Raw genomic sequence first — 144179 nt, 5'->3', positions numbered from 1 at the left:
CCATATTAGGAGACAGCCACTTACTTAGTGGCTCACATTTGAATAAAGATGCCATTGTTCAGCCAAAAGAATGCACATATTCACAGGCCCAGTGCAGAATAGCCCAGTGTATCTAGAACTCCAGAAGTGTCCAAATTACAGCCCCAGGGCCCAAACTGCCCTCCAGTCTTTCTGAAGAATGACCCTCTGCTTAATTAATCAGTGCTTTAACTGTGAGTGATCCCAGGACACACTTTTCTCAGGCCTTTTTCTTAGCCCCGCTAGTACAGAACAAACCTTTAAATGTTCTCTGGCTGATTTTTGACCATTTTTTTTTTCCCTTCCAAGATTAACATTTCCTGTTTTACTGGGAAAGCTCATTAGAAATGAAGACCAGTATCTAGATGATCTCAGTTCACTTTACTTAGATAGGGAATGGTTGACTCAGGATGGGGAGACACTGGCTCCCTTTCAAGACCTACCAAAAAAGACAAAGTCTGTAGACTACTCCTAGAATAGTGCTACTGCAATTTCCTTTCCCTATACCATGGCAGAATTACAGCAGAGCTGATTACTGTGTACACACTATTCTTTTAGTCATATGAGATCCCACAGCCGTAACTCCAGCTGCTGTGCATGGGATCCTTACCAAGATCTCATTTTCTGCACAAGATAATTTTGTGTTTATTGCAATGAGATGTCATATTCCAGATTGTCTGGATTCTCATAAAGCTTTTTACTCTCTGGAACAGAATTGAGATTTGATGGTAACTAGAAGTGCATGAAGACAATGAAAAATACTGTGCAAAATTTCACTACAAATTGGACTCTACCTTTGATGAGAAAATTCATTCTATTCTAATTGAAATTAAATTGCAACATGGAAAGTGAAAGGTTTTGTTTAAAACAAAATCAGCATGATCTTTTGTTTTTGTTTTTGTTTTTTTTTTCTGAGGAGTGATCTTTTCAGTGAAAACCAAATGAATTTTGACCAACTTTACGACTTGTAACATAATATACAAATTAAAGAAGTCAAGGTTTTAAAAATGCCAGCATGAATGTTTTGAAAAGCTGTAACAATAATATCATCTGCAGCTAGGGAAGCTGGAGACATATTGTTTGATAGGCCCTATCTTATGAGGTCCAATATTAAGCTAGGTAAAATGATCTGACTGGACAGCCTTAACTAAATTTAGTAGTCTGGTGGATTGCCATTCTACTGAATTTAGTCAGCCCATAATGGGCATTAGATATCTACTATCCAAACGATAAAATCTGTTGCTTTTTTAGGCTCCCAGCAAATGTACAATACACTACATTGGAGTATTAAGGAATAAGCAAGTCATGAAGGAAAGTCAGGGGAAAAGGTGGGAACCAGGATCCTAAGGAACATAGAAGGCACTGGTGTGCACAAAGCTGCATTCTTGTGCAAGAGACAGGCAAGAGACAGGCAGAGGTGTACAATGCTCCTAGGAATGAGATCCAAAGGAAGACGAGGTGGAGGGCTCTGTGGGTGCACTGATCCTCCCCACAGAGCTGCTGCTCCGAAGGTAACTTTGGGCTGGAACGATGGGAAGGGCTGTAGTTGTGAACTGGACTCTCTGAGCCTTACCACTCTTACATACGCTCAACTGTGTTTTCACATCATTCCTTCCACATTTTCCATTCTAGGCTCTGTAATCCTGATGGTGAACAGGGCACCGTATTTCTACATAGATTTCCATGCAACTGTGTACCAGCTTTATAGCTAGGAAAACTGCTAAGTCACTCTTCTCAAAACCATGTTTGAGGTGTTACTTACATAGTCTCTGCTGTTTAAGGAGATTTCTGCTTCTCAGCCCATGTGTGCTGTCACCTCCCTGCTGCCATGAAGCCATGCATGACACCTTTTTTTTTTTTTTTTCCTGTGAAACTGAATAGTGTTAGAAGCCTCTCAAAAATTTGGTATTAATGAACAGAGAAGAATAGTAAACAGACACAAAGAGGTAGCACTATGATATTATGCCAATGTTTTTAAATCAAATTGCATTCTTCTGTCCTCATATAAGAGGCTACTGGATGCTCCATTTAACTCAGTGATACTTTCAACTTACAGACAAGAAATAGTGCTCCTGTCACCACTTCAGTTCCCACTACAGCAATGAAGACATTGCCGTGTTAGTCTGCAGGACCTGCAGGGCTGCCATTATTCTGGAGGTTGAATATAATAAATTATAAGTTAGTTTTGGTCCCCTCTCTCTGACAGGCATATTTAACCTGTCTGAAATTTTATATGCCTCATTCTCTTCAAGAAGCAGTGTTTACTGACCAGAGATGCGTGTGCATGTTCAACAGTCAGAGATGAACATGGTTTTAAAAAATAACACAGTCTAAAATAATCAGTCTAGAAATTCCCTGTTTCCTTAACCCTTTACACTGAAATGGAGCAGGTAGCTCACTGGAAAAATGCTTAGTGTTTTTAGTGCGGGGGAACTTCTAAAATAGTACCTAAAGAAGTAGGTATCTGAAAAATAAAGATGTTACCTGTATGCAGTCCACCTGATTAGACACAGTGTTTTGGACATGATATAAAGGAGAGGGACAGAGTCTCAAAATACAGTGCATCTTGCTCACTTGTAATTTGAGCTCTGTTCGAGTTTTCATTCAGATTTTATCCTTTCTCAAGATATTTAAATTTAAGTTCCCAATAAATAGATATGGGAAATGTGATTACTGTCTGAGTTTGGGAAAACTGGCCATTTTAACTGATTGCATCTGAAAGCTATGTAGCTCTCAAACACCACTGCCCATTGGAGGTGACACAGAGCTGACCCCGGTGGGCAGAGGTGGGTTGTCCCCACCACAGGCCATAGCCCAGCAAGGCCCCAGCCTGCCTGGACTGTGGAGGGGCTGTCATGGAGAAAACCTGTACAACACCAGTGAATACAAGTGAATACAAGCATTTGAATGCACTGGGAGCCACGATGCCCTAGTTCTGCTGCACACACAGTAACTTGGTATTCTTTTTATAATTATGTCTTAATCATTCTTTGTGCTGAAATAATCATAACATACTTACAACCAGACTCTTTTTTTTTTTTAATCTTCAGATCACTTTTGTTTGGCCTCATACTGCCATTCCCAGCCCAAATGACACCTTTCCTATCAAAGCCAATTTGGATTTCTTTTCTCAGATATGTGTCTGCAAGGTATTTTTGTCAAATGACTTACTCAAGTTCAGATGTTACAAATAGACCTGCAGGTTTAAAGGGGCAGAGCAGCAGCTCAGGATCTGACCCAACATTTGTACTCGGCTCTTCATTGCTGTACTTTGTAACCCCGTCATGAAACTTCCGTTGTGTAGCGTGGCTTTATAACCCAACAGATGTGGTGTTCCTTTGCTTACTCCGCTTTTATTTCTCACTTTCAGGACAGAGGAATACTTACTAGTCAGTAACCATTGGTATCATTTTTCCAAACAAATTAGCTTTTTTTTTTTTTTTAACGCTTGTTGGTTTTTTTTTCTGATACGATTCTTCCCCACTGCCACATTTTTTCCACACTACTTGTAAATAGTTAAAAAACGCGTTAGTTTCGCATTGCTCTTAAGACCTTAAGATGAGTTTCATCTAGACTTGCTCATTTACATACATTCCCATTTTACAGGTTTTCTTCCCCTCACTTTTTAATCAAACACCTGTTTTCACAAGGTCTTTGCTTCTGCCTTACTTTTTTTGTTTTAAAGACTGAGTTTTTCTTTAAAGAAAAAAAAAAGAAAAAAAAGTGGTTGTATTGCTCATCCATTTTAAAATTATAATTAACTTCATCTCCTTCCTCATTTGCTAATGGGTCTATTTTCTCTCCAGTATTTCCTTTTCCCCTGATACACTCATGAAGACTCTCTTGTTTCTCTTACTCCCCTTGGCTAACTTTAACTCATTCTGCCTTCAGCTGGGGAAAGGGAGACAGCATCACGTTTGGAACTTCCACACCATTTTATACTTTCAAAGTCTTTTGCAGACATTAACTAATTAACTTTCATAATATGCCAGAGAAGTACAGAGATATTACTAACAGCTTTATTTTGATGTGGAAACTGAAGAAGAGGTCCTGAATGATCACCACTGACTGCAGGAGAGCTATTTCAACAGCTAAAGCGCTTGGAAAAGCAGAGAATTACTCCTGCTTGAGGGCACGAGGCTCCATCAGGACATCAGCAGCAGCAAATTCAAAATGGTGAGCTCAGGAAGAGAGCACAAAATCTCTCTTTCATCTCACTTTATTTTGGGTCACGTTATTTCCATTTGTTTTTTCAGATGAGAAGTCTAGTGAGGTTTCTCACCTAGGTTTCGTTCAGTTCTGGTCAGGTGTTCCTCCATGACACATTAATACCGCTGGTTAAAAATGCCATGGGAGAAAACAGTTCAATCATTTTCCTAGAGAATCTTTTTAAAAACCCGTTGTTCCTTACAGAAGAGCCTGACAAACATCTTTACTCTTTGATAGCCATTACTCTGAGAGAAACAATTTCAAAACCATATGCTCAGAGTGCTTGAACTAAGATTTAACTGGTCCCGTTTAGACGGGCATACCAAGGGTGGATATTTTCATGCTATGTTTCCCGTAATTTTCTTTAGCTTCATTACACGCTCACAGCACTACCCAGCGTTCTGCCAGCATCTCTCAGCTTGCAGCCCATGGACCACTGGTAGGCCATAAAACATCAGAAAGAGGTGGATGAAACAACTTCAAATTTTTTTTCAAGCAAGACTGAAAGTTCCAGTGAGCAAAGAAAGAGAAGGGGGTAAAATCAAATTAACGAATGAACAATCAAAGCCTTTCTTAATTTTTAGTTGGTTTGCAAATGAAAAGCACTGTGGTTAGACACTCAACACTGCCTGGGGATATTTTTTTCATGATCCTAAAAAGTGGTTTAACACTACTTTGCGTGTCTGGAAATCTTAAAACAAACAAACAAAAAAGTGGTTTTCACGAGATTCTTTTCTTCTAAGCTGGTGTCAGCAATGTCTTCATCATCTTTGCTTGAGCTGTGGTTGATGACGATGCTGCACTACGCCTAAAGCCTACTGTAACCTGCCCCAGGCATCAGCTGATGGAGGGCCTTTGCTGAGCCCCTCTCTCCTGTCCCTTTCTGGCCATACAGGACGTGCTCCCCTGCAGCCAGGAGCTTCTATAGGGTCAGCCAACACAGGTGCCAGGCTATGATTTAGGGGGCCAGGGTTTCTGGATGAGAAACAGAGCTGTGATTTTCCTCTTTCCTGAGGGGCTTCCCAGGGGTGGAAAGGGAGATGTTACGGTCTAGTTCCTCCAGCTCCAGCCATTTCAGAAAAATGCCCAAGTTAGTTTTTGAATCTCCATTGGTATACATACAGCAGAGAAAGCAAGGGGAGCATCCAGACCCTGACAACTGCTTGGTTACATTCTGCTGAGCAGCAGAGGCTCAGCACACAGCCTGCTGAGTGTTCCCAAACTGTGCTGGCCATGTACCCAGTTTGGATGTTTATGGAGGTTTCTCTCTGAGGGCTGAAAGCTCGCGTCTGTGCTTCCAGTTCAAGTTCTCTCACAAATTTGAACAAAAACCTTGTAAAGTTCAGCATCTTCGAAATTGCCCCATATAAGTCACTACTGAAACCATATCCAAATGGTTCTCCCCCCTCACCATACCTTCCACAGAAATGACCTAAACTTTGTCAGGTTCACATGTCCCTAGAGATGATCTCATTTCACTGCTTCAAAAGAGCTTTGGTCTGCACAGCCTGTAGCAGCAAATTTACACTTCAAAAAGCAGACAGCTTTTTCCACATCTTATTCACTTAATGGGTGAGAATGTAAAATTAGTTCCGTTGCTGATGAGGACCTTGAGCCAAATGAAAAGTGTTCATTTGTCAGCACAGACTTACAGCCTGAAACATGATTATATAGCTAATCCAATAATGGGTTTTGATGCTGAGCATTTATTTATATACAGTATGTCTTGTTATCTGTTGATAATCAGGCTCTACAATTTACTCTCTTTTGTGTCATTAGACATAGCAACATCTTCTAGACACAGTACATTTGTGTGTCAACATACAAACACACACAAAACCTCTGTGACCAAAATACCGTCTGCCTAGATTTTAATGCAACAGCATTTGAGTTGGAGCTTTTTGTAATTTAAAATATTAGTAGCAAATTAATCATTTTAGACTGAGAGCCTCCCTGCGTCTTATAAGTCTTAACAGATTAAAATTTGAAACATAAATTTTGTTCCCTTATCTATAGCATCATATGGACTGATTTATTCCTTTTTGTCTGACGTGAATCCCAATAGCTAATTATCTTAACTATCAGTTTATATGTATGAAATGGTCCCCATTCTAAAATACTCTGTATCTTAACATCAGACAGTATCCGACCCTTCGGTAACTTCACAAACAGCACTGTTTGATGGCTCAAAAAAATCATCTTTTATAAAAAAAAAGAAAGTAAGCATAACCTGCTAATATTTGGCATCGTTCCTACATCAGGTACATTTAAAAATAGAAAAGTTGTTTGCCTGCTGCTCTAAAAGAAATAATTTAAAAACTGATGTTGGGACTAATTTCTGCTGCTACCTCATACTCCCCCAGTTGTGTGGATGACTGTAAATATCTAGCACTGAATTATTAGGACAGTTTACTCCTCAATTAAATATACAAGGCATTGAATACTTAAAATGGGGAGACGTTGATAGTTATGCTAGAGAATGATACATCAAAACACTCACCAGATATTTAAAAAAAAAAGTGCATGGGAAGGTAAAATCAATCCAGTATGAAACTGGAAGTTAATTGCAAATGTGGGGCACACCTGCAAACTCTGTGAACACTCCTGCAACACTACACAGAGCAATCTCTGTGCTAAAGGATAGGTCTGCATGCAGAAACACCCAGGAACACCTCTGTGGGCTGGGTGAAGGCTGGTCTAAATTTGGCAGTCAGGAAACTTTCAGAAGCAATGCCATTAAGTAAAATTCACGTAAAGGACACTGCAAATCAAGGGTACAGGTGAGGCACACATGATGCATAAGCCAAGCTTCAGCTTTGTCACTGCCTTTGGAATGAGCAGGATCAGGCCTCCCTAGGTGCTTTTGTTCCGCTGAAATTTACTCTACAATAAATACTTATATATTGCTGCAACATGATGTTTTATTGGGCTGCACCAGTTTACTAAAAACAGCAGGCTGGTAATAGCAGTGCTTGTGGTTTTGCCTGTAATTCATTTCTGCATGGTAATGCACAGGGAGAGATATGATACAAGATAATAAGGCAAATTAAAAAAATGACTAAACTCAGTACTTGCACTATATGGTATATTAGGACCATGTTCAGACAGGCTGATTCTTTGGACATTTTTATTTTTTGTTTTACCTTGGCGAGGTAATTCATTAGGTATTCGCTCGGGTAAAGAATAAATGAATATAGCATACATTACATCCTCACTTCAGTTGCAGAAACAAATCTTTCCTGTACCCGCCAGTGTAATCTTTGGAGTTTTCGTTATATAAAACACCTCAAGAAAAATGCACCTTGGTAAGATTTACACTTTATTACTCTAATGATTCTACAAACACTGCCACAATGTGATGAAAGGCAAAGCAGTCCTGATCTGATTGAGCGCTAATAAAAATCAGTACTGAAAACTGAAAATAGCACCCTTATCATCTTTCTTTCATTTAGACCTGATTACTAGGGGATTATAATGCAATCACAGCTATGTGTGAGAGGTAGCTATGGGAACCAGTTTTAACTGTTTATCTAGCCAAAGATCTTAATTTAAGTTTGAACACTCTGATTCATTTATATGTAAGACACCAAGGAGACAAAATGCAGAAGAAACAGATGCTCACTTGTTCTTTCCATTTAACTTCATAAGCTACCAGCCAATTTGTCTTTCAGGGACAAAATTAATTTCTGATGACAATGTGAGTAAGTAATAAACTCGGAGTTCCTGTCCTGGGAAACTTGTTAAGGCCATGTAATGTTCTGGAGTTATTTAGAAAAAAACAATTTGCTCATAGACTTGCAGAGACATCTGTAACAGAGTTTTCTTTGTCCCTGTGCTGTTACTCATTTCTGGGGGCTTTATGACACCTTTTCCAGAGGTTGTTCTGAAAAAGTTCAAAAGGAAACATATTGCCCATTATTTCTTTCCTGTGGGGTATTTTTTTTTTTTTTACACAAATCTTTTTTTTCCTTCATATTCACAAATCATGCAAACCTCAACCCATTTGTTTTGTTACTTCCCCAGCGCCAGGGAAAGGAACTAGCAGCCAGGATCCTAACAGCATTAGTCAAAAATTGTGAGAAAAACAGTTTGTCAGAAATTTAGAGGCAAGTACGCACCTGAAAACATCTGACAGAGTGCTACAAAAGAGTCTGTTCCGCGTTTGGATGGAAGGAGATTTGCCCATTAATGCTGTTAACTCTGTTAAGCCACAGTCATTAGCGAGAGAAAAAATGCCAAAATGAGGGGGAGGGAGAGAGAGACAAACACCCTAAGATCCCATAGGGAGCAGCAGAGGCTGTGTGCGCATGCTGCTCTACCAGTTACTTAACCAAAATGTTCTATACCTTTCATTGTCTTTGTTGGCGTTATTTCCCCATTTCAATATTTATTTTACACATGCAGCTCTTTACTCTGGTAATACTCTTCCATCATTTGGTGCATTCACTGGGGCTTTATCCCCACCTGGCAGTCCCTCCTCACCTGAGGTTTTCTCTTAGGTAAATTCCTGCAGTCTAATGTTCGCCCATTAGTGCACTTAGAATCGCTCCGTCTGCTGTGCTTAACATTAGTTTACAGCCTGCGTGCTGCTGCACATGAATGTTCCTATTCCAGCAGGTCTTTTGAAGAAAGTTTAAAGTAAGTTGCAAAATGTTTCTTTTTCATCTAAACAGGGAAATGAATTTAAGAAAGGAAGAGAAGAGCCTGAAGGTTTAGCTCTTTCAAATTTTAAAGAGAATTCAAAACACTGTTGGAACAAATCTGTCAGGGAAAGCACTAGAGCACCTGCATTTTAAGAGTGAATCTCTTCCTTAACTCCTTCCTTGACAATAGCTTGCACGAACAGCACCTTTAAACCACATCAATCCCAGATGCTTTCCATCCATCCGGTTATTATTTCCCTTGGCACTGAAGCGCACTTGCCTCCAGACTGAAGCTTCTCAGTGACGGGCAGCCCAATGTCTCCCGGCAAGGAGTGACTAACATTTTATTCAGCTGAAATTATAAAACAAGGGGAACTTTAATCTTAGGTGTTCAAAGAGCTCAACCTGGACACTGCATGGATCAATGCTAACTCTGGAAGTAAAGGCCATATAGTTTCAAATACGAATGGTGGGGATGAAGTTTGGAGAGGAACAACTAGGAGTTCCATGACAATTCTAAACTTTAACCACAATTCTGTTTGTGTTTACATTGCAGCACATCACCAGCACACAGGCCAAGCACACAAGATGTGGTCTGAATTACCATCTGCAGGGAAGGGTATACTATGGTTAAACTGTTTCCTACTACTTATCTTTACCTTCAGTTTATTTCAGCGGCTGAGCTGGTGCTTTGACACGTGGCTGGGTTAGTAGCTGAGCACCAAGGTGGGTGCCAGCAGTGAAAACCACTGGATACTTTTTATCAGTAGGACTTGCAGAAAATAAAACTTAATTGCTCTAACTGATTTTTTTTTAACATGCCATCCTTGCCACACAGCTTTAAAGGTTTGTGTACAATGGCAGGATACATACCAAGGCCATACAGATGAAAACAAAGCATTAATTCACATTTCAAGAAAGGAAAGTAAGGAAAGTTCACACTCTTCAGAAAAACCACAGTATTTTGCAAATGAAATTAATGCCTTCAAGAGATGACATCAGCCAGCAGTGCAACATCTTCCTGCACTGGCAACCAGGAGCTGCAGCAGGGATACAATGACTGTGTTTCTATAAGGGAGGGTCTCATTAAATTTCTTACCTGAGATACTCCACAAATGTTAGCATGTGTTGTTTACTGAGGCTAATTTAACCATACAGCTTGTAACAGCATAATAGAAAAACTCCATGAGGAATGTTTGGGTGGAGACTTGTTCTTGGTGGAGCTCCAAGGCAAGTTTGTGAAAACATACACTGGCTACTGGGAAGCACAGCAGTCATCTTTGGACAAAAGAAAATGGTTTTCTGGATTACAGGTAGAGGAGAGAGGGCTACATATTGTATAATATTAATCCTTCACAAAGCATAATGTTAATTAGTATGCAATTAAGGTGGAAAGTATCCTTACTTAGATTTTCAAAATCCTGAATCAATAATTTAGCTTATTAAGTACAAATAATATTAGGGAAACTGAATTTTCAAAGGAAACAGCCTATGGCAGCAGTCACTCAGATTCTGTAGAAAAATGGAAAGGAAGTGAAAGAGGTAAGAGCATGAGAAAAAGGTGAGTGAAAAGAGGGGCCTAGACAATTCTGGAAAACCTGTTTGACAGAACCACAGCTCCCACATGGTTCTTGTGCAAGTCTAAGACCTGAATCAACACCACAGTGCAAAATCTCTTACATATATTTAAAAATCTCAACAATCTAATGATTTGCTTCTTAAAATTTGCAGATCAGGAAGATGTTATCAGAACAATGAAAAACCTGGCATCTAAATAACACTATCAAGTATTTCCAAAACCAGGTAGACATTTTACACTCTTCCACAAGTAGAGTATAACACACTACACACTTGAACGTAGAATGCCTTACACAACCTGCTTCCATTTCATTGAAGCTATAAATCTAGGGGTTGGATATCTGAAGGTTAATTTCCATTAAATTAAGAAGTGGGAATACTACAGCAAGGCTGGACTGACTTAAATTTAAGAAAAGGGTAAGACTCCATAGGCATCTGTAAAATGCCCCTGACACAGGATGAATCTATGACAATTCCTTCAAGGTATTGAACCCTTACTCCCAGAAAACCATAGGATTGTTTAGGACGGAAAATACCAAACAAGGATGCCCATACTCTGGCCTAATTTGCCATTGTACATATTGTAATCAATATATTCCTGCTACAACGGAAGCAACATGACCTCCCTCAGCAGTTTACATTGCAAAGTGACAACAAAAAGGGGAGAAGTTTCTTTTAGCTCTAAAAATCAGTGCAAAAAGCAACATTTGATGCCAAACCCAACAGAAGCTATATGAGAGCAGCGTCAATAATACTCACTTCAGTGACCAGTAATCCTGGTCAGGGTCACTTGCAGTATTGGAGAACATCAGTCTTTGGTAGACCAACAAGTCAGCAGATGGTAATCCTTTCTGCAAAGCCTCGGTAGAAACCAAATCTTTGTTTTGTGGCACATAAAGGCTGTAAAATCCATGAAGCTCAAATCTCAAGGACTACAAAATAAATCCACTCCTGTGCAGTGCTAATACAGGAAATTCCAGTGTAAGGGAATGCAGCCTCCTATCCAATATACCGCAACAAGCAGAAGAATGTAGCTTTGGAGCAAAGCTTTTAACTGGTTCCTAGTGGGCTAGTGCACGAGTCAGCTTTGCAATGAGGTAACCGGCCTGTCAGCTGTGCTTCTGCAAGCCTCCCCATGGCAGAGGGCCCACTGGATAGGCCCCCCCCTCCTTTCCACACATCAAGCACCCCAAGAATGGCTTTGTTTCCCTGGTGAGCTTGCGGGGAGGCATGCAGGACCATGGAAAGTCTCTCCCTTTGAGAGAAATTAGTAAAAATTATTCTGAGGGCTCTCCCACTCTTCATGAAGTCAGTAAAAAATGTCAACAGCAAGAATATCAACTGAACCAAGTGGCAAATATAAATTGAAGCTTAATGTGTATAATGAAAAGCACTCCTGCTGCTGGCAAGACTACCAGTTAGAACACAACATATTGCCCACTTTTTGATAAATTCTTATCTGACTGACTACCAAGAATTGACACTCAAACCATTTGGATCATACATGGCCTTCAGAGATAACTATTCTGGATCTGTAGAAAAAAAAGATGGGAAAAATGACAAATGGGCCCTGATCCTGCTGTAACTGCAACAGTAGCACCTCATGTTCATTCTCCTCTCCTTTCTCCAAGAAACAGGTGGCCTCAGAGAGCAAAAGATGCAAAGCTTGGGCCCACTGCTATGCCTGTGGTACCTGGGGACATAACAAAGGTGGTGGCAGACTGCGTGCTGGGGTGCAGGTCACAGTGTCCACCCCAAGGTTTAACCACACTGCAAATGCTAGCTAGCATTCCCTGCAGCAAAATCACTCTCTTTTTACAGAAGGACTCCTCCACCACCCCAGCAGAAGCCAACAAGCAGAGAGTGACTGCTAGTGCCACATGAAAGACTGCCTGTTCCAGTGAGATGAAAGGCACCAAACCAGAGACAACTATTTCGTCAAACCCCATTGAGAATCTTGTAAAGCCATCTCCCATCCTGTAACCGTTCTGTGGTTAAATAGTAGCTTCGGTTCTCTGATGTTGCAATCCAGCACCTTTCACAGCCATTACATTCTCTCTAAATTAATTCTAAGAAAAAATGCATTCTGCTCAGAGTTATTTCTATTGCCCAGTTGTTTTGTATGAATCTGATAACTAGTTTCCTGCTACAGAGATTACATCTTGAATACTTAATGCCAATTTGGAAATTTTTTAGACAAAACAAAAATAGACCTAAAATATAACACACAGTTTAGCTAACTGTAAAACATTAATGCAAGGCATGACTGGAGAAACAGCCAGCAAATTGAAGGAGGAGAGCAGACTCAACGGATATCTCTCAGGGTTAGTTCATGTTATAACTGGTCATTCAGGCATTTCTAGTTCTGAAAGCACATTTTTAAAAGCATCAAAATCTCAGAGTTCAATAATTTTTTTTTTAAAAGTTAGAGTGAAGGATAGAGTGCAGCCAAAGGATAGCATTTAACAACCATTTCAAAATGAAATCTAAATATGCTTACATATTAGATAAATGTTGGCTTCCAGGGAAGCTTTACAACAGTTTAATTTCATCCTGGACTAGGATATATGGAAATGTTTAGAATTTCCTTAAGTGTCCAGAGCCCTCTGCTAAGCTAACAAGACGATATTGCTATTCATATAATAGAAGATTTTTTTTTCCCCTGAAGTAACTCAGTGGCCTTTATTTGTGACTTTTCTTTTTTCTTTTGTGCTGCAGTGCAATTTCATTAATAGAACTATACAATAATTACTTTTTTCATATTCTCATCATATACTGATAACTCAACTGCCCTATTTTTTGCCACGTGGATGCCATCTACATTTTTTTAAATGTCAGAGGCTTTCTCCCCTCACTACTTAAAACTCAGCAGAGCCAGTGGCTTGCATACAGCTGAAACATCTTTTTACTGGCTTCTCTCTCACTCCCTCTGCTCCTTTTCCCACTCGATAGCAAATTTGGATTCTTTGGAAGTTTTCCTTATCCTTCACTGCCAAACCAGGGATGATCAGTCCATGGGTCATCACACACACACACAACACATACACACAGTGCTTGCAGAACAGACCTACTAAGGTCAGCCTGAGTAGGCCAAAATACTGTACAGGAAGTAGAGACCCAGATTGCTTTTAAATGCCTCAGAGACCCACAGCGAGTGTGAGCCAGCATGTTCCCAGCAACAGATGAGGAAAACGCAGCCCTGAAGTCAAAAAGATCAGACCAGCTGAGATGAGCAGCAAAAGCATAGCCTTTAACAATCATGAATTGCCTGTTGATACTGTACCTTTGGACCTGTCCGGGCAACCTGTCCCTCACTGCTCACCGTGCTGACACGGTGCGAGGAAGGCTGGCCTAGCCAACATAGAGCCAGGTGGGCTGCTGTGTGAGACCCACTCAGCAGCTGGCAGCGCCCATCCCGACGGGGTGGCCCAGAGCTCCCTAAGGACATGACAGCACAGTGGAAGTGCTCGGGCACAGCTTTCATGGGTATAGCAGCAGCAGCTTAGCACACAGAGGAAAGTACAGATGCGACATCCCCACACTGGTGGGTTCAGCCCACGGTGACCACAGGCACCGGTGATGACAACCTATTTACCTGCACAGACGAGGTATTAATTTGCAAGCAACAGACAGGAGCAGGGCTCCTGCCAGCTGGTGCTATTTGCAGAGCTGGTGCTGTATGTCAGACATCGGAGGTCTTACTTCAGCAAAACACACTGGCTTGATGCTCAGCCCAAGGGTGTCCCAAAGATTGCATAAATGCGGTTGTGATTGTTTTCCTTTAACTGTTTCTTTATTTCAGCCTTCTTTTTCAGTCTCTTGTCTTCAAAGTTGAAGGAAATAACACGAAAAAGAGAACTTCATAACAAAGAAAGCAGCACTCAGATTTTAACTGTACTTAAAATCGGGGAGGAATCTGAAGGCCAAAGAAAATGGTCTGTGCTGCTGATGAATTTCTGTAAGTTGGTAAGCTGCACAATGCCTTTGAGCAAGTCCACCACTAACAGCTGTACTCTGACACTGAACCTGAAACCCTATACAATGTTTTTGTCCGGTCTAACTTCCCATGGCTAGTTTATCTCAAAATGCAAGAGAGACAGGGAAGATTAGGAGCAGCAAGCAAACCTGCTTAGCAAACAGATACGAATCTGTGGCACCCTCTCCTCACAAAAGCAGAGCCTACAAATACAGGTTAAAATGGCTGAGCTGACTTTTTCAGAAAGATTAAAACCATTCCGCTTCTGCAGGCTGAAAGATGATCCCAAATTGTGAGTGCTCATCAGTCAGGGGCAAGCACAGGCCTTATAATATGGCTGCTCAAGCGGTAGCCCAGGAAGAGCAACTTGCACAATTTGGCAGCTGGATGTGGAGATAATCGTGTGGATATGGGCACTGACCTCTCTGCCAAACAGATAATAGGACAAAGAAAAAGAGGAAGATGCCAAGGAGATACTTGATTTCTTTAAGTAATTGTGACTTGCAGTTTGTTATCATGCTCAAGTGGAGCATCAAGGAGTTACGTGTTTTTGTGAATTTTTAGGGAGAATTGATAACATCAGCATTCAGCTATCTGTTATTGCCACTGTTTTGGTTCCTAGCATAACTTGATCATGAGGAGTCCATCGTGTCTGAATTACCATGTTCACAGTCTGGGCTAACAGAAAACGACTGCAAAAGAGACCAATTGAGAGGAGGCTGATCTACACCAGGCCGCTAACCTTTTGCACAGCTGACAGCCCTCACTGCAGACAGAGCCTTGGCCTTGGTATTCCCCCTGATGCCAAGGACCTGTGACTACCCTGCCCAGGCAGCCTGTTCTCTGGATGCAGAAGCTTGCTCACATCAGCCCTCGCCTTCTCTCCAGCATCAGGGAGAGGTTCCAATGTCTTTGAAAGACTGAAGTGGATACCTCATTAGGCCTTGATTATCCTCAAGCAATTGCTTAGATTTCTGCCCTATTACCGATCAGACATTTTTAGCAGAGGTCGTGGAATGGGCAGTGGCTGTCTTGTCTTCGTTATAATGCATCATTTGAAACTTTTCAATTAAGCTTCAGATCAGGCCACAGTACTGAGACCGCTTTAACGAGGGTGAGTAATGACCTTGTGCTGCACGTGATTTCTGGCACACCATCAGTTTTAATTCTTCTTGATCTTACTGTAACCCTTTGATACTTTGGATCAAGGGTTCTCTTGAAATGCTTTAAGCACACTGTAGGACTTTCAGGGACTGTTCTGACATGGTTTCTATCCTACTTGTCTCAATGTAGCCAGGCTGTCACCTGTAAGTTCTCCATATAAATTCAAATTGCCAAAGATTAAAAGGCAGCTGAAAATCTGGCCTGTGCACAGAACTGGGGAAATTTGGTATAGGTCCCCAGAGTGACTGAACCTAAGGAGAATTCTGCTGCAAGAGCAAGGTAGCCCCTTTGATGTGCCGTGCCCAAGTAGAGCAATGCTATGATTAGAACAGAAAGATACATTATGCTGGAGTTGTGAATTTAATAAGAACTACTAGAGAGAGACTTCCAGAAATTTAGACTTCCCAGTTAATACCTATCTTTACATTACATATAGATCAAACTACAACCCTGTGGTTTAAAACACAGTGTTAGAACCCTCAGCCAGTAATGTCAATAGTAGAAATATCATTGACATCAACAGGACAAATATCCCTTAAATTTAAGGGATATTTGGAGACAGATCCAATCCCAAACCTTGTAGCTGGGGCTAATTTCCAAGCAGGCTGTGTCTGTATGAGGCAGATAAGCCTCAGTATTTTCAAGGTGCTTCCCAGGTCTTGGAGTCTGATGGACATGGATTCCCCTAGAGAGCCAAGACATTCTGCCCTACTCATGAGTAGAACCAGCAACTCAGCCATCAAGGAGACAGGGAGTAAGAACAAGACTGCAGCCTGCACCTCATAGGTAGGAGTGATGGAGAAATCACCATTTAGCCTGTGGCCTTGCTTTGTCCTATCTAGGCAACCAGCACAGGGGCCATGCTTGCTGAGCTTTTGCCAGAGATGTTTGGTCATCCCCAGATCATCTCACCTCACCAACAGGGCATGTGCTGGGCTGCTAGCCACAACAGCTGATTTATGTTGGGCTGCTGACAAGGCCTCAGAGGCTTGCCTACCAAGAGCAAAGAAACAACATATTAACAGTTCCTCTCCTGCTATTCTTTAGATAGTCAACACTAAAAGCAATGGACTGAGCTACTTAAAAGCAATAACTTCCTGTACCTTTTTGTTGAGATTTTTTTATTCTTTACTATTGTTAAAGCTCTTCTTACATGAAGCATGAGGGGGGTTATCTGGAAGGGTGTAAGAGAAATCCTTGTGGTTTATTGCAGTTGGATAGCACTAGCAGAGAACTGGAAAAGCTTTTAAACTTGCTATCAATCATTTGATGTATGCAGGAAGTAATCTTTACTGATATGCCTCTAGTAACCAACTGGAATGGTTTGTCTTTCATTATACTCTTCACCCTTTTATACTCTTTTGCTGCACTTGAATGGTGGTAACAGTGAACAAACCTCGTTTCCTAAATCAAGCTTATTGGATAAAATATACATTTTTTATAAGTTGTAGCTGGCAGAAAACATTCATCTGACACTGTCTTGCAAGACGAGGGGAAATGGTTTTAAGTTGAGGAGGGGAGATTTAGGTTGGACGTCAGGGGGAAATTCTTCACTGAGAGTGGTGAGGTGCTGGAACAGGCTGCCCAGAGAGGCTGTGGATGCCCCGTTCCTGGAGGTGCTCAAGGCCACATTGGATGGGGCCCTGAGCAGCCTGGTCTAGCATTAAATGGGGAGGTTGGTGGCCCTGCATGTGGCAGGGGGTTGGAGATTTGTGATCCCTGAGGTCCCTTCCAACCCTGGCCATTCTGTGATTCTGTGATTCTTTGTCTTGGCTACAAGAATAGAGCAGCAGTACCATAAGTGTCCTACAATAGCAAGCACAGGAAAGAGATGAGGGAACTCAATAGATTTCACTCCAGACAAAATTATTGTTGCTATATCAGGATTGAACTCTTTGTTAACCCAACACTGTCACACCTATTAGCATGAAAGAAGGCAGAGGTCACTTAGCACTACACTACTTACTGAGCACTAGAAACTAATCTTCCAGCTCCTGCAAGTGTTAAAGCTGGAAAGAGCAAATTGCAGCCGCGTGCCGTGTTCCTATCTCAGGTCCTCTACGCAGCAATTATAAAAATCAGTTGTGTTATCACAGTTTGAAGTCGGAGCACCACCACGCTGATGCGTGACTCTAAATCCAGCAGAGCTTGATGCATTAAGCACATAAAGAGACCTGTGTGCCACAGGAGTCTGGCCTGAGCAGAGGACAGAAACCACAAACTCCCAATTTCAAAACCTGGGTTTCTTCCGCTGTTTGACCAACACTTCAGGACACATCCATGCATTTTAAATTTCTCACTCTAATTGGAATACACAGAAATGCTCCTTTCAGAGGTGTTGCATTGATTAATAAGCTTGAGGATGGAAATTGCTACCTAAAGTGTCAAGCACTGTTAAATAATGAAATATCATTCTACGACTTCTGGTGGAATCCAGAGAACTTCACCAAAATGTATTGGTGTCATCTACATACATACTCTATCTGACAACAGATCAAACTGGTCAAAGTTAATTCAAATGTTTATGATCTACGTCTGTCTAAAAAAATTAAGGCGAAAATTCTGACTTACAAGGAAGAATTGTGCCTGCTGAAAAATCCTTAATTTCTCACATGGAGAGTACAAACTAATATTTCTTTCATCAAATTTGTAAGGAAAAGGAAGAGTACTGACAAAGTTAAAGCACTTTCTGCAGAAAATGCCTAATGCTTTCCATTTCAGCCATATATCCTTGCTCAGGTTTCTCGGCAAACTAGAAAACATCTGGTTTAGGCACTTCTAGCTCAGTTTTTCTGTGATTCACCTCCAATACCACATCACCAATGCGAATCACTGTGGACCACCTGAGACCTTCCTGCCATAGGGCTATAAGCACTCATTCTGGATTCTCAGAGGACACATTATGGTTTTCCTCAAATAAAACAATTTGATGAATCTCTCTGTTTCTGGATCATATCATTCATTCTGTGAAGAGTTCCTGCAGCAGTCTGGGATTAGAAGTCAGGTCTTTCAACTTTCATTTGTATGTCTTTGTTATAAAAACCCGTTTTCTCTTCATCAGCTTTGCACACAAAATAAAAGCAGTTGGACGAGCCTGGAAGCCTCCAGGACTTCCACAGCAGAGGCCACTGAGTCTGCAGACTCCCTGGCACTGGATTACTCTGTGACAAAGTAAATAATTTTACTCCCCAGATTTTTCCTTTCAGGGCCAAGACTGCCTCTTAATTTCTGTTGGTGCTGCATCACCTAGTGCAGTGGAGTTCAGGTGACTCCAGATGCTGCTGGAACATACGCAGTGATGGCTTTCTCTCTGCCTCTTTTCTTCCAACAAACCATTTGGGGATGGAGAGATTTGTATCTCTTCCCATTACATTGCTATGGAAAGTGAAAAAACAAACAAAAAATAGTGGAAAAAAAAGCAAGAGGCATCATTTCCTAACAGATTTGTATGAGTTCATTTCACCAAGGGATGTACTATACATCTACTCCGAGTTGCTGAAAATGTGAGGTAGCTGTGAAACGCAATGTTCTTATGTTTACCAAGAACTACCAGCCCTCTGCCTTTAATAGGCAGCTTTAAGAGCTCTCCTGACTCAGTTGCAATCAAGATACCATCTACTTAAATAAGCATTTGTACTCCCAGTGATTTTAGGAGATGAATTACTGATCTTATTACCATGGTAAATACCCTGAGGCAATGCACAGGCCAACAGAATATTGCTTTCTGCTGGTACAGTACCCATTTCCAGGAGAACTCTGGGAGTATTCCTAGCCATATGGTAATAATGAAAGATTTGCTTAGCATGTATTTGCCAGAAAGTCCCATTTGCAGAAGTGGCTTTTAAATCTTTGACACTATTCACGGGAAACAGCTTGTCAGCTATGAAAGTATTCCTACCAGCTCCTGTGTATCAGCCTTAGGTACCACCACCAGTAGGTGCAGGGATCTGCAGGTGGCACTGCCCAGGACCAAGTGGAGAGTTTCCAGCCAACACAGCGACATTACCTGGATGAGCAGAAGCAGTTCTTCCCCACTGGCAGTGCAGCTCATGGTCCTCTTTGAGGACAGTCCATTGCTCTCCCATTGCTCTACATTCTGGTGGGCAGTGGGGGACGGCGACAGCTGGGGGGCTGCGGTGGATGGGAGGACATTTATTTATCACTGAGCCTTCATCTGGTCAGCAGGAGAAGTTGATAAAAACTGCTGCCTCCAGTGTTGCATTCTCTTTGGGAATAAGGAAAAGGTGAAGTTGGCTAAGGTCAGTGCACAGGAGGCTCTGCTGAAGGTGGGAGCATGTTGGCCATGAATTACTGAGCATCATCTGGTGTCACAGATAAGCAGAAGGGGTAAGAGACTAGGCAGGCTCTACAATAAGGGATGGATTTAATTAACAATTGCTCAGAGGGAGCAGACCGTAGCATTTTGGCACGAGGACATCATACATCTGACAGTTACTTAAAGAGACAGGGAGTACCCTATTATAAAAAAATATATTACTCCTCAACGTGTTTTAAAAATTACAGGAGAAACACTAACAGATTGCATTACACCCTCTCTGCAGGGCCACCAGGCACAACAGTGCTGAGCTCTCGGCAGGTATTCTGCACCAGGGCCTATTTAAAAACACTGGTCCAAATTCGGTTCCAACAGCACAACTCTGCTGAAGTTAGGCGCTTATGCAGATGTAACCAAATGCAGATGTTGATCCATATTAACTGAACTATTAAATACATCAATCTTACCCAACCATCTGACGCCTCGTCCCATTTTCCTATATTTCCCAAAAGTTTATATAAATTCAGCCAGCTGATGATTTGCAAGCTTCTGGGTAAGACTTTTTTTGTCATTTCTTTCTTGGATTTTGGGTTTTTTTTTCCCCCATCTCTCTTTTAAAATGATTATTTTAACATTAAGTGAATGTTGTAAATATTTTGAAAGCTAGAGGTGAATACCACTGCACAGTTCTGGCTGTTTCTCCATTCAGACAGAAAGAAGAAAAAGAAAAAAAAGAAACAAAAAAATAAGAAACAATAGAAATGATAAACCATCAGAGTTCTCTTATGTTTTCTCACATCCCCATAAGCAAAACAACACATTAAGTCACCAGCGCCCTACCAGTGGGTTCGCAGTCAGACAGGTGACTGATGAGCATGTAACCTCATCCTCCAGGCATCAGCATGCCTTCAGTCAATGGAATTCCTCCCGTGGAGCTGAGCATGGACTCACCACTGCTGAAATGGGAATGTCTGGAAAATAGAAAAGTACATCCCTGAACACATACGCCCCTGTAACAGCCTCTGTTCTTCATTCACCTGAATGGAGCACTGCCCAGTCACTGCAAACAGTCAGTGAGAGGGAATACTATTTACTGACCAATTTACAGGAAAAGGGGTTCATGCAGTTCAGAGGTTCCCTGCCAGCAATGCATCTGATGATCTATTATACTCAAGCAGCTTTGAACCCTCACAGCACCGCATCCTTTGGGCCTTTTCACTGACGACATGACCCACCACAGTACCTTTGCTCTCTCCCAAACTCATCCATTTATTAGAGCCCATCCTGCAGGAGCAGATTGCTTTTTCTGAATCAGTTAAAAACCAGTGCTGTAAATTGTACTCTTAAAAAAAAAAAGGGAGGCCACAGCAAAACTGTGACCTGAATGCATAAGAATTTTTTGAATGAATGGAGCCCTTAATATTTCATTTTGCCTAATGAAGTAAGGCACGAATGTAAAAGGATTACTATTCCTCTATTCCTGTAACATTAAATTCACACACACAAAGTGTAATTCATGGAACCTGGCTTTAATTTGTTTCATATAAATAATTAATGCTGCATTTAAAGCACGTTAAAATGTTTTATTTCTTAATCAGATAATTTGACTGAGAAACAAAGATGCCTTTATGTCCCTTTTCCTTGACTAGAGTTACTGTAATAAAAGTTCCCCTCTAACTTTGGCCTTCACTCTCCGGTTTGCTGCCGCCAATTAGTTTTCTAAAGTCACTATTTTACAAAACGCTTCTCACTTTTTAAAAAATGTAATTGAATGTCTGCACATCACAGAGTTTCTTGTGTTCAGACACGGGGTGTTAAACATTCCTTCGGTTGACTTGGGTCAGCTTTAAAAAATCTCAGACGCTGAAACTTGAGAAGCGGTCGTGTGCTACAGTGTTTTCTCCACATCCTGTTAAGTATTAAGCGGTTATTTAAAATAGAGTTGTTATACTCAGCAGCTGACTTAAAGTGCTCGATATAGTTTACAAGACGATTAATTAAATGAGAGCGCTGCATGTGATGCACATGTATTTCCATAATCATTCACATTGGCCTATAGTTGCCCTTTAATTTTCATACTAATTAAAGTAACACATTGAACGGCAAATTGTAAATGGCTGCATTTCTCTGTAGATGTTAACACTGATGTAAGCTGAATGGCGAATAAAAACCCCCAAGAATTAAGCAGAGCGTTTTCTGACTCTAATCCATTCAAGTTTCTCTACTCATTCCATCACTGGACCACATCCATATTTTAACAAGACTGTGTCTTTTCTCTGAGTTTTCAGCCCCATATTTTTCTGAGGTACAATGTGCTTTTTTTTTTTATTGTGGTGTCTAGCTAGTTGGGTTCCATCTGATAAAATAGAGCAGTTAGGCAGGGGTTGCAATTACATATTTGTTTTTTAAAGTGGTAAAGGGACTGAGGTTTGTAATCTGATGGGCAGAAATAAAGGAAACCAAAATGTGCAGCTATTTCACCAGTAGTTTTGCCTCTTAATTACATCTGACCCATTATCCTCCTTGATTCTTGGTCAAACCTTGACACGGCTGACTTGGGATCTGCAATGCAAAACAGAGGCTGCATTTTCAGCTCGTGTCAAGGCAAGGGGAAGTTACTCCCTAAAACACTTACCAGGACTTGGAAGAAAGAAGCAGCAGATACGATTATCCCGCTGCTCACACAGCTGCTGGCATTTCAATTTGGCACACATCTGACAGGGACCACTGCATCCACCTCGAGCAGTCCCTAGCACAAAATGGATATACGGTAATTGCTATTGAATGAGAAGTAACCACGGACTGTAGGCATATGAAAGACACCTCAAAAAAAAAACTGTCAAAAAAATCCCTCTGTCAGGGTCAACAGCTCAAAAATTAACAACTAGTCACTCCTTCCAATGTGTCCTCCATCTAATTGCTTCCATGATGAGGTGGCTTTTCTTCTTTTTCCTTTCAGAAATGAGCATTATAAAAGATTTCTTTTTAATTTAAAATGAAAAATTCCTCCATTCCCAAGTGACCTATCCAAGAGAAATAATAATAAGCACTCGATTGCTCAGAGAGCATCAGCTCTCACACATATTACAAGACTGAGTGTTCATGCTCTCTTACAGCCCCAGCCCCGCTCCCTTCCCGCAGTGTGTCCTATCTCCAGATCCTAACTTGGCTCGGCCCAAGATGTTATTTGTTAAAATTAACTTTCAGATCAGGCTGGAGTCAGCGTTCTTGGCAAGGAGGAAAGGAATGAAAACTGCAAGGGAGGGAGCGGCTTCGGGTGGCGGAGAAGGGAAGCCACAGCCCAGAGTGGGGATTTTTGGGGCAGGGATCACAGCACAGCAGTGCTGTGGCAGGGCACAGGCAGCACAGCCATGTTCACACCCAGCTGTGCCCAGTGTGCTTGGGCTCTTCTCACCAGCGTGTCCCTGACTCCTATCAGTGCAGGGCTGAGCACCATTCCACCCTGGAGGAATACCCCAAAGGGACTGAGGGACTGCTCTGAGATAACCCATGCCCCTGCACAGCAGCCCATGTAACTGGCATCTGCTTTAAGATGCAGAAGCAGTTGTGGCTCTGTGCTTTATCACAGCAAAAGTTTTCTACAGAAAGTCATGCTGAGGGAAGACCGATAGGATATGGTAATAATGCAAAGCTCTTTTTTCCCATCATAAACCAAATCTCCTATACATTTCTGGAAGATTAATTTAGATTTGGGGGAATTTGGAGTGAAGCGCTGGAAAAGAGACTAAATGCATGGCTGGTTCCTACCTGACCTTAGCTACTACATCAGCCACCACTTCTCCAGCACAGTGATATATGGAAATGTGCGTGTGCTTCAGATTAATTACCTAGGGACTGTACAAAAAAAAGCTTTAAAATATCTTAACTGAAAATGAAGTTTTTCTGAGAGCCAGACAATGGTGCTATAATCCACTGACAAATTAACCATGTATTTTATCAAAAAGTAAGATATCTCCAAGCTACATGGACAGAGTCCTGCTTGCCTCAAGTGACACATGTAAACCATGTACACATACAGAGCTAAACAGCAGTCAGGGTGTGTTGGGTATTTTTCCTTTGATTGCTGCATTTTTAAGTTTAGCCTCCAAATTTGTTGTGAGAAAGAGGGATTACCAAGAAAACATATCCTAAAAGCAAGGGGACTTGAAAGTTTCTGACTCAGGTGATACAAATGGATGTGGCACTGGCCGTGTTTCAAGCAGGAAGTCTGGCTGAACCTTTAGCTTGGACACAGAGCTCCTACCCTCCTTGCTTGCTCTGCCCTTCTTCACTTTGCACTCTCCAACTAAATAGAGAAAGGACCTTCCCTCCCTCCACCAGTGCCCGCAGAGGTTGCCACAGATGGGCAGCAGCTGGGTGCTTTCCCTGGAGGAAGGGCCAAGCAGAGCACAGCACGTCCCAAGCAAGGCTAGGGCTGGAAGGCGCAGCCTGGACCCGGCTGGGTGTTGGGCAAGGTGCTGACACCAAAGCTGGGGGCCTGGTAAGTCTTTCATCTCTCCACAATCAGCTTTTTTACACAGCCTCATGACAGCTGGTTATGATGAGCAAATTAAAACTAATTTCAAAGTTACTCTTGGGCACAATTGTCAGGCTTTCCTTCAGGAAACTCTCTAAACAAGTGCTTAACTTTAAGCAGATGCCTAAATCCCAGTGAACACAGGAGGATTTATACACCTGCTTTAGTGCTTTACAGGGCAGAGATGGCCCCCAGCAAGCAGTGTGTCACATCCCTGTGGTCCCAACGTCCAGGTGGCTTATTCTCTTTCAGGCTGAAGTGCCAGCGCCCAGCCGGCTCCGGGACCACAGCCCCACAAACCAGGTTTTTATTTCAGTGCACATCCTGCTTTTCTGCAAACTTGCATAGCCCTGCAGGCAGCTCTTCTGCTAATGAGCTGCAGCGTGGAAACTCGAGCACAAGAGCTGTCTAGGAGGGCTCACAGTCACAAATTGCCACTCTCGATAGCAATGCTGTTCTTTCAAGCGACAGAAAGCATGTCAGAACCATTTCTTGAAGTTGCAGCTTGGTCTTTTCTGCACTCTTTTTTCTTAAGATGACTGTCAGCGCAGTCTCAGTATGACTGAAAAGCACAGGGAACACCGGTACTGGAGACTTCTCCAGAGAGATGGGGCCACATTGGTGGTAATCTCCCTTTTACTGGATACAGATGAGCCTGCTCAGAAGCAAAATTAGCATGCTGAGAAAAGCTCTTCTCAACCCAGAGTAATGACTGCAGAGCTGGTGGGAGGGGGAAAGGGAAAGGGAAAAAGGAGGATGCCACTATGGCAAGTGGCATGAAGCATGTTCTTGAGCGCTAACACTGAACTACGTAAGACACAAAGTTATAAGAAATAGGGTCAGCTGAAAAAACAGCAAGAACTTTTAGTAAGCTTTCATTCATTCTTGTTATTTAATTGGAAAGCAAAACCAGAGTTTTTATTTCTTTCATTTTCTCTGCTGGCAAGAGGAAGATGGGAAAGGAAGCAGAAAAGGAAAGGGTCACTGCTAAGCTTTCCGAGGTCTTTCCTTTTGATACCATGACTTGCTTTCAATATTTTATTACTTAACTAAAATAAGAAGTCTCCAGAAAAGCAACTGTTTTGGTTAAAACCAAAACTAAATCTGATTTACCATTGAGGAAAAAAGCCAACTGGCTCTAAGGAAGACAAGCTCTGTGGTACTATGCTTACATATTAAAGAGGGCACATAGAAGTCAAAAACACACCAACGGACCAGCATAGGTCAGACCCATGAAAAAAAGAGAAAAGATTTTTAACAATCTTTCAGCCCTCTCTTTATTAGACCTTAATTAAATCAATGGGTCAAAGCAACAGAGGAAAAAAATGGTTCAGCAGGGGGACACTAATCAACCCCTTTTGGTGGGCTGAAAGATCTGTTGAGCAAGAACTAAGCTTTAAGTCAGCATCTGCCTCATGTAACACATAACCATAGGCATTACGTTGTAAGAAAAAAATATTTATAGGACTATCTTTTCTTTAAAATATAAAATGACTTATAAAAGGAAGAACTGCTAATAACCATGTGCTAAGCCAGTGAGTGTGCCTGAATGTGGAGAACAGGGCAGACCTTTAGGTTTTGGTCTCAAACACCATCCTCACACATGTTGTGTATTTTAGAACTCAGAGCTAACTCGCTTGTGAGGACATGCAAACACAAAAATACCATCCATGTTATTCATAGCATACATACAGCACACTCACCCAGCAGAAGCCATGCAGTGAAGCCTTGCTGGCACAGTGCAGGCATGTCCATCCATCCCAGCATGAGCCCAAAGGAAGGAAACAAGACTCAGCACCAGAGTTTTCTCCCACCACTTCTGGCTGTGGAGGAAGTCAGCTGCGCCACAGTGGCTGCTGAGTGCGCCTCCGTCCCCTGTGCCTGTGCTGTGGCTGGACACAGGCAACTCCTCCTTGTTTTTCATCCCTCTCCTGTGCCTTACACAGAACAGGGGCATCCTCAATTCCTCTCACTCTAAATAGAGAGCCAAGATCCAGCAAGCTCCTGTTGCGGTCCTGTGAAAGAAAAGGCAGATTTGTTGCCTTCTTTATCTATGCCATGCTTGGAAGCAATCTTGCATCCTAAAGACGACATCATAGATTTTGACCAAAACGCACATCCACGGGTATAACTCTTCATGTGCACAACAACCGCCAATGAACAAAATCCAATACTCAACATTTATCTATTCAATGGCCACATATAATATCCCAAGCTAGGTGTTAACAATTGCACTGGTACTGCAGCTCTGCAGAAGGACTTTCCCTCTCAGATACCTAAGGAGCACAGCTAAATGGCTGTACCACTTAGCCAAGGAGCGCGGCAGTGTCTCCACTCCACACATAGCTCCATGCAGCTTTCATGGCAGAACATGTCAAGGAAATTAATATCACTACATAATCATACAATGCTTTGCCTTATTATAATATTAATTATTTGTCTCTGCTACTGAAAATACTGTTGCAGAAGGAAGTTAACACTGGCCAGGCACTGGGTGGGATTCCTTTCCTGGAAAACATGCTCTCAACAGGAAACCCAAACACAGCGCTAGATAGTTATCTTAAGTAGATTTAAATAATTAAATCCAAAATTCTCCAACCACTTGCTGTTTCAAATTTATTTCTTTAATAACAAGCTTGTTTCAGAACACACTGGATTAGGGTTTCATTTATTCAAAATTTAAGGTCTGTCCCACTTTGAGTGTTATTTTAAGCATTTTGGGGAATTTTTGTGCTGAGAAAACGAAGAGATTGTTGCATTATAAATTAATTTCCTCTGCTATTGCACAGGCCATGCACAGTGCAGCTGTGAAAGCGCTGCAAGAGCCCCAGTAGTGTCCTCAAGCCCAGCCTACGTGGAGCAGCCCGATTTCTCACACAAAGAGACGCTGGCCCTGTCTTACAGCTTCAGCTAGGAGTAGTTTCCAAACAGGGACCTTGACCGTGCCAAACAAAGGGAGTGTTTTGAGATGCCAAGGAGTGCCCACCAGGAACAGACAGACAAACAGCCATGTTGTGCACAGGGGCTGAGCCCCACGGTGCTGCATTACGTGGCACGAGCAGCTTGGCTACAGGTGCTGCTTCATACGGACAGGTTCGGTGCTGCTGGTCCTTCGCACAAGCAGTTTTACAAACAAGCAAGTTTCTTATACATTCTTCCTCACCTCCAGGCATTCATATTCTTTTTAAGTACAGGAACGTTAATTAGATTTTGACCGCAGACCCCGGATTTGACTTACCCTGACAGGGTTTCCATTAGTGTAATCTGTAGGGGAATTCACTGTTTTAACATCTGTGCGCCTAAGGCCTATCTCACATTTACTGCTGTAGTCTGAAAAGCCTCCCTTGTACGGCTGTGTGTTTCTTCATGCTCCCAATTTCACAGAAGTCATTTCAGCACCAAACAGTAATTAGCAAAGGGATGGGCCTCGGCTGACATGAATGCAATTTATTGTTTTCCACAAGGCCCTGAACCAAGCAAACAAAGAAGGCAGTCTTGCTGTCTGGCATTTTATTAACTTGTATTGTGCGACGTACCTTACTGAAGGGAGATCTCCGAGTAAATTCAGCAGCCAGTATGCCATAACATGCGTGCTTTTGAAGAATACTAATTTCAGTTCAATTAGACAAGTTTTGCGGGACCTCAGCCTCTAAAATAGGACAGCCACTTTTATAATTATCTTCTGCACTAACTTTATCACCACCCGACTTTTTACATAAACGCAACCTTTCATCTTTAAAATGCCAACACTTCTTCAATTTTGGCAACCGTACAGCATTGCTAATTATTTGCTCATTATGTGTGGTTAACTGATGAATCATTAATAAATGAATGAATGGCTAATATATTTTTATGGTAATTGGAGATATAACTGATTGCAGACTTCCTTTGCTTCTCAAAACTGCCCTGAATGAGCAGTAGCTGCTTAATTGTTTACAGATGATATTTATGCCACTGACAAGCTCTTCCATCCCTGTGGCTCAATGGGGGCGAGCCCTCCCTGTGCCCATGCTCCCTTCCCCACAGCCTCACAGTGGATGGGTGCACACTCACCTCTTTGCAGAGGGTTTCCCACCAGCTCCCCATGATGGCCGCGAGCAGGATAACCAACACAACTGCACTCACTGTCAGCATTTCCAAGCAATACCTCATCAGAAAATGGAAATCACCCCCTTCTGGAAGCGTAGCCCAGCAGGCTGGGTGTCTGCAGTGAGAACCACCGATGGGGCAGAGAAATCAGGCCCCGGTGGCAATTTTTTTTTCTCCATACCATGCATTACAGTAAATGGCTTATACAACCTCTCACTGCCAGTGCACAGTTAATGAATTCAGAGATAATTGCTGGGTTGATTTCTTTCTTTCTTTTTCTTGTTAATAACCTATATTTCCATAAATCATTCCTAGGGTATATGGTTTCAAAACACAGCATTTAAACCTGCTTGACAATTCAAATTGAAAAGAAAAGATAGTATGATGGCCAAACAAGGCTCCTTTAGTTATGCATACACATCCCGAAGATTGAGTTAAAAATGCAAAGGAGATTACCAATTCTTAATTATAATTATTTAACCAGGTGGGTAGTTTCTCTAATGAACATTTCTATGAAAACAGAATAACTAATGACGGTCTTAAAGAAGTCTTTGTCTTCCCGTGTACTAATGATCACATTTCTAAATATGCAGGAAGGCCCCCATGTACACTGCTAATGATAAGTAATTAAGCACCAGGCGTCAAAAGCTATAGAAAAGGGTCATAGTAATGCAAGAGAAAATTAAAAATGCAATAAAATAAGTTGTATAGAAAGATTAAATTTCTGGCTTCTGCAGGCCTGGCTATAAAGAAATCTTTTCCCCCTTCAGTATAACCAAGGGCTGCTGCGAGGTATCAAAACAAAATCTTCTAGGCACTTTCATTAGGTTTTACTTGCCTCTGTGCTTGAACTCCTATTAAAAAGAAGTGAACCACCCGCCATTTAAAACAGACGCTATATTCAGTAAAGCTGCAGTTTTTCTCAGTGCTTATGAGAAATCACGATGGTTGAGATTATGACTATCAACAACCTCCTGTGAAGCATTTCAAAACTTCTGATAAAAGAAAACAGGAACATGTTAAAAATGAAGCCCGATTTTGCTGTTATTTTTTTTTAATCTGTAGCTCCATGCACAAAGGGCCATGGTTGACCCAAGGCAGGCTCGGACCTCAGGCTCCCAAAGAGCTGACTTGAGCCTTTGTCTTTGGCACAGCAGCTGAACCAAAACCATGTTCATTCACCAAGCATTAAAGGCAGTCTTCAAACCAAAAAGAAATGGGCTTTCTTTAGTAGTAAAGAAAGAGTGCCTTTGCTGGCATCCTTCAGCCCTCCCCACCACTGCTCATCCCTCTGCTCCCAGGCCTAATTTTCTGCAGCTGCAGTTCAGGGTTCAACAAAACGACAATACTGGTTGAAGGGAAATAATTCACTATTATTATTCCTCAATAGAAGCAGAATTCAACTTTTTAAAATGCAGTGAGAGACCAGCAGAGCTCACATGGTAGGAGATGCAGCACAGCAGCAGCCTGCCTGGCACCAACCCCTCGTGCCCACCCACCTCACAGCAGAGCCACCTCCACCCCCCTGCCCTGCCACAGCACGGCCGCAGACTTCCCAGCTCCCTCATCACATTCCACCACACTTCTCCAAACAGAACTTCTTGGCTTGGTGTCAGATTTAACCAACGGGTTAGAACACATGCAGTCCTCTGCTCAGAGCCAACGGACACCTCAACCATAACTGCAAACAATACCACAACATTGCTTTCAGTTGAAAACAGTGAGTGTCTGGCATTCTCAGCTTTCCAATGCTTCCTTTGACAACAATTTTGGTGTCCGTTTTTCAGACAGGCCCTTCACACCAGTATGTCCATCCTGTCTGCTGCCCAGCCACGGCTGGATCTCTCTCACGAAGCACTGCCACCAGGAGACCGACCATTCAGGGCAGGGCAGCGCACACCAACCATGCAGCCCAGTCTCCAAGTTTACAGGCAGCACAGCCCAGCCTGTCTGTTCAAGCTGTTTCATTTTGTCTGCAGCCGAAAATCAAATAATCTGAAATACAGCCTTGACGGTGAGCCACTGTGGTCCAGGCCCTGCCAAGCTCCACCCTGCACCAAGCACACATCCACCTTCTGGAGTGAAATGCCCCACACAGGGCATCCAGAAGGGAACAGATGATGCCCCTGCTGGCCCCAGCATCACCCCATGGGCCCAAGTCTGCCAGTGAAGACGAGCCCCTGACACCACATAGGAATGGGCCGGCTGCTGCAGGGGTCTGGAGGAAAGGGGACGAGCATCTGCACTGCTGTTGGCAGCTGCTGGAACACAGGATGGATCGGAAAAGTGAGCACTGAATTACAGTTATCTTCAATTAAAAAAATGTTTATCTTTGAAAACGCGTATCTGTTACTGACAAGCTCTGAAAACCTCCACTCCAAGCCTGTCAGTAAAAACCAAATGTTAAATGGAAAATATTTGCCAGGATTTAAAATTAGACCTACACATTACTTACAGATGTTTCAATGAAAAACACTTGAAACTCAACCACAGAGTAATAAACCCCACAATGGTGTATTTTTTTTATACTTCAAGTTAATTTTTATTATATAAGTAGCCATACGAAGAAGCCATTGCATACTGCTTAAATTAAATGTGGAGGAATGAAATCAGCAGTATCCCTTTACAGCATATGGTCCAGCAAATCAAATTACAAAGCTTTCCACATCTCATTAACTGCAATGAGTACAGTGAGATTTCTAATAAGTCACTTCTTTTTCATGTGAGAGGTGAGCAGTGACTTATTGTGAGTATTCTCACAGGATGACCCTTGTGCTGAAATTAAGAACTAATCTAAAATGGGAAAGGTCATTTGGTCAAGTCTGATCATAACATTTCCTCGTTATTGTTTTAGTTGGCATTGAAGCACATGCTTTCCCGGTGCACCAGCTGAAAAATGCCTTTGATAATTTCACTGACAGCAAGTAACCCACACACTGCCATTTAATGAGTTTGGGCAGGATTAGCTGACAATAAAGAATACAGTATAAATGTTTTTATAGAATGAATTTTTCAGCAGGAAAATTTCATACAGGTGCATTTAGCTAATTTATTTGCATTCACTACCAAGACGCCAGCCTGAGCACCGCCCCAGTGAGCGCTCGCAGTCCCCATCCGGACAGCAGCCGTCCCAGTCGCAGCCCCGTGCCCCGGGACCTGCCCCAGCTCACAGCCCACCTGTAATGGCGGCTCCGGTTGCAGCGGGTGCGCCAAGGCAAGGGCCGCGTTCAAACACTCGCTTCCTCCTCTGCACAGAAAATCAAATCATCCTGCAGTCGCTCGTCATGTGGCTTTGCTTTATGTGGATTCCTGATTTAGTGGCAGATCTGGTCCAGGAACTGAGGCGTTCCTGGCTCCCTGTCCCGGGCTCAAATCTCCGATCGGAATCCAATCTCCCTTCCGCCATCAGCCTGAAATTGTTTGCTATAGGATATGTTGACCATAAAAATACAGCGTAGTGCACAATGAGAGAAACATCTCAAGACAGTGGAAAAGTGAAAAGCTCAGCCAGGCCAGTTGAAGCACTTGGGAGGAAAATCAACAGGCTGTTTTTAGCAATTACAAGTTGTTGGCTGATCTGATGTAGCTGGGCAGGAAATTCCATAGTTTTTGGAAATCACTGACTAAAAGGTTCTGGCACTTCCAGTCTTCATTTTGTGCTTCAACAAGAGTTAATCGCTGTGCCCAAGAATCTCAGGATGCAAAGAAAAATGGGAGAAAGATTTACAATTAGGTTTGGAGATGTGTCACCTTCAGCTGTAGAAGAAAAATTCTGCAACTGACTGAAAACCTCCTGACGTACCGTGCTAACGGCAGGGCAGTAGCAGGAATGCCATCATTCCGCCAGGACGTTTCTCTTGGTTATTAACCCCGTGGAAAATTTTGGAGGACTATAAACCAATCCTCAAAGGATGGATTTCTTATTTGGTCTAAAAACATTGCCTTACTTTTGAGCAGCCACTACTGAGAAGCCTGAAACCAAGCTACTGTTTAGATTAATTTAATTCCCCTTTAATGTTCATTAAATACTAAGCTGTTACTTTAGAGAATCTCAAAAAGAGTCACAAGTGTGAATTTTTGAAAAACACAGTGTTGGAGTGCAAAACTCACAGAGCAGAGGATGTTCACATTGTTTCCTTTGGGCTATTTTAAGCACCTAAAACATTCAGAAATCCTGAAGTCTTCAGACCAGCAAGGACCCGCACCCACCCCAGGAAAAAGGGGAGGTGAGTGGAAGCACCTCCATCAGATGGCAGATGGCCACCAGCTCGCTTTGACCAGAGGCTGAGCCTCGGGTCAGTGGCAACGAGGAGAAGAGCAGGAGAGGGATGATGGGCACTGGGAGGCTGTACCAGTCCACCGTCCCATGCAGTCAGTTTGTGCTTCCCACCCCCAACTGCAAAGCCAAGCACTGTCCTCACCAAGCTTTCTAAAACACTGGCTGGTTTTGCTGCTTTTTTTTTTTTTTTTTTTTTTTTTTAAATGAGTTTTGTTTTGTTGGCTTTTTTTTTTAAATTGCATCTGAAACTTAGGGAGAGGTGGGAAAATTTTAAAAACATGAGTTGGAGTGGTGAGACTCAGACTGCAGAATGCCTGAAACAACAATCTTTTGGCAAACACAGACAACTCTCACATTTCTCACTAGAATTAACTTTTGACCTCCGTACCTCAGAGAGTCAGAGTTTCAAAACAGAAAAGCAGTTCTGCATGGTGTGCATTAAATTACTGCAGTTCTCACATGCATACAGTTGGTTAATGATATATACACATTAAGGCCAGAATAGACAATGCGCTTTAGAACAACTTGATTTGCTTTGCCACAATAAATGAAGCAGAATACAACACAATTTACTAAATAAAAGCTTCACATCTTCCTTTGTGCAACAGCTGTGTTGCCCAGAGTAAAGCCTGTCTGCATCCCCAGTTACATGGCACGCCTTGCATCTGCTGAACATCCTAGACAGAACAAGAGCAGCATATGATGGTCCAACTGCGGGCCCTCAGAGAAAAAGAATCTCATTTAAAAAGTTATTTGCCCCTCTCCATCGAATTCATCTGATGTTCTTGACTGGATCTAGATACTACATTTATCCAACACTGACATTCTGGGTGTATGGGGAAAAAAGGGAAAAAGTTGAAGAGGTGATAGACTTGAGCACAGCACTCTGCAGCTGTCTCATTGGTTCAGGAGGGAATCATTTCTGACACACGGAGCACCACGTGAACCTGCAGCTCTCACTTGGGCTCTGCGGAGGCCCAGTGTGCGTGGCATGGATGCCAGGTCACCCTCCCAGGCTCATCAAAGCCACAGCTGAGCAAAGCTATCATTTTCCAAACCCCAAGTGTAGGCAATTGCTATTAGCATTTCCATGCATGTTTTACTTTAAATAGTTGCTGGCTGCTCATCCTTCCCGTAGCTGAAAATTACCTACCTACCTAAACGCATATACTTGTTATATGCCTGCATATATTTATTTTAAAATAGCTTATGCATATATAACACAGACAGACAAAAGTTCTCCAATGCTTCTTCCTGAAGGGGCAGTAAGACAGAAATATTTAAGATGATTCAACACTGGACGGCTCGGCAGATGCATCCAGCATGGTGCAAGACATTAACGTCTGCTGACTCATCATCGGAGCTAATTCCTGCCTGGCTCGTGTTCCCGTCATCTCAGCAGCAATTTAGTACTTGGTAAATTTTCTCTCATCAGGAGTAAATGTTATCACAGACTCGTGATTATGTGCTATTTGAAACTGGTGGAGCTAAAGCCATGTGTGATAATAAAAGGTAATTGTTTACCTTTGAAGCTGATATCTGTGGCCTTCGCCGTGCTCTGCAGGAAATTGGGCCATACCGTGTCCGCTCGGGCTGTGCTGACACCCCTCACCAGGGCGTTAAAACAAGGAGGGCCATGCCACGTGCAGAACTTGAAAAAAGCTGGCGGCACCTTTATAGGCTTGTTTTCCCCTTCTGTGAGAAGCTGAACACAATAAAAAACTCAGTAAGGAAAAAGCTTCCCTACTATTTCACATAATTGCTGGCTGGCAATTGTACACGGTCTTGGGGATACAACCAGGCCACAGCACGGCCACTGTCACCTCCAAGTCTGGGATGGGTCACCGCAGCAGCCCTGGACAGCCCACAAGAGACAGTGCTCTGGGTGCTGCAAGGGCCACTTCTCCTTCAGCAGAGAGAAGCTGGGATGTAGTTTCACACCAACTGCAGGAAGAGGAGCCACTGGGGCCACCATCCTGCCCAAAACCAGTGGCAGGCGCTCCCACCAACAGGAGCTCCTCATCTAAGAAAGAGGAAAAGGTATAAATACGAAATACCAACTAAAGGGATTTTGCGTTTGTAACACATGTTATTAACACGCTGTTAGCTTTCACAACTCATTTTCAGGGGATTATAACCATTCTTCACATAAATGGCCAGGGAGATGAGAAGTATCGACATTTCTGCCTGCTTTTCCTTATTCTTTCTTTTCCTCCCAAACAATCCACATTGGAATTCATAAATAAAGACATATGCACATTTGGAGCATGTTCAGATCAATTATCCCACATCTTTTTTTTGGAGCTGAGAAGAAGGTATGTTGCCTAAACACTAATGCCTATGGATCTTTAATATTAATGTGATGCTCAAGAGATAATTACTTCTCATGAACTGGAATGAGTCTGGCCAAAAAGGCTGAACACATCCAAAATTCAGTTGATTTCAGTGCAGCTAGTTCTGGTTGAGGCTTTTTCTCTCCCATTGGACACACTGCCAGATGTAATAGAAATAAGCCCCACTGGAACTGGTTGAGGATACGTATCATATTCTGATTGGTACCAGATTTGCAGATTATTGGAGGGTAATTTACTAAAAAACAAAAGTCCCTTAAAATGCCATTATGGTTCAGACACAACCCCCATGAAGTCCTGAGGCAGACCCTCAGATGGAAGTAAGCCTCCTTCCCGGGCACAGGATCCCAGAGGGAAGCAAGAGGAAACCACTTACTGCAACCCCTACCCATGGCTGAACACAAGAAAATGCTGGCGCCAATGGGGCTTCTGGAGAAAGAAGAAAAGATTAGGTTTGGATTGAACTAAAACCTAGGAGCAGCAGATCTGCGGCTCTACTTTTTGAGGGTAACCTGCAGGGAACAGCAGAGCTCAAGCCAGAATGAACTATGGTTTCCTGCATCTTCTTATCACTTTACAGATGGAGAAGTGTTTTGTCTCTATCTCATGGCACTGGAAGGGGACAGCCCTGGCACACCTGCTCTGTAAGGTGACATCGAGCTCAGATGATGGGCACCCAGCAGGTTAAATCCTGCAGCCCAGCACATGGCTCCTTGCCAGGGGAAAGCTTTGCAGAAAGCTGCCCAAACCAGGGCTGGAAAGCAGGGAAAGGAGCTCCTCAGCAGCCCAGCTCTGCCCTTGCTCCTGTGTCCTGATGCAGATGAGTCATGTACGGAGCCGGAAAGGAAATAAATGCAAACAGATGGCAGTCAAAATGGCTTTCACAGAAAAGAAAACACCAGGCTGCAGCTGATGCTGGTGTGCAGCACGGAGCTGCTCCCTCATGGGATGGGCACAGCTCAGCACACAGCTCTGTGCAGCCGTCTGCAGCAGTATGGGGACTTATGTCTGTTTCCTGACTCGCCAGAGCTGTGTGCCAAGCTGGGCTGAATACCTCATCTCTCCATAGCTGGGTTTCAAATATTTGAATTACGTAGTCCTGCTTAACCCAAGAGGGAACAGGCTGGGAGAGGGAAAAAGAGGCAAAACTACAGGTAAAAGGCAATGCTGGATACTAGAAGGATCCAGCTAACTTCATATTAAACACAAATATACACTTTAACATATAGGCTGCAAATTCAAATCTGGAAACATATGCTTATTCTGTGCCACTTCTATTTGGCCTTCTCTTACAAGTATTGTCTAACAGCCTTTAATGGCATGACCATGCTCTCACCTTTCCACAGCAGCTCTCTGTAAAACAAGGCAGCAGCTCACACCAGCTGTGACGGAGCAGCAGCTGAGATTCTGCTGCAGGAGCTCTGCTTCCTTGGCTTTGGGCCAAGCTGGTCTTGCTCCTCTCAGGCAGAACCCCTGCAGCTTCTGCTGCTCTGACTGCAGTGCAGAACACCCACAGAACATCTCCACACCTTGTCTCTCGGTTGTTTGACAGCACCTCCCCAAGAAAACTGTACTTCCAATAAAAGCTGACAACCTTTGATGGGACAATGGACAGAAAATTATCTCTCTTGGCAATCTCTCTACTTCCTTCCCAAACTGATGGCACTTTCTACAAATCATGTAAATACTGCTGTTTCCTAAGATGTCCTAACAGTTGGTGCCCAAACAATACCGGCCAACACGACGACTTTTACTAGACTTCTTCACAGATGCAGCTGGACTGTACCACATCTTGTTCGTTTCACCACACAGAAAAACCTTCCCATAAACAGTGATTGTCTCTTTCAGTGACACAACACGACTCCAAAGTTAAATAAAATACTCACGATTAAAGATACTCACAGAACGGGGCCTCGACTCTCAAAATGTCTGAGAGATAATGAATTTCAACTCTCTAATACCAGCACTTCAAAACTGACAGAAATTCAGGACTTATCCCCACATTGCAGGTGTGAAGGTGTAAGAGAGTAGCCAGTCCCGGTGAGCTTTGTTAGCATGAGGCAAGGCGCTCTGCTCAGCTTTTGCATAATGACTCAGCCACGATTTTAAGTATTCAATTCTACTTGTATGACTTTTTAAAATTCTCAGCAATATAATTATACTGATGGGAATGCAGGAAGATAATTGCTTTTAGAGAAAAGTTTCTCTTTTGTTTCACATTCATCTGGCTTCCATAAATAGAACAAGAGACCTTGAACAGCAGCAATATGCATCCGTGTGTCTCTAGCTATTTATTTACAAAGCTAGACTTTGACAAATGTAATTTGTTCAATAAAATTAAAAAGGATGCACGATAATTCATTTAGACAAAAAAGGCTCAAAAAGGAGCGTCAGCGGGAACGTGCCTCATCACGGGGAGGATCAGCTGATTCCCAAAGAACTGGCAGGTGCTCTTCTTTTGGAGAGCAGCATCGAGGTAGTGCTTCAGAGAATGAAGGAGTGAGCTAGGAATTGGCGCAATCTTTTATTCAGGCAATAATTATACAAATTAGATCTATGAAAGCCTGAGAATGACTGTGCCTTGAACCCTGTCTGTGTGCATAGAACAATGGAGAAATTAATAATTAAATCTATTACATATGCTCATAACTCAGCACAAAAGATACTTCAACAGCTCAAACAATTCTACATTTTCATTCGAATAAAGCTTTCACACATTTTTTCTCATTATGCGTGTATTATATTTTAAATTTAACAGCTTATTTTGTTGCCTTTATGTCTTGAATTAATAAGGCCACTCTTTAATGCACTAACGCTGAATAGCATTAGCATGCTTTACAGTCATTACTTGGGGGAAGGGGGGGAAATCCCTGGTTTTCCAGCACCAAAATCAATTTGCCCATAACTTCCTGTCTCTCATAACCTCTGCAAGCATAACTCACAACTTGGTGCTGCTTTCCTACAACAGGACTTATTTATACGTTCTGGTTGTGGGCAGGGCAGGATCTAAAAATCGGGCTATGCTGTAAGTTTGCACAGACAGCTCAAGAACAGACTGAAATCTTTGCAGCTGGTTAAAGCAATTAGCAAGCCAGATACACCAGCCAAACACTGTTTCCCTTACAAGGAATGATTTAGCCCCAGAAATACAGATGTGGGTTCCGACCCAGGGTTGTTTTCCTGCCGGTGGGGCAGCACTGAGTGGAGGCAGCCAGAGGCTGGGGTTGGGCTGCAGCCTCACAGCACTAAGGGTGGACAGAAGAGGAGATGGGAGAGAATGCACTGAAGGACTGGGAATGTGAATTACCCCGAGTTCCCCCCAGCCCTGCTGCCTAGAGTGAGGCCGTCTCCAGGCCTGCACAGCCTGCAGCCCACGCAGGCCCTCCGAAGGCTGCCAAGTCAAATAACGCTAATTGCATTACAGATCGCGAGCAGAATTCAACGTCCTTTTCAACTAAACCAAACGCATGTTCCCACCGAGCAGGGTATCGGGTTAGGAGAGGGGCGGCAAGCACCCGTTCAGAGACCAAAAGCAGATCTGTAAACTTGAGAAACCAGAGAGGGAAGCAGAGGGAGGGTTACAGACTGACAGCTGTGGAAACAGCTGCTTCAGTGGAGCTGGTGCCCATCATGAGCATGGCACCATGGGCCTGGGTTAGCAGGAACCCAGCACGGGCCGGTGTTTCTCGTGGGGTCTGGCCACGACAGGGCATCACACTTCCTGCTCCTGGCACCGGCCCACCATCCCCAGCCCTGACGCAGACCAGTCCAGAAGCACCCTGCAGCTATCGTGACAGCTCCACTATCTGCAGCTCCAAGAAGAAATGAACTTTTGGAGAGAGCAGAGCTCCTGACAAGCCTCCCACTGTCCTTTCACATGGGAAGATTCCTGAAAAGCCCTTCAGGACCACCACCCTTGCTGTGCCAGCTGCAATGTAATGCATGTTTGCAGCGCAGCATCCCTGCCCAATAGAGACGTTCCACCCCACGCTTATTTATACAGAAGGGTTATCACTGCTCCTTCATACAACACCATACTGCTCAAAGGAGCAGTGCAAGGCCAAGAGCTAAGGCAAAACGCTTTGGGAAAATAAACAGTGTCAATGTGCTCCTTCAAGCATCATCATGACAAACTTACCGTGCAGCTGGGAGATAAAGCACAGCACTTTAAATACCCAAACTAATCAATAGGGAGAGCCGAGCGCACAATCCATTTTCTGAGAAGGGCAACCTCTTAAGGTTAATTCTTCATTCATATAAATACAACATCAGGGTGGTTACTTAAAGCGGCCCTTCGTTTTAGTAAGGTAACTGGGCTCAATTTACCGCTAAGACCGGCCACAGAAAGGCTCCAGAAGGTTCTGCTTAAAACAAGGCGGAAACCTGAACGCAGAACGCCAAAGCGACGCCCGCAGCTGCCCCGCGGGGCGCCGTGCGGGGGGCGGCCGCGTGGGGGGGGGCGGCGGCCCCTCAGCGCCGCTCCGTGCGCGCCACCTAGCGCCCTACCGCCGGCCCGCGGGACCCGCAGCGGGCACGGCGCCGGCCGCTCGTTCCCGAAGCCTCCGCTACCTCCATTTTGCCCTTCATACAAAAACCAACTACCTTTAGCACCGTGGAACCTCAAAGAGCCGCTGCTGTGCGCGTCACCCTCGTGTCCGAAGCAGGCTCAGGGCCGGTGGGGAGCCGCAGCTGTAGTCTGCCACGGGCAGACAGATCGCCCCATAAAAACAGCGAGGCTTCTTTGGGCGGGAGCAGCAGTACCGGGCAAACGCACAGAGAGAGCCACGGATTCACGCAGGGGTTTACGAGGAGCCCGCGCGGCTCTGCTGCTGCAGGCCGCAGTCGGGGTGCCGGCGCTCTGCAGGGGCTGCCGCGGCCTGCGGGTGATGGAGCGGCGCCTGAGGGGCGGCACGTGGCGGGCCCGGCTGGCAGTAGCGCACGTTGCCGTTGCCGTGTGTCTTCTACACGAGCCGAACTAATTGCACACGTCAAAAGGAAAAAGCAACGCGTGGCTTTCGTCCGCTCCCGATAAGGATCAGATGGGGCTCTTCCTCCCAAAATCTCGCTTTGAAGGTTAGGTGATGGCCTCATTGAACTGAGTTCCAGCCCCAGCGCCGTGGCCCTGCTCTCTTCAAGCACGGTGCCGGGTCAGGCTATCAGCGTTAGGTCATCTGACACGCAGGTTTTACATCATTGCAGCAAGTGCAAAGCCACGCACGGCAGTTTTAAAGCTGTTGCCACCTTGAGAAAGGCACCAGCCCCAGATGTAGCGAATGTTAAGAGGCCGTCAGAGCAACATGGTTCTGCAAACACCACGTGTGCAATTGGGCGACCGGGTGCGGCGGCAACCTTCGCAGCACACAGCTGGGCCGAGTTAAGTCTGTAGCTTTAGAGCCCCGAACAGCACACAGTGACACGTGGGTGTGCGAAGATCTGCAGGCGTTGTTCCCTGTGCCGAGGGGATGCTGCAGCACAGGAACATATTTACAGCACACAGATACTTTGAAAGTAAGGGGAGGTACTATGCCTTTCAAACACTGCATGGCCTGGGTATGGTTTTGGTAAAACACAGGCCTGAACACATAGCAAAAAAAAAAAAAGTTGTTTTTTTTTTTTCTCCTTTCTTTTTTTCTTTGGGGGGTGACCTCAGACCAATATGCTCACGCTTTCATTTTCCTGAGGCAGGGGAAGATGCTTTCTTTCTTTTCCAAAATTAAGCAAAGATAACGCATCATCAGCTTAGTCACCATTAGTGGAGTTTGGACAGGAGGGATGCTGATCTAGAAATGCAGGTGGGCAGATTCTGCACAGTACAGTGTTCTCTGTCTCCCCAGTTGCTCCCACCTTTTGCACGTACTCCAGCACAAGGCTATCCCAAGCATTCGCTACAGAACAGTCAGAAAAATCTTGCTCCCATCTTGCTCCCAGTGGCTACAAGGGTGATCAATCAGATCAACTTTTCTGATTTTTATCCCCTTTGTTATGAAAGTGGTTGTAGCAGCAGACAAATAAAGAGTGTCATCATGGCAATTCTTTTCTCTGATCACATGAAACCACAGAAGCAAGAACCAGACAAGGGGGGAGAAAAACAGGTGCAATTGGTGCACCACTCTCCCCAGCTGTGCCGCACACACAACTGTTTCTGTTCTGATCCTTTTCCAAATGATTCAGAGGAGTTCCACCTTCCTAGAATTTGCTGCTTGTTTTTTCCCACTTCAGGAATTAGGGCTTATTTGGAGTCTTGGGGAGCAAAATCTTGTGCCTTGATGTAGCTTTGGACAGCAGCAGTGGGTTTGAGGCACTTTTTAGCTGTGACCAAATGGAGAGCTGCAGGTATAGAGCTCCCAGACGTCCACACCTGTTCCTCGACCCTTCCCTGCTGCTTGGAACATGACAAGTGAGTACAAAAATTAAGTTCTGCATGAAGACAAATTTTCATGTTATTATACTAAAATGCTAGAGGTTAGTACACATTAATTTGAAGCATTAGTCATGCCAAGGTAGAAAGTTACATGGGAGGAAGGCTAGTGAGGGGATGTAGGAGGAGCCCTTCAGCAAGGGTGCTTAATTCTTAGCTTTTCCACAGTATTCTTGCATAACTGAAGGCAATTCACCTACACCAACATCATTGCTCTACTTCCAGGCAACACACTCCTGTTTTAGGAGTGCAATAAAAAGTCTGTTCTCCTAACTTCACTGTTATTTTAGCATGGTGTTTCAGTATCAAACCACTCCCAACAGGCATACTCACCAGGCCACAGCACAACTGCTCCTGTACCTGATGGCCAACAGAAGAGGGAATCCAGCTGAGCTGCTCCCTGCTGGCACATCCCTGCATGGCAAATCCCTGCCGGAGCAGCAGTAGATCCCTGCTCAGGGCTGGGGCTGAGCCTGCATGCGGGCAACAGGGAAAATGAGAAGATCCTCAGGACAGATAAATCTCACGCGTGCTTCAATGCCTCATCTCTAATATGGATAACTACCAGGTTTTCTAAAAAAAGACTGCAAAAGATTAAATGGACTCAGAAAATGCCATTAATTGGGTATTACGGCAGCCACATGGAAAAGCTGCTTACCAATACAAATTTTCCTTTTAATCTGTAGTACTATTGATTTATGCGCCAATAACATTATTTATGTGTAGTAATACTGACGCTTCTTACACAGCATCATCTGCAAAGAACAAGAATCCATGCTGCTCCTGATAGGAAAAGATAGCTCTTACCTGATGGAGAGTCTTCTCTCTTAACAGATGGATGATGATGACAACAAATGCCCAGAGAAGGTTGGAAGAATGAAAAGTAAAAGATGCAGGAATGCACTGCATCTGTGTTAGTCTACTTACATCGTGTGCATTGAGTGAAATATCTATCTCTGATGAGTAACGACAGGGAAGCTGCTTAAACTTTTCACTTACGCTGTGTGTCAGTGGCCACCTGGAAAATGACCATTCCTAGAAGCAAACACCAATATATTTCACGGGTAATCTTTTCTGTGCTTTTCAGGAGAAAAGCCTTCGCCCACCAGCCACTTTTGCTCGTGAGTTGCATATTCTTCACAGAAATTGGGGGGATGAGCAAACACTGCTAATAAAACTTACCATTTGATGCATTTCTTACAGTGAGCGATGTGTAGGTTGTTGCAGCTTAGAAGCCAAACTGCAGAATGTGGATGGAATCCTATTGTTTTTGGTTTTGTTTTTTTAAGTGATGTGGGTTTTTTGCTGCAGCTTTGAGCAGGTGGAAAATTTGGCTTTGTTTTTCATTTATATTGTTTTAACAATGATTCTCAAAGTCTTCAAGATTTTGTTACTGGCCTGCTTTTTTATGGCAGTGACATCATACGAAAACCAGCTATTTATTCCTTTAGGGTTCTCACTCCCCTCTGCCTGATTTGGGAGAACAGCAGTATGGGATTTTTTGATTTAGGTGGAAAGAGGAAACCACCCCGGGCAAAAAAGTCTACAGTCAGCAGAAGCAACACTTTGTCTTCAAAGACTTAGATACAAGACTCCCAAATGATTAATGTTCCTAACTCACATTTTTCTTGCAGATGTGATTACAAAAGAGAATGTGGAGAGGAAATGACTTTTAAAAAATTGTTGGAAATGTGTTTCCATAACAAGAAGCAGGAGCAACAGAAAACATTTTTCTGGCTGGTTTTGCAAGAGTAAAGTCAACAATTATGAATTCAGATGCCAAACTGTGGGCAGTTGTTAATATTTACAACACTGAAACTAGATAGTTTACTTTCCTAGAAAGTTTCTGGTTTTTGCTCAACCTGAAAAAAAACCACCAACCAACCAACCATTCAATTTGTTAGATAACTACATTAACCCAACAAAAATCTCAAATCAAGCTCCATGTTTGAAAAATTGCCAAATAGTGCTACCCCAACACTAACTTTGCATTGCTTCTACCCATGGAATATCATAGACTCAAGAATTAGACTATGCCTATGATACCCAATTCCCATTTCCTGCCTTGTACAGCATAGAATCAAAGAATGGTCTGGGTTGAAAAGGACCATAGTGGTCATCTAGTTTCAACCCCCCTGCCATGGGCAGGGTCGCCAACCACCAGACCAGGCTGCCCAGAGCCACATCCAGCCTGGCCTTGAATGCCTCCAGGGATGGGGCATCCACAGCCTCCTTGGGCAACCTGTTCCAGTGTGTCAGCACCCTCTGAGTGAAAATCTTCCTCCTAATATCCAACCTAAACCTCTCCTCTCTCAGTTTAAAACCATCCCCCCTTGTCATATCACTATCCACCTTAAACAGCTGTTCCCCCTCCTGTTTATAAGGTCCCTTCAAGTATTGAAAAGACACAATGAGCCTTCTCTTCTCCAAGCTAAACAAGCCCAGTTTCCTCAACCTTTCTTCATAGGAGAGGTGCTCCAGTTCATTTTAGTGGCCCTCCTATGGACTTGTTCCAAGAGCTCCACGCCCTTCCTGTACTGGAGACCCCAGGCCTGGACGCAGTACTGCAGATGAGGCCTCACAAGAGCCAAGTGGAGGGCGACAATCACCTCCCTCTTCCTGCTGGCCTCCCCTTTTTTAATGCAGCCCAGAACACAGTTGGCCTTCTGGGCTGCAAGCGCACACTGCTGGCTCATGTCCAGTTTCTCATCTACCAGGACCGCCAGATTCTTCTTTGCAGAGAGCAACTGTGGAGCAAGGCGACAAGACTTCCAGTTATCACTGTTCAAAATTGGATAAACATAATGAGATTGGCATGGAGGACAGTCTATCGACACAGAAAGCACTTCTGGATGTCAAACAAGACTTTTCCCGCATGCATGAGAAAATGCAAGAAAATTGATGAATTTAAATCAACCTGCATAAGCAAAACATAAAATGCTGCAATACATTTGAATAAGCATCACGATATCTACAATTAACTGCAACATCAGCGTTTCTCCATGCTCTCCATCACAACATACACAGTCGTCCTGGAAAAGACTAAAGGAGCAATAAACTTGACTATTTCACAGGAGAAAGATCTTTCAAATTTGTTTCCTAGGTACTAGAACCAAGTAAAACCCAAGCTGCATTGCTCAACAGGTGCAGAGAGGATGCTTCAGATACACAAAGTTGGTTTTGAAATGCAATGGAGCATCTGTCTAGGCATGCTTTAGTCCTCCTGGCTGCTGACAATGTTTTCAAACTTGGCTTCCAAAAAGGTCTTTGAATATGACTCTTCGGCTTTGTAATTTGCTCTCCAGAGCGATCAAGGAATAAGAACTATGAATATATACATGGATATATACACATATATAAATATGAAGATGTTTCTGGCTGGGTGAATTGGAGATGAGGGGTTACAGAACCAAAATGCTTACAGCTACAAGAGCCAGCTTCAAAACTTTTGTTAATAAAACCTGCCTATAGCAGTCTGATTCTAAGCTTGTCATGCACTTGTCCTGCACAAAGACTAATATAAATAAATAAACAAACAAACAGTGGAGTTAAAAATTCTTGCTGAATTAAGTGACCATCGGATGGAAACACATTCAAAGGGCTGTGTGCGTGCTCACTGGTACTCCGCAGAGTTCAGCACAACCAGCAAGCATTGCCTGACACACAGGATAGGGAGCTCTGCTGCCACCACTACTCTCAAAGGTGATCCTGAGTAAACACAAAGTTTGATAAACCCGCTATTGGAGTTTGACCTCATGTCTTGCAACAATACCTGTGAGATAAGACTTGTCCTTAGGAAGGCTTGTGAACAAATTGCAGCACCTCCCAGAGCCAGCTGAGAAAAGGAAGAGGCAGAATGCAGATGTCGTACTCTCACATTTTTCCACTCACTTGGGGAAAAAAAAAGCACTGAAAAAGAATTTGCTGATGTGGGAAGGGGTACTGGAATTTTCCTGTTTTGCTCTGATTTTGATGTAAAAATTCCCCTTTTGCCTTAGGAAAAAAGAACAATTCACAACATTTGTTGAGAAGTCTTTGTAGAAAAAGTGCTGTGTACAGTAATTTTTGCTGAAAGTAAACCTCAGGTTTCCAACCATCTCTCAGCAGTAGCGTTTAGTATTAACAGATGTCTGGCGGGAATCTGCCTGAGACAGTGAACTTGTTCTGAATGGACACCATGAAAAAGTGTTTAATTATTGCTTCATGAAATGCTTTCCTCCAGACTTCTTGGATGTGACTTACACCACGCCATTACTGACCATTTCATCTTCCAAGAAGCAATGATCACTTGAAGAGCAGACGGGACTCCTGGGCAGCACAATCTGCTTTTCCAGAGCCATAGCTTAGCTGTAAGTACTGGATAAAGGCACTTGGACTGGTGTTATAAATAGGGGAGATTTCATTTGTCGGTGTGCAAGCCTTGCTTATAATAGCAATGGCCTTGATGGTGGCAACCTTGAATGCATTAATTCAGTCTAGGGAAGGAACTGAAGATCCAAAGCAGATAATTAGTCCAAAGATAGCCATCTTAGCTGTTAACGTTAGAATGGCTGCAATCTCATATTGTGGTTTAGATATCTGCCTACACTTTCCTCTCTGCTCTTTACTGTTATCTTCACAGATGCCTTTTATTTCCATATTGACTGCTCTACAGAACTGCTGCCCATCTATTCAGTTGCCATTACATAAGGCCCAGAGGCAGGCTTGACAGAGCCAGCCTATAACCAAATGCGTCTCCAACAGTCAAGCATTCCTTTTCCCCCTGCCAATTCTCCACATCATGCAACATTTTAAGTTATTAAATTCTAAATAAAGGAGATTAAGAATGCCAAATTCTACGCTGCGCTAAAAATGGTAATCAATATTTGTCAAGACAATAATGCCGTTAGGGCCAGAAAAGCATTATTCTTCAGACTTTTTTTCTTTTTAAAGAGACAGTTAATACTTTCCAGTAACTGCTGCATCAGGTCCAAAAGTTCTGGTTCAATTAGGGCATTCAAATTTTCACACCAAAGCAGGCGTGCTTCTCTCTCAAAATAGAAAAGTGCGTTGCCTTAATAATGCTGAATTTATTTGAAATACAATGCTTTCTTATTCAAAACAACAGAGTTTATATTAATTATGGGCTGATCAACATATGCATCTATCAGCAAGGTAGCATTCCTTTTCTTAAAATATCAGAGGAATGTGATACCTTTATACTTAAGCTATGAGCCCAATTCCCTTCAGTCACTATTTTAATCTATTTTGCTCTGAGATTTTTATTTTTATATATTTTTAAAATAAGAAGATGGGTAATTGTTCTCCATGCAATTATTTTGAGATCCACGTTTATTACAAAAAAAGTAATTAATGCCTGAGTGCAGCGAATCAAACTGGTATTCAGGACAAGCCTTGTAAATACACAGAGAGTGGGCAGAGAATGTTTATCACAGTATTTTCCATTTTTATGAGGATGCAGTTGGTTATTATGACAAGGTGAAAGGTCTCAAAGCCTTCATTTTTAGGCCACAGGTGTTCTTTGTAGAGGGTTTTTTTTAATAAAGAGTATTATTAGTCTTTTAAATTAGCTCTTATTGAAAGTTACCACATCTGCGTTATGTGGTAATGAAGCCAGGGGGAGGTCATAGCAGGGGACTTGTGCTTGAAGAAAACATCTGGACATTGCTTTGACATTCACTAGCAACTTCTTGTATTTTATTAAGTAAGGAAATAATACTGAAATAAAATGCAAGACTCAAACGGTAAATAATGAAACAAAAATACAAGACCTTCAAAAAAATCTAGCTGTGAAAAACAAGCAGAAATCTTCCCTTCTTTCACTCGCCTCTCATGAACTCTAACTGATGAGATTAATTACCCGTGCAAATGGCAGCATCAGTTAAGAAAAAAAAAAAGAGGTTCAGTGAGTACTTAACTCCTATCTGTAACACCACCATCATTTCAGCTTTCACAGGAGCAACTACTGTCATCTTAAATAAAAGATTGTTTGTACTGTGAATTTTGTTGGCTGTCATTTTGTTTACTACATCATTCCAGAAAAAGGCGTGGTGACCTTGGAACATCCTTTATATAGGCTAGGCAATTTCTTCCTTCACTTCCCACTGGCTGACAGAAGCAGAGTCTTTGTTTCCTACACAGCAATTACACTTATCTCTTCCAGTGACAGGAGCAAGGAAAAGTCTACTTGCAACAAAAGTAGGATTGCAAACTTTAAAGTTTGCAGAATCCTCAAGAGGAAGATGCTGAGTAACTGCACCACGGCTCGTAATCATCACAGCTGACAACCGAATATTTAGGAACTATCGCATTAGGAAACTTGGCTGGGACAGAGATTTGTTCAGCTCCATAGTGCATGCAGTAAGGAATGTTTATAGGGTCATGTTTACAGTACACAGAAGAAATCCTAAACAGTGTTGTACCCACGCTCACTGTATTTTCTTGTTTGAAGTGCTTGCCTACAAATGCAAACCACATTTCTATTCTGCTCGAGTTCTTACATCACACTCATCACCGCAGTAACGGAGCATCTTCCAGCCCCACAGTCATCTGTCACGTCGTTTGTTCTCGCAGGCAGAGAAGCAGGTATGCACCAATCCATTGTTTTAATGCCAATTTTCTGTTCCATTTTAGTATTAAACAACTTTTCATTGACACTTCCTGCACAATATATATCCTCTGGAAAGTTATTATATTTCTGGCCAGAAAGCCCAATGAAAATTCTAAAGGCTTATATGTAAATGTATTTGGTTATAGCCGTATGAAGTGATTACAGATGAACTACACTGCAGCTCACTCCTCCCCTTCACCACCACAATAGCTGCAAATGAAGTCCAGGATCCTGCGTGACAACGTTCTAGCAAAAGATCATTTCGCGTGAATGTAACACACAAATATTAAGACAGGACAGCAGACTTCTTTTTTTTCCCCTTCCCACTGGGTGTTTTATTTTAGAGCATTTGCATTAGGTAATCAACTGAAACACTTCAACAACAGAAAGCTGGCAGCATAATAAGGAAAAATGGAGATTATTTCTCAAACAGCTGTGACAAAATGGTTTCAAGTTGGAATAGTATTGCACAAACGAATCAATTTACGGAGAGTGAGAGGGAGCGAGCATCTTCAACATGGATTGTGAGGAAAAAAGGCACTATTTAGCTGTGTGTGTATTTAAAAAGAAAAGATTCATGAAGAACAATCCATGTTTTTCAAAATTACATTCAGTACTACTTTAGAAATGCTCACAAACCTGCCTTTTTTTTTTCTTTTTTTTTTTTTTTTTTTTACAGAAGCTACAGAAAGCTGCTGATGTAGATACAAGACAGTACAAGGGTATAAACATTTATAATTATGCTCCAGAAAAGTCTCCATGAAGAGGGCTCTTCCTATAAATACTGCTGCAGAGGCTACCCAGTTGCATAGGCTTAAAGTAAAGGATGCATCCATGCAACTCAGTAGCGCCCCAGTTTCTTTATCTCCAGTAGTCATAAAATAAGCTCTGATTTTGAAGAGCTAAATTGGCAGTGCATTTGAATCAGGTTTTTCCACTGACTGCAAAGCAGCACAGTTCAGTCAGGATCATCTATATAACTCTTGTCACATACTCATTTAGCAACACTAGGTAATCTTAACGGAAAATGTTAACAGAATTATAGCAGAAAACAACTGAATTTTCCCTGATATTAAAATAGGACTGCTCTGAGATCATGAACAAGGAAACGTATATTCCTGGAACGCAAAAATAGCCACGTATCTTCAGAAAAGTAAAGTACCCAGAGAAAAGGCATTTCAAACCTGGAGGAACTGCTTCTTCCTTTGTCGTAATTGTATAGCAATCATTTTTTGTGCCTGTTTGAAAATGAAGCTATGATCACACCATTAAAGACTATATGAAAATAAATCCAGAGTGAACTGGAATGTACACACATGACATCCTACACCCTAGAACTGCTTGTAGATGCACAAGAAAACAGGAATGAAATTCTTGTTGCGTGGATGCAGAATTGTTATGGGAAGGAGCAAAGAACACTGTTGCTCTTCTGTCAGCACTGCCCAGTATATCTCAAGTGCTCCAGGCATGCTGGAGTTATGGCTATGTAGTTGTCAGCACAGCTGAACCAAGTGCCATATACTGACAACCGTGAGTTTCAACAGGGTAGAATTTTGCACAAAATCTGAATGTTTGCTTTGTACAAAAAGTACGGAACAGTGTAACAGGATCTACTCTCAACTATAATTTTGAGCATTTCAGCTCCTTTCAAATGAACTTAGCCCAGCAAAAATCAAATCTCACTCCTATGCAGAGTCTGCCGTGACTTCGGTTAAAAGATCTGTGTTCAGGAGGCTGCATAGTAAGTCTAATGAACCTGCAGTAACAGAAGTCTACATATTGCTGCTTTTCATGTTAACTCATTAAGGGGAAATGCACAAGATAAATTCTGTTCATATACTGCAAAATATTTTTAATACCAACAGACAGCAGGTTACTCATAATTGTTAAAGCTCATTTTCCTAAATTTTCTGCTTTGGACAGTTCTCATTTCAAAAGAGTCCAAAAAAGTTCACAGTTGATTAGATGGCAGCGCAAGATATAAAAGCAGACCATTTGCCTCCTTTCCGTGTTCCACGGGCAGTAAGGTTTTCAGAGCACACCTAAAATGATTACCTCTCCATTTGTAGCTAGCATTATTTTAAAATATTTAAGCTCGTTTGCCTCCACCCTGTCAGTTCACAGCAAAGAACAGGAAGTAAATCAAATGTCTTATATGAACTATGAAAAATATATTGCTCTTTGGATTAAAAAATAAAATGTATTCTTCTAACTGTTACTGAAGACTCCTTTAAGAAACCTTAAATCCAAGGGGGAAAAAAAAGAAAGAAAGAAGAAAAAAACCTTTTAAAATTGCTTATGAAATAGAAGACTTCTATATATCGAATAGGCTTTGCCTATTGTTTTCTTGTCAATACAGATGTATTGGCATAAATACCTTTTTCATTACTTAGGCGAGTGTTGTATATTTTCACTTAGTAAAGCTTCTGTTCTCTTAAGAAGGTGCTCTTCTGAAAAAATTTGCAGACAACTCAAGAAGATAAACCAATCCAAATCATAATGAAGGAAAACAATGTAGTCAATTCTTCCAAAATAGAACTACCACTTAGCAGATAACCTTCACTGGGATTATAAATATTCCTTTGATTTTATAACAAAGCAGTAACTTTTTTTGAAAGTTTTTAGATCTCCATTTGCTACTTCCTACGTAGGACTCCTCAGCTCCTTTCTTTAGCTAGGATACATGTTTCCATATGTGAACACATTCTCAAGCATGTTGGCATTCTTAACGACATCAGTTGAAAAGAACTGGAACAGGAAATCTTATGCAGGGTTCACGCTATATAAATGGTAAGCTACCAGAAGGAACTTCCCTGATTACTTGGGAAGAACAATGAGGTCTATTTCTGAAATTCATAAAGAAAATCCAAGAAAACAAAGAAAACACAAGACGTACTTGACAGTCCGTCATTATCCTGTCTGTTATTGGACTGTTGCTTTTGGCTGCAGATACCCAGTTCACAGACATTTTCCATTACTTTTGTTTTCATTACAAGAACAGGCTGGCTAAAGAAACTCCACTTGGTAATTTCAAACTAAGCCTTTCAGCATCATCCCTTAGGAAGAAAACCTTACAATCCCCCCTTTTTTTTTACTCAGCTTTGTCTCCTCTGTGCCTTCTCTCCTATCAAACTCAATGAAAAGCACTTTAAGAAAAGGCAGGTGTAAGATGTGTAAATACTCATATTTAAGAAAATCCAATAGGAAACAAATTCTTATAGATCTCCACTGCCGTTTGCTATAATGCAGTGGCCCCAAACATCTGTTCTCAAATTTCAATTTACTTGATCTACCAGGTGTTTCACATTGTTAATAACGGCAACTCACAAATTTACAATAGTCACATAAGGCAGTTACATAAACACAAATATGTCAAGTTCACTGCATCTTTCTCAACCAGACTACACATCACGTTTTTCTTCTTTTCCTCTTAATATAACAAAAGGATGAATGCTACGTTTCTGTAAAGAGAATCCCTGGATGACATTCTAGTTTTAAAGTCATAGAGGTCACTGAAGTGCATTTCAGCAATATCCAACAGTTAACTCAACCAGGAAGTATATGTGATGTCTTTTTACTTTACACGTAACAGAACTGGTGCAAAAAAACCCACTTCAAACTAGTTACTTTAAACCTTTTGGTCCAAATACATAAAATAAGCAGTATTTACAGCATTTTACTCCTTTTGTAAATGCAATGCTTTAAAACACATTATAAAGCACCTTAGTAAAAATATTCTACAGGTAAAAGTATTGAAGTAGTAGGAAAACCCTAACCATACCACAGCTCACTAATGGAGTCATAATATGGATTCACCAATACCTCAGCTTACAATAATTACAAAGAATCCATAGAGGAACTTTATGCTGATTTTGTTATTTATATACCACTGTGCAAGTATTGACTCTAACTGCAGACAAAACCAACTTTCCTTGCAGTTTTCCCAACCTCGGTCAAGTGGTGGTGGGCCTACAGAACAACAAAAAAAATCCCACTGCTGATTCTTTAACTTTTTACAATATTGATGTGGAAATGATGTTTTAACACTAACAATTAGTCGTAATTTCGGGCAATTCCAGCAGCAGCAGCATTTCTCAGCAGAACATGATTAACTATCCCAATCAATATCGTGTGACATGATTCACAAAAACAAAGCACAGATGTCAACCAGTTATTAACACTACTCATATAGTATACAACCAAGATTTCCATGTTGAAAGCTGGGAAAAATGACTTCCTCTTCACAGAAGTATAAATGAAAATAAATTGCTCTGAAAATTAAAAAAGAGCATTAACAGAAGCTTTTTTTTTTCTTTATATTTTCAACTAGAACTGCTGTGTGTTAATTGCTCCAAATTAAAGTGAAGATTTCCTCAGGTAAAGGGTATTAACTCCCACTGAAAGTATTAGTTAGATAAAAGACACGAAGCTTTTGCTTCTGGATTACCAACATGGTTAGTATCCAACGCCCTGGAGGTGATCCACAGCCCGCTTTTCTTGGACCTATAGAGAAACATCTTGGAGGTCTAACAAGCAATCTAGTTTCCATGGCTGAGGACTAAGATGATGATCTGACCAAAGATTTAGGTCCGTAAATCTAAAAGTATTATGTTCTTAGTTTGATTTAGGGTAAATCTTTTCATAGAAAAAGTTTTGAGCCAGGATATACAATTCTCCATCTTTTTCTCGAACTGCGTGTGCTCTGACAAACTGAAATTGCTCCAGTGCAAATTCATAGAACTCATTCTCCATTTTCCAGATTTCAGACTGTTGTAGCTTGGCAATAGTTTCTTTTGTGGGAAGTTTTTTCTCAGTTGTTTTCCTAAGATGAGACTTCTTTCCTAAATGCAAAATGAAAGCAATAACTTCACTTTAAAGTTCACGTGATGAAAAAATGTAAACAGTTCTTTTATTTACAGAGTTTTTCACTCTCAGTACGCTGATAAACTGTACTAGAAGTGACACAACTTAATCCAGAGTTGATTAACACAATATGTGGGGCTGGAACATTGCAGTCTCTCACTACATGTTAATGAATTTTGAATCAGTTCTTACAATTCTTTCTTCTTAGCCTCATAAACCCAGCGAATGAACATTTCATTCAAGGAACAGGATTACTTCACATAATGTACTTGGAGCAAGATTAGTCCTACAAAATTAATTATTTAGATGTTAATCTGGTATCAAATGTTAAGAGTTTTACAAACTGCAGAGCCTGATACTTCTCTCATTAGAGAAAGATGACAAAAGTGACGACAGTACTTTCTTTAAGAGCGCTATCTGTTGTTTTATATTAAATTTAATTGTATTAAATTTGTCAATCCTACATAAGTTGCATAGCCAGCTCCTAGGAAGTGAGCTTTTATCCATATAACACACGTCTCATTATGACAGAAGCACTTGGACCTTTGTATCCCATGTAATCCAACGGTTTTGGGAAACGAAACGATCTTGCATCGAGAACACTTTCATGTAGAAAGAAATAAAATCACAGAGAACCTAAACTGCAAATACTGTGTGAAGGACAGCGGTTTGTGTGCTGGCAAAAGGTGCAGAGCAAAGTAACAAAGCCAATCAAAGATGTAAAATAGTTTCAACAGAAGAAAGGACTCAGGTCAGAATTCTTTCTGACTTTCCCCCGCCCCCAAGATTCTTGTCAGTGCTGTGGCAAGTTTCCGAGGACTTTTTAAAAGTCAGCTGATGGAAGAATAATTCTCCAAAGAACAAAAGTTACCCACCAAAGTGCATTTTGCTCGCTGTTGGGATCTGATGATAACCAGTAGTGATGACTGTCATATGCTTGTCCTATTCTTACATGTTTCTGCCAGCGTGAGCCAACGGCCACCTCCAGAAACCAGATACTGAGCTTTAAGTATTTAAGTATTCATGAGCTGTATGGATCTTCAGTCTGACACAGAAATCCTATGATACACACTGTATAACAGCATTCAGAGTTCTCCACAAAACTCACTGTTTCTCAATACGATGCATAGAATTTTTCACGTTAACTTTTCACAGTTTACGTAATATCATTTTGTTCTCTGTGTCCTGGCCTTCCTTAACTAAATTATCCAGAGGCAAAACTTCTTCTGCATTATCAGTGACTGATTTTTAAAATGTTTGAGCTAAAGAGAAATTATTTCAGCTTTTGAAATCACTGCAATAAGAACAAATTTAAGGAAGCCACTTGAACAAAAAACATCTGTTTTTGTGTTTAAAATTCATTTCTCTTCCACTTCATTACTTGAAGATCTGAATTTTCATTTTGAGCGCAGGTGTTTTTTGGTTGCTGTTTTTGAAATGAAAACTCTTCTAAAACAAAACTCATTTTGCACAGTTGTACCAAGAACAGAATTTCAACAGGGCTTCCTAGGGAACAGAAATCTTCCACTACCAACCACTTCACATAACTGAAACCCTAGCGAGACCTTTCAAAAGTGTTCTGACAAACATCTGCCCCAATTTCCTAAGTATATATTGTGAGCGTCTGTGACTTGCAAATGTGGCATACCTGATATAATTGCTTTTACCCCAATCTTCAGTGTTACAAATTGTGTAAGACAGAGTGTTTTCTCTAAAGAGCTCCTCTCTTCTACAGGAACATCATTCAACTGAGAGGCAGACCTCCTTGACTTTTAAAACTGTTGATGTAGATTTAAATAATTCACATTTTAAACAGTGATGAGGATAAAAGGGCTATAGAAATCAACCATTTAAATACCTGTCCGGTACAGTTCTGTGGCACCCCTGAAGAACCGGGGCAAAGCTGCCTCCAATAACATGATGAAATCTTCAAGCTCTTCAGTAACTCCCACGAGGAAGTATTCATTAATCAGGTTGTACTTGGCTTGTTCCAAAGCCCATCTGCTCCCCACATTCCTAAAATGGCAGAGGACAATAACAACAAGTTCTGATGTAAGCCAACAATCCTTGATCCCTAGATGAAGATTACTTCATAACTGGACATTTCTTATATAAGAAAGGTGAGATCCAACTATTTCTACCTTTATTTCCCTTCCCCCTTTCTATTACCTGTGCTCGCATCTAAAATTTCACACTGCATGGTATGCAGTTACTGTCTCCACTACTGCAATTTTCAGAGGATTTGCATTTTCTTCACTTTCACACTGGATACCACAAATGATTCTGGTAAGAATACACCTTCCCTCTTGCATCCTATAGGTCTAATTGTGTACTAGAAAGTCACTGTAGGTAATGGGAGGACTTCCCTATCGAGGAACAAAGAAATTGAACTAACATATTCCTCCCTTTATAGCTCTAGTCACGGTGAAAAATATAGGTTCATATTTCCTTCTTTCTTTCCCTGCTTGTCCACCTGTCTGACCAACAGACACTGAAAAATAACTTCCCAGGTGTCCACTTGCTTTGCTTCTGATAAATTAATTCCATTTGGATGAACAGTAACTGTGATAAATAATTCTCCTTGATTTCACTCAGAACCCTTCAAATCACTTTTGTGTTAGTTTTATTTCTTCATATATTACTATTTTCTCTGTTACACAGTACTAGAATACAATTATTTTATGTGAGCAAGCAGTTTTCTAATTTTGGTTTGCTGAACAGTTCTTTAAAGTCTGGGCCATTGTTATAAAACATCAGTATTGACAGATGGACACTATTTGCTTTTCTTCCAGTTACTGCTGTGTAACATTGACTACAGGATGTCTGGTAGAGGTTTAAGTAGCTAAATTTATCCAGAACTCAAATACTTCATCTTCTGCAAAGACTTTAGGAGCTGGAACCAAGTATCCACATTCAGAAAGACAGATACTGAAGCCTGATGGAACAGAAAAATTTAAAGACTCCACATCTACAAAAAATAATTGTTTAAAAAATGAAATCATTTGTTTTTCTTCAGGGCACTGCTGACACAGTATTCTAACATGCTGCTTTTTTAAAGTACTGCAAGACTGCTTCAGTAAAATGCTTTTCAAAGCCCCTTCTGAAGAAAATACATTAGTAAAGTACCTTCTGTTAAACTGCATCCAGTTCTTCATGCTTTCCCCAACTGTACTACACATTCAGATTTGTTAAAATCAAATTTGAGTGGTGACAAACACAACTAACTTAAGCCACATTTGTCTTCTTACCAGCACTCGGAGCTGTGGCCACAGAAGAATGGAATTTGAAGCCAAAGTTTCTCTGGAGCACAGTCTGAACCTCCAGCTGCCACACATTCATCAAAGGTCTGGAACAGAGACAACACAGAGCTGAGTATGTGTATCAAGCACCTCGACCTTGTTAGTTGCTAGATGTACTGGGGACCAAAAAACACAAGATATGCAAAAGAAAAAATAAACTACTTTTTTCAAGTCTTGCTCATACAGTATTTTATTGGGAGGACCTCACTGCCCAAATTAACATAGTATTTGGAAAGTGAAGTAATCAACAACTGGATTTTACTTGTGCCCCTCACAGAAGTTGTATATCAAAACAAGCAAAAACAGCCATTAGGTGCTGGTATTGTCATTTTTTCATTACCAGAGAAGTTACTAAACATACAGTGACAAATGTCACCAAGACTCATGTAATTCTGGAACAGCTGGATCTTCAGAGCATAGAACGCTGCGCCATTTCTAGTTTAGATTAAAGTATGTTCTATTACATTTTAAATATTATGGCAAAGAACTAATCAGGAGTGAAAGAAAGTTGTTCACTGGGTAACTGAGCATTCCAAACAACAGCTCTGTACATGGGCAGACAGCTGTAGCAACACAAGAGTTTTGATTACAGGCACACAGTTACAATAAAAACTCCATTAGCATTGTAAGGAATTTCTAAGTTTTTTATTCAGTCAGCATAAAAAAATAACATCATAGAATATTTTTAATCAAGATGTGAGCTACTTACCTGGGATATTTTTTTTTTCAAATTTAATAACTAGCAAGTGACCACATAGACAAATTTTTAGATTATTTTTTTCTGTGCAATTATAATTTTCTATTCAAACCAAGAAAGTAAAAATGCATTTGTTTAATTCTTCCATGTTAGAACAAGGACAGTATCCTTTGTTTTTATTTTGAGGTAAAGATCCCAAAGTAATGTGAAAAATGTAAGAATACCATACAAAATAGGGATTAACCAACCTGGTGTCTTGTTCTGCACTGTGCTCTGAGTATCAAATAGCTGATACGTGTCACACATCACAGATGAAGACACAGTTTGACTAGGAAAACAGGACATTGGTATGCATTCGCTAGAATAGTCCTCCAGAGGAATTCTGGTCTGATTCACCATTATAAATTTAGAGCACCAACATTACCTAAAAATTAAACTGCTAAAATGCACCTCCTAGCTTACAAATGTATATACTAAATATGAACTGTCCCCAGTCAAAAGAATGGCTTCCTTGCTTATTCCTGGAGGATATTTTACAGTTAGAATGTGTAAGAGAAAGCAAAGATGACACAGAAGTTCCCTTCCTCACTTCCTCCTCCATACATACCTTGACTGCTCCATCCAGAAACTTTAAGAGATACTTTACAGCCCCTGTTCTTGGAGCCAAACAAACTATAACTTTTCAAGTACAGAAGCATAGAAAGAAAATTAAGAATTCTCCCACATATATGGTGTAGTACGGATAGGGAAGGTTAACGGTAAAATGAATATTGAGATGCCACTTAGTAAAGGCACAATGAATTGAATGTTGAAACTACATTTTTGACCTTCCCTAATTTTAACGTGAAGAGCTATCAGCGATTCTGTCCTAACAGAATCAGAACACACATCAGTCACTGTTACAGACACTGCACTTGAACCAGTCTACTGCTGAACTTACTGAATTTTTATCTAATATGTGTGAAAACGACACCGTCTGTCTACAGACAGTTCTATGAAAAGTATGCAAGAGTGCCTTACCCAATCCATAGACAAGGAAAGAAGCCCTAAGATCAAATCAGTTGACTTCCAGTGAACTAGAAATGCTTGCAGGACAAGTTATGTCTGTATGGCGGTGACAAAAAAAAAAAAAAAAAAAAAAAAAAGCAAGCAAACAAAACAAAACTATTAACGCAGTGTATCAGAACGTGAGGAGTAGAACGCTGCGCGCCATTTCAACGGCGACTCTGCCGGCTTCCCGCCTGTGCCGGGAGGGGGCGCCAAAGGCCCGGGGAGCGGCACGGCGGTACCGGGCAGCGGCGGTACCGGGCAGCGGCGGTACCGGGCAGCGGCGGTACCGGGCAGCGGCGGTACCGGGCAGCGGCGGTACCGGGCAGCGGCGGTACCGGGCAGCGGCGGTACCGGGCAGCGGCGGGAGGGGATCAGCACGCATTTTGTACCTCGCTTTTCGTTGTCCTGGATCAGAACACCGTGCACAACAAGTGTACTTTACCTTCTTATCCCCCTGCTTTCTCCTTCGTAGCCCTGGTCTGTAATCGTCTCCAAAGCGCAGAAAGTAATAGTAAGAAACCAGTCGTTCTATGGGATCTCTTATGACGTTTATGTAAATTGGTTTCTTTTTAACACCAAATCTAAAGTAAAAGAGGGGGGGAAAAAAGTCTTTTAAAGGTGAAATCAAAGCTTCTTGTCAAATACTTAGGAGTCAGCCTCTATAACACAACGGAAATCTATCTACAGAGCAGATGCTGGTGAGAGGAAGGTTAATGCTCATTCCTCCCACCCCCCAGTGCAGGAACGTGGATGTGAAAGTCAGTTCAATTTCAGTTCTCAGTGATCCTTTCTAAATTTATTTAATGAAACAAAATGGAAATAGTCTTGCAGAACAGACACCAAGCATTTGCACAACTATCCTGACTAGAAATGCCTCCATGAATCTAGCAGCTATTTATTTGTTAATAATAAATAGACATTCAGTACCAAATTCCTGCTGCTGCCCTGCCAACCCCACGCTCTGCAGTGAGGAAGGGCCCTCCTGGCCAGGCTCCAGCTGGAAAAGATGTGAACTCTCGCAGCAGAGAGACAACTCTGAGCCCACCCATTACTAGGGCTGATTCTGTATGGCTCTGCTCATTAAATATGAGCTTAAGGCAACGTCTGTAATCATACTGATTTCTCTATCAAAGATATTTCTTTTTTCCTCAGATATCTTCCTATGCAAATTTTTATTTACTGTGGCACAAAGTAGAAGCTTGATGAAATGGGTTGGTAAGCTCACAGGGCACATGAGAAAGACGAGCCGCCTGTGAAAATCCCAACTAACTATTGCTCTTCCTAGGAAATCTAGCACTTGTCAGATTTCCATCGCTAGAGGGCAGCAATATCCCAGATGGAGCCAAACGGCTGCGCTACAGATAAATTAGTGGTAACATACTTTGCAAAGTCCAAATAAGATACATGTCCATGGTAAAATCCTGGTTTCATTTCCTTCCAGGAAGTCACGTTCTTCACAAATCGAACCTGTAAAAGCAGACAGCAGATTTTCTGTGCAGCTGGAACACATTAAGCTACGCCTAACACAGTTGGGGCATCTTGTTATTTTAAGTAAAAGCTTACAATGCATTAGAAGAAAAGTCTAAAGTAACTTTGAAATATTTTGAAATCATTTGTGCCAAATAAAGTTCGTTTGACTCATCTTAGATAATCCCAATTTAAGGATGTTAAACTAAGCAAAAGCAGCATACAGCCATCATAAAAGCAATTCAATAAATGCTATAACAACATTAACAATGCCAACAATTTTTTGTCAGTCTCTCTTATTTGTAATGTGAGAGGAATGCAGAATTCTGTTGACTGTAAGCATAAATGCAAGTACGGCTTTGATGGAATCATCTGGCCTGTATTCATTTCCTCAAGTAACAGCATCCCACATTTACAAACATTTTCTTAGACCAATTTTACTGGGACATGTGAAACAAATCTGATGGTTTATTTGCTTCCCCTCCCAAATGCAATTCATGAGTAATCCAGAAATTCTGTAGATTTATAAAGAGTAAATTAGATCTACAGTTTATCACCTTGAATAGTTACTTCAAGCTTTGTTTCTCAGCGAAACTTCCATGTTACAGTACAAATTAGCCCCTAAACAAAGGCTGATAGAGCCAGTACCAGTAAATGTAATAAAAAACAGAAACAGCTTTACATTACAAAGGTAAAAACACCCAAAATAAGAAATACGTCCCAAAGCAAAAAGTATGACTAAGTGGGACATACAAATCCTGATACAGCTTGCCTTTATCAAGTGAGCAGAATATTTTAGCATTAAAGCATTTAGCTCTGAAAATTAATTTAAAACTAGTGAATTGGATAATAAAAAAGGTAAAGTTGTACTGCCCGATCTGTGTGATGATGCTACACCATTTCTGAAGGTGAGAATTAGAAGACAGATCTTTGATCCCCCATATACCTACAGTATCTTCTCTGTTATACAGTGCACAAATTAAAATAAGGATACTGAGGTCAAAAGACAAACAAAGTCATAAGACAGAAGTTTGAGAGCTCAAAACAACACATTAACATTCTCTCTACAGTGAGAGCTTCTCCAGAAGTAATGCTTCCTGTTTTATTATGCTGGCCCACAGTGTTGGTGGATGAGGTGGATGTTGGTGGCACAGCAGTAGAGGTCAAGACTTCCCGCCAATACCCCATTATAGTTTGTTGTAGTGTGAGAGATGGCAGCAGAGGGGCAGCCTGACAGAATGGTGCCTGACATGGAGGTGAAGCAAAGGTGTGTCACTGAATTTGTCCACGAGGAAAAAAAAGCACCCACTGACATTCATCACCATTTGCTGAACATTGATGGAGACCAAACAGCGGATGTGAGCACAGTGAGGCAGTGGGTGGTGCATTCCAGCAGTGGTGACAGCAGGTCACCTCCACTGACGCTCATTTTTACGAGCACAGCATGCAGGCTCTTGTTCATTGCTCATGAAAATGCACAGCTAATGGTGGTATCTGTGATAATCGTGTTTTACAGACCATAGTTTGCTCTATCAAATAGTGTTATTGTGCTTTTCACATCTATTCTTGTTTCCATGGAAATAAATAGGGGGCATTACTTTTGGAGAGACCTATGTGGATTCAGAGTGTCACAAAAACATGAAACACACACAAACCAATGAAGATTTCAAAAGCTAGGACTGGCCTGTTACTGTTCCTCACAAGTGCAAAAATTTATATCAAGGACTTCACATGGTTGATAACCATTTACTTGTTTCCTCACGCACTGACTCTTGGACTCAGGTAAAACAAGTGGATATCAGTTTTTAATAACACACAGCACTAATTTTCAGTGCACAAGTTTCACAGTCTGTGGCATTTCACAATTTAAACCATATATTGCACATGAAAAACTGAAGTAAATCTATCTGAAAAACACTGCACAACATTATACAATGGTGTTTCATAAACTGCGCTGGCTTTCAGCCTTGTTTTGTCTGCAGCACGTATGATAACACAGCTATGCCAGTCTGAATTCAGCTGAACTACCTATGCTACTAGTGAAACAAACCCCACTTTCATTGATGACACCTTTCTAAGATTAAAGACAAGGTATTTTTAATGGAAAGCCTCAAGAAGTTTCTTCAATGGAAAGTACATATCATCATCCCTCCCAGTACCTAAAATATCAGTTAGTCACTACAATTCTGCAAGATAATCAGTTATATTACGTATTTTGTATAATTTGGCATGCAAATAAAAACAGTCATTTTAATTATGCTTCCATGAACAAGCTTTCTGATGTACCAGCTAGATTTCAGTTCGTACCAGACACAGAAAAATGTTAACTACAAATTCCCAAGGGTCACTTGTGTCTTCGATCTCTGGTCTACCATCTGGTATCTTACCTTATACGTGCCAGTAATCCTTCTTTAAAAAACAAAACATATTTGCCTTTGAATGTCTTTGCTAAGGAAATATTTTTTTATGATCACAGAGCAGGGTTATTGCAGAAGAAATTACAATTTCTGTAGTGCAACAAGAGACCTGAGCGGATGTTCTAGCCTTTTATTAGCTTTAGCACTAATGCCAGCACAGCTAACAGTAAGGCTAGGAAGGTTTTATGTGACATTTACATCTGCCTTAAGAAACAGACAAGCAACACACAGTGCGCCCCTGAGAATGCAAGTTTTCAACACCTATACCTGGCCTGCAGGCAAGAGATGCTTTTCCCCTTCTTTCCCATAGTTTGCAGCCTTCCAGAAGTCAGAACTGTTCCAGGCCACAGCCTAACAAGTCTATGATGATTCTAACGAGTCTAGATTCACACATTTTTAGGGCAGAGATAAATACAGCTTGCTGACTCTTGCTGTTAAATATGATAAATTTTATTTTTCTTTTCAGGGCTCAGCAGATACTGCAGCTTTCAAGAGACTGAACCCAAGTGAATAGAACTGGAGGTTACTTTAAAGTTCAGATAGATGAGAATGGAATTCCTGTGAAGCTGCTTCATGGGGCTTTTATATAATCAGCTACAAAGTTGCTTCACAGCTTTCCGTAAGTGAGAAATCGGCTGAGCTTCACTGAATTAAAAAGCCAGATCAGAAGTACTCTGGGGGCGTAAGATGTCCTGAAAGGTAAGTTAAATGCATTCAGTTTCTAGGACGATAAGAATTTAAAGCAAGTCCCAGTGAGAAAGAAGAAAAAAAAAACACAAAAGAAAACCAGCATACTTGGTCTGAGCAAAAAGCCAAGCGAAATCTGTGCATGCACTCTGAAGTGGTGTTGTGAACCATCACCCTGTCCACCAGTTTCCATCAGTTAATCATATCTACGGGCTGACACACGCACCCATCCTGAACACCTTACCTATGGCCTGGTACCAAGTGGATCTTTGGATACTGAAAATTCCCCAGCTTTTCACTCCATCTTATTATAGACTTGTCAATAGCAAAATAACTGACTTAATATACAAATAGTTGGGATGATAAACATCACAAGACTGCAAAGGACGTGTGAGAACTTCCCCCCCACAGAATTTTGAGTAGAAAAAGTTTTCAAGAAAGACTGCAAGCAGTGTCTTCAGCACAAGAAACCTGATTTAGATTTCAAGACCAGGCACAATGGGATTCCTGAGTTGGAATCCTTCTGGGAAGGCACTGGTATCTTAGCTCTCCAAGCTAACAACTCGCAGTTACCTCTGAAGTAGAGGGTCAGGAACACTGAAGAGACGCCAGCAGCACAGCTTTGGCTGAATGCCATGAAAAATGACAAGATCAAGGCAAGGGCAGCTGAGAAGCAATTCTATGAGATGCTGAAAAGATGGGAAATGACCAGCCCAGCCATGGTAAAAAGCTGGAATACCTGTCTGACACAAACAGCTCTTCCTAAGAAGGAAAAATACACCTGGCAGTGTGCAGCAGTGGTCACTGGTGTGCACCAGCCCATTCTTAAATGCTCAGCACCCGATATTTCACAGCACAATATTTCCACTTCTAACAGACTGCCTTTCTGTTCCACTTCTGACAGTCATTGAAACCTGTACCAGCAAAGGAAATACGTATTACTAAAGTCAGTACAAATGTGCTATCTTCTGAGAGGCCACCACTTTAGAACACGTCAGGAAGTAAGATTGTATGTTTCCAGCTTGCCCTATTGAGAAAAATGGGGAGAAACTGCATGAGATAAAATACTGAAGAACTACAAGTAGCACATTAAAGTAACGAAAAGTGGGACAATTCCACCATGTTTTTTGTATGTTCACAACAACAGCACCAAAAAAATGTGTCCCCATGCTCCCTTCTTCTGATGATATATCAAGAATACATGCTGCAAGATAGAAAAGTAATTTAGTTTTAAATCTATTAGATGACAATTTTACCATATAACAAATAAGCAGAACTTTGTGCGACTGGTATGACACCCAGTTAGCCATAACAAAGGCACACTTATATGGAAAAAAGGTATCAGTACTGAAACATACAAGCAAAAAATCAAATTACTTCACTTTATTGAACACAGGTCAGAAATGCAAATACGGTGCTGAGCTTGCTGGAAAGGAAAAGCCCAACCTATGAAAAGAGGGGCAGATCCCAGAATCCTGCTTTCAGACAAGCTGCAAGAAAGGAGCACTGTTGGGAAAAGTTCCATCTGAAACTAAAATGGATGTGTTAGGGACTTTTGTGAGATTACCACAAAACAGATACAGTTTATATTTGGAGTGAATTTTAAGTAGTCATCTTTCCCAGATTGCATTCAAGAAGTAAAGGTTCCACATATGGGCAGAGAACTTAAAATCTGTAACAGAACTAGAATAGTTTGGAAGAAGCAGTGCAGAAATAGCATATACCAGAAGGTTTACTATTTTACTAATTTATTTACGTCAGCCTAAAATAGTCTTCATCTTGCTCTGGGAGATAGTTGTTTTAACTAACAGTATCACCAGTAAAAACGATTCTGCCTCTATGCTGTGTCCACATCACTACTGGTGATGCACCTAATGACTCAGCCAGGTGGTACTGATGAACATGGTATGTTAACTCTGCTCTTGGGGCACAGGTCTTAAGCACTTGCTCCACACAGTGGGCCTGATTTATTATCACCTGCATACTTCAGGAAAAAAAATTCACAACAGCAAGAACCCAATAGTGATACAATCCCACCACCACAGAACAGGTGCCCATTCCCACCTCAACTACAGCCTGTGCCCCCATGCTCATATCCCGACTTCACTCTTTCTCTCCCATATAGAACAGAGAGTGGAGGGCCCATTGCCATCTGTTTCCCCCTCCTCCAGACTACAGCAGCTGTTCCAAGTACTCCTGCCTGTAGGCAGGCACTTAAAGGAGCTGGAAGCCTCAGTGCTGACATGCTGCAATGCAGAACAGCTCCTGCTGCTGCTGCATATCAACTTAAGGCAATGGGCACACGATGGTCAGCACATATTGAGAGTTTGGCAACATTTGCTTTATGGTCAGGGACAAGGACAGTGATGCTTCAGACCTTTGACTTAGTTTCCCTGCATGTGCAGTCAGGATGAGCAAAGAAATATTTTAAAACTTAAAAACGAAAAGCCTAAATCCCCACCCTATGTATAAGAAAAATGCAGCATTCATCCCCTCCACCATCATCTTTTTTAAATACTCATCATACGATGCAGCAGAAGCCATGATCAATTTCAACCTGAGATTGCCACAAGTTTAGTTTAGAGCTCAAAGCAAATATGAAGTGACCCATTTACAGTGTCTCTTCACAGCCACATCTTCCCACCTGCGTTTTGTCACCTGCGAGACCTGACCAGACCTGATCAAAGAAGCAGTGCAGCCCTGACAGCACAGCACCCACACTATGCAGAAGGGAGCACTTAAGACTGCATGCATTGCAGATGGAGATGACAGGCAAATATTATTAAAGAGCCAAAAGGCAGACAATGCAGTAATGCAGTACACACAGCTATAAAAACAAAGGTCAAGATTTCCATAGCTATGCCTGTTTTTAGCTTAGCTTTTCTCCTATAAACAGGTACTTACCACCTCCAGCAGCACAGCAAATACTAAACCTATTATTTAATTCTTCTCTACAAAAAATAAAAATAAACATGTCAAGCTCCATTTATATTGGAAAACGTGATATCAAAGTTGATTCCATCAGATCTTGTATGATTACAATAGCTAAAAATGTTTTCCATGCGTTCCACCTGCTTAATAGAACCATCCCAAATGCGGCTGCTTACCTGATCTTGCAGAGACATGACAGGGTTATTTTTGGTTGTATTGATATGTAGAACATGGTATCTGTTCTTTGCACAAAGATCATAGGCAATATTTGTGAAGGATGTGCTGGCAGTCTTAGGTACTCTATTGTAAATAATCACCACATCATCTTCTTCATCCAGTGTCACATCCTGTCGGGGGCCATCTGCTGTATGACGTTGTTCTATCTCTCTGACTTCATGTCTTGCAATAGCCCTTTCTGTTAAGGATGACAAATGCAAAATTTCAATATAAAGATTGACAGTTCTGAAGTTCAAACTTTAGAAGGCAAACAGCACTGTGCAAAGTGACACTGCCCCAGCAATAAAGCAAACGTGTGCTGTCATATGTATTTCTGACGCATTTGATGTGAGAAATCTATAAAACACACAAAAGATGAAAGGTGAGATAGTCTGACAGACTGGAAAACAATATGCCTAGGGAATGCATCCCATATTCTATGACTCATGTAAAAGCTACTGAAAGCCAACACCTTTAAGGAAAAATGTCTGATATGTGCTACCAAAATGGTTCCATCCCCAAAGTATCTCAAATAATTTCTATCCACTATTTAAAAACTATAACAAAAGGAATAACTCAAGCAACCTGGATGAATTTTACAAAATGAGTAGAATACTAGCACTACAGATTTAGTCAATTAACTGTAGAGAGGAGCTGGAATTCAGATGAAACCAGGTTTTTTGATAGTCTAATTAACATGAGGCCCAAGTGCAAAGCTTACAATAAACTGTTTTCCAAATTTCCACTGCCTTTACTGATGTCAAGTTCACAGATGCTTATGAAACAGTTAACATCAAAGAGAAAAGCGATGTCAGTACTGAAATACACCAAATAGTGGACAAGAAAGAAACGTGGAAAAAGCAAGCTATGGCAAGGTGAGTGCATTACAAATTAACCTTTTATATAAAGGATGACACTGAGTAACTGAACTCTGCTTCAAGTGCTAAAAATCTATTTGTATTAAAAAAAAAAAAGGCTATTAGATCTTTTTTTTCCTGCTGCTGAATATTAAATACTTTGTGCTGATTCAGACACAGCTTTGTTCTGTCCTAGATAAGCATACACTGTAATATGCTTTGTAATACAGATATCAAAGCAACTTCTCTGATTCACTTATTGTAATATTGCTTTTAATAATGTATTCAAGAAAATCTGTGTAGGCCAGCAGTGCAGTCTGAGGTCCATATCACAAAAGTAACATGTAATCCCCTGTATTATATTCTTCTCCATGGTGCAGCTCTTCTGGATGACATACTTTGCAGCAGCAGCTACCAGACTTTACTTCCTTTGCTTTCCATAACTCAGCTCCTTGTGTTTTCTTTCACCATGACTCTTTAATTACAACATGAAATCACTTTAAAACAGAATCTTTAAGCTGTGAACACCACTACCCTATAATTCCACATAAGTTGTCTTCAACCACAAACTTCCATCTGTCTGAAATGCTTCAAAGCTTAAACCTCTTCATATGCTCGTCTCTCACACCCCATAACTAAGTCACATTGGTATGAAAATGTTTGTAGAAAATGCTTATTGAGCATCTCTCAATTTTCTATGCGACATCTGTTGCTCCCCACTACACTAGTCACAGTTTTTACTCCTTCCTTTCTCATTTGTTACCTCTCCCATCACTGCTGGCAAACCTCCAGTTTTGGAAAGATGAGGCAACAGACCAGGCTTTCATCTCACTGGAGATGGCTACCACAAGAAACAGCAGCTCCTCTCCATGCCACTGTTAGAGGTTTGGAAGGCATACTGAGTTGCATGGATGCCCAAGGGCTGTGTGGATGTATCTGTCACCTAGAAAGGTGGAAATGAAACATTTCATTTCTGTTTTCTATTCCAGAGAATCTCAGCTAGATAACTGCACAGAACTGCAGTGCCAATAAGGCTCCAGGGTGCTGAGAACTTGCAGTTTTATATACAATACATTTTATACATAGAAAGCCAAAAGATGCAAGAAATTGACATGATGATAAGTATTGCTCTATTGAAATATTTGAAATTGCAACTCAAGAATTAGTGTGATAAGTGAACTGCTTTAAACATCCAACTAGCAAGAAAACTAATTTTTATGGTGAAGAACAGAAATTGTCTGTTTGATAAAACCAATGGTGGAGATGAAACACAGGATATAAACTGCCAAAGGGGCAATGGAGGCTAGAGGCAGTGAGAAGCAGATGAGACCCCAGAAAACATCTGACAGTCCATCCCAAGACCCCATCTCACTGTAGTCCATTATTACTAATGGAAGGAAGAAAGCTGCAAATTTTGTAAAAACAGGTGGGGTTTTTTCCAGTCATGAAAAGTGATGGCAGTTTTTCCTATGAAGTCAGGAAGCTTTTTTTTGCTACATTCTAAACATCAACATGGTTTACTTGGTAAAATTGCACAAATTTCGTCTACATCAGTAAACAAGGGTGTGGGAAGAGATCTAGAAATGTTAACACACAGCTCAGAACAGTCTTTGAGGTAACTATAATAATCAGGAGTTAGAGAAATTAAAGCAGTTAACCAAATGTCCATTAACTCCTTATTTGCTCTTCTATCATCCTGAAATGGTTGAAAAATGAACATTGCTTAAGTGTTATAGAAGTATGGTAGAAAACACGATGTATGCTTTAACAACTTGTAAGAGATAGGGAGGAAGAAGATCCTACGTATCTATTAAATATATTTTATTTACCAGAAATCTCCTTATATTACAACCATGCAAATTCAACTTTGATTTTGAGAGCTTGTCTACATAGGGTTAGATTGGTTCCACCAAAATCAATTATAAAAAAATCAGGTTAGGTCATTTATTTTCTATCAGAAAACCAGTGGGCAAAATGACGTACTCCAGTCTCATTGCTTTCACTGTGTTCTATTTAAAACTGACTTTGTAAGAAAAAGTGCCAGGCAAAGTTATGAAGAGTGAAATGCTTGAACTGGGTTAAGACCGTCATCCTTAAGTTTTACACTAGTTTTCTACATTTATTAAAAAAGATAAATGGCATTTCAGCAAGTGATACTTTGAATCCAAGACACAGATTTTCATAGTAATAAAATGCATGATAATTTCAAAGCACAAAACATTCTGTTTCATCTTGATGAGCTATTTTATTACTGCCTCTTTAGGGTCACTGAAATAATATCATTTCTGTAGCGTGTTGAAAAGCTCTGTTCCATCATCTGCAGTTGTCCTACATGCAAGCTTTCATCCATTTCATAGACAGTTTGCACACAGGCAGCAGTACACATGATCAGTGTAATAAAGGGCTGCTATGCTGGTAGTTCACCAGACAGTGAATTATTTGCAGAAAGTCTTCAGTTGGTGGCAACAGCTTTGATATAAACAACAGAACAAGCTTGTCTTCTCATCCATTAGTTTACATCTCCTTCAACATTCTCTTATCCCATTTCTGTAACTGACAACATCTTCTCATGACTTGTGTATCTCGAAACATCATCTTGTAACAGAAAACACAACATACCACAGCCAACTGTAAGCTGGTTTGCCAATCCGATGGTACCAGAAAATAACATACAGTTCTAAGTTACACCTTCTTCATCAGAAGAACTGATGCGGCATTCAATCTGTACACCACCACTAATTATGGTAAAATCTAAAGTGATTTATCTTCAAGATTTCTGCCCTTTCAAGTCAGTTTCAAATCAATGCAGCTTGTCAACAGGTTTCAAAGTTATTGGTTCAAAAATAATACAGAGAGAAATGGATAGACAAAGTTTGACTGCTTTGACCTGCTCTCTTAGGGTCTCAGCTAAGAAAACCGCCTGTGAAAATGCAGTAAGTCTCTATATTCTAATAAAATTATCTGAAAATGAATCTAAACAGTTTTAAATAACTACGGAAACAAATTACTGTATCAGAAGCTGTTATTTGCCTAAATTCCTTGCACATTCAAACAGATTAATGTCTTAAAAACAGCCTATTAGCATTTACTGCAATTCCAAGTGTTAACTGCATACAAAATGAAACCTTCACGAACAAAATAGAGCAGCATAGATCCTAATAAACTAAAGGTTAGCAAAACTAAATATTTTAAACTAGTCCTTTCTCACTAAAGCGCCAGAACCTCCTTGACTTTTCAACAAGAAAATCTGCAAAAACCAGAAACTCATTTCCCTCCCTGTATCTTAGCCCTTACTGCGTTTGATAAAGAACAAATTTTGAGCCTTGATAACTGTCAAACTGAAGTTAATTAAGTATCTGGAGGAACAATTCAGAGCATACACCCTACTTCCACAGATGCTCCAGGAGCAGTGGTGCCCAGCACCAAGTTGTGGGCCTCAGGTTCTCTCATGCCCGAGTGACTCCTTGCAAGCACATTTCAGTGATCATCCTTGAAACTGCTACTAACCACTCTGATCCTCATTAACACATGTAAAAATAGATTTAAGACTAACACAACAGTTGGCTACCCTTGCTCTTACAAAGCGTCGCTGAGCTGACAGACTTCACAGCAGTAAAGCCGATACAACAAGAATGAAGCGCACACACTCCAGTTGCGGGACAGGCCCAACACGTGTGCTCTGCGCCCAGTTCTGAGCTACACAAAGTGAAAACCACACACAGAGCACACAAAAGGAGAGAAACAGAGCATAAAACTTCCACTAACTTTTCTGGTACTACTGTAAGTATTTAATTTGAGTCAGGACAAAACCCCAACTTTCCCCTCCTGTTCTGACAATCCGGTTATTGGTACTGAGAGATTCCAATAATTCATTCTACAATCTGCATTACAGCTGCTTTTCTCCAGTAAGGCACAGATATGAAAGATCAGTTGCTGTTAGAAGTTTAGTTTAGTGAACAATTAAAACTCACGTTGTCAAAAAAAAGAAAAAAAAAAAACTAAAACCACAAAAAAACAACTATTTAATAGCAGTTAATGTGTATTTAGATCAGAAGAAAGAAGAACAGTCCAGACAGAAAATAACTGTTTTTCAGACTCCAAAAAATGCACATGGCGCTTCATAGAGCTTGGTAAAGAAAAAGAAAAAGAAAAAAAAAATCAAGAAAATAACAAAACAATAACAAACAACAACCATCACCACCCAACAACAGATAAAACCACACCAACCAACCAGCCAAAATGGAGCAGCAAGGAGGTAACTCCAGTTAGGAACTGAGATCATTAAATAACATCTAATGCAGCAGCTGTGAGAAAATTAGAAGCAGTGATGCTGAAAGACCTGCTATGGCTTCGTTAGCATTTAATACTCTTCATTTAATTTCAAGATAGTTTTTTTGCCAGCTTTATTTTGAACACATCGGTAGAAGAATATAGATTAGTGTGACATTAAGTGTTCGATATTAAACAACAACAACAAAAATACCCAATAGTAAAATCACTATCCAGTATATTCAATACAGTCCTACTCTGTATTTCTCATTTCGTTTCTGCTTTTTTTTTTTTTTTTTTTTTTTTTTTTTTTAATATCCTTGCAGTTAATACACTGAGTACTTCCAGATTACATTCTGACCACACACTTCCTTGATATATAGGATTGGGGCCAGCTCTCACCTAGCATCTTATTGTAACACAAGTCTTCAGTGTTTGCAAGAAAAGTTAATGGAACCTCTTTATATATAAGGATATGGTTCTCATAAGCATTTCACCACAGACATGTGAACTTCACTCCTTCAAGCAAAATACAGTTCAAACAAAAAGAAAGCCAGATCAATATAGATTATCTGATTCCATTTAGCAAGAAGGTCTAGAGACTACTTACTTTATAAAATCTTCCCCAGAGATAAAATTATTTATATTCTTCAAAAGGGTCTTGTCTACATTACATTGTCTGTTAAAGCCACCTAGGTCACCTATGTATGGATAGTGCTCTACTCAGTAAGTCACCATCATACTCAAACCGAATTGGAAAAATACAGTTATTTCCAGCATTACATTTACATCCCTGTTTATCTTTGCACTTCTTGGCTAAGCTAACCTGATGTGGAAAACAAAATATTGTCAGTTGGACTAATAGCCAAAAAAGGAAATAACAAATAGCGTTGCTTTCTAATCAGAATTGTTGACAAAGATTTTGTTAGGAATATTAGTAAATTAGAAGACCAAAAATAAACTTCGTATATTTCTATTTAGTATATGTGATATATTTGCTTAATTAATACTGGACATGAAACATGATTGCTGACCTTAACGTATGTATAGGATTTTGAGCAAGTCCTTTGAAAAAAAACAGAAATGAATCTGCATGCTGAATGTGACCCATTGCTGTTAATTCATAACAGAATTAATTTTAATTATATGTTATAAATACCAACTAGACAAGATCATGATTATACCATTTTCTTTGTGAAAACCATTCATCTTGTGTTGTTGTTTTTTTCCCCTAGCTTCATTTTAAGAAAATCAATTTAATTCTGTAGTCTGGTTGCTTTACACACAAATCAGAAGTATGTCTTATTTTTCCCAAAAATCTGCAAATTGTTAATTGGGAGATTTTCCTTGCCTATATTGCTTAAATACCAGTATCTATATATTTAAAAAAAAAAAAAAAGACTGACAGAAACAGCCTCAGCTTTATTCTAATCTTAGGCTCTCAGTTTAAAGACTTCATCTCACACGGAGATGAAAAATAAGCACGAATAAAAGCAAGCTCTGACAATACCAACCCCTCAAAAATTACATTGCAGGAACTTCAATCATAGCCATTTTAAATAAGTGAAAGTAGAAATGTACTCTTTGAATTAAATGCTGGAGCTGCAATGAACATTGAACTAATTAGTTCTCAAGCTACCTCTGGAAAACTCTTCTTGCTGTCTCCTACATCTTGGTGGAAGGACCTGGGGGTCCAAACCAAACTTGGGCAGAACTAGAAAAACAAATCCGGGCAGCAGTGACCTGGTTCCTTTCTGAATAAAATCATCACCTGTCTTAAAAATAGTCCTTACCCGCTTACTTTCAGAGGACTGAAAGGAGCAGTGGCTCAATAGGAGCCAGCAGAGAGATTTCTACCAAAGAAATCTTGCAAGTCCTCACAACAGGTCTGTCCCACGCCTATCTAGGAAATTCAGATAGCCTTTCATAATGGAAGCCTACCGGATTACTTCCCAATCATGCACAAGAGAACACTTGTGACAACTAGACAGCTAATGCAAACCTTCTACGTTCATCCTCTCCATGCTAAGAAACAGCGGCAGTCATACTCAGTTCAGACATACATGCACAGCAACACTGCCATAAAAACTATAGGGGAGACTTTGGTTAGCAAAATCAAAATTACTCTACCAAGCTTTATCTGGTGCCATCCCAGTGCAGTACACAGCTGCCTGTACTTGGTAAAAATAGAGGCAGTCCAGGAATGGTGAGCTGTGCCGCAAAGTGGTTTTGTACAGACAACCATCCACTGATAAGAGAGCCAGCTGCTCACTGAAAGCCTCTAGGTGTTAATCCCGATTTACAGTGGATTAAGTTTTTCAATTAAGACATAACTATTTTTCAACAAGCATGAGAAATATTTTGTTTTCCCCCCAAATCAGGTCCTTTTTTTGACAGGGATGACCATTTGATGAAAACTTCAATAGAATAAGAGGGGGGCTAGAAATTCACTTCACTGCATCCTAGTTTTTGCAAAAAGCTAAAAACAAACAGTTCCAGCCCCTTGCTCAGACCTTTGATCCCTCATCACTGAGAAGTACAGCAGATTGACATTCGTCAATCTCTAACACCCCATCCAGATTGTAATACACAGTAATTATTTGATATCCAAAAAGTACACTATCACAAAGTTCACTGAAAATCAGAACTGCAGGAAGTTGCACTGGATAATGCAATGCCACTGAAACAGAAGTTAAAGGGTCCAAAAGATATACTCCAGTAAGAACAGAACAACAAAAAGAAAATAATCAAGGTCCTAATTCCAGTACTTCAAAGTCATTGAAACATTGATTTTATCAAGCTAACTTAGCTTTACCTATCATTTTGTTGGTATTTTGTGTAGTGTTAACATAGCAAACTGAACACAGTATACGAACAGCTGAGTGATCTTGGCAGAATAACAAACGTTAACGACCGGAAACTCGTGTATCTGGTCAGATTATCTTTTGCAGATATTAAGACCTTAAATTGTCAGATTTTATTTTATAAAAGCAAAGTAATCCGCTTCCAACAATGGTCAATAGTCTAAAAATCTAGCATTAACCCATTTCCAATATGGCTGAAACTTGTGGGGCTCTGTAAGGGAGTAATCCTTCTGCTGTTGCTTATAGCAAAAAGGTATTGAACTGTCAATTCTGAGCCACTTAAAATATTTTAAGATGATTTAAAATAATACATTAAATGGCTATCACAGACAGCAGTAGCAGAGCTAAAACTATGTTTCAAAACAAAGATTTCACACTACTCAAACAGTTCCAGGCCATGTTCCAAAGCAGCCAGGCCTGTGCCCTGCAGAACCAGCCCTCTCCACAGATGCAGAATAGAGCAACCATCAAAAATGAGCTCTTAGTCTTTTTTCTCCACGCATCAACCCCAACTTTCCTGAGCTTCTTCTGGTTTAAGGCTCCAGTGACCACAGAGATGATTTCCATATACATAATTTAAATTTGCCTTGCTGCTACATTAAGTCATCATCCTCAAACTCCAGTAGTCTCAAATATCTGTTTTTGTGTACATGAATAGTAAGGTTGAAAAGTTCATTTTTATGTTAACAGGCTGTAAACATATAAGGATCATTATATTTGTAAATGTTTTTTGGCAATCTAAATAAAGTATGCCTGAAAACACATGCAAGCTTTCCTCTTTACTATATGAAATGGAAGTCATTTCTTTGAAGTGTTAAGTCAGAAAGACACATTAATCCAAGCCATCGCTTTATGGGGGGTTGGGACTATAATAAATGACTGGAAAGATGTACCAACTGATACTGTGTTTTGTAAGATATCTTAGGTATTTGGGATACTTAAAAGCAAAAAATACACCTGTGAATTCTGTTTCCAAGGAGATGACGTTACCTTCCAGAAACACGTCACTGACATGGTGAGCAGAGCAAAGTGTGAAAAGGATTTCTTGGCCATGACACAGACACTCTGACAACACTGTTGCATAAGAAATAAAATAAACAAAAGTAAAACAAACCTACTGGTGTTTCTCAGCAAGCTCAGTTGCAGTGGTTAGAGAGAGAACTACCCACATATTAACAAGTTCCCGTACTAGTCTTTCCTTACCCTGCAGAACTGACTATAAATACCATCCATTCAGTTGTCTCTTCTGCAAGTGCAGTAACATCTTACAGAAGCAGGGGCAAATTTCTCCTACTATGCCAGGAAGTTTGATAACTATCCTGGAACAGAGCTCTAAAGACATCCTACCGTGTTGGTAACAATCCAGGTACCACAAGGCTGAGCAGAGAAGAGGGGGGGAAAGCCAAGAGATGTTATTTGGTTATTTGTAACATCTTTGATTAAGGAAAGCTCCAGGATAAATGATGCGAACATGGATCCCAGTCCTTTATCTCCTCAAAGTCACTGTTCTAGGTCCACCTCAAATACAACTCATGTCAAGTTTTTGAGGTTATCCTTATCTGATCCTGGGCTTCTCTTAAAGGAAGCAATGAAGTCATCCTTTCTAAAAAGACGATACAAGGGAACCAAGTGTAAGGGAAAAAGAACACAGGTTTCATAAATTGGCAATCAAGCAACTGACGAATTCATACTGTGTGGTAACAAATAACTCAGCACTGCTCTGTGGCTGATATAGAACAGCATTTGCATACTCGTCTCCTTCAATGGCTGTAGTTCATGTCTTCCTAAGCCTTTTAGTTTTGCCTTGTCTTCTTCCTAACATCCTCCCAGATACTGGAGCTCCTCCTCATGCACTCATGGCCCCTTGCTAATAGCCATACACCTCTTCTCAAGTTCTTAGAAGTTAGTTCCACTTACAATAACCCATTCAGATATAGAAAGGTTCACACTTTTGCTGCCTTCTTGGTAGGCTGGCGTCAATGCACTTCTCCCGAACTCTATAATCTACAAATGCCTTTTAAAGACATATACAAAAGCCACTTGAAAAACATGCAGTAGCAATATAAGTGTACAGTCACTTGGTCTTTTGATTCAAGCATGTATTTTTGCAATATACAATTTTGACCTTCAGGAGGAAGAAGGACTTGGGCTGCATATAAGCTGTAAAAACTTACTTCTCCACGTTCATAATAAAATAATTTAAATCTTATTATTTCTAGCTCCCAATAAAAGTAACTTCTCCCAAGTCCTGAGCAGCCTCTTCAAAATGTTTTCACACCTCCTTTGACACACAGTTCATACCATGCTATCTTCTCCTCAGGAAAGAGATGTCATGGGCTGACAGCAACTTGCAGGATTAAAATTGTCTTAGGGGAAAAATTGTCACTGCTTCAAACATAACCATATCAGTGTGAAAATGGGTCACTTTTCATCAAAGTAAAATCCTGTATCTAAGTTGTTATAGATCAGGACTTCACATCTTTGTACACTTCTAGCTTACGGTTAGTTAGGATGGTAAGGAAAATCTCAAGTGAGAAGACAAGTTGTACTTCAGTACAGTATGTATTTTTTCAGCAAATCTATGTAAAATTTATAAGACATTATTCTTTCTCATGGCCTAATCCTCTGTGCTCCCAAATGTAGGCAAAGGTCTCAATGAATAACACAATAGCTACCATGAACTAACCAAGGACACTCCACCATCTTGTCTTCCATATGGCCACCATCTAGAAGAAATACTGCAAGACTCAGCTGTATCAAAAATATTTAGTAATTCCTATTACAGACCTGAGTAGCCTTCCAGAGAACATGAAAATTCCATTAATTACTTGTCTGAAAGTACATGGTTTCTTACATTAGCTCTTTGTAAGTACTTCACATTCTGCCTGCATTAAATGATAAATACCAGCCACTTCTGGTTTTAATGTTAGATGAATGGAAAAAAAAACAACAATAAAATATTTTGAATGGGAGGGGAAGAACCTTCTGAAGGTATTTCTGATCATAGTATGCCTTTGAAATCTGAACACCAAACAAATAAAAGACCTGGGCAAATTAATACTTTAATTTAATTGCATTTGAGATTCTCAAAGCACTTAATGTTTGCAAAGTAAGAAAAACTGCAGGCAGGACTCAATTATTAAAAGATGGAGAAACACAAAAATAAACAATATGTCTGATTCACAAGAACATGTGGCAGAACCAGGAAGGATTCACTATTTTGTATTTATTGGCATTTTCCCTCCTTTTGTTCCAGAGATTATAGAAAAGGCTCCCTCTTGCAGTCAGCATTACAAGCCTGCAGATTCAACAGGCGGCAGAAATGTCACTTGATATTGTACATGCCACTTAAAAATGACAACAAACACCTCTACATATTTTCAATGCCCCATGAGTTGTTTGTAACCTATATTTGCCATAGTGCAATTTCTGCAACGTATTAACTTCTGAAAACTACACTGACAAATCTGTACAATGAAGCTTATTTCAAACTATAACACATTTCCTAACTGCAGATTTTTCTTGAACAAAAAGCAGAGTTGCCACAGCTCTGCTATGCTTTTGCTTTTTGCAGCAGCTTAGTGGTACAAAAGATGTTTTAAGTGTTGTGGAGCTTTTGTCATTAGCATTTTGGGACTTGGGGTTGGTTTTTGTTGTTTCTCCCCCCCATCAACTTTGACGCAAAGGAGTTTCACACTGCTTCTCTCCACAGAGGACCATGACTGCACACCAGAACACAACAGACTATCTCCTGACATCAGAGGAGTGATGTTGCAAGAAGCTGTGCTGCGACTGCCAATGGTGGAGCTGACAGCAGCTTAATGGGGCTGTCTAGCCCTAGCAGAGCTGTGGGAATCAGACTAGCTGTCTCTGCACATCTGTTGTGGATATCAGCATTTGAGAACAATCACTGCTTTCAGCCCAGATACCAACTCATCCAACATAATCGTCAAAAAAAGCAGTTGAGACCAATGGCTTTAATTTTACAAAATGATAGAGCAGTGCTCCCTCATGACCACATATATGAATAGTTTCAACTTTGGAACTTAAGATGGATTGCTACCTCATTTGCTGCAAAGGTTCACTCTGTTCAAAACATGCAGCCACAGGAAATGAACCAGAGGAAATTATCTATTTTTTAGCTGGATTGTTAACAACTGAGCTGCAAAACCCAACAAAAACTCATATTCATGACATTAAAATGTCTGCAACAAACTATTTTGGTGAAAGGAAATCCAGCATGGACATGTAATGAGTTTCTTTTTATAAAGTGAAAGCCCTAGAAAATAATTATTTAGGACGTTATAAAGCTAATCCCCACTAGAGGGAGCAAAGTTATCCCTCTCAGAAGTACCTGCAGTCCAGTCAAGAAGTGAGCCTGGCTCATGTAACATTCAAGACAGTCGTTTTAAGTTAGTCCTGAGAAGATAAGCGATATAATTTTAATGCTAATTATTCAGATTATCACTGGAAGATGTAAACTCACAGGCAGTAAAGATATTTAGAAAAAAATCCATTGCATTTTTCAAAGCATAGCCTATTCCAAGTCTTCTAAGATTTACAGTCAAGTGCATAAAAATTATGACTGACATAATGAAAAGTATAGGCACGTTCTTAGGGAATTTTTTTCTTCCTCATTTTCACATCATAAGAATATACCTAGCTGCCATTACCTTCTCAGCTGTGAAGGATGGAAAGTTTCATTAAAATATACATGCTGACATATGTCTTTGAAGAGCTAATGCTTTAATGTTTTCATCAATTACTCTCAGTACTTGAAGAAATCACCTGAGTTGTCAAAATGAAAATGATACTGGCTACCCTAAAAGCTCTTAATTCTCACTAGCTGGGTTACACTGCAGACATCACAGAAGCAAACTACATAAACATTTTAGCAACAATTTGCTACTTCTACTGCAATCAGAGTCTCAAGTTGCATCTTCTTGCTCTCCAGTATGATAATGCAGCTATTTAAATCATTTTAAAGAAATAAAAAGCAAAACACAAAAATAACAACATACTGGAACTAGAAACATGAGGCACTGTTTTAGTTAATTAGCGGCAACTTTTCTATCAAGAAAGTGCTACTTCAAATGAGCTAGTTAACTTAAAATTTAAATGAATCGCTCATTAAAAGATAATTAGTATGTACAACAATCACTTGAAAGTCTATCTCGTGCTATAGGACATTTCTATTGGGCAGCAATCTGGACTGCATTATAAAACACTATTATACATTGAACAGATGGAACTCATAAAATAATATTTAGCTACAGATTTCCTGTCAGAAACTTATATAAAAAGGGGAGGGAGGGGGGAGAGTTGGGGTTGGGATGGAGCTACACACTCAACATTTTTCATTAGCCAACATCAAATTGCTTACAAATTTCAGAAGAATCCATGTAATCCTATGACACAGCAACCTTTCTTTTATTTTTTATCATTTTTTAACTTTAAGAACACAATATATGATACACACGATCACAACTAATGAACAACCTAACAAAGAACACATCCTAAAATGCATTCAGTTATAGCAAAAAATGAAGGCTTTGCACCTTTGAATTCTTATTTTTGTCTGCATACCAGTGGAAATCAATGATGCTCTATAAAGCTTCACAGATTTTCACAAAAGCTGAATATAGGATCAAGGGTCTGAAATGTATTAAGCTTCTTAATTATCAGCTGTAATAAATGACCCTGGCTTGAGTAGGAAACCCATTGCTTATATCATTCAGATATGAAAGTTACTCAAGTTACCTAGTGTGAAGATAAACTGCTCCCATAATTTAAGGGCCAAGCATTATCAGCTGCTGCAGTCAATGCAACAGTTCTGAAATAGTCTTGTCTTAAAATCCACTTAATAAGAACCTTTTTCTTCTGTTGCCAGGGCTTTAAAAAAAAGTAAATATTAATGCTACTAAAACACAATGGAGAGATCATTACAGAAAAGCTACAGTAAAAATTCAGGTTTCACAAGAACAGCTGATAAACACACCATCCAAGAGCAATGTGGGGTAAGGGAGGTAAGAGGCAGATTTAAGTTTTTCAAGGAGTGCCTCATCCTTCACAAACCTTACCGAATTGACTGTGCTCAATTTCTTGTGAAATACAACTCTGATGGCTAATTTATATCAAACAACTAAAAAACAAATAAACAGATATAGAAAGCTACCTGAAAACCAGCAAATCTACAAAATATAATTGCACCATGACTTCAGAATATGTTAAGTACTTAGCACATAAGTCAATAGTAGCATAAATATTTTGTTCTGTACTTACGCTGAAATTGCTATTTTCTTTAAAGAGTCACCAACAAAAACTTTTCCTGTTATTTTTCCATATATTCACCTTCTTTCATTTCACTTTTCTTTGTGAACAGATGCAATACATCCATGGAGAAAGAAGAAACGTACAGATTCCTGTTTCAGTGATTTCAAAAGACAGAAACCAACCTTCAAGATCACTGATGACCTTCAAAAGGATTTAAGAAGCACAGCACCTTACTATTAATCACTCAAAGCCAACAGTTAGTGTGCTTCAAGCCCATTTAAGACATCACTCTTAATTTCCCCAATCAATGTGGTGAATACAGGAAGACTAGCACATTAAATATTGTGTGACCATGGGGATGAAGGAAAAGAATTGGAGAGAAAAATAGTGTACACACTGGCTAAGAATTAAATTATGCTGCATTACTCCACACTCCTCTAAATGCCAGTTTCTTCTTTTTTTTTTTTTCTTTTTTTTTTTTTCAATTTGTGCTCACAGACACATACCATAGCATGAAAGTACAAGAAGTCTTAAGTTATTCTGATGGAAGCCCAAAACAGAACCTATGAAGAAAGTAAACTGGCATCTCACAGATACATCAAGCTTATCCTTGGAAAGGGCATCAGAATTCTCCCCTGCATGTCTGAAACCAGTTAATAAGGTTGGTCATTTACAATTAACAATGCTCTCCTCTTATTTTACATTATACAGCTGAATAACAACTCTCCTTCTACCCTAAACCAGAGAGAACAAGTTGTAGGCTTTATCAAGAACCACTATTAGGAAGACAACCACAGTTCCAGCAAGTGAAGATAAAGAGGAAAAAAAAAAAAAGCAGCCAGAAAACCTCTGATAAAAGAAAAGGTGAAAATCATCTCACAGAGGAGAAACATATACATCAATAACCAGCAATGATGCTAATATCATGAAAGGCGATCAGATGCCCAGAGGTCTTACCAGGTGCACCAGAGTAACAAAATAAAGCTAGTTCCATTAAAAAAGCAGCAGTTTCAGAAGCTTTTAGACAGCTTTTAATAGACTTGAATGAATAGAGTATACAGTCAGAGCCCCTAAAATCTCATCTTTAAACCATCAGTCTTATGCAATCAACCACCTCAGCCTCTTAACTGTGGCTGTTTCAAAGAACAAGCACAAATGCTTGTTTATTAAGCCTCAGGAATTTGAGGGGGAATGGGCATTTGGCTTTCTCTATACAGAAGAATTATTGTCTTCATCCATCTTTTTACATGTAAGGCAGCCAAGATAACAGTAGGTCTTGTCTTAATGGATTTTGTATTCATATCTTCCAACTCAAAGCTAATATAACATGACACACAAAAGCTCATGAGCAGGCTGAAAACACTGGGGACATCACTTTAGCTCCCCTTAAAATCTCTCCCCCATCATGTAAGTCTGCTCTGCAGAATCCATCTATTTCTACACAAACGAACGAAGACCTTGGATCACCTATTAATTCAGAACTTAAAAAAGCAGCAATAGAGAGTTACTGCTCTGCTCGGAGGCAGCTCCAGCATTTGCAATTCATCCAAGTGAGGAACCTGAACATCTCTCAGTACACCTGGCATTCATGCTGGCAGACTAAAGTAGGCATGTTTTGTGACCCCCAAACTAAAGAGGAAGAACTCCAACTCCTATCTCCTCAGAATTCTGTCAGCAGGAAGACAGAGCAATTACTACCATATAGAAATCTGGAAGCCTGCAAGCCACAAAACTTGCTCTACCACCACATTCAACTATTAAAATTAACAGAGCAAACAGCAGTCACAAACTGGTGCATGTGAAGGCTGAATTTACTCAGAAAGAAAAACCAAGATACTTTTTTTGCAACTTAGCTCAGTCCCTCTAAAACCAACAAAAAATCCTGACAGCCATCCTGATATTCTGACACCAATATCAAAACCTGCTTAGCAGTAGGTACACCATTAGGCCAAATACTTCATCATGCAGTCCACATTCACATTTTTTCAGCTACTGATGTTTGTTCCAACACACCTTGCCACCCTTCACCAGCACTCCCTGGTAAGCGACCCGCTGCAACTTCAGCTTCCAGCAGCGAATCTCCCAGTACTCCCCTAACTGCTGCATCTCTTTCAGTGCAGCGAAGCTCCTGCTCTGCCTTAATCACTCTCAAATACTAAGGAGCTTGCATTCAAGTTGCTGTTGCCTAGTTTCCATTTACACTTGAAAACAAAACAACAAGAATAAAGAAGTTACCTCTTATGGATGGAAACATTCTTATCTAAAATAATTCTTTATCCATCTTTGCTGAAGTTTGCCACAGCTCAAGATAATGGCAGTTGCAAGATATTTCCCCTAGGACAAAAACACCTACAGAGAATAAACAAAAACCACACATTTTTGCAGTTAAGAGAACAGTTTCCTTCTACTTCAGCATTTGGCAGATTCTATCCTCTTGCCAACACTTGCTACCTCAACTTTAATTTTTAAACGCTTTGTTAGGGAGTTTGTTTGGCTTCGTCTTTTTGATAGTATGTGAATGCTTCCTGGAAGGATTTCACCTTCACTTTGAAGAAGGTGTGAACAGCAGACAAACAAAAATCAATCAGAAATGCTTATTCTTAAATTGTCTTATGTATGTCAAGATCTGGATAATCACTATACTGACATAGGGAATGTTTCTTGTTGGCTTTGTTTTGTTTGTTTAACTTGTATTTGTTTCCCGCTTTGTGCGTTTTCATCCCTATACTTTGCTTAAAAATTAAACAGAATGCAGAATTCTTGCATTATTATAACACAGAATAAAACACTGATGTAGGAAGTGTGCTGATAGCTAACATACAGGCTAGATGTTTGAGATCAGTACTTCAATCATAGTTTTTCTATTCAACTATTCCATAAAATGAAACAAACCCCCTGACAAATAAAAAAAAATACAAAAATGTCAAATTAAAGTAATTTTTCAAGTTCCAGGCATGTAATATCCAGCTGCTCCAACTGGTAATAAGTAATTCTGCAGCACTGATATAGCACACTTATGCAAATGAAACTTATGCTAAGTGTTCAATTTCTTCATACTTCAAGTGCAGGGAACCAAAATCAGAACTTCCTCTGCGTAGGAACAGATTTGCCAGTAAAATAACTAAACAGTGCTCATGGATATCTGAAAGAAAAGTTAGAAGACACTGCACTCTGATTTCAAAGTGGCTGCTCAGTTGCTCTGCTGCCGTCCTTCACGGAATGCCTCTTCTCAGTATCTGTCTGGAAAAGGCCATTGCATGCTCGCTTGCAATGCTCTTCCCAGCAGTGAATGAATCTATAGACTACTTACTCAGAGCCTTGAAAGGTTCACCACAGAGATCTGCTGAATAGTTTTGTAAGGAACCTGGAATACCGAAACAGTTCCACCTCAAACCAAGCTCTCTGCGTTACACACTCTCATATTCTCACTACACAACTTCAGTTGCTATACACACACCATAAAGCAGTCACACTCTGTAAAATCAAACCCAGTAACTGTCTTTACAAGCCTGGTCATTAAACTCATGGTTTACTACCACAGTATCTGCTCCTAGCAAAGGGAAAAGCAGAAGTTACGAGCTTTTGTTTGGCTTTCCTAAAATGCCATCTGTCAAGCACAGTATTTGCCAGCTCCTTGGAAGCTGCTTGGATGTGGCAGAGACTGAGAAGTCTCACTCCACACCAGGGAAGAGAACAGGCCCTGCTCCACATCTCAGAAGGCACACACGACACAGACACGGCAGAGCACCAAGGGACACTAAGGACAGATGCATTTTTCCAACAGCCACGTCAAAATATAGCAAAAAAAAAATTATTCTTCCTTTGACCCTCTTATGATTTTTGGTTTGTCTGGGTAGCAACACTAGAATGAAACACCCTTAGAGGCAGGCAGCTTTGACAAACAGCAAACTAAAATAGTTTGGGATGATGAAAGCCAGATCATTATTTGTTCTGCATAAGGAGAATCAAGGCAAAATTTGAAACTTTCTCAGTAAATCCACAAGCTCTAATAAAAAACACCACATAGCAAAAATTGCCATATATGGATAAACATAAACAAGAGAAAGTAAATTGTTTTTGCTTTGCTACTATCCAGTATTAATTCCTCTTCTGTCCTGCCATTAGCCTACACTTATACTCACAGATATGCTGGCTTTCCAAATGAAAATAACTTGTGTGAGCTTACCGCTGAGTAAATGGTACAGTCTAAGGCTCCATGCTCCTACACTGATAGCAGATGGTTTATCTCCGTGAGAAGCTGATGGAAAACAGGGGGTTCTACCTGTGAGAACGACCAGGGACAGAGCTTCTTCAAACTGTCTGCTTATGATTTTTATCACAATTAAGAAATGGGGAAAAGTTGGACACCTAAATGAAATGATACCTGATTCCAATCACTTTGGAACCACACCAAAACTTCAGAGCAGGTCCAGAACCACTACAGGCAGAATTACTGCAAACAAGACTGCTTCCTTTAAGCTCTAAGAAAAAGTCTTTACAGGATGTTTTTAAGCACTTGTTTTTAAGCACTCCGGTTGCAAAGATGAAGTGGCACCAAACTAGCAAGAAAGAATTATCACTCCATGAACAGCTAAAAATAGAAAGTGATCATCTAAATTAAACAGGTTGAGAAAGATTAGGGAAAGTTCAGCTAAGATTTATGCCTGGAGAGGAAGCAATAGGAATGAGTTATAAAATATCAATCTATAAAACATTCTGAAAGAACATTTAACATAGAGCTTTTAGAAGGGATAGTTAATATCAGTTTTCACTATGACAGCAACTTGTAGTTTAAACTAGCTGTTAAATTTGTGTTAGATATGTGCATGTACTAAAATTAAATTTAAGTCCTGCCCTTTTCCAAATGCTAAGAACAAGTGCTTGATTAACATTATGGAAATGCATTCGTATTTTGATCATGACCAAGCAGAATATGTTCATTAAGATGCAAACACAATATGCTGAGAAAGTGTCAGTCCAGTTCATTCGCAAGTTTTTCATTAGGAGTAAGGAACTACATTAACACAATTAAATTTCTGCAGCAATAAAGGCACGTACATCAGAAGCTTAATGCAGGATGAAACTATGAGAACTCGCACATTTTAAAGCCAGCTTAAATATACCACTACATGAAGTCTCACACCTGGCAATAGTCTGATTTACATCTCATGGAACAGTCTATTAGAAAGAATTCTTTGTGTCTTTCCCAGGAGTGCTATTAGTTTAGTCAAGTTTGTAGAACACCTGAAGAACTGCTGCATATTTACAATTTTTAGACAATAAACACTGAAACTACTGCTGCTACAGTTGGCTTGTTTTAGTCTGGTGTCTATACAGCACTGGAAACTAGAAATCAAAACCAGTGAATAAACTTAGACAACACAAACAGTGCACTCCTTAATATGAAAATGCACATTAAAAGAAGAAATGTCAGTCATAGAACAGGTATGCCAGGATAACAGAAACATGAGTACAGTTTGGTTTGAAGCTTTTTCCTGTCATCATCTTCATAGGTGTCTCCAGAGCAGCCATTTACCACGTCCCATGAATCCATACACAGGATTTAAAAGCAGTTCCATGAAGACAGCATTGAGTGTTCATGCTTCTCAGGGCCTCAAGGCTCAGAAACAGCTCCTCCCGATTCCATGGCCAAAAGAGGAGCTGGACTCCCTGCAAACTGAATTCTCATCTCAGTTTCTGGTAGCTGGTGGTAAGTACCTGATTGCCCAACTCTGTTCCTAAAGATTTCTCTGCAAACATACAATGACTCTTTTTTTTCCATTACCCTCTGGAGCACAACAAAGGGCCAGGAATGCTGAAACAGAGCTGCTTTCTCCTCCCCAGAAGCTGCTCTCTCTTTCCAGAATCTTCTTTTCCTTCACTGCCGGTGAGAGGGAAACAACACAGCACAGAAAAATTACCAAACTTAGAAATGAGTGCAGCTACAGAAATCAGTATTGGCCAGAAAGTTAAAATTTCTGGCAAGGAGAGTATTTTTAAATACTGAACGGGAACTGTTTCACAGAAGTAGTGACAAAAAATAACAGCTGATGACAGGGAAATTTCATTGTGTTTATCTGTAGCTATTCACTTCCAAACTGGTGAACTTCTAAAATAAAGCACATTCTGTACAAGAGGTTTTTATTAGAGAGGGAAAAAAGCAAATATCCCTAAGAACCACCAGACTAGTAGGCAATGGTCTTTAATTCAACCATGTGCAGAGCATTTCAATGCAGGGCGCTGATTTTTTGTACTGCGGGAATCTCTGGGAGGAAACCTGCCATGAAACATCAGCCATGAACCCTGCACACCTCTAGAGCCTGTGGCTTTAACTGCTAAGATGCTTTTGAGAAAGAGGTTTCTTCCCATTTTCTAAACAAAGAAGCAATGCATGTAGAAAGAAGCCATTAGCATGCACAACCAACAGAATTTGAAGCTAGCCTGCATAAATCCCTGAACTCAGACTTCAATTGTGGTATCAGTTTGACTTGTAGTTCTCCCTAGCCCTTACTAATCCAAAAGACCAGCTGGTATTTCAAAAAGGTCCTCCTAAAATTCCATTCAAATTAGTTTTTAAGGAGAAAAACATCAGCTGCAATACAGAACGCACATTTTGTCTTCTACTACTTCCCAGAACTATTTTCTCAGATAGGACTGATGCTGCACTACCTTATACCCTGGTATGTTACTAATGCAGCTCTCCAACATGCATAAAATTACCTGTTTGGGTACTTGCCACTGAAGCAGCTAGATTAAAAGGACACATTGCACTAAGCCTTAATCTTGCATACTGCAGACAATTAAAACAGCAACAAAGCCGAGGCTCAATGCAGATAATTAAATTATGTCATTGCACGAAGAGCAATACCTTATCAGTATCACTCATGTCACTGGTGTCCACTGAGGATGACAGTAGACATCACAACTATCTGGGAAAAAAAAAAATCACCTAAAGTGTACCTTCCCCTACTCATTTCTCTGATATGCTCCAGATTTGACCAAACGATCCACTTCCACAAAAAAAAAATCCAAAAGGTGGGCAATTGTTCAGCCCCTGAAGGGTCACATCTAACAAGAAACAACACTGTCAAAACCAATTACAGTTTTATAGTTAACCTTAACTATACTAGTTAGCTCTCTTGAGACAAAAAGGATAGCTGGCATTCAAATAGATTATTAACACGGGAGCAAGTTGCTAGCATCTGCAGAAAGAGACAAAAAGATTGTCACATAAGTGTTAGTGAAGGGTTAGCAGGAAAGAAAAAAAAAAAAAAGCCAATCAAACTCAGCACCTCTGTCAAGAACAAGGTTTACAGCATTCAACCAGCTTTTTAATTTCAGTTGCTACACTTATTTGGACATCTTGTATTTTCCCTGAGAATAAGGCCCAATATATCAGTGATGTAGTACTGCATTACAACTGGATGTTCACATAATGACTATTGGAGAATTTGGTATTTTCATTTCACCGACACAGATTCCACGTGGACAAACAAAGTACCTGGTTAAACAAAATAGAAAGCTGTGGCTGTACATACACAACATTGTGAGCTTTGATGTACTTCTCCGAGTGACCTTTGAGACTTGCAAGCTTTATACATGTTGCTCTAATAAGACCATCTGATGCTGCTGTTCTCTATCAGTAATGATTTAGTAGAGTTGTCAAGCTGTCTGAAAGCCAAAGTGAAGGAAATTCTGGCAGATTCATTCAAAGTTCACGTCATTCCCTTCCTCCCAGCCCCCATACTAAAAGTAATTGTTTAATGTTTTTTTTTTTTTTTTTTTTTTTTTTTAAAGATGTTCATTAAGGAGTACATGACTAACAGGTTTGTGCATATGTAAAAAGGGCTTCTTTCTCTCTGAAAATAAATGTGGACACTATATTTATTTAGCTTGTTAAAAGAGTATGCCTTATTTTCCTAAAATTAAGTCTCTGTTAAGAGGAAGTCAGACCAATATCACAACAGAGAATGTCAGCAGCATTAGCCTCAAAAGCAGATGCAGTAGTCCATAAGAACCTGGCTACGCTCCTCAGTTTTCCCTGTTGATGAGGTAGCCTTATCACAGTATGATTGCTGAGCTTTAGATTCACCTCATTACTACTTTGTATTTTCATTTTGATAATATTAAAATTGATCTTAAAATACTTAAGTCACCTTTCTGTGCTTCTGGAGGTGAAACCAATTCTTCGCAGTGTCCATGACTGATATTTCCTGTCTGTTTCACCATATACACATTGCAATTTTTTTTCTCTTGGAGGCATTGAATAGACTTGCTTTGCACACTGAGCATTAGCCTCATTTAAAAATCCTTCACAGAATTAAAAAGTGAACTAAGCACTTAAATGAAAAATTTAAAACATACCTAATGCTGACCACAGTTTATCATGAATCAGAAGGCTCAGTTTGCTGGCTAGGATAAGAAACCATTAATTCATAACCTAGTCTACCCAGTGAATTACATAATTATGTCATTAACTAATCAGTTTTAGAAAATGAAATCATAGAAGTCAAAGGTTCTGGAAACAGATGCTGCCTTTCAAACCACCTATTTAATCATTCCAAGTACTCCAAAGTCCAGTGACGTAGCTCAGGAAGCAACTCATCATTCTACATGTTCACACATCCCATGATGGCTGCAAAGCCCAAAGAGCTGGAGAGCTCTTACTGCTCTGTAAAACCATTACTGCTCTAACTTGACAACCTAAATCAGGGTTTGAAACCCTATGCCCTAAAGTGATTTTCTTCCTAATATCTTGCTATTTAGAGGAATGCAGAAGCATATGACAGCTTCCCAGATTTTCAAGTTTTCTTACAAGCCCGTTAAGAAGCATTTACAAATAGTAATCAATAGTCCCAGAGCAGATCCAATCAAACGATCAAGAACTATAATCTAATTGAGAATTACATTACCTATAACTGGCAGTCTGCACATAATTACCCATTTATTAAAACAAATGCAATCTTGCTGTAATGGCTGTCAAACAGCACATTGCCTCTGTCCATGTAAATAAACCTCAGTCAACTTCTAAATATTATACAGACGTTATTTACATGAACATTCTTTTATTGGGGATTTGAGGGCATTTATAATGCACAATACCAACAAACCAATACAAATAATAGTTGGAAATGCTGCCATAAATGGTACTGAATTTCCCTGTCAGCAAGCAGCAGCAGAGCTGGTAATGTCAATGTAAAAAGCCAGGCCTTTATTCACCGCTATTCTCATGAGAAAATACTCTTACGAGCAGCTTGCTGTGCATTTCAGAGTAATGGAAGGTACCCTAAGGAAAACAGCCAGCAGTTTAGTGCAGCCCTATTGATGCACTACAGAGCCTGTCAATGCATTCTGAAATTTCATTGCAATTTATAGTAAAGCAACAGGTCTCCCTCCTCATCTCATTTGGTGCCAGAAGGATAGCCACCTAATTTAACTTTAAATACTTCATAGAGTTTTGGATTATAAAGATTACAGTGTACTAAGTAAGACTGCAGTGTTCTTATTAATCTCTTCTTCCTTGACATGAATAGAAACAAGGATATTTCCTTTTATACCCTGATACATTCTAAAAAGCCTATTTTAAAATAATTTTTTCCTTGCCAAATCAATGGGAAATGTGTCAGCAAAAAAAGCTGACATTCCGACTCTAAAATCTAAAGGAATTCTATATTATCAAGTCAAGGGAAGAATAAACAAAATTGCAGGAAGCAGGGGTAACAGGCTGCTGGTGTTCTTGCAGCAGATACTCAGAATGCCTGTTTCATTAATGTGTCCAGACCCAAGCCTCTGGCAGGCAGTTCCCTACCAGAGATCTCCTATTCACCATTTCAATAAAACGCTATTGATAACCATAAATTGTAGTTGTTTCTCTCTTCCTTATCTTCGATTATGTTGTTGCCTTTTCTTTTTTTTTTCTCCCAGAGATCACTTCAATGATTTTTCAATAGCTTTTGTTGTTGTCTTTTTAACAGTCCCCTTGTGTCATATTGGTCTGTTTGTTCTTTCAAATCAGGAGACAAATCTCCAGTATATGTGCTCCTGCGCTACGAGCCAGGGTAGGAGGAGTTCAGAATATTTTTCTTGGAGCTCAGGCCTTAGAAGGAGAGCACAGAACTGTTCTCATCTACACTGAGTGCACATGGTTGCAAGTAGAAGACAAATGTAATCCAGCTAGACTGGAACTAGGATGCCAAATGCTGTAGTAGATACCAGTACAGCAGCCCAAAGGGCTACACAGGACTTACCACTGCCAGGTAATGTTTGATGGGTACAGCCTTCCTCATCTAAAAGCAGAATCTGTCCAGAAGATGCTGAGATGACAAAGTACTTTGCTTTTAGGTTTGCATCAGGGTTTTGTTTCGTTTTCGTGTTTCTAAAGACAAAGTATTTCTCAGAAGTTCTGAACAACACAGGTATATATTGAAGGAACAATCTGTAAAATTTGTCTAAGGGCACTTTCACAACCAAAAATGAGAGTGATGCAGAGCGAACCAAATCCACTGGCTATTCTTTTTGTTGCTGAAACATTTGTGAGTAACTTTAAGGTAAAATGAATAATTACTGATAAATGGTTTACTACTTGCAATGAAAAACGTGAATTTATAGTAACTGAGTAACTTTTCATTTTAATCAAGAAAGAAACAGAGATGGAAGAACAACAGCAGATCAGAGGGAAGCAGAGAGTACAATGCAATAATGTTTTAGGAATGCCAACAAACAAACTGGGGTTTCAAGGGGTGAATGGTAAGTGAACAACTTTAGCAGTCTGTACTGGAAGAATGTTCTGTGACAAAACATTTATTTTCACATCAGGTCTAGATGAAGAACAGTCTATAAATCTATTAAATCATAAAGCAGTTTTATTTAATTACAAATAAATGCAGACACTATTTACATCATGCTATTTCCACAATTTTCTTTTCATTCTTGTAACTGAATGTTGAGTGACATTCTTTGCTACTGTTACACAAAAGATAAACTGAATAGCACTTGATCCTAAGTTCTGAGGAAAACCCAAGCTCTTTCAGTAAGGCACGCATTAGGACATCTTCAGGATCACTAGCACCACAGATGAATAACAAAATACATTTACTATCCAGATGAACATACAGCACTCAGCAGCATGCTTTTACAGGTCAATAGGTTTTCTACAGAGCTAGTGCTAAGAAATATTTCTAAAGTACCTTTGCAAATACGCTTGTCCAAATCTATATGTCCAACAGCACAAGCAAGCTGTCAGGCCATAAATAAAGCGGTCTATTTGGCAAGCTACTTCTTTATTTCTTCAGCCATCATTTAAACTGTTGCATTCCCTTACGTGCACAACCTGAAATATCTTTATAAATATAGCACTTTAAAAGCAAGCACTATGCAAAGTATCTACAAGTAAATGGGGTGCTTTCTTGATTTTAATGGATGTCGCAGCATTCATCATGAAGTTTTAAACCCTGAAGTTTTAAACCCTGAAAGAAGACTGATGTTTGGTTTGAGGGCCTTTTTTGGTGAGGGTGGGTAGCAAGTGTGCATAAAGAAACCATAAATATTTTCAACAGCTGCAAATTCCAGATAGAATCTCTGCAGTCCTCTACTTTAATTGCTGTCATAACTGAAGCATTGTCCATTAAGGTATTCAGAACCTCAGATATTTTCAGAGGCTTAAAAAAAAATAAGAGAATTCTTATAATAACTGCAAGAGAATGAAAAACAACAACAAAAAAACAAGATTTAAGGAATATCTGTTCTTAGTTGAAAAAGGTCAGATGGATGGACCTCTGTAAGCAAAGATAAAAACATCACTAATCCACACAGCACAGTCAACATATCAAGTCTTGGTAACAGCAAGACTATCAGGCCCTCAAGAAAAACAGAAAGGTCTTAATTGAATAGGATGCTACTTAATCCTTCAAATTCTCTGTAATTATTAAATGTGTTCAAAGTGCGAAGATGAGACATGATGCATATAGTCAGTCCAGGTATATAAAGTGTCAGATACTCAAATACTAAGCAATTGCAAGAGTAAACTTTAATGCAAAATACACAGCATTAGGCTAGCAAGCCCAATTACAAGCAGCTCCACTTGGAAATGCTGATTAGAGTAAAATGTCAGGCATAAAGCACATGAAGAAAATGTATGCTATAGTAATCAAGTCTAAAGATGACTAAGATGGATGCCTGCAGTTCTGTTCAAATCCTCAAAGAAAAGCCGCAAGCCGCAATCACTTGGCCAGCTGGAGACAAATATATTTTCCTGGTTACCCAGGCTATCCAAAGAACAAGCAGTAAATCTCTCACAACTCAGACTGCAGTTCACCTTCACAACTTATGCCTTTCAAATCAAACTGCATTTGCCAATCCAGCCAATTTCTTAAACTGCTGCACCTTCTGCCAAGAAGCATCATTGTCTTTAGTGAAGCTAACGCACATGCCAGCTAGTCTTCTGGTTCTGTGTTTTTTAGATACTGAAAAGACAAAGAACATTTGATAAATTAGATGGACTAAGTACTAATGCAGCATCTCTACTGACCTCCCAACAGTTACCTTGACAGATGCAGATGCCCATAATACAGACAAATATACTTGTTCATCTTCCTACTACCCTGCTGTGAGACCAGCTTCTTCACAATTTCCTGTTCTGATTTCTGGTAGCATCAGCAGAAGCTACCTTCCCTCTATGACTATCTTCTGAGAAATATAGGGGAAAAAAACAAGACCAACGTTCTCCACTGCTCCCTTCTGTCCTCATACCTCCCAGTACCAGTTTCATTACTGGGTGAAAGAAGTCCTTCATTCAGTTTATCTCTGTATCATATAAAGAGATTACACAGAAGCTGGAATAAGCAGTAACAAGGAGTTGGATATGCTTAAGTCAGCATTGCTGTCAAAACCAGTGCACGTCAAAGTACATCACCAAGACTTCTAGAACACTGAGGAATGAATTAATAATGTCTGGATTCTAGACTGCCCATCAGAAAAGTAATGTTCCTCTGAAAGCTTGTTCACTGTCAGAGTAATATGAAAACCAACTTATAAGACACTTGAAAACAGAACATAACAGTTAAGATGCTTAACACAGTTAATAAAAGAATCAAGATCTATGTTTCAGGTTCCCTGTAAACACTATTGAGCTTTTAAAGACAAGCCTTACTAAAAACAAACAAGTATTTCATGACATAAGTGACTTGTGCTTTAATAGAAATGTAAGCAAATTTACACCTCGTATTCCAAGGTCCTTGTAACAGTACTTCCTAAAATCAGAAATTTTAGAACAGTTACATATAGCAAAAGTGATTTTGCAAACTCAGACAGCACACTGACCAACAATGTGCCCCAGGAGTTTCTTTCCTGAGCTTAGATCTTTGTGTGTGAGATAAACATCTAATCCTGTCCTGTCTGATGATACTGCTAATAACTCAGTTTCCTGTTCAAGAAGATAATTTAGCACAAGTATTCCTACTCATTTTGCAGGACTAGTCACATTTAAAATGATTTGTTACTATGAATCTTTGAGTCCTCAAACATTCCTTTTTACTTGTTTTGAAGGTACGATTTTCTTAATTCTCTTATGACTCACATCTTGTCTATTAAAAAAGTGTCCTTAACACCTCAAATATATTCTAACTCATCCATATGAACACACCACGTAACAGGCGTAAAATAATGCTGACTGTAAAAGCCAGTACCAATTTGTCCACCACTATCAAGGCAGAGATTGATGTTTGGTGTGCTTGTAAAAAACAAGCAACAACATCCACTTGCTGGCATAAATATTGCTTATGTAAACTAGAAGTCATAATTCACAAGCATAAAACTAATACTATGTACTTGCCTATTCTTATACCTGTAGTGCAGCAGATATTTGTTCACTGAAGTTAGAAGGATTCTGGACTTGAGAAATCATGGAATAAATCCTGTCTAATTAAGGAAATAATTGAGTTACATTTTTACACAACACTAATATGCAAGCAAGCACTTATTTAAGTTCTCAGAGTTATTCCTCTCAAGTCATAGGCAGATAATCACTCTACAAGTACCTATACCTTACACTTCTTGACTTCTGATTACTTCCCCTCCTCCCCTCAAAAAAATAAAAAATAAAATAAAATAAAAAAATCATGTTTGAGAATTACACAGGCTCTCCCAAAACAAAATTTGAGCAAAATCAGGTGACCTTGCTCATATCAAAGCAGTGTAGGAAGCACGCACATGATCTTTCTCTTTTTTTCCTTCAGTAGAAGGGTGAGGGGAGCAACGTCCAGCTGGGCAGCAGCACATCTCCTATAAGCACAAGCAGAGCCAGAGGAGCTCTGTCTTAAATGTCAGCCCAAGACTGTTTTGTTTCAAACTGAAAATCCTGGCTGGAAGCCTCAGTACTGATAAAGATAAAAGCTTGGAAGTTTGTCAGAACGTATGAGGGAATTGCAGGTAATGCACGTCCTTGCTTAAAAAAAAGTATCTGTTAAGCACTTGCACATTCCTTCAGATCTCTGTTGCCTGTATGTATTTAGCCACCACCTTTCTCAGGGCTTTTTCTGATTCAGAGCTACAAAGCTGCCTTCCAATTTACTCCATATTCCTGCAGATTTCGTGTTCTACTTGTCAATGAGAAGCTCTATAATGAAATCTGCTGACGTATACAAAGCCTTGTGTAGAAACACTGAAAATTTAAAATAGCAAGACAGTTAAAAGTAAATAACACCCAGCTAATTTACATGCATACAGCATTGTGAGTACCACATACCTACATCATACCTCCTACTGCTTCCTCTCTCTCCACATCCCCATCATTACACCACACTGAAATAAGGAAACCACCTTCATGACAAGGTTCTGGTGCTTGATTAGTTATCTGTATCTCTGTGTCAGTAACTGCAGTTATAATATATGCCCTGTCCTTTGCAAACAGAGCACAACTTCTCAAACTTAATACAGTGTGTATGAATGAACATTACAGTCAGCGATACTGCACATGTTACCATTGAGTCATAACATGGATAAATAAAAAACAAGATGTTTCTTACTATTTCTAAAGTTAAAAAAAAAAACCCAAAACTTACGGAACAAATCACAGCAAGCAAGAGACTTCATACTCACACAAACTCCTGTTTACTAAATTGCATCGTGGGAGAAAATATAATCACAGTGAATTGATTATGCAATTATGATATGATTATGTTGCATTTTCCCTCTTGGTACAATTTGTTAAGTGTATGTTTATGCAAATGTTAAGCAATATTCCACAGGTAATGCAACTTACACTTCTTTATTTATTCATACATCTTTAGTGGCAGTATCACCAAAAAACAAGAGTTGTGAGTGTACACTTAGTACTTCACTGTAATTTCAACATCTATGAATGGTAAGAAGGGATAAACCTTCCAGATTATTACTGTTACATGTTGGCAACCTCGTGCTTGCTTTAAGTGTATGGTATATACATTTTTAAAATCAGAAATTCACAGAAAGATAAAATGGAAACGAAAGAATACACATACATTTAAACTACTAAGAAGTTTACCAAATTGTTTCTGTTAATAAGTCCGACTAATTTAAGGGCAGACTTACACGCCTATACACTTCACCACTTTGCTTCTAAAACCCCAGATGTGTAAAGTCCTAAGACAGAATCAAAAAGAGATGCCAATGATAGATGTCAGATCTTCATATGACATTTGGTACCAGCCATTTTCACAATTCTCAAGTTTTCAATTTTTGCTCTTATGAAAAGCAGGGAAATCAGAGTTTGCAGGATAACTTTGCACTCTCTTCCTTTTCAAATACTATGAACAGATATTTGCTCCCTGCTCACAGGCCTTTCTTAAAAAAGACTTGCTCCCATTTCTTCCACGGACAATCTTCATTTAACCTGATACAACATAATAACAGATCTATATTAACCGTTTTATAAAGAAGACCTTAAAAGTCACAGCAAAATGTGTTCTTATATGATCCTCATATAACACAGAGCAATTAGCTCACGTTGATTTAACTAGCAGTTGTTGAGTTGTTCCAGAAATTTGAAAGCTTCATTCAGTGTCCTCCGTGTAGTATATAAACTCAGATGGCTCATGGTATGTCCAAGAACAAATGTACAATTCACGGAAGGGATTATACAATCCATTTGTTCACCTGGCAGAAGACAATACATACAGCCAGGAGTCCTACTCCCTTCTGAAGAAAAGAAGTGCATTATTTACACGGTGATCACCATTAAAAGACAAATCGCAAAGTTTAACTTCATCAACCCAGGCCCTTATTAGAAACTTGCCAATGCATTAAATATTGCAGTGTTCAACCCCAGCTGAAAGAGGCCCAGGGCTAATCTAGCCAAGAGCAAATTGCTATTTAAAGCCAGTGTTAGATCAAATAGATACGAGGTATTTCAAATGTGTCTGTCCCATGAATTAAAAAATACAACTGGCAATCTTACACTGAACACAACAGACAAAAATGAAATAGTAAATTTACCTCTGTAGGAAGAATTCTACTTAGTTTAAAAAACAACACAAAGATATAAAGCAGACCGTAAATGATTAACGTAAGTTTGACTTGCTTTGAATCACAGAATGGTTTGGGTTGAATGGGTCCTCAAAGATCACCTGGTTCCAGCTCCAGGAAGTAGAGACAGCTTGATTTTAATCGTTTTATTGTGACTTCATTAATACAAGAAGGATATGGATTCTGAATTGTAAATCTATTCCTAATGTGCTTAGTGACACCCTGAATGTCTACATGAAAGGTTTATCAGCCATCCCCAGTTACATCCTCCCCCAGGCAAGAAACCATTCTTTGGTAGATGCCTTCAAGCCACTGTAATTGAACACTGAAGTTGTTTACCAGTTGTGTTTCTTTATTTAAACAAACAAACAAAAAAATAAACAAGAGGATATGAAGGCCTTGGAGGTGCAAAAGGAAGTGAGATACATAGAGGAAAAAAACTGTCAGAGAAAACGTGATTATGCCAAAATAGCAGTTCACTAAGAACAAACTTCAAAAATGCCACAAGTCCAATGCTTTGGGGACACAAGGTTTAACTCAATACAGTAATTCATCTGTGCTTTCAGTACTCAAATAGAATGCTAACAGCACTGTCAATGATTGCTAGTCTCCCAGTACCCTCCTCACTTGTGAACTAAGCTGGGTGAGATAGGATTTGTCTCCTGCTAATCAATAATTAACCATTCTAACAAAGACACTCAAACTCTGTTTAAAGATTACTTTCAAAGGAAGTATATCAATTATATATACATTGTTCAAACAGAACAAAGGATCACAAGCTATCCTCAAAAGACATTTTCATGTACAAAATGGAGCCTGAAAATCAGTCATGAAAAGCCCATTTCAAAATCTAGCAAAATATAACGATTTCTTTTTTTGTACATTAAATAGAAACAACAGAAAAATTGATGCTTTTCTACAGAAGTATGTCCAAGCTCTGTCATGACTCTGAAAAATCTAAAACTCTACACTGCTCAGAAAACACATAATTTTGCTGTGATGTAATCTAATACTTGTAGAAACTAAGGAAGGTCACCTCAAGTTGATGTTAAAAAAAAAAAAAAAAAAAACCTACCCTGAAATGAAAGGCAATATTTTCCAGTGTACTGGATTCTGAAAATAGTACTTAAGGACTTTGTTTCAGTGATGACCATGTTCAGGCTGTGATACATCTGCAGCTCTTAAGGAATCAGAAGAAAAATGTTTCATCCAGGTGAGACTTCTTTCAAGAATGTCACCTACAAATTCAATCCCAAAACCTGATGAATGAGTCAAGACTTCAAAGACAAAAGTTACAGCATACTCAGTTATCTAAAGTAATAACTAAAACTTTAACCACAGAACCATTTGTCAGGAAATACAGCTCCATTTCTAAAGTGTCCCCCCAAATCAATGTCACTTAAAAAGCAAACTTAAAATTTCTATTGCAGACCTTATCTATAACATACTGGAACAAGAGGGTGCTCTCATTGAAGGAAAATAGAGAAAAGTGGTATTGTCCATAAGACTTTAAGTCATAGAAAGCAGGAAATAATCTGTCACTAGGCATTTGCTAATATTTTAATGCTTTTCCAGTTATTTATTAATAGGGTTTTATTTTCATTTTGCAAATTCAATTTCCAAATTCATTTTGCGACTTTCTGACTGCAGAATCTAACCAGACACTTCACACACCCATGCTCTGACAGTGAAGACTCTGCCCTCATTCCTCAATCCCTCAAGTAATTTGAGATAAAATTGCCTGAGCTTCTCACCGAGCATCCAGTCCGAAGGCCGAGTGCACATACTATGCTGTTCCTTCAGCCCAAGAGGTTCTGCACCATGTCTCATTTAGAGCTCACTGACAAACCTTGCAGGCTACCAGTAAAAACGTCCACAAGCCAACCAGTTCCCAAGAAGGCGCAAATCTCCTTCTGCAGTCTCTATGAAGGAGCGCTACCTCTGGCACATGGGAAGGTCAGGCAGAGAATTGCTTAAACCAAGACAGCAAAATCTGGGACTAGGAGTCAGAACTCCTTATAAAGGAGAGGCACTGGATTTGTGAACAGAGAGCTACCATCTTCCACGCTACACTGACTGCCAATCACCACCAGCTCAGCTTCAATAGAGACTTCTAACAGTAGGAAAGGCTCACTCAAATCAGCAGGGAATTACATTTTCATGAATTTGAACTCCAGAAATATGATGATTAAACTCAATTACTGCTACTGAGATACGTTAACGTAGAGGAGCCAGAGATGATAGAGGGAAAAAAAAAAAAAGGAATAAATCTCTTACTGTAAAAGCTCCTCTAAAGTTTGAACTCTCTGTATAAAAATAATGCCAACCAGTTAGGCTTAGGCTAAGGGGGTTATTGAAAGTTAAATTACAATTCAAGAGTTTTCATGAAGTGTTGCTTCTTAATTTGGGAAAGACGTACTCTTTAAAAAATTTACTTTATTATTTATTCCCTTTTTTCCACTCTAGTAATATTTTTTTCCACCAAAAATGACATGTCTAGATGACCCACTTCATAATTTTATTCCAAAGATGTTTGGATGAGACTGGAGATTAGCAAAAAAAAAAAAAAAAAAAAAAAGACTTGAAATATCTGCATCAGTTTAGTAAAATAAAGCTTCTCTGCTGGGCAGCCTGCATGAAGGAAAATGACTTGCAGATGGATTTGGTTAATCCACCTTTGATATCTCTGCATCTGAGTACTCAAAAAAACATAAACAGTAAATACTCTTATCAAATTTCTGTTCCAGTGTCAGTCTAAAATCTAAATTAAACTGGTGTTAAGTGTAATAAATACACGATTACAACCCTAAAATTACACAGAACCAGCCATACGCAGCACACTGGTTTATTCACTTCAATATTTTGAGTGATCATGGCCAAGATTCACTCTTCCTACTTTGTGAAATAATGAACCGTGAGCATCAGTTCAGAGGGAAGAAAATACAAATTTCCATTACTTCACTGGCACTACAATAATTCAGATTAGCAAAATCTGCAGATCAAAGCCTTCATCATCCCACATCCATAAGACTAAAGACAGAATGCTCTTATTTTCCATTTAAATCTCCTCTTTGCCAAGGTGCTTTTACTTTGTAGTTTGATATTGCCATCTGCATCATCAGACATACCAATTAAATATCTTAAAAACACTCTACTACCTCCAGTATGTTTTGCAGGCAGTAGCTGGGAACAAGTGACACTCCAAGCTACAAGTGGATGCAAACATAAATAGCACCTCCTGGGGATCTATACGCAGACCCTACAGCATCCTAGGAATCAGGCTCCCAGACTCTGAACTTTAGAAGTGCACATCTCCTGCCTTTATGAAAAGAACTCTTTGCTCAGTACAGTTGTCATGGAAACAGCAACTTTGATTTTTAGATCTTTGGTGTATGTGATATTTCAGCCATATGTTGCAATCATTGAAGTTCTCCACATATTCCTCCTTCCCTTACAGGGAAGTAAGAGACTGTGATTCCAATGTTCAGGTAAATGCATGCAATGTATTTCTCAGTGTGGAGAAATATGTTTGAAATCCACAACAATCACAGATTTCAGCCACTCTGAGCATTTTTTACTATCAGATTTATTTTTTTTTTCCATTTCTCTCCCTCAAACAGTTCCTACTTGTGACTAAACTGCATTCAAATAATTAAGTCTATTTTTCTGATGAAGCTTATGAGATAGGCTAATGCTTGCTTCTTGATAGATCAAATTGCTTGTTGTCCATTACTACTATGGCATTGATATCAGAGTAGTTCCAGCAATGACACGGGTACAGCCAGGCAGCAGACAAGCTCCCAGTCAGTCTGTGCACAGCAATTTGGGAGGCACAGCCTGGATGGCAGGCACCGATGCTATAGCAAATATACACACATTCTTCTAAAAATACCAACATCCAGCATTATATAAGATTGAGCTGCAGTACTCATTGCAGAAAAGCAAATACCACTTAGCTCTTAAGCAATGAAATAAATTAGTACAACTACTCACATACTTGGTAAAACAACCACAGCTGCTTACATTCCCCCATTTACATCTTTAAGAAAATGAACACAACTATTAGATCTGTTCCTTCATCACACAAAATCTGGACAAGCAACCAGAGAGACACGGAGCACCCAGAGTTCAATGACTCAGCACGCTCAACACAGCACCAACCTCAGTTGGAGCAAAGAGCACTGTAACAGAACTTCTTCATAAAAGGGAGATCACTCTGGAACAAGCTGACAATCATTTCCTTTGCCATAATCAAGCTCTTCACTTTAACAACATAAGTACCCAACCAATTTGAAAGGTTTCCATCCAGAGAAACAATAATTAATTTAGAAAACACTAATAGTCAGTGTGGGTAAGATCTTTTGCAACAGTTGGTATGAAAACGACTGCAGATAGCTCACAGCATCCTTGACTGAACAGAAATCTCACCATCATATGTATATAACCTTTAACAGATGCCCTTGTTCTATTTTGTGCATTTCATTAAAGAGGCTCTAATTAAAACTACAGAAATAAACCAGACCTAGAGGACTTTGATCTTTTGAACTTAAATGCTATTAGGAAGCATTCATCATAATCCTAAATGAAGGCTTTCTGCTCCAGATATTTGTTCCTCCCCACTTTGTGGGATAAGTAAGCAAAACTGATCAATCAGTGCTGAAGAAAGAGACAAAACAGCAAGCCACTCTCTGCCTTGGAACAAGTCTTGAAATTCAAAATAGATAAATTCCTCTTATTTAAATACAAATGCAGTATAAAGCAGCTGCTACAGTGAGTGACATGTTCTCAAGGTAGTACTACTACCACAGGGGTTTTCAACCTCTAACGTGTGACATCATTAGCAACAGAACAGAAATACAGAACAGAAATACGAGCTTCCAGCCACTGTATTCCAGCTTAAGCAGAAATCAGAACACAGGCAAGGAAGAAACTGTTGCTCTGTTCTCAAAACAAGATGATGAAATTTCAAATGTTTATGGAGTCAAACAGCATGAGCATTAACTGTCAATTAGGAAATCCAAAGAGTCTAACTACTTAAAGAAAAACAAGAAAAACAGTTTTCCTTAAGGGAATACATGCAAAGAATACCTGAGAGAAAAGCATAAGTGTGCTTCTTCCTCTTTCATCATACTATTACAGATATAAAGCAGGTGCTTTCAAGATCCGCTATTCATTCCACCACCACATTCAGGAAGTACTCTGTCCTCAATGCTCTAATGTGCTCCATCGTGTTTCATACTTGTAACAATGAAAATCCATGCAGTGTTTCAAATACATAAATACTAAATCCACACACATTAAAGCAATCTCCAAATGCTAGTTGGTCATTCAAAATCCAGATCTTGTTTTCTGATCTTATTTTTTTATAACAAAAATCCTCTGAATTTCCTCATATGAGGTGGACACCCCCAGAAGCAGTGCCATAGTGCTTGCATGGAGCTGTGTTTGTGCAACTACGCTGGTTGTGGACTGGGACCAAAAACTCCACACTACATTCACAGCATCTGACAGATTTTCTTACCAGCAAAATGAATCAGTAAATATCATAACGAGCAGCTCTTCAAAGTCTGGGAGAAAATGAAGCTCCAAACTATAAAACTTTATTTCAACATACGCATTAAGTGACTAATATCTAGCGAATAGACTCAAACTATCCCATGGCATTTTTGTTGGGAGGAAAAGTGATAAATTCTAGGTTTTCAATTTCATACAATGCTGCTGTTATCAACCTGTTATCTGACTTCAGTAACAAATGAGAATTGTAGGGATCTGACACCAGGCAGAACCACTATATTTAATGGGAAATGTCACTCTTTTTTGGTTCGCCATTTGTTTCAAATAATTTCTAGCATTCTATATGCATTTCTGACTACTGCTGTGTATCGATCTAATATTTTTCAGTGCTACCTTCTGCAACTCCAATACCTCCTTCTTTAGCCAGTACAGATAATTCAAAATCTAACATATGTTAACTTGAGATATTCTCCAACTACATTTAGATATGACTAGCCCTCCCCACCCTCCCACCCAAGTCAGGCAGACCGACAGCTACCAATCATGCATCCAAAGGCACCCAGGGCAGACCTGAGGAACAAACACATGCAGGAGGACAGCGCCTACATCCTGCATCTGCAGTGCAGCTTAGCGCTTTTGCCCACACAGATGGCAACAAATTTGAGAGGGTGCAGAAGTGCCATAAAAATGACTGAAGGATCAGAAAGCTGCCTTACAGAGAGGCTTAGGGAATTCAGCACGTTTGGTCTTTCAGAGAGATTGAGAAGTGAGGTGATTACAGGATGTAAATGCTTCCCCGAGGTAAAACACCACAAGGTGGGGAGGAGAGGAGTACGAAGAATTAGGGAAGAAAACCAAGGCTCAGTACCTGCAATGTGAGACCAACCACAGACAAATATATGAGGCCTCATCCTGAAACAGTGAGAAACTTTAAAGGTCATTCATAAAAGATCAAACAGGATGCTCCATTTCTTGAGCATATGTTCAAATCAGAATTGGATTCCTCTCTGGAAGAAATTGACCAGCAAAACTTTGACACTTAAGTGACTCGTGATAAACAGATCAGTCCAAGAAAGTCTGTAGCTGTTTTCTGAAGAGAAAGCTACAAGTCCATGCAACGCTGTAGAACTGTCAGCCAAGTCTTCTGCATGAAAAGAACGAATGGGATGCAAAGAGGACGTGGTATCTTAAGGGAAGTGCTCTGGTATACAGTGCACATTATGGGCCGTGATGGTTCAGCCAAAGGCCAGCCCAGTATCCTGTTTCTGACAGAAGTCAATGGATTTCTGGAATGAACATGAAAACACATCATTGTTATCTTCCTGACATAGGGGCCATCATTTACCCAACTTCAACTTCATAGATTAATAAAGTTTCAGGTAAACAACTTTTCCATCACTAGCTTGTCTGTTTTAATGATCATTATATGCTGCTGCACTCATGTCCTATGGTTCACCATTTTTGAAGCTAGAAACCAATACGTTGGAAATTGATGATCCTTGAGGTCCCTTCCAATCTAAAGCATTCTATGATTCTTGTTCATTTCTTACACTTGTGCAGTAAGCATTCCTTGCTCACTTTTTTCAGTACACTAGTCATTGTTTTATAGGGCTTCTACCTTTCATTCCCTAACATGTTTTTCCAAGTCCAACCTGCCAAGCTCTACTGAACCACCCCTTGCATAGGAGGTGCTACGCTCCTTTCATTAACCCCAGAACTTCTGTATCTTTTCCAATTGCTGTAACTTTCTCCAAGATGAAGGGCAGGAGAGGACAACACAGAAAAACTGCCATACCAAATGGAAAATGTTATTCTTATCTGGTTCTTCACTTGTTCTTATTTTGATCCTTTGCTTCTGACCACTGCTGTGTATTGATCTTATGTTTTCTCAGAGCTACCTTTGGCAACTCCAATACCTTCTTCTTCAGCAAGCACAGGTAGTTCAGAATCTAACATATGTTATCATGGGATTTTCTCCAACTACATTCAGGTACAAACATATTGAGCTGTAACCGCCACTTGGCCACTTAGTATTGAGATATTCTTCCTCTGAATACTTACTGTCAACAAATGGTCATTTCACAATGTGCAAAAAGCTCTGAAACAAACAGAAAAGTACAAAAGTACAAACCACAAATTACTACTGCTAAAAAAATAGTTGGTACCAATTCTAATCACGGGCCTCAAAAGATTCTTCCCCCACAGGCAGTTAAGAGAACAGAAAGACTTATTACAAACATAACAGATCTCATGCCTCGCTACCATTCAGCCCTTTCTCAGAAGAAAAGGAGCAGGAATCAGATGCAAAGGAGGAGGCGCCTGCAGAGATCACACCATGTGGTCCTTTTTCAAAAGCCTACACAGGCCCTAGCACTCAGCAACTTCAACTTCTCTACAGCAAAATACATTAAAGCAGTTTCTAAGTAACAGGTTTCTGTGTTCTGTTTCATTCCTGAAAAGCCTTCAGAATTTGAGTTTAAAGACACATAGGCATATATGCTTATATAAATGTACTACTGTACTGCTCTATTCAGTGTGACTATATCAGAAACTTAAGAATGTACAATTTCAGTCAGCTCACAGGTATCACTGACCTCCCTAAATGAAGATGGTACAAAAAAATACAGCAACTATTTCTCCTGCAGCGAACAGAACAACACAGTGGCAATGGAGAAGGGGAGAGGGAGGAATAGCAAATTCACTGACTAGCTCCCACCTCACTTCCTCACACGCCCAACATGTCTTTACATTCTGTGCAACAATACATCTGCTTTATGTTTCATGTTCCCTTGATAACATCACTTTCTGCAAGAGTTTATATTACACCAGACTGCATCATCCTGAATTAATTCAATTTCCAACCATTTGTGACATTATTAACCAACTGGTTTCCTGTGCATTGGGTAAGATGACACATTTTGGACACCTGAAGTTCTCAAAACCTCCAACCATCTGTTTTACAACTTTTAAAACTTAAGCTGTTTTCCTAGTTTCACCAGAGTAGAATCTATGAAACATGGTTTATACAGACATTTCTACAGTAAAAGTATTTGTTAATTTAATATGAAATTTATACGGTGTCCTTTCCAAAATAGAAAAATCTGTTCAGAGGCTGTAAATATAACAGGCTGCTCAAATTACTTTATACTCAAGTTCCTATTCCTCTTTATAGCCAAGCTTTGCTTAAACTTACCACATACTCAGAGTAACAGCAAAGCCTTGTAACAACAGCTAACACTGTTATCATGACTAATAATTAATACAAAAGCTTTTAAATTCATCATCTGGCAAAGGGGGTAGGAGAGAAGGAGAAACTGCCTTGTCCCTTTTTCTGGTGGAGGTAAGTTTTCTTGCATTTATTACTAATGAATAGAACTAAAAATTGCACTAACAAGAATTGTGTCAGTTGCTGGTCTTTGATAAATGGAACATCATGAGAAAAAGGAAATGGAAATCTGTATCCACATAAGGGTTACTCAGCATCTCCTATCTCCTATAACTCTATTCTGGAGCAAGCTCACACTACAGTCCCAAAGAGCATGACTAAGGAATCATGGTCTGTCAGCCATCCCCACGGGAGTCAGGGGAGCTTTCCATTTCCAGTACCTCATAAGGGATTTTTAGAGAAGTCCCTCACTGACTGCTACAAGAATTCCAGTAACAGAAATACTGTGGCAAGTTTTCCACTTAAACAGTAGGGCCATACATTGTCATTAGAGAAGGAACTCTGTTAAAATATGACCAATTTCAGCCCTGTGGTTTCAGATCAATATAGCAAGTCTTCAAGGAAGGAATAAGTCTCTTTGAAAGACTACATTTCATCTTTGTAGGGGGGAAAGAAGGGAAAAAAAAAAAAAAAAAAAAAATCAATACAAGAGGTTGCTTTTCCAGAATGTTATGAAACGTTATCATCTTACAAGCAATTTTACATGTCTTTTCTGTTACCAGCATCACTTACAGTACGCTGCTTTCCTTAGCTGACTGTATTCAACTTACTGCTGAATACGTGGTATTCGAGCTGCTCACAGGAAGAAGCCATGGATGTGTCAAAGCAGGTTAAATTCTTCAGACAGCCAGTGAGCTCCCCAGAGTGACAGACTGCTGCTTATTTAAGGAATAGAGTAATAAGCATAACACATTTTTCCATATACATGTTAAACACAGGAAATTCTTTAATAATACCACTTTATTATTAGACACTGAGAAGAAATTATATACGGTTCCTGAAACAAAGCCATCTGTCTGGAAAATATACATTTTCTCCTCTGAAACATTAGTTTAACAAGCTTAGTTTTAATTGAATCTAAGTATGTAACTAGATAAAGATTTTATTTCAATGCCTGCTGAATACAGTTACTTAAATAATTATTAATCCAAATGTTCTGACTAAAAATATTTTATTAAATCATTTAATCTCAACTACAGTGAGTCCCTCAGCAGCAAGATGCATGCAACTCTCCACTGGAAGAAATTGCTCTATATTCTGCATAATGTAGAAAGGAACAAGCAGTGCAGAAAGACCCATAAGCCCCTCTAAAAGACTGACAGTTATTCAGGACAACACGTGCTCTCTATGTGCCACAGAAGCCCATGATTTATAACACACAAACAGGCCAGGCAACTACTAAGATAATTCTCTAAATGGAAAATTGACTCCATATTTTAGAGAGAAAAGGATCAGAAGCACAAAAGAATGGGAGAAAAAAAAAAACCAACTCCAACTGTCCTATTAACACCATGTAATTCACCAAGTCATATATGCAAATTACTTATTTCTCACTCTTTAAGCAGTAAAATAAAGTCCAAATGCACATAGATGATAGAAAAAGTATTAAACACATCAATTTTACTTGGTGTCACAGAATCCCCCAAAAACCCTGTAAGGAAAGACAGTTACAAGTTCGTCTGGCAAGGTGTGTGGTGCATCTTAAAATGACAGACTGATACCAGGTACATTAACAGAAAAGAGAGCAACAGAAGACAAAACTTGTTTACGTATGCATCTCTGTAAGAAATTTCAGCTATTTTGCTGTAACTTCACACCACTGGCACCAACCTTCTCCCATCAATTATCTCCTGCATTGCTATGAATCATTACAGGACACTACAGCTCCTGATTCTAGTAGAAACTCTTTAAAAGCTGTGGGAGAACTGCTTTCCCAACAGACTGTTTTATTGGATTGTTACTCCATGTTACAGGGCTGCACTTTACTGTCTGTAAAGGTTATTTTGTTCAGTCAGTGGTTCACAAATTAACCTGTAAAATGGCAAAAACCTCAATAAAAAGCGTTCCTCATTCTCACATCACAGCCAGAGCTCACAGAGCATAACAAGGGGAAATGTCCACCCAAAAGGCAAACAGGGACAGCTACTTGTGGTTTGCTGATCTGCTGGTTCGGCCACTGAAAGCAAAAGGGAAGAAATTTTCCTTAGAAAATGCCATTCCAGCAGATGGCACTCATAAGTTTTTTTTATTAGATGTTCACTTCAAAACCAAAAAGAACAACAAACCCAGAAACTGCTTCTCTGCCAAAACAAAGGTTACCTCTTTCACAACCAAATACGAAAGACACAGTCATTGTGCAGTTTTATCCCAATTATAAAATAAAAACACTAGTCAAGGCTGCTGCCCGAATTACAAACCTGTGAGCCTGGCACAAAGTTCTCAAACACGTTACAGCCTAACTTTTTGATCAAAGCAATCACATTTATAAAGAAAAAAAATTACAAAGATAAAAAGCACATTACATTCACCTGAAATAAGTCTGCAGTTAAACATTCTATTTAGAATGCATATCATCTAGCCTATGCTTTAAATAACTACTACCACACACAAAACCATGTTTACCCCCAAAACACTGGCTTAAATCTGGAAACACATCTACTGCCCTGAGCAAACACTGGAGGTTTGTTCTTATGAATTGTACTTTACAGCCACAAAGCAATTAAAGATTTCTTTAGATCAGACTGTACCTTTTTATTCAAAACAGAGAGAAAGGAATCAAAGCATAGCTAATTTTTGCATTCACAAAACCCGTTCTGCTGTCAAAGCAGCAGAGCACAATAAAACAATTGCGTTGAAACATGTAATTATTGCAGCAAGCCCAGCCACAATTTGGCAAAGTGTCCATTGTTATTTGTTTTCTAAGGGAAGTGTTAGAGAAACTAATAGCCACAACTATCCAGTAATACTCTTGGCAGGAAAGTCACACGATCTGACATACACAGATCCGGAACGGCACACCTCTAGAACTGCGTGTTTGGTAATAACTTAAGCACCATGTTTTTTCAAGGACATAGGTGTGAGCGTAGCAGATTTTTACCTTGCATCGAAGTGAAACAGGAAGCTGTAATAAGCTTAAGGAAATTAACCGCCAATCAATTTGTCTGCTACAAACAGCTTAAAACAAGGATGCTTTGCTCCCACACAAAACAGGACAATCCAAACCTGCGTGAGGCTCTCCTATGGACAAGACCAGGACACAAGCCCTCCACACAGGCTATGTTCCCGTATTCAATGCCATACAGCATGCAGTTGCTTAATATCCTGTTACAATAAAACACTCCATAATAAATACAGCAGGAAGATATAACTTCAGTAGCACCCTCTGTACAAGAGGACAGCAAGCTTAGCCAAATTTGAAATGAGTGTTTTTCCAGTCCTTAAATATTCCAGCGTTGAGCCCCTCAAATACCTGGTAGCAAAAGCTTTGACCAAACCAAACAATTCATTTTTATGCCTGTACTTGGTTAACCCATATCAGCAGGATGAGCTCTAACCTACCCAGCAGTTCTGCCTGCTAGGTATCTGTGGCATTTCGGTGTTCTTCTGTCATGAAGCCAAATACTTCCATCTCTTTAGCAAAGGCTGAGGGATGAACAGCATTTGCAAGAGACCTGTACAGTATGGGAATCCATCAAGGGCAGAGAACTCATCCAAATCAATTCCCAGATACTTGAGAGGATTTTCCTATAGGTTCTCTCCCATACTAGTCATCTTGTACTAAATGACTGTTTACAAGGATAAATTGTGATGGGACAAGGGGGAATGGCTTTAAACTAAGACAGGGAGTTTTAGGTTAGATATTAGGAGAAAGTTTCTCACACAGAGAGTGGAGATGCCCTGGAACAGGTTGCCCAGAGAGGCTGTGGATGCCCCATCCCTACAGGGATTGAAGGCAGGGCTGGATGTGGCTCTGGGCAGCCTGGTCTGGTGGTTGGTGATTTTGCCAGTGGCAGGGGGTTAAAACTAGATGATCATTATGGTCCTTTTCAACCCAGGCCATTCTATGATTCTATGATCTCCAGAGAGCAATCCCACATTTACATTCACATATACAGTATCTATCAGGTAAAACAGATGTACGAACAAGGACCAGGTTCCACTTTCCTGCTGCCATATAGATACTTGACAGATTATTTGTTATCAAGTCAGACATCTAGCAGGTTTTTCATACTTAAAAATACACAATGCACTATTTTTATTCCCACAGTTTTAAGGTAACATAACAACAAGAGTAAGACAGTCTGAAGTTTCTCCTGTTTTCCAATGTTCATTCTTGAGAAGATTGCAAACTCCTTTAACATTTAAAACCTTTTGCCATTATCTCCAGCAGATCAAATATGTTACACTGAAATTTTATGGTACCAGCTTAAGATCTACAAGTGCACTACATCCCATCACTTACCACAAACCAGTATGTGCTTTTGACTGCAACACTGACCAAAGCTTCCACTGGTCAGATTGTGCATGTTTAGAACTCGCACATCATCACCTTCAACGTCCCTAGAAAATACGGAATCTGACATTCCATTTCTAAAGGCTTCCCTCCCATCCCCTGCTTCTCCACCGTCATGGCTCAGAATAACAAAAAAAAAAAAAGAAAACAAAAATGAAAACTCTCAACATCTTCATTCCTCCTTGACACTTTTCTCTTTACTCTCAGTATGTGAATAAATTGTCAAGTATTTCTCTTTCCTAACTCTTATCTCAAGAATGCTTTGCACCTGCACTCTGCAATCACACATAGATAGGCACTAAAAGCCACTAGAAACAATGCTTTGGATTGCTTCTGTGACCACAGCTTTTTACAGAAGTGCTTGCACAAACACGTTGCAAGACCACGTTTGTCAGTATGGTTTGGAAGGTGCACACAGGAAAACCAGAGGAGGATACCTATAAGTGTTTTACTATTTGATTTATTGTTTCTTTTTAAAATTATTTCTCTGGTTTTATGGTTGCTTCTTTTATTATTATTAAAATTTTTTCCCCACACCAAAATGGCAAAGGAATCAGAAACAAGCACAGCCCCTGGTTGTTAGGCTAGTTGAAAGCCAACCTTGACAACAAGCATGTTCCGCCATACCTTCATGCTGCATGCCTTCTCACTGGGATCAGATGGGCTGCAGACAGCCTGCGTAAGTTGTAAGTTTAACAACAAGCCTACTTGACTTACTCTAAGTTTAACAGCATGCCTACAAGATAAATTTGCCTTTAGGCCAAATGCATTTACTGTGCCTCATGAATAGCTAATAAGCCTTTCAACCATATTCAACCAATTTTCTCTGAGTTGGATGAGGGGTGGCTGCTCCTTGTGGCCAGAAGCAAGCATATGCCATCCCTTCAGCTGCAGCAGCTCAAACCTAAGACAGGGCATTAACCAGAGTCAGTCGTGCTCCCTGCCCAGCTGGCAGCAGGGTGCCAGGGGTGCTAGAAACAATACCTGAAGCTCCCAGGGTCAGCAGCTCACAGCCAGACCTCCAGATGTCCTGTCTCCCAGTCCTCATATGCATCTGAAATTATGGAGTGGTTTCTGTAATGAAATTGCTTTCAATCTCAATGAAGAATTCAAAACTTTGAAGTAAAAACTGCTCCAACCAAATAACCAAATTCCATGGAACAGCTTCTATGTAATACTAACTACTTTGAACACTGAAGAGTTTCAAAGATAAAATTCAAACGTGTGCAAGAAATGACAAGTTACAAACATTGCAAGACCTAAATCTACACTTAGACAGGTTTTTCTAGTCCTTCAGCCTTTGCTTATGGCTCAGAACACTTGTGGGGCCACTGGTGGCTGTGAGCTGCTGCTCCAGGCACAGAACTCACACTGCTGGTCTCCGAGGGAGGAGAACTTCTGCAGCACTTCTCCCAGCAGAAAACACCCAGAGTTCTACACACACTGTAAGAGTCCTGACACAGAGGTATGAATCAAACAGTGTGCCACAATATTGAGGGTTTGGGGTCTTTTTAAAACCTGATCAAGCAAAATGTGAAATATTCCTTTGCTGAAGATAACCTTAAACCTCAAACAGGTTCTATTAAAAAAAAAAAAAAAAAAAAAAAAAAAAAGAGGAGATACTTAAAGTTTTAGCTTAGTTCAAACCACAGCAACTGTACAAGCAGTATATTAGTAAAACTTAAGAGGGATACAAGAAGGAAGTCCAAAATTACATAGAAAATAGAGTTTAACATAATTTGGAAGATAATCAAGCCATAAAACATTCTGCTCCTACTAAATCAACACATTTCAAAAGGGTATTTTGTAGGCTAGACCAGCCTCCAAAAAACAAATACACATTCACTCTTGAAATGCAACCTTTGTAAATGCAATGATGTTCAAGAAAATATCCCATTCAATTCTACTTCACACGCTTTGAAGTAATCAAATTGGACAGCAAGATCTAATCGCTTCTTCATAAGATAGCAAACCATTTATTAGGCACCAGGTCTTCAAAAGATTGCCTTGTTGGCAGCATCAAAGGTAACAGAAAATAGTGAGGATAGGATTCTATTGATACAGTTAGGATAGGATTCTATCTATGAAGTCTCCCAGCCACCACTGGGATACAGAATGTCTCACATTGTGACTTTGTTTCTAAAAGGCAAATAATTTGTATCTTAAAAAAAAAAAAAAAAAAAAAAAAAAAAAAAAAAAAACACTGTCCTTGTATCTATGATCAAGAATCTGTCTGAGAATGTAACTACAGTGTTCAGGCCAACAGGTGAGGTGCAGCATTCTCGTCCTGGTTCAGCACGCCCTCCCACACACTACTCAGATCACAGACAGCAGAAGGACATGATTGGCTTCAACTTCAGTAAAAATTAATCCCTGTTTTTTTGAAGGAATCAAATCCCTGAAACCAGATCTTGCAAAATGCTATTTCCTGCTCCCCGGTTTACCTGTCATTCAAACACTAAAGGACTCACATGTCCCAGACTGCTTTTGCTTTGTCCTGGTGACACAACGTGGTCCATATAACACGTCACAGTTAGATTCTGTCATTTTCACATCAGACTTTTTTTTTTTTTTTAAATATCATTCCCTATGACTGTAAATTTGGAAGTCCTCAGAATTGCACGAACCCTTTGCCCCTAAGTCAGTAATCAATCAATTGCTGGTTAATATTTTGTATATTAAAAGACACTGCAAATGCCATGTGATGCAAAAAGAGATTCCTACTACTGCAAAATCTTCTCCAAAGCCCCCACAGACTCAGTGCAAAGCAACACGAATATTTCAAAGAAAAAACAGACATGCTATTTTTGCGATGGCTCTGAATATATTCAGCAACAGCATATACAGCAAGGATAACAGAAATACTCAAAATGCAAAGACAATGAGGCAAAAGGTTCAGGAGAAAAAAATAGAATTAGATTAGCTGGAAATTCCTTCTCACTTCTCAGAAGCTCAGAGGAACAAGTGTCATCCCTGCTCAGTTGTTACCATACCTCCGAGTTTCTGCACGCTCTCAACAGCTTCTTTGCACCTTTGTCAAAGTGTAACGAAATAGTACTGCCTTTCAATCTGTTGTCTTCAAAAGATCAGTCCTATACTACAACATAAAGATATATACATAGTGGCTGAGAAATATACATCCACACACGTATTTTTTGTAATTGTATGTATTTTCCCTATTCTCCTCTGTGCATCTTATATGTGTATGGTTATATATAGAATAGAAAATAAAACAAGATCTTCTAAGAGGAAAAAGAAAGTTTCAGAAATGGGGAATATATGTATTTTAATTTAAAAAATCTAAAATCCCATCCCCGCACTCTTTACAGTTTTACAGCAATTATGCACAAGGTTTGCATAAACACTTCAAAATCATCAAAAGCTGTTTTATCAAAACAGCACTTAAGTTTTACATATGTTTCAACACAAATTAGTATTCTGAATTAAACAGCAAGTTGACAAAAAATTGGATGTCAGCTGTCAGTCATTTTAAACTCTAACCAGATAAAGAGGGGATGGACGTAAGGGAAGGCAGATGAAAGACAGGGCCTAAGTGATGGACAGATTCTTTGCAAATACTTTTGCAATGTAATTATTTTATTCTCTGAGTGTCCTGGACTCCCAGCTACTCACCATAGATTTTATCACTACCGGAAGGCTTGAATAATAATAATTATAGCAGTAATGTTACTAGAGCACAGTAACACCAGGATATTGCAGAGTAAGAATGGTAACATACTGAATACCAAAACCAGAAAGACACGCAGATGTAGTTTGGCTTCCTGCAGACACATCTGCAAACAATATCTTTATGATATAAAGAGCATGCTTCTACCCCCAGGAAGCTAAAACATAGCAATTCATTACTGGGGGAAGCGAGGACACTGGAAACAACGCCAGCCTCTGACACGCCAGGGCAAAAACTGCAAGGACACTGATGTCTTGGCAGCCAGCACGTCCCCATCACACGCACGTACATGAGGGGTGTCTCCCCTCCCCTATGAAGCAGAAGGCTTCTCTCAGCAATGCCTTCCTTAAGATGCTGTGCTGCAGAACCTCTGGGCCACCAATTTTCAGGAGCAGTTAGATGCAGCAGGCCTGACTGGCTCGAACAGCAGGCACACAGCAGAAGGTTCGGATGAGATGCTGCTGCCGGGACAGGCTGCTGCCAGGGTCAGTTGGTGTTTAGGGAAGGCTGAACCAGCTGGCCAGCCTTCAGATGCCTCACTCAGCACTGACTCCCTTTTTCACTAAAACTTTTATCTGCAATAGTTTTTCCAACCAGAAACACAGCCGTTCAGCTATTTTTCATCATGGCACTTCCATCGTGCTTGCTAAGTTAGTATTTAAAATATATAAACAAGGAAATGGCACCACATTTCAAACAAAGCACCACTATTTTAGTACTGTTTTGACAAGATTTAAATACATTTCATATAAACAACAACTACAGGTTGCATACAATTTCATAAAGTAGCTGCATTTTCACTCAATTAAATGGCCATATGTGGACTACTCCATATGCAAAAGCCATCTATTTCCTAAAGAGGAACAAGAACTTGGAAAAAGGCGCTCATTAGCTGAACACAAGATCAGTCTGGACAGTATAACTAAGAGTGAGCAGTGACTCATGGTTGCCAGTAGATATGAAATTGACTTGCTCATGAACTGTTCAAATATCCCTAACTCAATAGCCAGGGGCAGTACAAAGCCAAGCAAAAGAAAAGAATCTATCTGCATATGCATCACTTCGCTGAATTAAGAAAGAAGAAGAAATCCCAAGTCTTGTTTCACTTCAGATGTACAAGATAATCTGGAGAGGATTCTCTAACCTGTTATGCTAATTCCAAAGCTTAAGTAGTTTAACAGGAGCTGTTTGAGGTGTCAGGTTTTTTTTTAAATATACAAGCAAGCATATGCAACACATTTACATTACATAAATGCATGATCAGTCGGTTAATCTTAGTGGAGGATCTGGGGGTCTCTGGTTTTCTTTAGGTTTTGCTTTATCTTAAACCAGTTTCTTTGATAGTCACCTCCTTCCACTCACTCAATTACATGAAAATCCTGGCTACTTCCTCCACACTCAGAGGTAGAAAAATAGAAGGAATATTAACAGCACTAAACCATAATAGCATGGATTTAGTTACTTTATAACAGAGTAAATAATTTTAAACGACTTTCTGATTTCCAGTAGCTGTTACCACCTTTTCAGCACCAAGCACATCCCTGTAACTGGTAAGTATTGCATTACTGAAACAACCCAATCTTCCTTCTTCTGTAGAAAACAAACCTATGCAGGCACAGGGCAAAGTCCTTTACAGATGTACTATTGAGTTTCATAGCCTTGAACTAATTCCCTACTGCATAGCTACCATTACCCAGTCTGTGACACTGCACTAACTCACAAAGAATTTGCTACCTGCATTCATTTCATGGCAGTCCAAGAAGGCTTTCCTATCCTACGCAGCCACGGCTCTTTCTCAGGGTTTCTGTTGAAGATGGTATTTCAGCTCTTTTTGCCCTCCTACAACTTCATACATTACATGTCTACATATGTTGGTTTTTAATGATTCAAGCCTGGCCTCTTCCAATGGAGAATCTAGAGTGGCAGTGCCTTCTCCAGAGATTACCTCATCCCCTGCAGTACATGGCAGGAGAGACAAGAGCTATACGCTCTATCTGGTTTGTCAGAACTGCCCTCAAAACATCTTTAACAAAAATATCTCCTTGCCAGGTAGCAGTTGCTGCTGTGAAGGGTTATTACAAGCAAAGGCAGAGTGCTCACCACGTCACTGTATCTTTTTCCACTAACAGTATGAGGCTGCAAACTACAAGTAACAATACTGAAGTTTCTCACACACAGTTCTATAGAAGAGGAGAAAGGGAAAAAAGCAGAGAACAGCAGCACCTGTTTTATCTTCACTGCTGAAAACAGAGAAATTGGAGTGCCAGCAGAAAGGGTGAGAACAAGCCTGTTAGCGAGGCTGAATGTTCTTGGGATGTGCTTGAGAACATGTGCCATTATGTAGCAGTTGGAATTCAGACAGTACGGACTTCTGAGAAATAAAGGAAGAGCAGCATTTGCAATATCCATTCCCGATAAAATAATAACTATAAAATTACAAACAGGATAAGATTTATACAACTGCTCTACTACACACACAAAGGGAAGTACAAGTGTAGCACGGAAGCGGTTTCAAATTTGCTCCAAAGTGTCTGGGATAAGAGGGGGGGAGAGGGGGGGTGAAGGGGAACAGAAAGGAGACTAAATGAAAAAGCACGAGGGCACCAGCAAGGCCAAGTGTGAGAGCCTTTCACTGGCTGTAGGTACAGTGAGAAAGCAGCATTAAAACTGCTATTTCTGGAAACATAGCATATGAGAAAAGAGTTTCTGAAGAGTGCCTCAGGCTGCTACAAAGAAAATAGTAACTATTGGGCAACAGAGTTGTATTTCAAAGAAATGCTGGTAAACCTTTTGCACAGCCGTGCGTAGCCAGAGCTGCCAACAATCAAACTGTTTATAAACGGGATCCAAGCATAAATAATACAGTAAAGAAGCATGCATGCTATATTATGAGGGACAATTTAAGAAACTTTCCAGGTGAGTTTCCAAACACACACAACTGGCAAAACTAGTGACAGTTGGGCTTTTTTTCCAAATGAAAGCAAAATAAATAAATTAGTTTAACATCCCAAAAAAGTAAACACACACATTTCTAGAAAGCTTTGTAAGTTAAAACATTCAACTGCAGAGGTTTGCTATGTATCTGCACGGTGCTTAGAACAGGATTATTCCAGCAGAATCAACTGATGAAAGAAAAAAAAAATAATGAAACTTTGCAACTTGGCAAACATTTAATCATTAATTGTGTTTATTTTCCTTGGTTTAGGAAAAGAACCTTGGCCTTTCACACACTGAAATAATACATAATGAGCCTCAAGTTTGGCACTTTGTAGAAGTGCTCCCACTGCAGAGTTGACCTGCGCTTCAACACTGAAGTCCTGACTGGCCACAGCCTGCCAATGCTGCCGATTTAGCTGCCTGTGATGTGCAAACTGGAAAATAATACAAATGATGAGTAGCTCACCCAAAAGTACTTGAGATAGGACTGTGACAGGCCCTGTTTGTGATCTCACCCCCACAACCCATCTGAAAAGAGCTTAACAAATCCAACAGCAGCAAAGATTACAACAAATATTTCCTTTATTTTTCAATTAGAGTTATATTTCACACGATAAAGAAAACCATGGCTTTCCACATACATTTTTAAACAATATTACAATTCCAATTTATCAGAGAGAAAGATGCAACATAGACATTCATGATGGTCATCTGCTTCTACTTCTATAAACTTCACAAATTAAAAATTTCCAATGGTGAAATTTTACTTATGTAAGGGAAGCACACTTGGAGGAACACAGAGGTTCCCTCTCTTTCTTCCTCCAGAAACACACCACGTTCACATCACAGGTAAGATGCTTAAAAATGTTGAACAGAAATTGAGCCTTGTGCCAACTGTTTGGTACAGAAGCAGCAGTTGCCCATTTGTGAATAAACTGAAGGAAACTCAGAAAGTCTGACCAAAAACTATTAGACCTGTTGATAAAATTGCAGAATCATTCTATTTGTTATCAGATCTGAATTCATTCCCCTTTCCTAGCCATAGGCTAATCCTCACAATTTCCAGGATGACAGCTCATCATCTGATGTATTCACACAAACAACTAAAAGCACCCAGCACCCAAACCACATCACATGCCATAGCACTCCCAACACCAGGAGCCCACTGACACACAACCAAATCAGCTCCATTACCACCACACCCCAGCATCAATTCACACACAGAGCCACTCTGAAGGGGGCAGGAAGAATGATGGAAGCGCATTAGGCCAGCTCATTAGTTCAACACAGAGAAAATCTTTTTCCATATTACAGGTCTGTAGTAACACCATAACTGACCAGTGATTTCTGCAATGAAACATTAACATTCACCAGTCTTAAAATACATATGCAAAATATGGAAAAAGGAGACATTCTTTGTTGAATGTTTCTCGCTGTCTGAATACGCTCAAGTTAAACAACAGAACCTGAACTCAAAGCTGTTGCAGAAACAGCTCCTTTTCCCCTCCTTAGGCAGGTTTCAGAGAACCCCGGTAAGAAAATCTTCCCATCGTACCTTCTGTAAAGTTTAAAACAGTCGTCCCTTCTCCTTATAAAATCAGCAAACAAAATCAGCAGAACACAATAATTAGATGGTTTTCCTAGTGCAGCATGAGCTGCATATTTTAATCCTCCAAATACTTAACTTACTCATACCTACTGCATACCTATTGTGGAGGAAAAGGAAGTCTCTCCAGCAAAACTCTGTTCTCACTTTGCGTTATGCCAACCCTCCCAATGCCAGGAGCTGGATTTCCCTAAGATAACCATGCCAGTAATGGAGGAACCAAAGCCGCTGGCCCCAACCAACTTAAAGCAAGTGGATACAAAATACTTCTGTACCACGAGCACCAACATGTACTCAGAATTAAGTTCCTATTTCTCTCATTCTCCTCCTCAAAATTTTGTTTACAGCTATTGTGATTATACTCTGATGATAACTACAATATGTTTCAACTGAAAAATACTCAGAGCACAACCGTCCTGTAACTTGAAGAGCTGAGAGATGCTGCTCACAGAGCTCCAGCCTCACACAGCCAATTCCAGGTGGATGGGAGAGGAGTGCAGAGCCGCGAGGTCCCAGAGCGCTCAGCCAGCCCAGCTCAGGAGCCGTGCCAGGAGCTCAGGGGGAAGCTTCTCGTGGTGCTCACAGCCCGCTCAGAGTTAGAACTCAAGTTCAGCGTTATAAGGGTGCTTTGATTCCTACGAAGTTGAAGCGTTCGCGGTCTAAGCGCGTTATAAAGCCAAACAACGTGGGACAGCACCCCAGCAGAGCCTATCAGACAGTCCCGGCGCACCGGGCCTCCCACCCCGCGCTGAGCTCCGGTGCACAGAGCCGGCTGCGCGGGTACGTGCTTCACGCCTCGAGATCCGCCAGCACCGTGCATCGCGCACAAGTTCTGCGGCACCGATAACCAAGCGCGGCTGTCACCCTACAGGACTTTCCAGCAGAAACGGAAGAACGAATCTCACGCCGGAGTTCCCGAGCCCGACGTTTAACCTCAGCTCCCGAAGCCGCGGCCCGAGGCGGCGCCCCGGGGCAGCTCCCCGCCGCCAGGACGGCGCCGTACCGCACACGGCCGCGTTCCGCTCGGCGCCGCGCGGCGCGGCCCCGCCGCAGGGGCACAGCGGCGGAGCGCCCCCCGCCCGCCGGGCCGGGCCCTCTGCGGGAAGCGGCTACCGGGGCTCCGCTCCGGCCCTCCCCGCCGCCCGGCCCAGGCCCGCCGCCGCTCGCTCACGCACCCAGCTTGCCGCGGGACTCCTCCAGCTTCTGGATCTGGTTCTCCAGAAAGAGCACGGCTACCCCGAACACCAGCACGGCCAGCAGCTGCAACTTGGGCGGCAGCATGATCCTGAGCAGCCCCATCGGCAGCCCCGGCGGCGCCGCCCGCCCGGGATCACGACATAACGCGGGGCCCGGCCGGGCGGGCGGGCGGGCGGGAGCCGCGGCAGCCGCCGCTCCGACGGCGCGAGCGAGGGGAGGCGCGCGCAGGGCCCGCTCACATCGCCCCGGCCCGGCCCCGAGCGCCGCACGGCCGCCACTAACGCGCCCCTCCCCCGCCTGCGCGCGCTGCTCAGCAACCGAACGCCCGGCCGCGCGCCCGCCCCCCCGCCCGCCATCGGGCGGAGCCTCCTCCGCCCCGCCCCTCCCGCCTCCGGATTGGCCTCGCTCGACCGACGCCCCGCCCGCTCGCCGCGGACCCTCCCCCTTCGCGCTCGTGTCCGGCCCGGCCGCCGCCCCGCCCCCTTGCGGCCCGCCGCCGTGAGGCGGTGCCTCCCGAAGTTCCGCCCGCCCGCCCGGCTCGCATTCGGCGCCCGCGCCGCGGCGCTCGGGAGAAGCGCACCGTCATTGCTCGGCGGGGCTGTCAATCGCCGGTGCTGGGGGCCTGCGTGCCTGTTGGCTGCGGGTCTCCGGAGCGGGGGAGGGTCCCGCCTCGGGACCGCGTTGTGAGTGCCGGATTGGGGCCGGGAAGAATCTCCTCCACTAGCCTGGCCGTAGAGCACAGTACTGAGCAGGCTAAAGTTGGCGTCGCTGCGGACTCCCCGCAGACGTCCCGCGCTGGCCGTTCTCGCCGGCCGCCTGCGATCCGGCCCGCCGCCCCGCCCAGGCAGCGCAGGGCACCATAGCGCCCGAGGTCCCCGCTCGGCCCGCCCGCCGCACTGCCGGCAGTTCGGTTCCAAGATGGCGGCGGCCGCCGAGTTGGCGGCCCTGGGGCGCTGCTGGCTGTGCCTGCTGCTGGGGCTGCCCGCGGTGAGCGGGGTCGGGGCTGAGCGCAGCGGCGCTTCCGTGCGAGGAGCGGGGATCGGGCCGGGCGGGAGGGAAATGCGTCCCGCGGAGGGAAGCGGAGCGGCCCTGCCCGGCCCCGGGGCGCCGCGCGGGGCTCCTGCGCTCCGCGCTAACAGGTTTGCGGGCTGCCCTGAGGTGCGTGCCCCAGGGCGGCGGGCGAGATCCCGGCAACCGACTGCGGGCGGCGAAAGCCGGAAGCGGGCCGAAAACCCGTTCCGAAGTTTTGTCACTGTTCGGTCCTTCCTGAGGCGGTTTGTAACGGTGCTGCGATTGCTTTTGTGTGTTAAGTGTGTTAACGTGAACGCAAAGCGGTCGTGCGACGGGCGCGCGAGCAGCGCCGTGCGGGAGAACGCAGAGCTGAGGTGCAGCTTGGCTTGTGACGGGATGCGGCCTCGCGCGGGGCCGGCGGGTCTCGCCCAAACGTTAGCGCTTCTGTTAGTTAGCGTTATTATGGGGTAGCGCAATAATCGGGCCACTAAAACTGGAGGAGAAATACCGAGGAGAGATGGTCTTATGTGAATGAGAAACGTGGTTCTGCTGTCACCGTCTGCTGGCCCAGAACAATGCGTTGATTGCTCTGCTGTCACCGCTGCAGCGTTCTGGTGTTCAGCTGGGGCTTCTCTGAACGCAGAGGTGCTGCAGGCCCTTTTATTGGAGTTTGCTTTCTTACCTTTTGTTCTTTTTTTTTGTTTGGTTGTTTTCTACTTTTTGACCAAGATCTTTTCACCCTATCTGAGAAGCACCTCGGGAAAGGATCTCCTTTTGTTATGTCCTCCCTCACTTTCCCCGTGTGCACCTGGAAGGAAAGGCTGCAAGCTGTATAAGGGAGGGACTGATCAGTCCTTCTGCAGGGCAGTGGGAAGGTGAAAGCAGAAAAGAACAAAGAACAGATGATATCGTTTCAGTGCAGGGATGGCAACACTGTGTTATCAGCTCACTAAAAGCAGAATAGGTGTTCTGCCCAGGAGCCAACTGAGCTGCTGATGTTAAGCAGCTGCAGGGCTTTTATCTACACTTGCACTAGCATGTGATTTTTCCAAAGCAAAAAAGAAATGAAATCACAATCCTTCTTGTATACATTGTTCAGCAGTTTGATCCAATTCATCACTCCCAAGCTCAGGTGTAAGACTTATTTTCCAAGTCTGCTAGTATCAGGATGTTTATTGGAATTGTCTCATGAGAGCTGCAGCTGATTCATTACAGCTGCTTTTTGTTGTGCTATCTTTGGAGCAGACACTAGAGAGACACTGGAGTGGTAGAAGCATGTATGAATACCTGATACCTTAAAACATACATGTTGTGAATGATGTCTAGAATTTACTATTAGCTTTAAGACTACTTCTCAAAATAAAGTCGTGGTTTGCACTCATGAGCAGACAGTTAAGTGTTACAGTAAAATGTTCTCAAAATATGTAATTCTGATGGTCAAAGCATCTAAAAGCTTTCTTATTAAAACAACTGATTTAATACTAAAGTGTAATATTGTATTGATTTACAGATAAACGTATATGGAGCACAGCTGTCATCAGAAGCTTGCAGGGAACTTGGCTTCTCCAGTAATTTGCTCTGCAGCTCTTGCAACCTTCTTGGACAGTTCAATCTGAATCAGTTGGATCCATTCTGTAGGCAGTGCTGCCAAGAAGAAGCTCAGCTGGAAACCAGAAAGGTGGGTTTTAAACCAGATGAGTGGGAAGAAATCTGTCTTAATTTTTTTGTAATTTACTCATAAGTGTCACGTTGTGTCATAAACATTTTTGCACTAATACATTTGGATCAAACAAGAACAGAATTTAAATCAATAGATATTTTTTCTGATTATCCTGAATCAGGCCTAGATTTCACCTTGTAGGTGATCGCACTTTTTGTGTAAGACTGAGCAGGTGCCATTTTGTGATTAGGGCTTTACATTAAAAATATATGCAGTCTTTTCCATTTTAGTCACGCTCAGCATAGAACAGAAAGCACAGAGCTGGAAGGAGTCTCAAGGTTGTTCGACATATTCCTTCGCTGTGAGCCAGAATTTATTGTATGTGCATAGGAACCTGGAGGTTGTTTAATAGAAGTTTGTTTTTTTTCTCATCTGTTTGCATTAGGTTGCTTGGTTTCACTTTTTGCTAGGGTTTTGTAGCAAACATGAGTCATCTGCTGCTGAATAGACATATTGGATTGTTCTACCATCATGATTATATGGTTGAGTGCTAAATTACAGCATCATTCCTAATATTCTTTTGAATGCTGTTTCAGAGTGTGGGATTTCTGATATTACTATGCTCACGCACAGCCGCTGTTTGGAAATCTGTTGTTCGTATTTGCTGAATTTCTGAAATTTGTGCCAAGTGAATCCCCCTGCAGACTAGCCAGCAGAAAATTAGTGCTGGGAGTTTTTAGCATGAATGTTAATATCTTAACAAATTGTATTCAGTCACCACATTTTGAATTGACTCGTGGTCTAACATAATGCCACTTATAATAGGCATCTGTAACTGGGCTTATGATTTTACTCTTAAATCTTTGTTCTACTGACTGTTTGATAGTTGGGAGTGAACAGATTTTTAAAATCTTAAAAGCGTTCTTCCCTATCCTTTTGCTTGAATGAATTTTTTAATCTCACTCTAAAAACCTGCATCTACATGTAAGATACCTGACTTGCTGGTCAGCAGCCTCATCTGTTGCCAAGTTCCAGAGTGCTGGTGCTCAGGGTTTTATAGTGCAATCACTTAAACAATTGAACATCCACAGAAGAGAGGAGTCTTTAATCTTTCTCTTTTTTTTTTTTTTTAAGCATGCCTGCAGTATGCAGCCTAGCTTTTTTATCACGTGAGTAGGTTTTGCTATCGCAAGGCAACACGCTAGCTATCCATGTTACAGACACCATGCACGCTGTTAGAATTCCAGCACAGACTTCAGGATTTACAGTTAATTCTTCTTAAAAGTATGTGGGGAGGGTTAGAAATCTGGGATTTTTTTGTATCATTAACAGTTTTTTAAAACGATCTGTGAAATATAACGATCTGTGAAGTATAAAAATACTTTGTGCTGAGTAACATCAGTGCAAGCCCACATGTGTACATTTGTGGAACTCAGTTCTTTCATATCCTTGAAAGATATTTATTAATTCTCATCTTGTTATTGATCCAATATTCTGTGAATTGACGTGGTGGAAAATAGCTGTGAGGTGCTCTGGTTGCCCAGTATGTGTCTCACTTTTCTGCTGCCATCTGTCCAATGAAATATTTTCATTACTTCATAATTTTACTGTAGGTAAAATGAAAAGAAATTCTTTTGGTTATTTCTCCTCTACAAAAGATTTTGTATCCAGCTGCAGACTCATTCAGAAGCTAGCTTAAACTGTATTGCTTTAGACAGCTGCAAGTTTTAAGCCTCAGTCTGTCAGACGCGGAGTACTGCTGGTGTGTAAAACGTAGAAGGATGAAATGGAGGTGAAGCTAACTGTGCGTGAAATTGTAGTAGCAGGAGAGATTGTCCATATTTCGCAGTAGCCGAAAATAGCTGCACTCCATCTGCAGCTTTCACTTATGCCATGTGATCATTTCAAGCATAGCTATAAGCATATTCCATTAATTGTATATTATAATCTTAGACTTATCTCAGCAATATATGTGTGTCAAAATTCCAATCAATGTTAGGAATTAACTGTGTGATGAAGTCGGCCATCCATTAATCATCATAGTTGTGCTGTGTGGTATTGCAACAGCCCTCACAAATATTTCTAAATGGAGCTTTGAAATATATTTTGCACACAAAGATGTGTTGTTCTATGGCATTTAAAATGTCTATTGTCAAGTATTTCTAATGGTTAATGCTGTGCTGTTTGCTGAATTAGATAACATCTGCTGTAAGCAAAACTTGACCTGGAAATTTGAGGTATTAAAATGTATGGCATATATGGCAAACTCTTATGGGTAACATCTTATGTGTTTACTACCTGCATGCAATGTTGTTTCTAGTGTATAAGCCTTCTGTAAAACAAGGTAAACGTATTGATACAAAGAGTCCATACGCATTCTTTCAAAGTTCCTCAGAGATGGGTAATTGCCCGTGTACAGATTTCAGCAAAGGGGTCTGAAATTTAGACTTTTTTATCTTTCTTGTGCATGTATTCAAGATTGTCAAAATATAATAAACTGTCAAAGCATGATTTAATAATTTTTTGGACAGTCTGGCCTCTGCATTGCTAAGATAACGAGAATCAATAGTATTTTTTGCCCAACTTGTACTAGATGTAACAATATACATTGCTAAAATATCACTGAAAGTTAAGATGGATTATTGTGCCTAAGATAGAAAAACTTATTTTTTGTTTGGGTCAAAGTCACTGAAGGTTCATCTCTTCAGACAAACTAAGATAAAAGGCACTGATCTGTCTGTAGCAGGATGAGCCTCAACTGTGGGAGACTTCTTTCTATTCTGAAGTGAGAAAGAATTTTAGAAAAATAATAAATGTGAATTTGTTAAATGTGAGTTAAAATTGTGTATGTTCATCTGTGCTGGCAAGTGGAATGTTTAATTAATTAAGTTTGACCTCCTTCATTTGAATATACATCGGGATAAATGATTGACTCTACGTTTGTTGGAACAACTTCAATAAGTACAGTTTCCAAATTAATTAAATGCACAATGTCAAGTAAATAGTTGATGAGTTCCATTCTTAGTGTCTTCTATCTCCAAAGATTCTTTCTGCCTTAATGAAAGCAGAGATTCCAGAGAAGAAAGGTATTTAGAGATTATACTTCTGGAGGCAAATAGATGGCTAGATAGCAGAATTAATCAGACGGCATATTTCAAAACCAGAGCTTGAAATCTGTTGACTTTCTATCTACTTTTTAGCTTATGTACAATTGCTCGCTTGGTTCAAGTACAAGCTTGTACACAGGAGCCCTTTCTCTGCCATGCTTATCCTCTATTCCACTTTGCCTTTCTGCTCCCACTACAGACCACAGAGGTCCAAAGTTACCTAACTGCTAGGTGCCCAACTTCTACGTTTTCTCCTGCACACCCCTGTGTCATATTTCCTGTTCACTTGTCCTTGCACCAAACCATTGCAAAGAGCAGAGCCAAAACCTGATCCACTGGGAAGAATTGTTGTCTGGGGAGTTTCAGATCCTTGGTTTGAAAGCACAAGAATGATGACACGATACTGCAACAAGGAGCTGGGTTGGTACCAACACTCACACAGCCTTAGGTAATACATTTCCTAATTCTCCAATCTCCAATTCTGGAGATTGGAATGATAACACACAGCTCTGATATGTGTGTACATAACAGAAGAATTTCCAACCCAAAGCAGAGTTCAGAGCCTTTTCTGGTTAAATTCTGAAGATGTCCAAGGATAAAGATTCTGCAGTCTTTCTCAGCAACTTATCAGTGTTCAAACACCCACGATCCCATGGTTGTTTTTTTGTTTTGTTTGGTTGTTTTCCTTTGGAATTCCAGTTTGAATTGCTTTCCTTGCAAATAAATGAGTGCTTAGATTCTGCTGGAAATATACTAATTCAAATAACACTTTTTTTTTGGCTATTTGATTCTTTGTTTCCAGACTCTTACAGTTGGACATCTCCCTTCACAAAATGTGAAAGAGTTTCTTTATAGCTAAATTTATCAGTGACTTCATTTCAGAATGATCTGTTTGGTAGCAATGGTTTTGCTAGCTCTCTGCATTTCAGAACATCAGTTCATTCTGTTCCTGACAGTGAGGTTTTCTGACTGCTGCTTTCCTAACCCACAGATTCTTGTCCATCTTCGGTCTTTAGGGAAAGAGCAAAGTTTTCAGTTCTCTCCCTCACAGAAAATAAAACATTTTATATGTTGTTGTGTATTTCTTTATTTCAATGAATTAAGTTTTCTATTAAAAAAAAAAAGAATTGATAGTTTTGACAGTTCAAGAATATTAAATATAGTATTCCTGCAGTATCTAGATTCTGTGAGGCAGCTCTTTACTCATGTGTGCCTTTATATTAACAACCCAGCACATTGCATGTTTTAAAACATGATGGTATTGTAAATTTTAACTGATTGTAAATGCATACAAATCCAAGTTGAGTATTACTGTATAAAATGTGCAGGGTCGGGCTTAGTTAGTAGTTAGAGGAAACCCGTGAGATAAAAATGGGGAATAATTTAATGTATTTTAAAAGAACTTTCCTTTTTGTCACTGTTGATGTAGCAGCATATGATGATGATGAATGAACGAGATTTAACCCAAGTCGTAGCTTTGCAAAGGACAAGGAAAAAGTGCAGTCTTTGTCACAAGAGCCTTAGAAAGCATACAGTTAGCAGGTTTTTAAAAAGCAGTTATTTATATAGATGCAGACGTGAGTCAGCCTGGAAATCCTAACTAAATGGACACCAGTAATAGTTTAGAGCCTTTATTTCATTGCTTGCAGCACTATGCTCACTTTCATGAACGCTAAAACAAGCGAAGCATTATGAAGTGAATTAGCTCGTAAGTTAAGCATTGTGCGATGAACTGACTCGTCATGTTTGTATGCCTCCATTCTGAATGATACACGTCATTCTTAGTCATATTTGAACACAGTCTATGCCTTCATGAGGAAGCAATCAAAGTTCAGAGCAATCTGCTCTGGACATGATGGAATGGTAGGGCCAGAAGATGTTCACAACTATTCTCTTGTTGTGGCCAAAGTGATGCAAATAAACCTGCCTTTCTTGCAAAAGACACCTTTGTTCGAGTTACAAATGAAGTCAATTGATTTTTTTTGTCTAGCCATCTAGAGAGCAGCTGCTTGTCCCAGCATGAATCTGAACTTTTTTTTTTGAAGTAGCACAGTTGGGCTTCAGTTACAGCAGGGATAGAAGCTCAAAATATTTTTAAGCACCAGTCATTGCGCTTTTTTCTTTGCTAAAACTTCATTTTTGTCAGTTAATGGCTAGGAGTTATGAAGCAGGAGTATTCTGTAATCACGTAATGTCTTACATTTCAGATCTTCACAGTGATCTTGCTTCCATAGGAATTCTTACTTGAAAGGAAGAAAATAAACTGGAAGAATTAATTGCAGTAAAGAGAACTGAAAAATGTTCATGTTACCATTGTCCTAAATTTGCTGTGCTTACTTCTTTGTGCCCATAAAGAACAGAATTGGTGAACAGATGGAAAAAGGCTGTTACCCCTCTATGTCTTTATACTAATTCTTGACAGAAAAATGCAAGTAATTGTCAGCATATAGAACCAGGAGAAATGCTCGGTGCATGAACGAGCACACAAAGTAACATCTGAACGCAGGATTGCCGATGTAATTGTTGTTGGAACGCTTTTAAAAGGATAATAAATGGAGGCACAGGTTAAGTTTAAAAATCTCACTATTCAGTGTATGTAACTCCTCCATCTTAAAACTTTAATGATTTCAATCCAGAGAATTTAATTATGCAAGCTAGTATCTGAGATTTATATATATATATATATGTGTGTGTGTGTGTGTGTGTCTTTTTAATATTTTAATTTGGGGAATAAAAAAAAAGCTTAACTGTATTTTTTGATCTCAAGTATTATTTTATAGCTCAGGGTTTTAACATTCAAAGTGTGTTTTAGTCTTTAATGTTTAGTTGAAAATCTTGCACATAGTTAAGCAAGTTTCTGAAAGGCTCTTCTACATACATATTCCAGTGTAGTATTTTTAGTTCCATTTCCTGTGGAAGTAATGATTACTGATTTGTTCAGGTCAGGCAAGAAGCTGTAATTTCCTTGCAGATGAGTATGGAGTATTTTATGTGTTCTGATCCACAGCATTTACACCAGTACTGAACTGAACCAAAAATCAGAAGAGTCATATTCTGAACTGCAGATGCATTCCCCCGCCACCCAGACTGCCAGTGTGGATGGGGATGAAGTTTTAATAAAGTTGTCTCACTTGGAGCTTTCTGTCATGTTGTGTCTGGTTTTCGCTCCTTTTTTGAGGGTTAGCACTTATTAAATTTCAAAGTGAAAGCATATTTTTAATTACACGTCTCCACAAGTTAAGTCAAACATTAATTTTACTTCATGTCAGCACTGTTATGTTTTTCTGTCTGGACTTTCACATTTGTTATGAAAACATTGCTATCAGAAAACAGGAGTAGAAGTATTCACTGTTTATAGAATTGAAGTTAGACTGTTTGTTTAACTGAAGCTTATTCTGTCAGCTTCTCTCTAAGTAGGAGTTCCACAGCTAGAAGGATGTGATTTGATAAACAGCATTGACAGCTATTTCTGAGATGAAAATGCCAAGCTTTACAGTAGAAAGCTCTATTTTGGTAGCAGGAAAAATCTGCTGCTACCTTGTATTTAAGATTCACCGTACTTCAGAGCCAGGTGCATGTTCCCAGACAAAGTTTAAAAATGTGACCTTATACAAGAGCAACATATATGTCTTTACCGAGATGCTGCCTTTTATAGAACTGAAATGAACTTACACTTTGTTTTAAGGGCAGTGAATCTGGCTACCTTGCATAGGTGACTAAGATGACTGATATCTAAGTGCAAGCATTGAGGTTAGCTCAACCTCACTTTGTTCTCAGAGACAAATAGATGAAATATTTCAGTATCAAATCTAATGAATTGATTTTGATGCTCAGATCAATAGATTACATGCCATAAGCAAACAAGTAGTTTATACTTTTATTAACAGCTTCTGTATGTTGTTGCAGCTTTATGCAGGAGCTGTCCTAGAGGTATGTGGATGAAAATTGGGAAGGTTCCCTCAAGTCCAGGGTAAGTAAACCCACTACTGTTCTTTAGAATACAGAATACTGTTGCAGCAAAATGTGCTTTTAAGTGCTATTACAAGTAGTCCTAAGTTGCATATATCAGAAAAATTGCACTGATCTGAGACTCCAGTAATTGATAGATGAAATTATATAGTGTGCTTATGGAACTGCTTTCCTTCCACAGATGCTGCAGTTTAATTGTTTTGACAGTCAGCTAAAGTGAATGAACAAAATAGAGTAAAAGGAAAATGAGCATCATCAGGGTGTGGTGGGAGAAAGCTGTGGGAAAAACATCTGTGAGAAATTTCAACATGGAATTTTTTATGGATAGAACTTTTGAGTGTTATAATTAGAAAGACTGGCACAGGTAGAATGATACTACAATTGGAAAGATTGGGCATTACAAAAGGAAAGGTGCTCACCCACCTCTGAAGATCTCAGCTTACAGGAAGGACTCCATAAAGGAAAAACTCCAACCTTCCCCAGTGGCAGTCAGCCCTTAAATGGTGTCTAAGAGAGGTGCAGCCAGGCTCCCCCCCTTCCAGTCACACAGCTGAATTGCCTTCACTTGTGCTCCAGGCCTGACTGGTCTTTTCCCCAGGTGATCAATCGGTGGTTCAGCTGTGACTCAACAGTTACCATACAATGAGATTGCAGGCTCTTTTTCAGTAGTGAAGTTCCTAATACTGTGCTTAACATCACTTGGACATAGAAAAGGACTAATTCACCTTTAGAAATAAAAACACACAAAAAGTGCATCTCCCATCTAACATGGCCAGTATTAGTCTTAATTCATCTTAATTGAAGGTACTCCAAAGAACAAGAAATATAAGGATTTAAAACCAGGCTGCAGTTATGCTGTCTTGGACTCCCTGCCTCCCACTTTTACCTGCACACACTTCCATTAATTGACCACAAGGCTGGAGGAAAGATTATTTCCTGCTGTTTAAAATACCAAAATAAGAACTAATTATATTGCTTGTGCAACTTAGGGTTCTGAGGAAAGTTGTATTGGTAGAGGCAACCATGTGATCCCCATGTCCATTCAAACTCAGCAAACTTAAAAATATTCCCAACTGCTCTATATGCACTGTAATACATCCCCCAAAAGCTTTCGGTACAAAGGAAAAACTTACGAATGCTAACAATTTGCCTTTCCATCCTTGTTTATCTAAAGCAGTTTTTCTCTTTGGGATGGTGAAAAGAAAGAAGGGATGAACAGACTTTTTTTTTTGCTCACCAGTTTCTGCTGCTACCCAATCTGAGTCTCATGATCACATTTGCTGCTAGGCTTATTGCAACAGGTTGGAAGAGAAGATAAAATTTAAAAGCATAATGGGAAAATTTTAAAAAGCAGTAGAATGTAATCTTTTGGGTAGCATTATTCTTTGTAATACCATCACAGCCTGCTGAATGCTTTTGTGAGTGTGGCCAAGGATACCTATTATCTTTCTCAAATAAAGCTTCTCATGATAAGTCAGGTAACACTTTATATTCCTGTAAACCTCTGCAGTATGTTCAGTGCTGAGATATTGTTTCCTGCTGTTTCCCATAAGAAAATGCTGCTTTATAAATGCTATGCTGTAAAAATAATTCCTTTAACATGTATGTTTTGAAATTGCTCCTCATAAAACAGCTTTTAAGTATTTATCATTCCATCAAGTGGGACACTGAAAGTATAAGTGACAGAATTCTTAGATGAAGCAAGATCTTCTTATACCAGCTGGCACAATTCGTTTTTGACTGACATAAAACTAAGGCTCTGAGGTAGAAAACAAAAATTGGGTAGGTCGGCAACTAATCTAATATTTTTGTTTGAAGTTGACTTTTCAGTGGCAGCCCTGCTCTGTTCATGATGAGATACAAGATCACAATGTCTGCACTCCTATGTTCTTTTCACTGTGTTTAGCAGAACTGAATTAGGCTGGCTTTTTTCCCTGAATGTTTCTTTCACAACTTGGCATTCTTTTTGTTCATCAGGAGAATAATTCTGACCTTTCGCTGTGCGACTTGTAGTTACACAATGAATGTGCTTCCAGCAGATGTTACAGAAAGTCCTTCATCCTTGAACTCACACAACATGCAATTGCATTAGATCCTCTGGCTTCAGGGAGACAGTAAGCACTCTGCTGTATTGCTCAAGTTCTGCAGCTGTGAGGGGATTCTTACAGATAGTAGAATGTAGTTTGTTAGTGGGCTGTACTTCTAGGAAAGATCACTTATTTCCTGGTTATCTTTATCTGTAGTTCTTAAGTACTGGTGACAGAAACTTGAAAATTAGAACAGTATTAAATCTTAGATTTTTGCACAGAAGTCAGTAAAATTCTTGCTAAGCACTGTAGGATATTCTAATGAGAAACATCCATCGTTCCATCATAATCCTTTGTAAATAGATTATATACAAACATGCACACTAAATAAATCCTTCAGACTGAGGTCCATCTCTATCTTTACTGCTCTCATGTTACACACCCCATGTGTGATAATAAGAGATCAGTTATTCTCTGTAACACTTCTGGTATACATTTAGTGTTTCTGACTTCTGAATTGTAAGAATCAGGTGTATGTTCTGCACTCAGAGTTGCACAAAGTACAATGCAGGATCATGATTCGATAAAATGTTGTCTTTTGTGCTTCCTATTGCTAGTATTTTAATATGTGACCCATTTCAGTGCATCACAGAAAGACTTGAAATGTTTTTCTAGGAGCAGATCACTCTTGATACTAAGTTTGCAGCATTTCTCCTTAGTGATGGAAGTGTTCCCTTCTGATGTTGCTCTTGGAGCACTGACAATTTTTTGCCCTGATCAAATGACAGACCTCTTTGGTGTAACAATTATGGGTAGGAGGGATGGTCACCTTCATCAAAAAAGTATGCTGCTGCTTTTTAATGTGTGTTCAGCATCTTTAGTGTACTTCAGCTGTATGCAAAGTTGTTTATCTGTATGCGGTGTTAAGAGTTTAGCAGTTTGAAGGTTCTGGAGACTAGAAAAATAGCATGTATATGTATAAAAATAGCAAGATTTATTAAAAATTAAAAATTTATTAAAAAATAAAATATTTATTAAAAATATTGTATAAAAATAGCAAGAAGAGCATGTAGAGTTTCAAAACTTGGATGAATCCATATGGGCATACATTGTTAGAAGGGTGCTCATAGTGTTACAGTGGTGAGCAGTGGAAGAAATCAGAACAGAAAGCACAGTTTAAGTAGAACAGGGATTGAAAGTTTGAACAAATGGACTTTTACATTACTGGGAGATACTTACTCACATCAGATTCTTGCTAGACAACCTGCGATAGCTTACCAAGAGGAAAAAATGTGCAGTAACAATTTATTGCTGACGTAATGCTGAAGATAATAGCTAGTTAGGACTGTTGCTGTGTTTTTCTGGAACGAAATCTGGAACTGATATAATGGGGCATTTTTTTCATTTCTTCCAGGCCTCTCTGATCTGAGGCTGTTATATTCCTTGTGAAGTGTGGGGAGATGGACAAGGTTGAAAATACTTGTCTGTGTGCATAATTGTTTGAAGATGTTTGAGATTCCACTGCTGCGTATATTGACTCTCATTCAAGTATTAATAGATTAGCTTAACATTTTGTATTTTTCCAGTTCCAGATCAAGCAGGAGATCTTTTCTCCTAAAGCAGGAAACTAAATAAAACAAGTATTTCTGAATGTATATATCCTTGGCAATCTGGATTGTGCCCTTAACATCTTAAAAGTAGTTAATCAATTCTTTTTACATATACCAAACATACTGATCTGCAGCTTACTGTGATGCAATGCGAAGGCATGCCCATTTGGGGTCAGAAGGATTTCCTCCAGTATGTTCTGCTTCAGAGAGAATAGCACAAATGTCTGCCAGCAAATACATAGACTTGCAGTTTGGATGTGAGTGAGTCTTCAGTTCTTTAGTAATCTCTGTTTAGGATTCTAGGTCTTACTTCCAACGGATTCATTTTAAAGCTCTGTCAAAACAGAGGGACGGTAGCAGTAGGTTTCTGTGTGTATGTAGGCAGAGGCTGCTCCTAGGTCCTTTGAAGCACTGTTTGATGCTAGGTGTGACCTGTCTTTGAGTAACAGCTTGGCACTCAATAGGCTTTGTAATGTCTGTATGCATCTGATCCTTTTCTCCCTTTCGTGCATTCAGCAGATTGCCTCCGAGAAGCCAGTAGGCTGTCTTCTGCTCCACAATCTGACCTTTTGCTGTAGTTGATCGGAATGGCAGTCAGGTCTGCTGTGCAGCCTCACCTCAGGGTTGCCTTCAAACAGAAGGCATATGCTTTGGTATTGCTTGTGTTTTGTAACAGCATGAGGTGAAGTGATTTTCTTAACATTATGTGACAGGACAGTCACAAGGCAGGCAGTAGAACAGCTCTGACTTCTAGTCTGGTGTTTAATTCACCAAAAATAGTGTCATGGCACCAAGCTCAGAGTTCATCCTGCAGAAATCAAAGTGGAAAATGCCTTTCTCACTCACCCATGAATGACTGTATTAAATATTTTTTCTCTTCAGTATGTAATTTCTGAAGCTGCTATGGGCAGAGGAAAATTGCAAGGTATACAAAATTTTAGTATTAAGCATCAGACTATTAAATAGTGGTTGAATATGTGCAAATAGCCTTAGCTAGAGTTGGGGCTGTGCAGAAGGGGGACTGTGTGTGCTGTACCTCAGGGTCAGCTGGCAGCTGCACGTCACAAAACTTGTGCCCAAGCTGCATCTCATTTCTGAAACCCCATCAGTTCTATTCCAAGACCATGTTTACCTTTAGAGCCTGATTCTGTGAAAAGTGTGGGTTTGATGGGATAATCTGTATTTTTAACACATCTCAATATATTATTTTTTAATTTAGCTTCCAAAATTGAGAATGTAGAAGTTATATATATTATGTTATTCTTAGTTGCATCATAGAAGCTCAGGTGACCAATACAGAAAGTCACTATGATGAGCATTAGAAATAAATACGCCACTAACAAAAAATGATTTTGTTCCAGCTGTCTAAAATTTCAGGAAAGAAAAGTCTGTAGTGCTTCAGCTTTCAGAAGGTTTAGACATTTGACATTGATACAGAGGCATAATAGCTACTTTTAAAGTGACAAAATGTAACACAACCTAGAGAATACTTTCTTCTTTCACCTAATTCTTTCCACATTTTATGAGCTTGTTTGCTGCAACATTGCAGCCAGTGAGCAGCCACTCATGTCCAAGTGAGCTTTTATCTGTCACTCAGCCAGGTGTGAACCTGCTGAAGGCTGAAAGTGCTGCAGCCTGAGGCTAAAGGCTGTTCTTAAAGAGTTGAGTTCCACAGTCCAGATCTGTTTGAGACTCCATTTTACTGTGCCATCTTACTGCTACTCTAAGTTTTGCAATTAAATTGACTCCATATACTGACTGTTTCCTAAAACCTCCTTTTTATATTAAGTCCTACACATGGATTTCAGCTACAAATTTTTCAGTTTGCAGGGAAAAATCCCCATGTAATAGTTCAGTTTGTTGTGTACTTAAGAAACATCACCACTTTTTGTATCTTGCTAGCAGAGCCCAGACAACTAACAGTTCATGAGAGCATAGGAAAACAGTATCTGAAAATGGCCTTGGTGTGAATTTATATCAGAGCTGAACTCCAATGTGTGGGCAAGTACTGGTGGTTTAGTGCTGTTTGAAATTGTTCTGTGAGTAGAGCTTGCAATGTGACATTAAAGTTCTCCAGAAAGAAGAGAAGCAAGCTTTCTTCTTCTTCAGGTAGCAGTCTGTCTAGCAGCTTACTAGCCATTTTGTTCTGAAGTTGTTTATGCTGCACACAGCCAGAGTATTTGATTTTGTTCTGTACCAGGAGCACAGTAGAAGACTGGAGAAAATAAATGTCGCTCTGTGTATAGTACTGAGGAAATGTTAGGGTAACTGTCTTCAGTAATAGGGAGAAAGGTATAAAGATGCCAGAGGACATCTTTACAATTATTGAGGAAAGCACTACATTATGTGAGCCACACGAGGCGTTAGTCCTGAGGTTGCTGCTCATCTTCATGCACCAGCTGGATGCACTGCAATTCGCAAGAGATGCATTGTTGTCTAACCTTGAAAAGGCAGCTTTAACATGCAGCCAGCACCTCCTTGAGAGTCAATCCATGCTGACAGTGTTCATCCTTGGGGAGACTGCTGGCATACCACAAGAGCTGCCTGAATCCACTTAATGTCACTATAGATACTAAATTCAGCCTTTAGTGTAACCTGAGTGTAATGGGAAATGAAGACTAATCTATTTTCTAAATAAATTTAAAATACTTTTGCAACTCATATATTCATTAAGCTAAAGTGTTTGGAAGTAGTGGATTGTGCTCACATTTTGTCCATTTCCGGACAAGGCATGCTGTCAGTATTCTTGTTAATGTTCACATTAACACAAGGATGTAGTGCTGTAGGGATACTGGGTCTGTGTGGCTGTTAGCACTCACGTTTGTGTGACCGACACGTCAGGTGAAGAATCTGTCCATTAGCAGCTGATCTCTCTGTGGAGCTGCATGGCAGGTCACAGAGCCCGTAGTAGCTGACTGCTTACCTTTAGGAGTTTCAAGAAAAGAGGAGATACCAGTTTCTCTTGTTTCCTCTTCTTGTTTCTATGCTGGTTTTCAGCACACAACCTTGTAGAGCTCTGTAAGACAAAACTGTTTGTCTTGTGTGCAAGAAGTGCAAAGCTGTACCCACAGTTTCCTCAGTGCCCTTTCACCAACACAGCTGCCACTTCTGTGCAGTGTGCCGAGGGCGTTTGTTTCACATGTATCCTCCCACACAGAGCTCATCTCCAGCCAGAGTTTTACTGCCCTAACAGCTTCCTTCACATCTGCATATACAGTCGTGTACGCGTGGCTCTGCTGAGGACTGTCAGTTGTCCATGCAGATGAACTGACTCACGCAGTTGCACTACCATGCAAGGAAAATCCAAGCTTGTTTGGAACACTGGTAAAAATAGTTTTCCTTAGGCATGCTGTTTAGTACTAATGCTTTTGTGAAGATATTGAGAATTCTGCCATTAATTTCTAAAGCCTTTTTCCATGGAAAAAGTTTTATTCTCTTTTTTTTTTCTCCATATTGTAGCTTTTGTCAGGAGTGATAAGCCTAAGCTATTCAGGGGACTGCAAATCAAGGTAAGTAATAACCAAAGGGTTTTCGTGTTTTCTTGGGGTCGGGGGAAGCATATATTAAGAAGAATTAAACCTGGTGGAAACATCCCTTTTGTGGAGCATCCTTATTTGCTGATGAAATAATCCTTCAGGAGAAGATGTACTTTCCTTGCCAATATAAATCTTTCCAAGTTTCTGCAGCTATCACTGATTGGGTTATTGCTAAGCACTGGCACCGGATCTTTGTTGTCATTGGGGCCCAAGGAGTTGTTTGTTATTTTGTTTAAATCCAATAAAAAGTATACTGAAACCCTTAAGTAAAAGCAGATGTTTAAAGAATGTGAGGAATGCTTGCATTCTGACCTGATTCCGTGGATATCTTGTGTTTACTTGAGCTTCTTCTGTCACTCTCAATCTGTTCTTCATTTTCTAATGCAGCTGCCATTTCCATACATTCAGAAATTCTTGGATATTTCTGCTTCCTCTCAGATCTTCCTCGGTCTGTTTTCATTCTGTTAGCCTTCAAACATCCAGCTTTAAAGAACTGCATACACTGAATGGTGTTTCCTATGACTTGTGTATAGGCAAAGCTGTATAAGCCACGCTGCCTTAAGCACAAGCAATTCTTTGCTTTCAAATTCAGTGTACTTCACAGATATACATCTCGATTCTCACATCTTTGTGCTCTCATCTCTGTTCACCAAATGGCACCATCTGGAGTCACTTCATAGCCATGCACGGCTGAAATAAGCCATTTGTCTTCTCAGCAGCAGATTCCATCTAAAGCAGGTTTCCTCTGTCTGTCTCATGTATTCATATGTGTCCTCTTTCAAAAGCATTCTCTCTTGTATATCTGAATGTTTCATATTTATTTAAACTTTGTGGCTGTACTAAACATTAAAGCAGTCTATACTACAGTTGATATAAAACCTTACTGGGAAAAAAAATGTACAAATGAATCTGGTATTTATTTTACAAGACTTTGGGAAAACCAATTAGAGATGCTGCTACCTTCATTAACTGAAGCAAACTAAGTTAGCTCTGTAATAGGGTAAAGTAAATACCCCTAGTAAAATTTTCCTGTAACCTTACATGGCTACATCCTTACAGTACTGCTAAAAGCTCTTATTTGCATTACATATTTTAGGAGTCACTCAGTTTTCAGAAGCATTATTACCAGCACTACCTGCAAAACATAGTGTGCACAAATAGAGCACAGTAGAAGGCAAGAAAGTAATTACTCCAAAAATTGATACTATACTTTTGCACTGTTTGACCAGACAATTCTTAAGTTAAAAAAAAGGCCATTGACTATATGAGAAGGATCACTCATGTGCTCAACTCAAAAATCAAACTTGAGGAGTTTACAACAGTTAAAGCAGAATACCTTCTTTCCATGCAAGCCCAATGGCTCTCTCTCCTGCCAGTGCACTGTATCCACTGCTGCCAGGGGATGTATTGCCTCAGGATCTCTGTCTTTAACCCAGATGTCTCCCCTCTTCCTTGCTCTTCCTTTGCATCTACTCCTTTAAGTTTGGACAGAGGAGGCAACAGTAACATGGGAGAGAACAAGCAAAAGGATCTTGTAAGCTTTATCTGATTTATATAACATTTTCTTCAAGAGCAGTAGAACATATATTGTTGGTAGACATTCTATCAATAACGTTTGTAAATGCAGAACAGAACACACTGAAATACTTACAGCATTAAGTAAGCGTTATCAGGAACAACCAACCTTAAGTATGGGTTCTTTTGATTTTTCCTAAGCTTAGATGGCATAAGTTTCATAGCATAAGTCTTGCCTACATTTTCTCAAATACTCCAATTTCATTTAGCACTCTGGTTTTAAGTATTCATACTTCATGCTGTTAATCTTTGAGCTTATTGCTCTTCTTGATTTGACATATTTAACTGATGTCAATAAATTGAGAAGGGACTTGAAATGGAGATCGCGTTTTCTAGCCCCAGGGAACTGGCTTGTTTCTTTCTGCAGTATGTGCGTGGTTCTGACCCTGTACTGAAGCTGCTGGACGACAGTGGGAACATTGCAGAAGAGCTGAGCATCCTCAAGTGGAATACTGACAGCGTGGAAGAGTTCCTAAGTGAAAAATTAGAGCGTCTATAAGTCATTGCTTTTGTGTTCCCTTTTCAGGTCTTTTCATGGTAATCATCTCAGATGAAATGTGCCACAATTGAAAAAACATTCCAGTTTCTATGTTAATTTTTAAACACCTGTTGTGCTGCACTAAACGGCTTGTAATTGGAAGGGGAAGCTTCAGAACACATCTGACAAATTGATAAACAAAAGAGCTTTCAGTTCTTCGTGCATCTATCACTAACAAAATGCTTTGTTTCCAACGTCGTTGTGCAAATATCATTTTGTTATAATCGGACTTTTTTTTTAAACAAACACCCTTTAAGAGCTTGAGATAATTGGAATGGTTACCATGTTCTTGTGTGCTGCTCTTTATAAACATTTCACAACCAAAAGCAACGTAACATCTTCCAAAGAACCTTGACTGCTAATACCCTCTTCTTTTTTTGTATTTGCAATGTCTCTTTTCTAGAACTGTTGTTTACCATGAGTAGGTAGTTCACAGGTTTTGAAGCCGATGGAGGAACTCATGTTCTGGTGCTGCAAAACATTTGGTAAGCACACTTTAATGAAGACTGCACAGAAAACCTCTGGGGTATGTGCCAGTCAGATGTCAGGTGTGCTTTGCATCAAGTGTTTTGCTTCAGAGAACATGAAATAGAAGGAAAAATTTTTCAAGACCTGTAATTTTCACAGATTTATTGGAATTCTCTCAAATAAATTATAAACTGTTCTTTTAAAATATATGTTTTTCTTTCTCATTTGAAATTTATGGGCATAGGAAAATATAGACAGACAAATCGCTTGAAACTTGTCAGTTTTTTCCCCTCCACTTTGAGTGAATAAATACCACAAGCAAGAAGAATGCTTTTTCTTTATTATTTAAAAGTTTAATTACCAAAAATACATCTTTGCTTTAACTACTTCATGCTCACAAGTTTTTGGATGAATGAGTGTTACACTATAGCCTGACTTGGTGCCCAATTTTATTCTTCATATGTAACTTTATATCTCAAGAGATTTAATTTCTTTACAGTTTACACCCCAAAACTTGTGAAAGAAATGATCAGCTTCATAGCAGATCCAGAATAATTATCTAGAGACTGAACTCACACTAAATCAATAGAATTAGATGCTCTTAGGGTGATTCTGTAGGCCTGGTTTTCTGTGTTTTTGTTCTCTGAAACATTCCTATAAACTTTCAGAAGGTCGGCACTGCTTAGTCATGATATTATCTTATCCTCTTTCTTTTTTGTTCCACTTCTATCCATTGTAAGGATAGGAGTGAAACACATTGCCCATCTCCCAAATGATTCAGCATGGGACAGCTGCAAGAGTGGTACTGCTGTCTCTGCCAAACCAAATGCAAACTCCACACACACACAAAAAAGCACAAATCTTTGCAGCTGGTACTAACTTGCCCCAAGAATAAATCCATGTTGTGTCTGACATGTGATGCTCAAGTCAGCATATGAGCTGCAACCAGAACATATGGCATGACAACCGAAGCAAAAATATGCTGCCATCCACTGGTCTTTTAAAATATTGACTATACCCCACACTTGTTCCTACATTTGCCAAAAATGGATTTTTGTTCCTGCATTGATGATTTTTTTTCTATTCTATTTTCTACAGAATATTTTAGCTGTGTCCTTGCCAGATCCTCTCTACCACTCACCAAAAGGACTGTTCACTTCACTTGATATTTAGCAAATATTTCTCTCTGCTTCTCTCTCAGTATTCCCTGTCTCCTCCCCCTTACAGGACTGCCCAGTGAGTTTCTGATTTTCACCCACCCTCTTCTTTCTTTCCATATCTTCCTGCTGCCAGCCCGCTGTTTGCACACAAGCTTCTTCCAGCACCAGGCCCTTCACTCCTGCTCTTGCATGTCTTGCTTGAAGCAAGGACCTCACTCTTACAGCAGACAATAAGCACCCTACAGTGGAAGAATGTAACAGACCAAAAAAATTCTCCTCCAGCATACCTGGGTTTCATGCCTGCAGCCTCAGCTGTTTCCATAGCCTCTTACCTTTCCCTGCACTGTCTCTCCCATATTTCCAATAGGGGATCTCTCAATTTTGATCCTATTCTCTTTTTGCTGATTCTTGTTTCACATATTAACCTTGCCTTGTAATGCAGATTTACTCTCTTAAGTTAGAAGCATGCACAGCATACATCCCTGAATTTTCCCGTCTATTGGAAAATACAGAGAGAGCTCTGTCACTGAACTGTGCAGCCTTGCACCTACTCAGTCTGCTAGCTTCTAGCAACACTGTAGTGACTTATATATCTTGAGCTGTTAACTGCTCTCTGTGCTTTTGAAAGGTCATCTTTACATTCATACTGTCCTTGCTTTATTCTTCGTAATTCTGTCCTTTAGATGATACTCAGGTTTCCCTCTACAGAGAAGTGCTAATATTCTAGCAAAAATGGGCTGGGCTTCGTGCTAAAAGAGGAAGCTGGAGTGAGGAATAATTTCTTAGAAATTCTTAAGTTTCTGTTTTATCAGTGTGGGTTGTTTCCTACAGTTAGCAGCTGTGAAAATTCAGAGAGCTCAAAAGGTTATTTTGGCTTGTGGCAATTAACTACATAAAATGTTAGGTTTGATGCTTCCATTTAAAAAGGAAGTGATTCATTTTTACTTATAGTCATGATAGGCAGCCAGTACTTCATGAAAGGCATTCACTGAGAATTATGTGAGAATGATTTAGTCTTACATAATGCTCTTATTGTGCCAAATCTTGAGAGAATTAATGAAAGGAAGAATAAGAGAAGAATAAGCATGCATGCGTAAGTCGAAATATGAAGTGCCCATCTACCACCCCCATCTTTTTAGAAGGAAGTAAGGTAACTATCTTATAGGACATCGCATTGTTTAAAGAAGTAAAAACATGTTCTACATTCCATTTTGTATACAGATATGGTTATACAGATGAATTTGAAGCTTAGCATGCAAACTACTTGAAAGGGTTTCCTGGGCACCTGCTTTCTGCAGCTTCATCATAGGTTCCTGCAACGCAAGCCTGAGCAGCAGACAGACTGGCTTCAGTTCTAAGAAACTTCCACGATTAAAATAATGGAAAGCAAAGCAGTATTCAACTCAATCTTTGTTTTACTGTTTCATCACACAGAAATAAAAAAAGAATAGCTAACCTCACAAAAATGTTAGGGTTCAGAAGCCTGAGCTCCTTTTGAAAATGCAACCTTTTCCTTTACTTGAAGCCAAGTAAATGTTCTGTTCTTTCTCTTCAGCCAGGAAGATCAGACCAAAAACAACAGCAAAACCTTTGCCATCACTGTGCTTCAATAGCAGAGAGGCTGGATTTTTAGAGATTAATCAGAACTCCTCTTTCTGTCCATTAAGACAAACAGGCTTTATTTAACTTCAGGAGTGCACGTGTAGCAACAAGCATCATTTGATTGTTCTTCCAGGAATTGTAAGGAAATTTTGGACAAAGCACAACATTTTATTTTCTACAGATGCTTTGACAAACTGACAAAGGAAGCAGACTTGAAAATTTGTCAAGTATACCTGAGAAGGATCCATCAGATGCTAAGTTGTAGAGTTTTTACAGAATATTTGTAACAAAAGCAGCTAACACCATCTCCTGAATTTCTATTTTTCTCCTTGAGCTTTTAATTGTTAAGGTCCAACTCAATTATCTTGAACCTAATTCGCTGTCATTTCTAGGAAGACTGGCCCAAGGGATGAGAAAACCAAGGAGACAAAGAACAGACAGCCCTACCAGTATGTTACACCAGTCACCAGTTACTCTGGTTCAGAACAGCAGGTCTCCCAAGTGCTCTCTCATAAGAAGTCTAAGCAGAGGGTAGCTGGAAAATATTTAGGTTTTTTTCCCCTTATCTCTTGTCATAAAGGACAGATAGAAGGAAATACAGTCTGAAATTACTTGCATAGTAAGCTTAGACAGAACACAAACTACAAAAGCAATCAGAATATCTCACATTTGTTGATTTAAATAGGAACAGTGGCACTGAGTGAATGCTGGCTGGCCCAAGGAGATCCTAGCTATCTCAGTTATTTTTTGAAATGGATTCCTGATGCTGAAGTAGGCCATTCAGCTTTGTTGCTAAGAAAGGTATTGAACAACACATTTCAGTTGCACTTGTACACAGAATGCCTTAACTAAAGCAGCATTTGTGACCGCTAACACAAATTTAACAAGGCTTCTAACCACTGAGAAATGGAATATATTTCTTTATGTTTCCACTACTAAGATAACCAAGGTCAACAAGTTAGCCTGAAGAAAAGTAGTTGTGTGTTCATGTACAAGACAAAATACAATCACACACACAGAATTACGGGTTAAAAAACAAGCCAGCAGAATCAAACACCAGAGACTGTGAAAGTTCAGCTTCGTCTTTGTTTTAAATGTGTGATTTACTCATCAGTAGCAGGAAAGCAATCACTGCAGTGAGTCACAGAACACTGTGAGAGTTTCGTAGCTCTCAGTATTCTTCCCAAGATGTTACTCTGGTGAAGTTCCACTATAAATCATGCTGAATGGAATGGGAGGGAGTAGATCAATCTTGCTGTAAAACCAGAGATTCATCTACAAATATATTTGCTCATTTCTGTATAATAGTAACCCTCAGAAGAGCCTGTGCTGGCATTTGATTTATAGAAATAATCGGATAATGGATTTACAGTGCAGAAGTCTCCAAGATGATTAACTAGAGCAGCTTCAAATTTTTCCGTAGAAGCAGGTCAAGATGCATCCCTCAGTATGTTTAATGCCATTATCTGCAAGTGTTCCATCCTGTAAAAGACACTGGTTGATATTCTCTTGATAATGACCATTTAGGGTCAGATTTAACTAGGTTACAAAGGAGCCACCCTAACTAACTTCAAAGCGAGACCTGTGGGACAGCACCTCATTCAAAATATATGGACTAGTGCGGTGGTTCAGAAATTCCATGGCATTTTTCCACACCTGGGGCCAAGTTCTGGCTAGGAGTGCAATTCACATTTTGGTATAGCCCAGTTTTTTTTAACCCAGTATTAAACGCAGAGTCATTTTAGTGGAACAATGGCCCAAATTACTGACTAAAGCATTTAGCTCTGAAACATGGGCAGAGACAAAAGTCCACTTTCAACTGTCGTAGATTTATGTAATTTCAAGAAAAAGCATCTCTCAAATCTGTTACTAGACTGTAGTCATTGACCACGTTTTAAATTCCATCAAAAAACAAAGACTGGGAGAGGTGGAGAATAAGCATAGAACAAGACAGTCAAGATAAATTTTGCTCTACCTTTCTCACTAAGCAGTCAGTGACTTGGTTTCTCCCTCCCGCATTTTAGCCTACCTGGCCCAGTTTCTGGAAAGCTCTGACCTTCACTGAGGAGAAGCCCTGAGAACAGGCAGACATCTGTCTGTGGCGAGCGGTGAGCCATCCAGAGCCTCTGCATTCACTCAGTGCCACCAGAATCCAGCTGCAGGCTGCGACTTGTAGTGCTGCCAGCTTCCTGCCCCTCCTCAGTCTGGTCGAGCACAGCTATAACGTGACAAACCACGACTTCCCTACAACCCCAGCAGCAAATAAGAAGACACACTCACCCATTCCACTCAGAATTCTGTTATAACTCGCAAGTGTAAAGAACAGAGACATCAGCATTTTTATTATTATTTTTAAACTAGAGCAAATAAGAGTTAAATTCAAAATACACAGGATTTTAATAAGCCGACAGCAGCTCGGTGGAACAGAGAAGCTAATGCTGCAGGCTCTGCTGCTCCACAGCCAGGGAAGCAGTACACAGAGGGGCTGCTGGAATAGGAAGAACATCTGGAGATATCTGGTCTCAGAAGAGCAAATATCTATAAGCACCTCCTGTACTGTCTATGGTCACCTCCTGTGACTAAATTGTCCAGACAAATTGAATATAAATACCTGCCCGTCTGCTCAACATCCAACTAGCACCAAAGCTCAAACACTCCCCTGCTCAAACTTCACAATGCTTTCAAAAGACTAAGCCACCA

The 144179-nt window shown here is 40.3% G+C and overlaps 2 protein-coding genes across 2 annotated transcripts; one reads left to right on the top strand and one right to left on the bottom strand.

Moving 5' to 3' along the window:
• Positions 1-52762: 52762 nt before the first annotated feature.
• On the bottom strand, positions 52763-119318 carry HS2ST1 (heparan sulfate 2-O-sulfotransferase 1; the record flags this gene model as incomplete). Its single annotated transcript, XM_079535746.1, has 7 exons — positions 52763-52989; positions 54870-55027; positions 56260-56357; positions 58500-58638; positions 59439-59524; positions 65736-65974; positions 119195-119318. The coding sequence occupies 7 exons, from the start codon at positions 119316-119318 to the stop codon at positions 52763-52765; spliced, it is 1071 nt and encodes a 356-aa protein (XP_079391872.1).
• Positions 119319-120134: 816 nt separating this feature from the next.
• On the top strand, positions 120135-138210 carry SELENOF (selenoprotein F; the record flags this gene model as incomplete). Its single annotated transcript, XM_079535655.1, has 5 exons — positions 120135-120203; positions 121738-121905; positions 128901-128964; positions 136060-136109; positions 138079-138210. The coding sequence occupies 5 exons, from the start codon at positions 120135-120137 to the stop codon at positions 138208-138210; spliced, it is 483 nt and encodes a 160-aa protein (XP_079391781.1).
• Between the last annotated feature and the right edge of the window lie 5969 nt (positions 138211-144179).

This window comes from Tetrao urogallus, assembly GCF_951394365.1.
Source record: "Tetrao urogallus genome assembly, chromosome: 5".
In the NCBI taxonomy this organism is placed as follows: Eukaryota; Metazoa; Chordata; class Aves; order Galliformes; family Phasianidae; genus Tetrao; species Tetrao urogallus.
This window is presented reverse-complemented; position numbering and strand designations above follow the sequence as displayed.